General features: G+C 35.0%; 7 protein-coding genes and 1 long non-coding RNA gene across 9 annotated transcripts; 5 read left to right on the top strand and 3 right to left on the bottom strand.

The window, feature by feature from the left end:
- Positions 1 to 9,639: 9,639 nt before the first annotated feature.
- Positions 9,640 to 13,713, top strand: LOC140872514 (uncharacterized). The gene is made up of 4 exons (XM_073275362.1): positions 9,640 to 9,719; positions 9,828 to 9,877; positions 10,595 to 12,291; positions 12,380 to 13,713. The coding sequence occupies exons 3-4, from the start codon at positions 11,247 to 11,249 to the stop codon at positions 13,711 to 13,713; spliced, it is 2,379 nt and encodes a 792-aa protein (XP_073131463.1). The 5' UTR covers positions 9,640 to 9,719; positions 9,828 to 9,877; positions 10,595 to 11,246.
- Positions 13,714 to 15,210: 1,497 nt separating this feature from the next.
- On the top strand, positions 15,211 to 15,732 carry LOC140872513 (uncharacterized). Its single transcript, XM_073275361.1, has one exon. The coding sequence runs from the start codon at positions 15,211 to 15,213 to the stop codon at positions 15,730 to 15,732; it is 522 nt and encodes a 173-aa protein (XP_073131462.1).
- A 359-nt stretch (positions 15,733 to 16,091) lies between these two features.
- LOC140872664 (uncharacterized) lies at positions 16,092 to 17,829 on the top strand. 2 transcript variants are annotated; one of them, XR_012147878.1, is made up of 5 exons: positions 16,092 to 16,170; positions 16,290 to 16,350; positions 16,452 to 16,577; positions 16,686 to 16,735; positions 17,453 to 17,829. It is a non-coding gene; the product is annotated as an uncharacterized lncRNA (long non-coding RNA). The 2 variants fall into 2 exon arrangements; XR_012147877.1 differs by having other exon boundaries at positions 16,110 to 16,350.
- A 12,480-nt stretch (positions 17,830 to 30,309) lies between these two features.
- LOC140872676 (uncharacterized) lies at positions 30,310 to 31,855 on the top strand. The gene is made up of 2 exons (XM_073275560.1): positions 30,310 to 30,995; positions 31,324 to 31,855. Exons 1-2 carry the CDS (start codon positions 30,425 to 30,427, stop codon positions 31,365 to 31,367), a joined length of 615 nt encoding a protein of 204 aa, XP_073131661.1. The 5' UTR covers positions 30,310 to 30,424; the 3' UTR covers positions 31,368 to 31,855.
- Positions 31,856 to 41,758: 9,903 nt separating this feature from the next.
- Positions 41,759 to 51,335, bottom strand: LOC140872449 (protein PHYLLO, chloroplastic). Its single transcript, XM_073275288.1, has 28 exons — positions 51,104 to 51,335; positions 50,615 to 50,824; positions 50,219 to 50,436; positions 50,020 to 50,137; positions 49,796 to 49,912; positions 49,223 to 49,306; positions 48,966 to 49,019; positions 48,794 to 48,865; positions 48,539 to 48,643; positions 48,273 to 48,467; positions 48,058 to 48,156; positions 47,351 to 47,914; positions 46,989 to 47,213; positions 46,606 to 46,905; positions 46,398 to 46,465; positions 45,798 to 45,956; positions 45,538 to 45,663; positions 45,322 to 45,453; positions 45,112 to 45,229; positions 44,689 to 44,844; positions 44,326 to 44,559; positions 44,053 to 44,220; positions 43,775 to 43,918; positions 43,185 to 43,646; positions 42,771 to 43,073; positions 42,523 to 42,680; positions 42,311 to 42,418; positions 41,759 to 42,219 (listed from the first exon to the last, which is right to left on the bottom strand). The coding sequence occupies exons 1-28, from the start codon at positions 51,272 to 51,274 to the stop codon at positions 41,985 to 41,987; spliced, it is 5,103 nt and encodes a 1,700-aa protein (XP_073131389.1). The 5' UTR covers positions 51,275 to 51,335; the 3' UTR covers positions 41,759 to 41,984.
- A 16,278-nt stretch (positions 51,336 to 67,613) lies between these two features.
- LOC140872512 (uncharacterized) lies at positions 67,614 to 68,090 on the bottom strand. Its single transcript, XM_073275360.1, has one exon. It carries the CDS (start codon positions 68,088 to 68,090, stop codon positions 67,614 to 67,616), a length of 477 nt encoding a protein of 158 aa, XP_073131461.1.
- A 21,606-nt stretch (positions 68,091 to 89,696) lies between these two features.
- Positions 89,697 to 91,818, bottom strand: LOC140872510 (uncharacterized). Its single transcript, XM_073275355.1, has 3 exons — positions 91,310 to 91,818; positions 90,610 to 90,769; positions 89,697 to 90,317 (listed from the first exon to the last, which is right to left on the bottom strand). The coding sequence occupies exons 1-3, from the start codon at positions 91,816 to 91,818 to the stop codon at positions 89,697 to 89,699; spliced, it is 1,290 nt and encodes a 429-aa protein (XP_073131456.1).
- Positions 91,819 to 95,642: 3,824 nt separating this feature from the next.
- LOC140872509 (uncharacterized) lies at positions 95,643 to 98,277 on the top strand. The gene is made up of 5 exons (XM_073275354.1): positions 95,643 to 96,825; positions 96,885 to 96,949; positions 97,029 to 97,259; positions 97,402 to 98,046; positions 98,185 to 98,277. The coding sequence occupies exons 1-5, from the start codon at positions 95,643 to 95,645 to the stop codon at positions 98,275 to 98,277; spliced, it is 2,217 nt and encodes a 738-aa protein (XP_073131455.1).
- Positions 98,278 to 144,179: the final 45,902 nt, after the last annotated feature.

Genomic DNA, 144,179 nt, shown 5'->3' with positions numbered 1-144,179 from the left:
CTCCATCGCTCCAGTAGAGCCTGGCAATGCCATCGATGTAGAGAATTTACCAGATATGAGCGTGCTGAATAAGGTGTTTCCCACGAAACCCTTAACTCGTCGTTCCAAGAGACAAGCTGGATATAACCCAGATTACACCGCCTTCAAGCGATTCCGTGGGAAGGGTCAACCATCCAGACCTTCACTTGTTGACACCGAATTCTCTTCTGGTGATGCACGTTCTGATGAGGATTTCAAGCTGGTGCATCAAAAGAGGGGAAAAGCAAGCGCCATGGAACCATTTGTTCCAACTATCCCTGTGCCATTTGAGTCGTCAAAGAAAGATTCGTCTTTTGAGGATGAATCTACAGAGTCAGAAACTCAATCTGTTGCTGCTGAAAAGAAAGATGCATCTGCATCAATTCCTACTGTTGAGGGACCATCATCTACTGCTCCTCCTGTTCTATCTGATGATGAGGAGATTTCAATAGCCCAATTCATGGCTAAGATGAAGAAATCAAAACCCAAGAAGACTGCTGAGGAAGTCCCTGTTCCAGAAGCTGAAGATGAACCAGACGAGGAGATGCTCGCTGAATTTGCTGACAACCGTCCCAAACCTTCTGATAGCTCCAGCTCTGATTCGAGTGAAGATTCAGATGATGAAAAGAGTTGGAAGAAGATTCAAATTCTGATGACTCTGAAGAAGAAGTGGAAGGTGCTGAGGAAGGTGTTGCCGACACCCTGGACAACACCTTGGTTGAAGAATATCGGGTAAACTCGTCCTACTCATCTACTTTTTATTCCAAGGAAATTGCTGACTGCTGGGATAATTATTCTGATCGTGAGTTCCTTGAGGAACATAACATTGATGTTGAGAGCTATGGAGCTCAGAACATGGTGAGATTTTTCTAGGTAAGGAACATACTGTTTACTGTTACTACTGCTGGTCCTTATTGCAGAGAACTGGTGTGTGAGTTCTACTGCAATCTCACTGAAGCTGTGAAGGATCCTAGATACATGAAGTATGGGAAAGTCTATGTGCGCGGGCAGATCTTCGCCTTCAGCCCTGCCATTATAAATGGATTTCTTCAAACTCCTGCCTCTGATGATGCTGCTCTGCCTACCACTGATAAGATGACATCTGTCATCACTGGAGGACATGTCACTGTTTACCCAGCTCATCCTAAGAAATTGTCAGCAGCCAAGCCCACTTCTTTTTACTCTGTCCCCCATAAAACTGCTGTGAAGACGTGGACTCCATCCGGAAATTCCAGTGTGGTTACCAAGCATCAAGCCTCTGTCTTATATGCTATTGGCACTGGAATTGCATTCAACTACAGCCGACTCGTGTTTGACACAGTCATGGCTTTTGCAGATGGTGCACAACCAATATTGAAGCTGCCGTTTCCATCACTCATCTATTATATGCTGTTGTCTCAAGAGATTGAGAAGGATGATGATGAAGCAATTATTGCTCCGGGAGAGTTACTGAAGATCGCACCTGCATTGCTCAAGGGAAATAGGAAGATAGATCTTCCTTGGTCTGAGTCTGCTGATTACGCAGGTGTTGTGGCAGGTGCTGCCAACACCTCCTCTGCCACTGCTGTTTTTGTACCTCCCTCTACTGCTCATGATATTGATCCTGCATTCATACAAGCTCAATTGGTACATGCTGAGCAGAAGATCGCACAAGCAAAGGCTGACCTAGCCTATTATGAAGGGTTAAAGGCTCACTATGAATCACTACTAAGCGGAGCTGGCCCTTCTGAACAAAAAGGGGGAGAAAGTGAAGCAGAAGAAGCTGAATCCGAGAGCAATCATTTTTAATTGTTTTGCAAATTTCTTTTTGGTCTTGCTAGTTTTTTTTTCTTTCTTTTTTTAGATTTTGTTTTTGCTCTGATCCTAATCCTAATCAAAACTGCTTTGTGTGTTAACTCTGATATGTTTTGTTTTTTTTTTCTCCTTGCACTTATGATTTCTGATTTAAGGTGTCATAGCTAGATGTTGCCAACATCTCGAGACAACACCTCTGCATATACTTAGGGGAGAATCTATTCAGGGGGAGTTTTGATTAAGGGGGAGCTTAGTTGATCTGTTAGTGTATTAAATGTGTTTTGTCCAGAAAGACAAAAAGGGGGAGATTAAAAGGAATATTTTATTTCTTAAAAACACCCTAATATAAAAAATTTTTATTTAATATCTTTTGTCTTTCTTGGACATGAAGTAATCTTTATTTAAGTGTTTTATTTCATATTGATAAGCTGATTAGAATATTTATCATATCATATCTAATACTTATCTTTCCTTATTTTATGTAGATTTGATATGATCAAATAAAAGGAATCCTACGCCTACAAGAAAACATATTGAAGAAGGATTCTTTGCATATATATGAGATTAGAGATCGACGAAAAGAGATTGAATAGAGAGCTTCACATACGTACGTGAGAACTGAAGAACTTATGAAGCTTGTCACGATCGTGGTTGCTTGAAGCCGTGAAGAACACTTGAAGATTGTTGATTGAAGAGTGTTTACATCTCACGTGTTTTGGCTTCAAGTTTTTCTCCTTACTAGGTTTTCTTTATTCTATTCCATATAGAATTTTTAGGAGAACTTTTATTCTTTATTTCTCACTTGTATTGAGAAATTGATTTTTATAATAATCACTAGTTTTAGGGTTTGTAAAACTTTTTGAAAGTTTTTCTAGTGAAGTTTTGCCCTGAGGTGATGCAAGAGTATTTTATACTCTTGCTTAAATCATTTGAGTCTATTAAATTGGTTGCTTGTTTATTTTATTTACGCTTTAATTATATTCTGCTGCAAATTAATCAAGGTGTTATAGTAGGTGTTGTCAACACCTTGTGACAACACCTCAAACTCTTTATGTGCAACCCCCATTCCCTTACAGGGAGAAAAGAACGTTCGTTTGGGAGACATGTGAGAGAGACGTGTGATGAAATTAGAATTATGAAAGTTGTCAAAATATTATTTTGCCCTTTGCCTTAAGGAAAAAAAAAAAGGAAGCTCTGCAGAGAACTCTCAATGAACATGGGTAAAATGAAGAAGAAAATTGGTGTCATCTTGACACACCAAAAGTAGTTAATAAAGGGTGCCCAAATTTTATATAATAGTATAGATATAAGAGATTAACCAAAGAATGATGGTAAGTAGTTTTAGGTATTGCTTTCAAAAGTTGGTTTTGAGTTTTTCCTTCATAAAATTTTAAAAATTTTGTGAAAGAAAAACTGAAAAACACTTTTAAGATTATCTTCTATAATTGGATTGGATCATCTATATATAATTGGTTCGAGGAATCTATCGGTTCATACTGTTAAAAAATTAACGTGTACATAACTCACCTCAAAAGCTAGCTCAATGAAGAAGGATTGTCTTTGTCAATATATTAAGCTAATAAACTCTCAGGCAATATATGTTATTGAATGATATCAACTCTTGTTGGATGTTAAATATATAGATAGAAGAAAACAGGGTCGTAACTTCTATGAGGACAATGAGGCCTCTACCTCAGGGCCCAGCCCTGGAAGGAGCCCAAAATAAATATTTTTTTTTAAAAAAATTTTCTATACATATGTTGATTTAGTGGTCCATTGAATAAAAAAATTTAGTCCAATATTAATATTAAATAAAAAATCTAGACCATTAGAGTAACAACTTTTGGTGTCTTGGTGTAACATTATCCACTTTTAAAAAAAATTAAATTATTTAAGTATTTTTGAAATCCATATCTATAATTCTAAATTTTTAAATAGTTATATCACTCTTAAAAAAAATATTTTTAAAATTTATTAATTTGAAAATAACGAAAAATTATCATATTTAAAATAATTATTCTAACGGTACAATCACGCAACGCGTGCAGAGTGACACTAGTAATTGATTAAGTCTTATCTTCTTTTCAAGTTCGGTTTGAACAATTTAAATAATTTCAAAAGACTTTTGGATTTATGTTAAATTTGAAGAAGTTAAATAATGTGTTTTTAACTAGCTTTGATGAAGTTTTGTATGGAGCTTTAACATTTAACGTTAAGACATTAATTGTGATGATTTGTGTTCGGAGTTGATGGTCATGAGATGAGATTTAACAAATGTAAAAACAACAATTGATTTGCTACAATGTTTGACAAAACTGAATGGTTTATTCTCAAATACTTATATTGCCTATAAAGTTTTGTTAAACATATCAGTAACAGTTGATAAGCAGAAAATTTTTTCTCAAAGTTGAAGTTAATCAAGAATTATCTTCGATCAACAATGACATATGATATATTAAATGAGCTAGTTATGTTGTATATTTACAAAGAAATTATTCGACAAATGGATTACACAGATTTGAAAATATTATTACCTCTAAAACATCTATACAGATAATATATAGTTATGTAATTATTTCAAATATTTGTTGACTTTTTATTGATGTTATATATTGTTTCTGGTGTATTAATTTATTTTTTATTGTATTTGTTATTTTCAAACTAAACTTTACAATTATTTACCTAAACAATAGGGCTTACTTTGTTACTTTCATCTCAGGCCCCATCGGGCACAAGTACGGCTCTAGAAGAAAACAATACGGACTGTCGAGGCAAGAGTATAACTCTATTTTTGCAAGACAAAATTTCCCCGTATTCAAGTGCTTAAAACGCTGTTGGCAATCGTCTCTAAAATACAACGACTTGTATCAAGTAATAGCAGGACAACAAATTACTTGATTTCTGTGAACTCTTATATGCAGAACTTCCAAGTGAAGATAAGAGAAAGTATGTTTAGGCAACAAATTACTTGATTTCTGTGAACTCTTATATGCAGAACTTCCAAGTGAAGATAAGAGAAAGTATGTAGGAATATATGTATGCTCTTGTTTTTTGTATATATATGCAGTCAAGAGATTGTGTATATATAGATATATGGTCACAAGTTTGTGTTCAAGAAACACGACCTTTCGTCGAAGGACGCAACCTTAATGCATGAATGCAAAATGCCTAAAGATCCTAAAAATGTATATGCATGTTTAGGTGTTGTCTTAGGTGTTGGCAACACTCAAGACAACATCTATGCTCTGTTTATAATGCACACTTGTTGAGAGATTTCCTTAGACTGGAGAATCTCTCAAAATTCGAAGCTTTTGTGAATATATATATCAGCTAACTGGTTATTAGTTCCAACAAATTCAATATAGATCATGTCTTTCTCGACCAAATCTCGAATGAAGTGATGTCTAATGTCAATGTATTTGGTTCGAGAGTGTTGTACTGGATTTTTGGATATATCAATGACAATAGAATTATCACAGTACACTATGGGAGTATCACTTTTAATTCCATAATCACTCAACATTTGATTCATCCATTGAAGTTGAGAGAAACAACTCCCAACAACTACATATTCAGATTCGACTGTTGAAAGAGAAATATAGTTTTGTTTCTTACTATACCATGACACTAAATTATTTCCCAAGTAGAAACACAGTGGTCTCATCTAGATCCCCAGCCCAGTCAGCATCATTAAACCCAACCAAATTTCAATTAGTTTCTTTAGTATACCATAAACCCAAATTCAAGTTACCTACCACATATTTCAGTATACGTTTCACGGCTTTAAGATGTGTAACTTTTGGATTAGACTGGTATCTAGCACACAAACAGATGCTAAACATGATATCAGGCCTAGTAGCAATAAAATAGAGAAGACTTCCAATCATGATTCTATAGAGTGTGTTGTGTTGTCAACACCTTAGACAACATCGTCTTTCGACAGTTTTTCACTAGACCCCATAGGTGTACGCATGTGTTTAGAGTGGTCATTCAAGAACATTTTCACCAAATTTTTAGCATACTTACTCTGACACAAAAATATACCATCATGCATTTGTTTCACTTGCAATTCCAAGAAATCATTCAACTCACCAACCATACTCATCTCGAATATAGAAGACATGAACTTCACAAATTCATCAACAAGTTTATCACACGAAGCACAAAAGATTATATAATCTACATAAACTTGGCAAATAAGAATATTACCTTTAGACTTTTGCACAAATAAAGTCTTATCAACTTTACCTCTTTTGAATCCAAGATTGATCAAGTATTCAGTTAATCTTCTATATCATGCACGTGGTGCTTACTTCAATCCATATAATGCCTTTTTCAACTTATAGACATGATAATCAAGATGATTTGGATCCTCAAAACCTTTAGGTTGTTTTACATATACCTCTTCATTCAATGTTCCATAAAAAAGGGAACTTTTTACGTCCATTTGAAAAAGTTTCATACTCATATAACATGAAATAGCAAGAAAAAGTCGGACAGACTCAATGCGGGCTACAGGAGCAAAGGTTTCATCAAAATTCACCCCCTCAACCTGTGTATACCTTTGAGCTACCAACATTTGTGAGAACTCAGCCTTCAAGCAACCTTCAAGCAAGCAATGAAGCCATAACCGAAGGAATTAAGGCAGCCATAACCGAAGAAATAAAGGCAAACTTTTCAAAATTTGAAACTGATATGAGTCCAAGAGTTGTAACATCAAAAATCAATGGGAATAATTGTTGTTTATTCAAATTATTGGGTGGTGTTTCAGCTCCCATTTCGTATCCTATAAATAGTGAAGCAAGCTGATGGAAAAGAACACACAAATTTGAGTAGCACACCTCCAAATTCTTGAGCACCAAACTGTTGTATTTCGGTTTATTTTCTTGAGCTCCATTGTTGCTACCCTGTGTGCGGCCATTTGTGGTTGTTAGAGGCTGCCGAATTCTGTTCATATATCAGAATTCTTACATAGCTTGAGTCCCTCTTAAATTCGAAGCACAACAGCAACCGTTCGAAGCTCAAAAATCTGCTCATTGTCGAGCACAAGTGATAACCAGAAATCTCGGAACTCGGCATCGCTTCGAGCATACATTCTGGTCATTGTCGAGAGTTTGAACAACATTTTTGAGAGCAAGAATTGGTCCATTCTCGAAGCCTCTGAGTCTCTTGAATTCGAAGCTCAACAACGACCATTCAAAGCTCAGAAAATCTGCTCATTATCAATCTTCAAAGCTGTCCAAAAAACTCGAAGAACTTGACATCATTTTGAAAGGAGCTTCTGACCATTTTCGGAATCAGTGCGCAACATTTTGAGATCACTTTTTTGTCCAGTTTTGAAGCAGTTGAATCTGTCTAAGCTTTGAATCCAACACCTGCAGCAACCATCGATGAGTTAGCAACGATCAAATTCCAGAAATCTGTCCGAAGTTGCGCCGAAACGTGATCGAGGAGCTGCATTTTTTCTGTACAAAACCGAGCAGATTATCTACCTTAAAACCGAGCAGATTTTTGTCTTGAACCTAGTTTGAGATTTGCTCCAGTTCGAGGCTCTTCAACAACGTCTACTCCTACACGATTTTTTTTTTAGAAATCGAATATGGTAAGTTGGCTTCTACCTTTCTTTTGTGTGATATAAGTTTTACACTTATATTTATTTTTGCGTGTGAGTTTTATAACATAAATACTTATACTTTTGAAAATTCGATTGACATGATAATATTCGTTTCACTTTGATATATAATATTTGTTGGCTATTGGTGATATTATTTAAAGAATGTTAGAGTTATTTGAACATATTTGAGATGCACTGTTAAGAGTCGATTTAGAAATGGTTAAGAAATTTCAGATTATTTGATTTGATATGGCCCTGATGCGGTGGGTTATAATAACCGTTCCTTTGGCCTCGCCCCTTAGAGGAGTAACATATAGGGGACTGATCAGTAAAACCACGGAAAATGAGATAATTAACAGTGTAATATTTGCTTCGTATTTGTTCGGATTCAGCATGCTTATTTTCATTTCGGGATTATGAAATATACATGTGTACATGTAAATAAATTTTTGGTGTTTATCGTGCTCGATCGGCCCCACTTGCTGAGTGTTTTTGAAAACACTCACCCCTTTACTCTCTCCCCCCAGATAAGAATGAAGATGAGTTAGATGACGAAAAACACAATATGTTCTGGGATTTGTGAGGACGGATCAGTTCAAATTGAAGAAATATTTTTTTACTTTAAATTTCAGTTTCTCTTCCGCATTGTCGCACTTGTGTTTTCTCTGTAAAAACAGTTATGATTTATAAAATATACTGGCTTTTGGCAAGATTTGTATTACGAGACTTGTTGTTTCAATGTTAAATTGTTAAACAACGCCGATGTCAACTAGGCCCAATTTCGGGGCGTGACAATATTGCTTTGTTTCTTATGATTTTTCCTGATTCATCAGTCTTATTTTTGAAAATCCATTTTGTTCCTATAACATTACCATGATCAGGACACGGAACCAGATTCCAAACATCATTTCTAACAAACTGTTCTAACTCTTCATGCATAGCATTGACCCAAAATTCATCTTTCAAAGCCTTTTCATTTATTTTGGGTTCAATGTTTGACACAAAGAACGAGAATCTTACCTGAGAATACGTAGAGCTCATGCAAATCAATCCGGCCATTTTTCTGTTGTCCACCTTCTCTTTCCTTTGGGTTTGTAAGTCTCCATGTATATCTCCAATGACATGTGAAGTTGGATGATTCTTCTGAATTTTATTATGTACATTTTTACCAACTTCATTTACTTCACTGTCCTCAACCTTATTCTCATCAGTGAGCTGTTCAACTTTTGTCTCTAGAGATTTTGCAGAAGGTGTTGTCACAGGTTTTATGACACCTTGGACAACATCAGAATTTTCAGAATTTTCAAGCAAGCCATCAACCTCATGCTCATCAGTTTTCTTCTTTAAATCTGCAAAATCATCAAACACAACGTTAATAGACTCAAAAATAGTCCTTGTTCTCAAATTAAACATCCTATAGGCTCGGTTATTTGATGAATATCATAAGAAAACAAATTTATCACTTTTTGCATCAAACTTAGCAAGAAGATCTCTATCATTCAAAATGTAACACACACATCCAAACACATGAAAATTGTAAGACCCAGAAGTTAATTATCTGGTAATTTGGCATAATTAGAATAATTATTGAGATGTTAAGTAAAAATAATTATTTATGCCAAATAAATTAGAAAGTGTATTAAAAAAATATGTATTTTTGAATATCGAGATTTAAACGATATAAAATACATATTAGAGCTAAAATAATACACGAGCGTTAAAATATCTGGACTGTGTCAAGTTGCCCAAATAATAATTAAATAGAGGCAAACACACACCCTTACATATATACATCACACGCATAAAGAAAAGAAAGAGAAAAGAAAAGAAAAGTTCTTCCCTAATTCCAAATCCCGTCACTCCCGTCAACCCTCTGCGCAGCTCCGGTAAATTTCCCATAACTTCTTCGTTCGGAGTCCAAAATTCGATTCGTTTGTTGGGTTTTTTTCCTTACATCCGTGGCTTCGATTGAAGCTAATATTCGCTGATTTTGGTCCACGTTTAGGCATGAATCGACCCACTTTCAGAAGCTGGTCGTGCTGCTATTTCTGCTGTGTTTCTTCAAGGTAACTAACTTCGATCTTGGAGTATTTTAGACAATATTTATGCTGTATTTCGAAGCTTAAGGATAGCTGAACCTTCCCCTGTTCGTTTGCCCCTTTTCCAGCCATTTTCCGGCGAGCTTTTCGGCGAGTTCGATGGTTGCTACGGTCCAGCTAGTTTAGCTTCAAGTTGTGATGTTTTAATCCCTTCTTCCAGCCTTAAGCGTGAGTTTCCAACTGGTTTAGTTGAGGTATAGTGGGCTTCTTGATATTGGGATTTTACCCGCTTGGATTTAATTTGATTTCGTTGGTTATATCGCATCGTTTTGATATATATTGGAATATTAATTGTGTTGTAGGCCGAAACTTTGGGAATTAGAGTTGAGGACCTTTGTTTGAATTGGTATAGGTATGTTACGGTTGGTAACATACAATGATAAAAATATAAATATTGTTTTGCCGATATTATGTTGATTACGTGAACTATATGGATTATGTGAATTTAAATGCCTCGTTGTTTATATGTTAAATTATTTGATATACTTTGTGGCATTTAGAATAGGGCATGATATTCACTACATCACACGTTGAGCCCTATCATTCTTGTTACCCGTTATCATGTTGTATTGTACTCTGGGCACACGTATTGTTATTTCGGGAATCAGCTGGTGGCTTTTTATGTCTAGTATCCCTGAGACCGAAATTATGATTGTCTATTCCTTGATGCATTTTCTGTGTGATATGCACTTGGAATCTTGACATCGTATGTTGTTCGTTATTGTGCCTATCTGTTGTATCGTTATCAGCTGTATGGAGGCCGAGTCGTGGGTGTTTAATTTCACCCAGCACGACATACCTCGCATACTTGGCAGGGCGGTTTAGTTACATGACGATGTAGCTCCCCTGTGTTTTAGCTTGAGCATTGTTCCAGTTGTTATCGTATCGTTTGTTGGCTCCTGTTATCCCGTTTACTTTGAGCCTAGTTCATGCATTGCATACTACATTTTATAATGTGTTTATGCATAGTTTATATGTTTTGTTGTTGTTGCCTAACTGTTTCATACCAGAATCCTAACCTCAGTTAATTCTGGGGGGCTACTGTGGCTGCTGTTTGGCACCATGGTAGGCTACCCAAGTGACTTTTCAGCACCAGGCGGAGGGTCCGCTGGCGGAGCTCGTTGAGGAGGTTGGATCATGTCTTGTCTCCCAGTTATATTATGTATTATCGGAGTTATATTATGTATTATGTTAGAGTCATTTTTATATTCTCCGGAGATGCCCCGATGTATTTGTGTTGTATTTGAGAGTTCCTGCTATGTTTTAAATTATTATCAAGCCTTGTCGGCTCAGGTATGTGTTAACTGTTTTAATTTGTTTTCGTGCCTGGCCGGCACATGGTTGTGTGATGTTTAAGTTTGTTGAGGTCCTAGTTTTAGTTATTTTAAATAAACTGTTGTCTGTGTATTTTGGGATGTCCTACTTACGGGGAGGTCATGCCGAAATTTTTATAGGCCCAAAATTTATTTTAAATCGTTTTTCCGCTGCTTTGACTTCTAATTATTTGTTTGTATGATAATTAAATGTAATTAGAGTAACCGGGCCTCACATCATGATATCAGAGCATAAACTGGGATATGCTCAAACTAGAGTCTAGGACACTCGAGTCTAGACACTAAAGTTGATTTTTGCGCTTGTTGTTGCTACTTTTCAGCATGTTTATGTGCATATGTGATATGTTTATTTTCATTCTAATTCTTATTATGATTTATATTTATTGAATGACTGAAAGTGGTAATAATGGTGAACGTGGGCGTGGTCGTGGGAGACCTCGCATTGATGTTAATATCGAGGTTAATCAAGCTACTGGACGATTGGAACAACTTAGGATGGATGAGTTAGTTGCCCGTTTCCTTACCATGTGTCCACCTCGTTATTTTGGTAATGAGGGACCTGAAAAAGCTGAAATCTGGATTACCGAGATTGAAGATCTCTTTGATTTGATTGAATATCCGTCGGCGCAACGTTTGAAGCTAGCACTCCATCAGTTGAAGGATCGTGCTAAGATGTGGTGGGCTACTACCTTGATGACTTTGGAATCTCATAAAGTAACGCCATCTTGGGATGTATTCAAGCTCAAGTTCAGGGAAAGTTATTGTCCTCCATCATTCTATAGTGCCAAATCAACTGAATTCCATAACTTGAAACAAGGAAATATGTCGGTTCAAGACTATGCTGATACTTTTTACGAACTGTTGAAGTATGCTCCTCATGTTGCTGCTAGTCAGGGAGCTATTGTTGAAAGCTTCACTGAAGGATTAGATGATCGCTTGCATCCATTTGTCTCGACTGGAAAGCCAATGAATTATCCCGAAGCAGTGGAATTGGCAAAAAGGGCTGAGGCAAGTTTTCGAAGGAGAAGTGGAAACAAGACTCCTATCCAGCACCAATCTGTCAAGCAATCTTCAAGTCATTTTAGTACTTTATCTTTACGTCCAAAAGGGAAACAGTTCAAGAAATCTGGCTCTAGTTCTACTAGTTCTGAAGGATCTAGAAAGCAGAGTGGACAACGCTACACTGGTCCTTATTGTGATAACTGCGTTGGGAAACATTTCAGCAATCAATGTGTGGGAGTTCAAAGACTTTGCAATGTTTGTGGCAGACCAGGACACTTTCCTCGAGTTTGCCCCAGTCAGACAGGAAAATCAGTGCAGGCAGGTGGTGGAACACCTAGTGGCAAATTTTCTGCACCATCCCACTCTTCTCAGCTCGAGCAGGCCACATCAGCAATCAAGAGGTTCAGGTGGTCAGCAAAATCAGCCACCAGTTCGTGTATTTGCCTTGACAGAGGACGAGGCACAGGCAGCTCCAGGTACTGTAATTACTGGTAACTGCACTCTATGTGGTTTTACAGCACGAGTACTCTTTGATACTGGAGCATCGCATTCGTTTATATCTCGTGCATTTGTCGCTTCCCATGATCTTTGCACCACTAGTATGAATGGTAATTTATCAGTTGCTACTCCAATGGGAAAAATGATCATAACTGATGATGTTGTTTTTAATGTGGTGTTGCTCTGTGCTGATAATGTGTTGTACCTGAATCTTATAGTCCTACCTATGCATGATTTCGATTGTATTGTGGGTATGGATGTTCTGACTTCTAATAAAGCCACTGTTGATTGTTATAGAGGCGTAGTTCGATTTAGACCTAGTTTTGCTCCTAAATGGAATTTCTATGGTCGAGGTTCACAAGCTAAGATTCCCTTAGTCTCTTCTATTGAAATGACTCGTCTGTTAGACTCGGGAAATGAAGGTTTTCTTGTTTATGTTGTCGATCTGTCTCAACGTGAGCGGTCAATATCTGACATTCCTGTTGTTTGCGAATTTCCTGATGTATTTCCTGAGGAAATTCCTGGATTTCCACCAGAACGAGAAGTTGAGTTCAGTATAGAACTGATGCCAAGAACTGAACCTATATCTCGAGCACCATATCGATTAGCTCCTGTTGAGTTAAAAGAATTGAAAGAACAGTTACAGGAATTGTTGAGTAAAGGTTACATTCACCCAAGTTCTTTACCTTGGGGTGCTCCTGTTCTTTTTGTTAAAAAGAAAGATGGCACGATGAGAATGTGCATTGATTACAGACAATTGAATAAGTCAACCATCAAGAACAAATATCCGCTTCCAAGAATTGATGACTTGTTTGATCAGTTGCAAGGTACGGCGGTGTATTCCAAAATTGATCTTCGCTCTGGATATCACCAAGTACGAGTTAGACAACAAGATGTTACAAAAACAGCATTTCGCACTAGATATGGACACTTTGAATTTTTAGTTATGCCTTTTGGTTTGACTAATGCTCCTGCTATTTTCATGGACTTGATGAATCGTGTATTCAGAAAATATCTCGATAAGTTTGTCATTGTTTTCATCGATGATATTCTTATTTATTCCAAGTCTGAAGAAGAACACGCTAAGCACTTGAGGTTAATTCTTCGAATTCTTCAAAAGAAACAATTTTATGCAAAGTTGTCCAAGTGTGAGTTTTGGCTAGACAGAGTTGTCTTTCTAGGCCATGTTATCTCTGAACATGGTATTTCTGTTGATCCAAGTAAAGTAGAAGCAGTGTTGAATTGGCCAAGACCCTCAAATGTGCCAGAGATTTGGAGTTTTATGGGTTTAGCTGGTTATTATCGTAGATTCATTGAGGATTCTGAAAGATTGCTAAACCTATCACTTTGTTGACTCAGAAAAATCAGAAATTCATTTGGTCTGATGAATGTGAGTCAAGTTTTGTTGAGTTGAAGAAGAGATTGACTTCTGCACCAGTACTTACAATTCCAAGTGGTTCTGGAGGATTTGTTGTTTGCACCGATGCTTCGTCTCGAGGATTAGGTTGTGTCTTGATGCAACATGGCCGAGTAGTGGCTTATGGTTCTCGTCAGTTGAAGACACACGAATCTAGGTATCCTGTCCATGATTTGGAATTGGCTGCTATTGTCTTCGCTCTAAAAATCTGGAGACATTATCTATTTGGAGAACAATTTGTAATTTATTCAGATCATAAAAGTCTCAAATATTTATTTTCTCAATCTGATTTGAATATGAGACAAAGACGTTGGATGGATCTTTTGAAAGATTATGATTGTGAGATCCAATATCAGTCGAGAAAAGTGAATGTCATTGCTGATGCTTTGAGTCGTAAAGTCGATAATGATGCTCAACTCTCCTCAATCTATATTTCTAAGTTGCACGAGGATATCTGCACTTCTGGTTTGAATTTTCAGATTCAAGGGAATGCTATCTGTGTTTCTCAGATTTCTGTTGAACCTGAGTTGATTCAGATTATTAAAGGTGCCCAGAAGTCGGATGATCAGATCCAGAATTCTTATGATTTAGTTACTCAAGGACATCAATCTGGATTTTCAATTTATTTAGATGACTCTCTTCGATTGAATGGAAGATTAGTTGTCCCAGATATTCCTGACTTGCGCACAGCCATCCTTAATGAAGCTCATTGCACTCGTTATAACATTCACCCAGGAGGCAAGAAAATGTATCATATTCTCAGACCTCAATTTTGGTGGAAGAACATGAAGAAGGATGTAGCTGAGTTTGTATCTCGTTGTATGGTCTGTCAGCAAGTCAAGGCAGAACGTATGAGACCAGGAGGATTACTGCACAGTCTTGAAGTTCCTCAGTGGAACTGGGAACATGTGGCTATGGATTTTTTCACTCATTTGCCACGTACTTCTCGTCACTTCGATGCCATTTGGGTAGTGGTTGATAGATTGTCCAAGTCAGCTCACTTTATTCCGTATGAAGACTTACTCGTATAAGAAAATGGCTCGTTTGTTTATTGAGAATATTGTGAGACTGCATGGAGTTCCAGTTGCAATAGTCTCTGATCGTGACCCTAGATTTACTTCAAAGTTTTGGACTAGCTTTCAAAAAGAAATGGGTACACGACTTGCGATGAGTACTGCATACCATCCTCAGACCGATGGTCAAACTGAGCGTACAATCCAAACTCTTGAGGATTTGCTTAGAGCTGTAATTATGGATTTTAAAGACAGTTGGCAAGAAGCTTTACCATTAGTGGAATTTTCTTACAATAACAGTTTTCAAGTGACTATAGGTATGGCTCCTTTTGAAGCTTTGTATGGTCGTAGATGTAGATCACCTCTCTGTTGGGATGAGTTCGGTGAAAAGCAATTGACTGGACCCGAGATTGTTCAGGAAATGCATGACAAAGTTCAATTGATCCGTCAAAGAATGAAAGCTGCCCAAGATCGACAAGCAAGCTATGCAAATAAACGTCGTCAACCTTTGGAATTTCAAGTTGGAGATTTTGTATTTCTGAAAATCTCACCGTTTAGAGGTGTTGTTCGCTTCGGTATGAGAGGTAAGTTGTCACCTCGATACATTGGTACCTATAGAATTGTTGAACGTATTGGGTCTTGTGCTTATCGATTGGAGTTGCCACAATCTTTGGATGGCATCCACGATGTGTTTCATGTATCTATGTTGCGTAAGTATGAGCCCGATCCGTCTCATGTCATTCAGCCTGATGAGGTTGAACTGGATCCAGCATTGTCTTATACTGAGTATCCTATGTGTATCCTGGATCGCAAGGAGAAAGTTCTTCGCAACAAAGTTGTACCACTAGTTCGAGTTCAGTGGTCGAGGCATGGGGTAGAGGAATCTACTTGGGAGACAGAGGAGAAGATAAGAACTTCTTATCCATATTTGTTTGATTCCTAGCATAGAATTGTGGTGTATTGCGTTTCAGATGTATGTGTGTAAACTGAAATTTCGAGGACGAAATTTGTTTTTTAGTGGTGGAGAAATGTAAGACCCAGAAGTTAATTATCTGGTAATTTGGCATAATTAGAATAATTATTGAGATGTTAAGTAAAAATAATTATTTATGCCAAATAAATTAGAAAGTGTATTAAAAAAAATATGTATTTTTGAATATCGAGATTTAAACGATATAAAATATATATTAGAGCTAAAATAATACACGAGCGTTAAAATATCTGGACTGTGTCAAGTTGCCCAAATAATAATTAAATAGAGGCAAACACACACCCTTACATATATACATCACACGCATAAAGAAAAGAAAGAGAAAAGAAAAGAAAAGTTCTTCCCTAATTCCAAATCCCGTCACTCCCGTCACCCCTCTGCGCAGCTCCGGTAAATTGCCCATAACTTCTTCGTTCGGAGTCCAAAATTCGATTCGTTTGTTGGGTTTTCTTCCTTACATCCGTGGCTTCGATTGAAGCTAATAATCGCTCATTTTGGTCCACGTTTAGGCACGAATCGACCCACTTTCAGAAGCTGGTCGTGCTGCTATTTCTGCTGTGTTTCTTCAAGGTAACTAACTTCGATCTTGGAGTATTTTAGACAATATTTATGCTGTATTTCGAAGCTTAAGGATAGCTGAACCTTCCCCTGTTCGTTTGCCCCTTTTCCAGCCATTTTCCGGCGAGCTTTTCGGCGAGTTCGAAGGTTGCTACGGTCCAGCTAGTTTAGCTTCGAGTTGTGATGTTTTAATCCCTTCTTCCAGCCTTGAGCGTGAGTTTCCAACTGGTTTAGTTGAGGTATAGTGGGCTGCTCGATATTGGGATTTTACCCGCTTGGATTTAATTTGATTTCGTTGGTTATATCGCATCGTTTTGATATATATTGGAATATTAATTGTGTTGTAGGCCGAAACTTTGGGAATTAGAGTTGAGGACCTTCGTTTGAATTGGTATAGGTATGTTACGGTTGGTAACATACAACGATAAAAATATAAATATTGTTTTGCCGATATTATGTTGATTACGTGAACTATATGGATTATGTGAATTTAAATGCCTCATTGTTTATATGTTAAATTATTTGATATATTTTGTGGCATTTAGAATAGGGCATGATATTCACTACATCACACGTTGAGCCCTATCATTCTTGTTACCCGTTATCATGTTGTATTGTACTCTGGGCACACGTATTGTTATTTCGGGAATCAGCTGGTGGCTTTTTATGCCTAGTATCCCTGAGACCGAAATTATGATTGTCTATTCCTTGATGCGTTTTCTGTGTGATATGCACTTGGAATCTTGACATCGTATGTTGTTCGTTATTGTGCCTATCTGTTGTATTGTTATCAGCTGTCTGGAGGCCGAGTCGTGGGTGTTTAATTTCACCCAGCACGACATACCTCGCATACTTGGTAGGGCGGTTTAGTTACATGACGATGTAGCTCCCCTGTGTTCTAGCTCGAGCATTGTTCCAGTTGTTATCGTACCGTTTGTTGGCTCCTGTTATCCCGTTTACTTTGAGCCCAGTTCATGCATTGCATACTACATTTTATAATGTGTTTATGCATAGTTTATATGTTTTGTTGTTGTTGCCTAACTGTTTCATACCAGAATCCTAACCTCAGTTAATTCTGGGGGGCTACTGTGGCTGCTGTTTGGCACCATGGTAGGCTACCCAAGTGACTTTTCAGCACCAGGCGGAGGGTCCGCTGGCGGAGCTCGTTGAGGAGGTTGGATCATGTCTTGTCTCCCAGTTATATTATGTATTATCGGAGTTATATTATGTATTATGTTAGAGTCAATTTTATATTCTTCGGGGAGATGCCCCGATGTATTTGTGTTGTATTTGAGAGTTCCTGCTATGTTTTAAATTATTATCAAGCCTTGTCGGCTCAGGTATGTGTTAACTGTTTTAATTTGTTTTCGTGCCTGGCCGGCACATGGTTGTGTGATGTTTAAGTTTGTTGAGGTCCTAGTTTTAGTTATTTTAAATAAACTGTTGTCTGTGTATTTTGGGTGTCCTACTTACGGGGAGGTCATGTCGAAATTTTTATAGGCCCAAAATTTATTTTAAATCGTTTTTCCGCTGCTTTGACTTCTAATTATTTGTTTGTATGATAATTAAATGTAATTAGAGTAACCGGGCCTCACAAAAATACTTAAGGTTTGACCTATTTCCCATGAGAATTTCATAGGATGTCATAGTAGAATCATTCCTCAAATATACCCTATTCGAAATATGACATGCATTGTTTAAGGTTTCTGCCCAAAAATGTTTTAAAATATTCTTTGAACTTAACATCACTTTTTCCATCTCTAGCAAAGTTCTATTCTTTCTTTCAGCGATTCCATTTTGCCGTGGAGTTTTAGGAGCAGAAAATTAATCAGAAATACCTTTCTTATAACACAAACTTGCAAAAAAAAAAGAGTTTTTGAACTCCTTACCATGATCAGTGCAAATTCTGTTACCTTTAGGTTGTACATATTCACAATCCTAGTGAGCAGTTTCTTGAAGGTATCAAATGTGTCTGATTTTTCTCTCAAAAAATTCACCCAGGTATATCTTGAAAAATCATCAACACAGACAAAAGAATATTTCTTACCTCTGAAGCTTTCAACATCCATTGGACCCATTATGTCCATATGTATAAGCTCAAGACAACGTGTTGTCTCAGACGTTGGCAACATCTGGTGTGACACCCTTGGTTTGATTTCCTTTTTGACATTCTTCACACACAAATGGAATTCCAGATTTCAAATTAGGCATACCTCTAACAGCATCAAGATTACTTAAGTTCTTCAAAGTCTTGAAATTTGCATGACCCAATTTTTGATGTCGTAGGTCAAATTCTGTCAATTTTGTGTGTATACAAGCCATCTCTTCTCCAAGTTGATAACAGTTATTAGATGACCTTGTACCTGTCATTACACACAAGTTAGAGCTGTCAAATACTTTGCATAATTTCTTATCAAATTTAACATGCAATTTATCATCACAAAGATGGCTAATGCTTATTAGATTTGCTGTAAGCCCTTCAACATGAAGTACGTTGTGAAGCTTTGGCAAACCAACAATATTCAATGTGCCTTTTTCAACAATATTTCCCTTCGAACCTCCTCCATAGGTTATTTTTCCACTCTTCTGTTCGACGTAATCAGTGACAAATTTCTTGGAACCTGTCATATGACGTGAGCTACCGCTATCAAAGTACCATGCACCTGAAACATTAGTTTTCAAAGTAGTATAGATCATATAACAGTGAATATCAACTTTTGGTACCCAAACCTTTTTTACAGTAGATCTGTTCTCAGAGATGTTGTGTGAGGTGTTGTGCAACACCTTAGGCAACACTTTAGATGGAGATCTTTGTCTGTAATCTTCTTGCAACTTAAAGCATTATGATTTGATATGACCAAGTCTATGACAGTAGTGACATATAAACTTACGTTTTCTTCCATACTTTTTCGGAGCAGTAGGCTGTAAATTCCCTTTTGGTGGTTCGGTTGGTGTGATATTTTTGGGTGAGCTTCCTGCACAGCAGCTTTCTTTAACAAACACAAGACCTTTTGAGGATTCACCAACCTCAAATTTTTTGTTTTTAAATCCTAATCCAGCCTTACCATATCTTCCCATCATGAGCAAAGAATCAAGCTTGTTTGTACTTGAATTAAACTTGGCTAGTGTCCTTTACCTGACACAATTTCAGGTCCTTATTACTCAGCACAACTTCAAGTTTTGACACAGCAGTCTTCAAATCAGAATTTTTTTTTTGAAAGAATATTATTTGACTTATTCCTTTTAATCCAGTCAGAATATAACTCTTCATACATCAAACGAACATCTTCTATAGACATTATTTCATCACCTGCATCAGAATTGCACTTATCATTAGCAGTAGAAGAAGTTAAACATACTGACCTTTGGGAGATGTTGCGGCCAGGTGTGGAAACACCTGCGGCAACACCTAATGGACTGACTTGAAAAAACTTCTTGCTTTCCAGTAAAGCTGATAGACCTATATGACTTAATTTCTTCATCTTCCTGTTCTTCATCTTCTTCAGACTCTTCATCACTCAAGGATGTGTTCATTCCCTTCCGAAGAGTATTCACACACTCATTTGCATAATGTCCAAAGTCTTGACATGCATGACACTGTACAATGTCTATCTTCTTTAAAGCATGCTTCTTCTTCCCTTCCAACATTAATCAAGGCTTGTGAGGATCAAGAAACTTCCTGGGTGATTGATCTGGCCCAGCAATTCTCAAAGGCTTGTTAGAAAACATTGTTGCCTTAAGTTTCTGATCAGATTTATTGATCTCCTTCATATTTTTTAGATATTCATTGAAATTTTTGGTGATGAGTGAGATCGTATCATTCTTTAGGTCAGATTGAAGAACTTCTTATCGAAATTGAACATAATCCTCATATGAGTCATTTGATGCCTGAAATACTATTGATTTTCATTTGTCCTTCTTCTGTGTTGTAATATTCATCTCAAACACTTGAAGAATTATAATCAATTCTGTCAACTTCATCTTCGAAGTATCTTTTACTTCCTCAAGAGCCCAAGCTTTTCCATTTAATCTCTCCGACAGTGATCGAAGAACTTTGTTCACCACCATTTCATTAGCAATTTGTTCTCCAAGAGTGAATGCCTCAGTGGTCATCTCTCAAATACGCTGATCATATTCAGAAATCGTTTCATTGTCATTCATTTTGAGATTTTCAAATTTCGAGGATAGTAGCCTCATCCTTGTTCTCTTGACACTTGCAGACCCTTCACAATGCTCAAGAAGAGTATCTCATTTGTCCTTGGCAGTAACACAATCAGCAATAAGTCCGAAAATTCTCATGTCCACACTTGGGAATATAGCGTTGATAGCTTTAGCATTAAAGCTTGAGATTTGTGCCTCCTCAGTTGTCCATGTAGTTTCTGGATTTATGATATATTCACCCTCTTTGTCCATGACCTTAGGTGCAGTCCAACCGGTAAGAATACTCTGCCAAGCACGTTCATCCATAGCTTTGATCGTAAAGCGCATCCTTGTCTTTCACAAAGCATAATTTGTGCCATCAAGAACCGGAGGTTTCAAAAACGAGTTTGCAGTAGTAGATGAGTCCATATTATTCCCTGTAAAAAAAAAAATAAACAAACCAGGATCAATTCTTAGTGTATCAAGAATATGTCTCTGATGCCACTTGTAAGGAATAAATGGTTGCACATAAACAAAGATTTAGATGTTGTCACAGGATGTTGACAACACCTCCAATAACATGCAGCGGAAAATTGTAAAAGCGTGACTCAGATATTTAAGAAAGAGTATAAAATACTCTTGCAATGACTCATGAAAAAACTTTGACTAGAAAATAGATAAAAGAGTTTACAAACCCTAAAACTAGTGAATTATTGTAAAAATCAATTATCTCTAAAGTAAGCGAGAAAATAAATAACAAATCATCTCCTAAACATTCTATACAAAAAAAGAATAAAGAAATCAAAAAAACAAGGAGACGAATCCTTGATGCCAAAACTCGATGAGAACAACACACTCTTCAATATTTGATCTTCAAGTGTTCTCCAATGCTTCAAGTCAATCAAGGCAATCAAATAATGTTGATCAACACAAGCTTCAGAATCTCTCCAGAATTCTCTTAAGTCGTATGTTTTAAGCTCTAAGAAAAACTCAGTTGCTTGATCTCTTTTTCTCTTGTACACGCCTCTTCAATATATAGAGAAGAATTATTCTTTATTCTAGTTTCCATGTAGGCGTGAAATTTCTTCCATAAACCTGATCTTATTCCTTTTGATCAAATTAAATCTACAAAGATAAGGAAATGAAATATTAAGATATGAGATAAAAAAATATTATGATAAATACAATAATATCTCAAATCATACTAAGGAAATAAATTAATTGAGTTAAAGATAATTTTCAATTTAAAAGAATCTCAATCAATTTAAAACTATAAGTCCAAGAAAGACAAAATATTTGAGTTATTTGCACCAAACACCCCTGTGAAATATTGAAAATGCACAGTTTTCCCCTGTGAAATTTTAATAGGAATATTCAACCCTGACCTTTTAAAAAATTAGCACACTCGCCCCTTCAGGTGAGTGATTGTTGCGCACGCGCTCCTCATGCGACTGGGCAAAGATTTTGATATTTTTTTGCACCAAATACTCCTGTGAAATATTAAAAATACATATTTGACCCCTGTGAAAATAATTTTTAAATCTATTCAACCCATAATACACAATTTTTATTAAAATATAATTATAAAATATTTAGCAAACACTTTTCGTTTTATTAATTTTATTTTTAATTTTAAATTTATTATGATTATATAATTATTTTCTAAAAAATATTATTATTTTATTTTGTTATCATTATTTTAATAAACTTTCTTCTTTGTTTCCAACTTTTTCATTAAACATGCATTCATAAACAAATATTTAAATAATTTCAAGTACCAAAATATTGAACTAAACCGATAAGTTCAAACATATTGTTTTTTTTATTTATGACTATATATTATTGAACCAAAATTTAATTTTTTCGAGAATATGCATTGCACAATTTGTAATAAATAATAAAAAATAACATGCTTATATAATTCTAAATCGAAAAAGTAACATTCACGAACTTATCATTTGGTTCAATATTTTGGTATTTTTAGATATTTAAATCCTTATTTATGAATCATGTTTAATGGAGTAGTTGAAAACACAAAGTGATTTGATAAAATAATGATAACGAGTTAAAGTATTAATTTTTTTAGAAATAAATTAATTATAAATTATAAATTTAAAATAAAAAATAAAAATAAATAAATTTAAAAATTTTTGAAAAATATTTTATAATTAGATCTTAATAAGTATTGTGTATTATTATTTAATGGAAATTCTGCAATGCAGTTTAAAAAATTTAGATTTTGGTTCAAAAATCTATAATCTTAAATTGAAAATTAATATGAATGAAATTATCATTTTGATTTAATATTTTGGTACTTTTAGGTATCTAAATCTCGTTTATGAATGCATTTTTAATTGAAAAGTTGGAAACAAGAAGAAAATTTAATAAAATAATGATAACAAGATAAAATAATAATTTTTTTAGAAAACAATTATATAACCATAATAAATTTAAAATTTAAAATAAAAAAAATTAATAAAAGAAAAAGTGTTTGCTAAATATTTTATAATTAGATTTTTAATAAAAATTGTGTATTATAGGTTGAATAGATTTAAAAATTATTTTTACTGGGGTCAAATATGCATTTTTAATATTTCACAGGGGTATTTGGTGAAAAAAAATATCAAAATCTTTGCCCAGTCGCATGAGGGGCGCGTGCGCAACAATCACTCATCTGAAGGGGCGAGTGTGCTAATTTTTTAAAAGATCAAGGTTGAATATGCCTATTAAAATTTCACAGAGAAAAAATTTGCAGTTTTAATATTTCACAAAAGTGTTTAGTGCAAATAACTCTATAATTATGATGCTACTTGTCTCACTAATTAGTTAGTGTCCGTACATATCTGGCGTGCGCGCGGACAAATAGATAATATAATATAAAGCATTGTATAGTTCCTTTTGGTGGGACCTGGTCGTCCATAAAGAAGATTATGATTTTGCTTTTTTCCGTTTTTAATCTTTTTTTTTTAATTCTCGTTTTTAATATTTTATTATTAAATCGTCAAATAAAGTTATCCATCATCCTCGGGTTGGTCTTGAAAACGATTAAAATTGATGAAAAGAACCGATTTTTTGGATTAAAATCGGGCATTGAAAGCTTACAGGACTATTTTTTTTTTCAGGGGTAAAATAAAGAACCAATGTTATAATTTTTCCAAGCTAATAAGTAAAAATTTATTTGATCATGCATCCAATGAGGTATCCGAGTTGGTGGAGTAGGTGAACATATGACCAATGTTTAGGAATTTTATTTTTTCTTTTAATACTTTTTCGAACGAGCCTGTCATACAAAACTTGATCAATGTGGTTTCGATGACTCATTTGATTTGCAAATTTTGATGTCATAATACCAATAATTTACTAAATATGCACCGAATGATTTCAATGGTCGAGCTAAATTTGATATATCCACGACGCGTAATTGTCATATAAAAAAAATCAATACTTTCAATTCCAGAGTCAAGACGGTGGTCTTCGTGTAAAACTTTTTTCTTAATAAAAAAATCAATAATTTCCATTTCAATTTCAATATTACACGAAGACCACCGTCTGGACTCTGAATGGGCACTCACAACTAGACTCAACTCATTTTGTCTTTATATGTGTTGGGCTTTGGCCCATATTATGTTATTTCCCTGCTCATATCTTAAGCCCTTATATTTATTCCCTCTTGCCCTTGTCTGATGTGTGTGAGCCGCCAGAGCGTTCCCTTTTCTTCTGCTCCCGAGAGATTTTGAGAGCGAGAGATTGAGAGAGAGCTTGTGAGCGTGAGGGTGAGGGCGTAGGTTGAGTGTCTACTCTTCTCCTAGCTTTGTGCTATTCTTTGGGTTGCTTCTCTTTTCTCTTCTTTCTCGTTGGGCAGGGATTTCTCTACTGTGTGTAGAGACTTGGGCAGTGGTAACAAGTGAGAGCGTGGGAATCTTTTCTGGTCTTCGTCGTGGATTGCTGGTGATATTGGAGAGATCGTAGCGTCTGAGCCCCGGTAATATCCATCTCGTTATTGTTCTTGTTCTTTGGTTTTTCTGTTTCTTTGCCTTTGGTTGTGCAGGTTCAGATTATATCCAAGAAAGATTGAAGAATGTTGGATCGTGGTTGGACGGCGGATTCCTAACAGTGATATGAAAGCCATGGGTTGGTTGCCGCCGGTCCGCTCCACCTCCATCTGTCAGCCGCTGCCCACTGGTCCGTCGCCACCGCCTGGACATCCCGCCGTCCGCCGTCGCCGCTGATTCATGGGATCAAAACTCTAAGTAAGGGAGTTTCGCGCTGGTATATTGGCTTGACCTTGAACAATTTTTATTGTTTTAGTAGTAGCCGCTGGCCGCGGATTTAGGTGCTGGGATTATGTGCTGGTAGAAACCTAGGACTTACGTGCTTGCTTGTTGCTTCCGCTGTGTTTGCTGAAATTTGTGTGCTTGCTGCCTGCTGGTCTTGATTTATAAGATTTCTGTGTGAAAATCTTTTCTATGTTTTACTGTTTTTCTGTGTGAAAAATTTGTTGGTTTTGCCCTTTGTTATTTTTATGGGTGAAAAGATATCTTTGACTGGATATAATCTCGTACCTTTTAATGGTAAAACAGATTTTTCAATATGGCAACTAAAAATGAAAGGAATTTTGATTCAACAAAAAAATTTCAAAGAAATAAATCTTTCATATTCTGCCACTGAAAATGATGAGAAAAAAACTGAAACAGATGAATTTGCTTATTCTTCGATAATCTTGAATTTATCTGACTCTGTGTTAAGGAAAGTTGGTAAACTAAAATCGGCTAAAGAGCTTTGGGAAAAGTTGGAAGAACTTTATACTGAGACCTCGTTGCCTAGTAAATTATTTTTGCTTGAAAAATTTTTCTGGTTCAAACTTGATTTGATTAAAGATATAGATGAAAATTTGGATGTGTTTACCAAACTTGTTCAAGATATTAAGCAAACTAGATATGAGCATATTGATGATTACACCGTTATTGTGCTTTTAAATGCTATTCCTGATTCTTACAGTGATGTGAAATATGCCATTAAGAATGGAAGAGATAAGATTTCTTTAGAAACTGTTGTGAATGGTTTAAAAAGTAAAGAGATAGATTTAAAAACTAATAAGGGTGATAATAATTCGGGTGAGGTTATGCATGTGAGAGGAATGTTCACAAATCATTTTCAAAGATCTTCAGACAATCATAACCAATTTTCTCTTGAAAATCGAGGTAAGAGTAAGTCAAGATGCCAGTCGAGGTCTAATAATAGAAAATGTTATAATTGTGGTGAAATTGGTCATTTCATTAGAGATTGTTCTAGGCCTATGCAAAACCAAAAACAAGATTTGAAAAAATCAGCATGACGATATTGCTAACATGGCTTCTTGTAGTGAAAATTTGGGTGATGTTTTTACGGTGATTGAGATATGTGATGTGCCTAATGTGAACTTTGTGCATTCTATTTCTTTGAGTGAAAATGAATGGGTTGTCGATTCTGCATGCACGTTCCATATATCTCTTTTTAAAAACATATTTTCTAATTATCAAGAAGTGAACCATGGGTCAGTTTGTATGACGAATGATAAATCATGTCAAGTTGTTGGTCTTGGTGACGTCTCTTTGAAATTTGATTCTGGTTATGTGTTAACCTTGAAAAATGTGAGACATGTGCCTGATTTATGCCATAATCTGATTTTTGTGCTGCATTAGAAGAAGATGGTTTGCATGGTAAATGGGGTAGTGGAGTGATAAAAATTTTGAAAGGATGTTTAATAATTTTCAAAGTCTCCAAAAGGAGAAAATTATATGTTTTCCATGCTAAATTTGATTCTTGTATTCTTGGTAGACAATCTAGAGTTAAGTTTCTCAATTCCCCCATTCTCGTACCCGTCGCTGCTCCAAGCAAGGTAGAGCACTTGTATGGTTTATGTTTTAATTCTGAAAATGTTCAGAATGTGCCTAGTGTAGATGAAGTGCCTGAAAATCTGTGTGAAAATGCTATTGATAATTTTGATGTACATGAGGACATTGTTGAAAATGTGCGAAAAAATGATCTTTGTGATCTAAATGATTGTCAAATAGCTAGGGAGAGAGATAGACAAAATGTTAGGCAACCACAACTGGTTGAAATATTTTCTCCTATCATAATGTTTACTATTATGAGTATTATGCATGCGTTTATGCTTCAGTTTGATTGGGAGATGAAATATTTTGATGTTAGATTGTAGTACCTTCTTGACGTGGTTGAAAAAGGTATGGTTTATATTGAAAAATTATTTTCTTATATGAGAACTGTGTGCTCTTATCATAAGTTGAGATTCTGTTGGGAAATTTGTGAACTTTGTGTTGTAGCTTGTAGCTTACTTTGTGTTTGCTACATGTCTTGATGCATACTAACTTTGTGTTATGTTGTGGGGCGATGATGATGCTTTAGGTGGTTCTCCAAAACCCACTGAACCGATGTTGGACCAAAAGGTGGAGATTTGTTGGGCTTTGGCCCAACTTATTTTATTTCCCAGCCCATATCATAAGCCCTTATATTTATTCCCTCTTGCCCTTGTCTGATGTGTGTGAGCCGCCAGAGCGTTCCCTTTTATTCTGCTGCCGAGAGATCGTGAGAGTGAGAGATTGAGAGAGAACTTGTGAGCGTGAGGGTGAGGGCGTAGGCTGAGTGTCTACTCTTCTCCTAGCTTTGTGCTATTCTTTGGGTTGCTTCTCTTTTCTCTTCTTTCTCGTTGGGCAGAGATTTCTCTACTGTGTGTAGAGACTTGGGCAATGGTAATGAGTGAGAGCGTGGGAATCTTTTCTGGTCTTCGTCGTGGATTGCTGGAGATATTGCAGAGATCGTAGCGTCTGAGCCCCGGTAATATCCATCTCGTTATTGTTCTTGTTCTTTGGTTTCTCCATTTCTTTGCCTTTGGTTGTGCAGGTTCAGATTAGATCCAAGAAATATTGAAGAATGTCGGATCGTGGTTGGACGGCAAATTCCTAACAATATGTTTATTATTTGGAATAAAAAAAATTCATACACCAAAGTCTCTTCTCTTTTTAAAATGTAAAAAAGTGTCAAACGGTCAATAAGGTATAAAAGAAAATCTTCTCACATATATGATATATAGGGGTGGGAAAAAATACCAAATTTTTGGTATACTAAAGTTACTGTACCGAAAAATTATCGAATTTTTGATATATCAAAGATTTCGGTACGGTACGGTAACGATACCGAATTTTTCATTATGTTAACGGTATGAAATTTGAAAATTTCGGTAATATAACGGTATACCGAAATAATATAAAAAATTTAAATATATAATATTTATAAAAAATAATTTTTTAAATTTTTAAAAATATAAAGTTTTTTTGGGTATAAAACGTCATATACCTATACCGTACCGAAATTTCGGCTTACCGTAAAATTTTGGTATGATCGGTATACTATTTATATGTACTGAAAATTTTTGTATATCGATTTTCGGTAAACAGAGAGTTTCGGTCGGTATCGATATAATATTTTCTTATATCGTAATTTTCGATACGACATACGATATATGATATACAATTTTTTGATACGATATGGTACGATATACGTACCCACCTCTGGAGATAAATGACATTTCTTCATTATAATGATTCTTAACCATCTCATCAATTAATTTATATATATATATATATATATATATATATATATATAAAGTTTTGCTATGCTGCCCACCTCCCGTGCCCACCTCTATGCCCACCTATGAGGTGGCAATCATCCCATGGATGAGATGAATCATATACAAATGGTTCATCCAATGGATGAGTGCCACCTCATAGGTGGGCATGAAGGTGGACACAGGAGGTGGGCAGCATAGCAAAACTCTATATATATATATATATATATATATATATATATATATAGAGTTTCTTTCAGGTGCCCACCACCATGCCCAACAATGATGTGGCACTATTCTATTGGATGTGATAAAGATGTGATAAATTGTAGGTCCAATAGAATAGTGTCACATCATTGGTGGGCATGGTAGTGGGCATTTTAGGTGGGCACCTGAAAGAAACTATATATATATATATATATATATATATATATATATATATATATATATATATATATATATATATAATTCTTTTATGGTGCCCAACACTATATGCCCACTTCATGCCCATCATGTAGAATAAATGAGTTGATCGGTACAATAGATGAGTTGACTTGTACATAGTGGACATGAAGTGGGCATATAGTGTTGGGGACCATAAAAGAACTCTAAACGAGTTCTTTTATGGTGTCCAACACTATATGCCCACTTCATGCTCACCATGTAGAATAAATGAGTTGACCGGTACTTTTTAATTTTCACAAGTGGAATTTGGTTTGGTATGAAAATTTATGTAATTTTTTTTAAAACTTTTAGACATAATTTTAATTATATCAAATCATGCCAATAGATTAAATTAAGAACACACTAAAAAATACAAAATTTAACAATAAATGTAAAAATTTTAGAAAATTTTTTATTATCAAGATCAAACCATTAAAAACATTAGATGCATTATTATTTTTTTAAAAAAAATATTATTGTAAAATATTTAGCATCTTAAATTTAGAAATTAAAAGGTAAAAAATATTTTGTTTAAAAAAAAGAAAAATATTTTTTAAAAAAAATGAATTTAAAATAAAATCTTATTTAACAAGATGTCATTTTTTTCATGCTTAATATGTCCAACTATAAGTTAATCGCTATTACCCGAATTAAAACTTTTTTCATGCTTCGCACTTAATTATGATTTTTGGCGCTTTTTAGAATAATGTGTTTGTTCAGTACTGTATTAATAAAAACTAAAGTAGTACATCATGAAAAAAATGTGTTATCATTCATAATTTATTCAAGTGTTTATCGTTTTATCAACAATTATATATTTTGGTGATAACGATATTATAACTTCAATATTTTAAACTCTATAACATCCCAAACTCCAAACTTCAGGTGCCACTCTCATTGTAAGGACAATTATTGCACCGTATGAGTCATCATCTGTCATATACCCTAATTATGAAATATAATTAATTTAACAATACGTGGAAATATTCAGATTAACAACAACTAAACATACACAAATATTTACTAGCTAATACTTACAATTATATACATGGAAAGATTTATTTGGGGTAATATATATTCATATGATCAGTGAAAGAAAAGATAAAAATAGAATGTGACTAACATTTATTATATTACAATTAAATTACACTCGATCGATATAAGCATAGATCTTGATTGTTAAAATATGTCAAGTATCAATCTGCACAAATATTGATTCTCCAAATCTTCACCGTAATTATTCTTGATTTGATTAGCATGTAATTAGGCCAACCTTTCCTTTCTTTGTCTACTGTAACGTTAGAGCTAGTTCTTTATATATATGTAAGAGGTCCTGTTCGAAACAATTAATGAGAAAACATTATTTTCATCATTATTTGGCCTCTTTATTTTTACATGGTATCAGAGCTTCACGTTTCTGGGAATATTAGCTGTCTATATTTCAGAATAATATGACAGAAGAAACTCCTAAAAAAAGGCTCGGAGGAAGTGATGCCGACACTTCCGACCCTCTTCTTCTCCCCCACTCGGATCATTCTGGAATTATTTTGGTCAATAAACCTTTGAATGGGGATAACTACGGCACTTGGAGTCATTCGATGAGCATAGCTCTCAGTGCCAAAAACAAAACAGGTTTCATTGATGGAACCCTCGAGAAACCAACGTCAACTGCTGAAACTTTCCTCTCATGGAAAAGATGCAACGACATGGTCTTATCTTGGATCCTTAACTCTATTGAGCCTGATCTCGCAAATAGCGTAATTTATGCCGAATCTGCCGCTGAAGTTTGGGCTGATTTAAAAAGAAAGGTTTTCTCGAAACAATGCTCCTAGAACCTTTCAAATCGAAAGAGATATCGCTTCACTGCAACAAGGTCACATGTCTGTTGCCGTTTACTTCACAAAACTGAAGGGGTTGTGGGATGAACTTTCTTCATATAATGATCTTCCAATATGTACTTGTGGTGCTATGAAGAAAGTGGAGGAGCGAGAACAAAGAGGAAGGGTGATGCAATTTCTTATGGGCTTAAATGAATCATATTCCGCAGTTCGGGGTCAAATTATCCTTATGCAACCTCTTTCTTCTGTTGGGAAAGTCTATTCCATGGTTTTAAATGAAGAAAAACAGAGAGACTTGATTGTCTCTAAAGAGGCCATGTTGGTAGATACCCGAAAGAATCATTACGGGAGCAATCCATCACACAAGGCCAAAATGAAGTTGCACTGTGGTAATTGCAATGGGAACAATCATACCATTGATAGATGTTATTACTTGCATGGCTTCCCTACTGGACACAAAAACCACAAAAACAATGACAGACATAAAGGAAAGAACGAATCCTTTGCCAACAACTCCAAGGTAGAGACTCCAAATTTCACACATGAACAGTATGCACAACTCTGGGCTCTTTTGAACAATGGAGACACTCAAGGAAAGGCTAACGTTACAGGTCTGAATACTCCTTTTTGTTCCTCATGTCATATTAACTCTGAAATTCCTACAGGATGGATCATTGATAGTGGTGCCACTGACCATATGGCATCAACATCTAAATTATTACATGACACAAAAAATTCCTTGCATTCTTCTGTTGGACTACCAAATGGAAACAAAGCACACGTTACTTTAATTGGATCTGCAAAACTCAGTGCAAATCTTACGGTTCAAGATGTCCTTTGTGTGCCATCCTTTTGTGTCAATTTATTATCTGTTAGTAAAATAACCAAATCCTTAAATTGTTCTGTCACTTTTTTTTTTCTGAATTTTGTCTTTTACAGGACTTGTCAACGAAGAAGATGATTGGATTGGGGAAGCAACATAATGGACTCTACTATATCACTTCAGCTCCACCAAATCAACCAATTCCTAAAGCAAATAATGAATCTTCAAGATATGATCTTTGGCATAAACGACTAGGTCACCCATCCATACAACCTATGAAGCATCTCACCCAATCGATCGGTGAACATTCTATTCATTCAAATAAAGTTTGTGACATCTGTCTTTAGCTAAACAAACTAGACTACCCTTTGGCATAAGTTCTATTTCTACAAATGAAACTTTTGAATTAATACACTGTGACACTTGGGGACCCTTTCGTGTTAAATCTCTTTCAGGTGCTTATTATTTTTTAACTATTGATGATGATTTTTCTATATACACTTGGATATTTCTTATGCGATATAAATCTGAGACACAACCTCTGCTAAAATCCTTTTTTGCCTTTGTTCAAACTCAATTTAACAGAAAAGTTAAAAGATTTCGAGTAGACAGGGGCACCGAGTTTTACTCCATGCGAAATGTTTTTGATAATCACGGAACAATTTATGAAACTAGAGTTAGTTACACACCTCAACAAAATGGTGTTGTTGAACGAAAACATCGTCATATCCTAGCCGTAGCTAGAGCCTTAAGATTCCAATCTCATCTACCTTTAAATTTTTGGGGGGAAAGTGTGCTCGCATGCCTACACCTTTTCTTTTGAAAAGAACACCATTTGAAATTCTCTACAACAAGCCACCAACTTATCACCATTTACGTGTGTTTGGGTTTTTGTGTTTTGCTACCAATGTCAAACCAAATCATAAATTTGAACAACGAGCTAAAAAATGTATCTTTGTTGGATATCCTATTGGTCAAAAGGCTTATAAAGTTTATGACATAGAGACAAAAACAATTTTTTTGAGCCGAGATGTTATTTTTCATGAACATGTATTCCCTTTTAGTTCTATGGAGGAAAACAGTGAAAAAAACACTTTGGTGCTGCCTTTAGCTATACATGAACATGTCACTCCTTCCAAAACACAAAATAATCATGAAAATTTAGAAAATACAAACAGTGACCTCATCATTCATGAAAATCCAACATACAACATGACACCTCCAATCGCTCAACCAAATGAAAGTATATTACGCAAATCGGAGCGTATCCGACGTCCATCAACTTGGCTGCAAGATTTTCATTGCTCTCAAACCAAGTTTCTTTCCCCAAGATCATCATCATCTTCAACGGCAGCCACATGTAAGGGCACTCGTTATCCTTTAGAAAATTTTATAAGTTACACAAACTTATCTTTTTCTCATCGTTCCTTTATTGCCAATATCTCTAGTCTTGTTGAACCTAACACATTTGCCCAGGCTAAGAAGGATCCTAAGTGGCAAGAAGCCATGAGTTTGGAAATTCAAGCATTAGAAGAAAATGGGACATGGATCCTTACTCCTTTGCCTAAAGGAAAAAAACCAATTGGTTGCAAGTGGGTGTATAAAATTAAGTACAAATCGGATGGATCCATCGAGCGTTACAAGGCGAGACTCGTTGCTAAAGGATATAATCAAGTTGAAGGGTTAGATTACAATGAGACATTTGCGCCGGTTGCCAAGCTAGTTACAGTCCGTTGCCTACTTGCTATAGCAGCTGCCCGTGATTGGTCTCTTCATCAACTTGATGTTCAAAATTCCTTTCTTCATGGTGACCTAAATGAAGAAGTATACATGCTTCCACCACCTGGACATATCCAACAGGGGGAGAATTTTGTTTGCAAGCTGAAAAAGTCGCTCTATGGATTAAAGCAAGCTTCTCGAAATTGGTACTCTAAATTTTCTACGGCTATTCAAAAACTGGATATAAGCAATCTATGGCAGATTATTCACTTTTCACAAGATCATGTGGGGATTCATTCACAGCCGTATTAATATACGTTGATGACATGATCATCACGGGAAATGATCCTACTGCCATAAAGACCCTCAAAAGCTTTCTCAATGAGCAATTTCGGATAAAAGATTTAGGAAAATTAAAGTATTTTTTGGGAATAGAAGTGGCTAGATCGAAATTAGGAATTTCTATCTCCCAACGAAAATACACGTTAGATCTGCTCGATGAGAATGGTCTTCTTGGAGCTGCACCAATGACTTTTCCCATGGAACAAAACATAAAACTTACCCAAACAGATGGTGAAATACTTAATAATCCTTCCCTGTATAGAAGAATCGTTGGAAAACTTATTTACCTTACAATCACTTGTCCCGATATCACTTATTCAGTGCAGCTTCTTAGTCAATTCATGCACCAACCTCGCAATCCACATCTTGATGCAGCTCTTCGAGTTTTACGATATTTAAAAGGATCACCTGGACAAGGTATTTTTCTTTCAAGAAAAAATAATTTAAATTTGATTGGTTACTGTGATGTAGATTGGGGAGGTTGTTCCACGACAAGAAGATCGGTCTCTGGATATTGTGTCTTTCTTGACTCATCTCTTATTTCTTGGAAAACAAAGAAACAAGCAACTGTTTCTCGTTCTTCGGTGGAGGCATAGTATCGAGCAATGGCAGCAGTTACATGCGAACTAACTTGGTTGCGATATCTTTTACAAGATTTACAAATCACTAATCTAGGTCCTGCCATATTGCACTGTGATAATAAAGCGGCACTACATATTGCGGCGAACCCTGTCTTTCACGAACGAACAAAACATATTGAAATGGATTGTCACGTGTTCAGGGAAAGAATTCGGTCCGGACTTATTTCTACTACCTTTACGCTGTCACGTGATCAGATTGCCGACATGTTTACTAAATCACTTGGAAAATCGCTCTTTCACTCTCATTTGAGCAAGTTGGGCATCTCCAACATCCATGCTCCAACTTGAGGGGGAGTGTTAAAATATGTCAAGTATCAATCTGGACAAATATTGATTCTCCAAATCTTCACCGTAATTATTCTTGATTTGATTAGCATGTAATTAGGCCAATCTTTCCTTTCTTTGTCTACTGTAATGTTAGAGCTAGTTCTTTATATATATGTAAGAGGTCCTGTTCGAAACAATTAATGAGAAAACATTATTTTTATCATTCTTTGGCCTCTTTATTTTTACATTGATCCTCAGCGATCAGATAGATAGTTGTAAAGCATGTGCAAATAGTTGTTAAATATTTTTATGATATTTTTTTAGAAAAAATTTCAATTTCTTGAAAAAAAATCTTAGTGTGAAAGATTTCGTAAATGAGAGAGGAAGTATCTAATAATGCCAATTTTGATCTTTTTATATACGTTTCTTTCAATTTTAATATTTATTTGAACGACACCTAACTTGTAATATTGGATAGCTGAAAACTGTGTAGGTAGATATCAATGTCACGTGTCCTTGTTTTCTTTCGAAAAACAGTATGAGAGAATAAATATAGGGTTAATTGTCAATCACTCCCTAAAACACTTTATAACTTATTTATAAATCCCTACATAAATAAAACTTACTTTCAACTCCTGGAGAGAGAAACTTTTGTTTCTAAATACCAATTTTACCCTTATCTCTTAAAAATAAAAAAATAAAAAAATAAAAAAATGAGAGAATGGATAATAAAAACAAAACTAATCCAAATAGTATATATATATATAAAAATTCAAATTAAAATCAAAGAACATAAACCATATCATATACATGCTTATGTTGATACAGGAGCAAGTATGTGTTTAGGAAGCAAGCATATACTTCCAAATCATTATTGGAAGAAATATGATAAAGGATTAAAAGTTCGAATAGGAGATGGATCAATAATCATGCTTAATACAGTAGCAGAAAAATTAAAAATAGAAATAGAAGAAACAAAATTTGTAATAACCATTATATATCAAATAGAATCAGGAATTGACATTATAATAGGAAATAACTTTTTAAGAGAATATCTTCCCTTTACACAATTTGAAGATCACATAACTTTAAACAAAGGATCATCAATGATTTATATTCCCAAAATACGAACAGCATTTCGCGTAGGAAATGAAGGATTTACAAAGAATTTTCATAAACGAAATACAAATCCAATAGAACTAAAAATAAAAAATATTTTAACGATTAATCCTGAAAAAAAAATCATGAGGAAATTTTATGATATATGTTCTGAAAATCCTCAGGACAAAATTAAGAAAAAAAAACAATCATTGCTTCAATAAAACTCAAAGACCTTAATATCACAATCCGTGAAGCACCAAGAAGATGTAACATGGATGATGCAAAAATATTTGAAAAAGAAGTTCAAGAATTATTAAAACTTAAGATAATCATCCCTAGTAAAAGTCCACACTCTTCACCAGCCTTTTATGTCAGTAAGAAAGATACTGATAAGAAAAGAATGGTAATTGATTATCGAAAGATGAATAAAGCAACAATTATGGATGAATATTATATACCAAATAAGAATGATTTACTATCTTATATAGGAGAAATGAAATATTTTTCCAGTTTAGATTGTAAATCAGGATTCTGGCAAATTCAACTAGAACCACAAACACAATTACTTACAGCATTCAGTTGTCCAAAAGGACAGTATCAATGGACTGTATTACCTTTCGGACTTAAACAAGCACCAGATATCTTTCAAAGATATATGGATGAATCTTTTAAATCATATATAGATTTTTGTTGCGTTTATATAGATGACATATTAATTTATTCAAAAACACTAGATCAACATTATAAAGATCTCATGACAGTTTTAGATATTTGTCATAAAGATGGAATTATACTTTTTGAAAAGAAAGCACAATTATTCAAAATAAAAATAAATTATTTAGGATTACAAATAGAAGATGGAAAACATTGTTTACAACCGCATATACTTAAGAAAATTCATGATTTTCCTAGTGAAATCAAGGATAAAGATCAATTAAGAAGATTTTTAGGATTATTAACTTATTCTGGAAATTACATTAAGAAACTTGCAGAAATCAAAAAACCTCTTCAGGTAAAACTTAAACATGACTATAAGTGGAAATGGTCGAAAGAAGATACTAATTACATAGACACTATTAAAAAAAAATAATTAGTAATCTTCCTGAATTATATTTTCCTTCAAATAAAGATATAATAATAATTGAAACAGACGCTTCAGATGAATACTGAGGAGCATGTTTAAAAGCTTATACTGGAGAAAGAAATTTAGAAGAACTTACTAAAACAGCTACTAGAAATAATGAAGAATTATGCAACTATACATCAGGAACTTTTCAAGGTGCACAATTAAATTATCATTCGAATGAAAAAGAATTATTAGCTTTAATATTCACAATTAGAACTTATGAAATTTATCTTATTTCTAAACCGTTTTTAGTAAGAACAGATAATATGAATTTAACATATTTCAAAACAAGGAAAATATCAAGAAATGCAGGGAGAAATGCGGCAAAGCTAATTAGATGGCAATTGAAATTGAACCATTATCAGTTCGAGATCCAACATGTCAAAGGAACGGATAATTCATTACCCGACGCATTAACCAGAGAACTTCATCCAAACTATACTATCCGTAGTAACGGAATAATAAAGGAGATCCTAAGTGATCCAGAAAATGACTGTGAGTCATCCGAACATACCTCAGAAAGCATGGGGAATATAAATTGATGAAATGAGATTTATATTCAGAAACATGAATTATTTTATGACTTTTAGTCATCCGAACATGCCTCATAAAGCATGGGGAATATAAATTGATGAAATGAGATTTATATTCAGAAACATAAATTACTCTTTGAGTAAAATAATCAATTTAAGATTGATTCAATTCTTGCAAAATAATTTATAAATGAAATGATACGCATAATAAAACTATCCGAATTACTCACGAAAAGAGTTATTTTACTAACCATTATATATATAAATATGTTTTCTTGTGCAGAGTATAATCAAGATGGAGCAACTAAGTCAATTAAAAGAACAATTGATTGAATTGCAGGAAGAAATTCAAATTCTTCAACTAAAAGAAAGGAATTTGAGTAGAAAAATTCAAAGGACAAAAGAAAAGATGATAACTTCATCATCATCATCCTCACCAAGAACACCAATCAAAATGTCAACTCCATTTGACAAAATAATGGAGATAAAAGAGAAACAGTCAGTGGTCACAGCCAACACTGACAAAGAAAAAGAAAAGAAAAAAGAACCGATGGACACAGCCAGCACCGAGAAAAATAAAAAAGAATAAAGGACGTTTAAAAGTGCCCTTGAAAAGAAAGAAAGAAAGATGGTCAATCTGCGACCACAAAAACCAATTTTTGAGAAAACAAATTTTTCAGAAAAACTCAAGACCGAATTCTTTGAAACACTAAACTATTTGAGAATAGCCAAACCATCTGCAGAATCTTGGCTACAAACTTGTGACACACAGAGCATATCAAGAGCAAGAACACTGCAAGGTGCTCCAGCGCATGAAGTCGCAAGATTCTTTTCAAATGGATTATTAAGTAGATTGGAAGTCAGTCCCAACAATTAAGAAATAGAACTATTTTCATATCAGTTGAGAAATAGTATCATCCAGTTCAAGAAAGCAGTCTTTAAGGACGATCCAGTATTAACATTGAGTATTCACTCAACCCTTCCAGATTGGGATGATAACAAATTCTATCAACCAATGGTATATATTCAATGTCGAAAACAAAAAGACAAGTTCTTATTCGAAGGATCAAATGAAGAGAAACCAGTAATGGATATCTCAACACTTCCTGAGATAAGAATAAAGACATTGATTGATATGATCTCAAAGACAGGAAAGATTGATGGAAACTCAAAGGTTAAAATAAATTTTTCAACCAGTAAAATTTTATTAACCACTGGACACAAGGAGACAATCCAAAAGAAAGAACAAGCCATGTTAGCTCAATTCGAAGCTCCAATCTATGAAGCAAGAGTTGACATGACCCGAGAAACCCAACAAATGTTATGTCAAAAACTAAGAACAATGATATCCACTCACAAATGTGGACATTGTCAACCCATTCAGACAGAAGAAGCAGATGTCAAAGAGGACAAACCAGCTGCCAAAGAAGACAAACCAATAAAGAAATGGTCCGAATGCACAAGTGATTCAGAGAGTGACACAATGTAAAAACAAATGAAATCGTGGACCACACCACATGTTAAAGGCATCCACTCAGATGTAAAATGAGCTGTTCCATTATGTAGTGTCGGGTGTTCCCCCTCTTTTCTTTTATTTTTAATTATGTATGCGTTTCTCCACGCCTATAAAAGGAGATGTTTTGTGCTGTAAAATGGTAAGTGAAGTTTGAGTATCTCTCTCTTTTTAAAGTTTCTTACAATCTGGTTCATACAAGACGTATAAAAACTATCAGAAACTAAGAAACATAAAATCAGAAACAAAATAAGCCTTATGGCTAATAACTAAACAAGCAGGGCGTAAGGAGGATAAGGTTGGAAACCAATCATTGAATATTCATGGTTAAGAGTAAACCTGGAGATCCATAGAGCAAGTACCAGTTGATCAAGTGATCGTTAAGGGAAAGCAAGGATTTGGCCTCTGCTCAAAACCAAGATTCATTCAAACAAGGTAACCTTCCTAAACCTCCTGCAGCCCTTAATTCAAAGAAATAGTCAAAATACATTAATCATGTCATCATCCTTTATAAGAAATGGAAGATTAATAATAAAAAACTGGTTCGAAATAGAAGATGATCATGAATATGATACATTTCGTGAATATCGTTTAAATACTTCTGATTTAACCATATTTGAATCAATTTATCAACTAAAATTTGTATTAATAATCCATGAATGAAACCAAACTAATAGGAAAACATTTATCTGTTATAAATGAATCAGATCTGAAAATCCATGAATCAGATCTGTAAATCCATGAATAAGAAAATTCATAAGAATTTGAAGAATTCCGCAACCTGGTATCAGAGCTTAAAATAAAGCAAATTATTAATACCTGGATTAACTTTAGATATTGAGATTAAAAATTTATTAGATAAAATAATCTTACTAAAATATTTACGTCAAATAGATTAATTATGGAATAAAATAAAAGATCTCCAAACCTTTTATTTCAAAAATCATAAAAAAGAACATTTTTCAAGCAACTGGAAAATGATAATTCAAATTTCTGAAAATGATGAAATTGAAGACATAACAATATGTTATGAATAAGAACAAACTTTGTTATCAAAATCCGATCAACAAAAACAAAATAATAAAAGTAACAATTTTTACTAAATGAAAAATGTATGAAAATACAAAAATGAATATCTTTAATTTATATTCTCAAAATATAAATTTTGATATAGAAAATTGTGAAAACAATTTGAAACATCTTAAAAATTGTCAATCTTCAATTGATAGTTTCGAAGATTTTTAGAATTTATTAGAACAGATAGATTCGACAAAAAGACTTTTAATAGTCTTAAGAAAATTAAGAAGTTCTATCATCTGTTAAAATGACAGAAGTAACAATTCCAAATCAAAACAATCTGGTCGATGAATCTGAAGAATCTGAAGAAAACCAAGAGTATAATTTGAATATTATATTCAATCAAAGCAAGTTTGCTGAAATACAAAAAACAGGGTTTTCTAATTCAAAAACAAATCTAATAGACCAACCAGGAATACTAAGTAAGATTTCAAATTTTATTAATCCCAGGAAAAATTTAATTTATTATTCGATTCGTACAAAAGAACGATCTTGTAAAATAAATAACGAATCAAGGTCTAATACTCTGAAGTTATTAATAACTCAAGATATTAATACCATCATGGCAAAATCCAGTGAAAAAGAACGATCTGAACTGAAATATGTTCATATCGGAGGAATTGAAATAATAATATCAGCTCACTATCCAGAAGGAATAGATACACCAATTGAAATAACAGTTCGTGACAAAAGAATACGTAATTTCGAGGATTCTATCCTTGGAAAAATTGAAGGAAATTTATGTTACAAAAAGATGAAATTTTGTATTTATCCACAATACAATATATCTCTTTTTGATAAAAACATAAATGACGTTTTAACATTAGATTATTACTTTTATAAAAATAATCTTATGTTAACAGGAAACCATCCGATCAATATAAACTATATTTTCGGTTTAGCAATAAGTAATAATTCTCAAACAAGAATAATTTCAACAAAACCAATTATTTCTGTTGAAAGAATGTTTGAAAATATTACAAGAATTGAACACCCTCGAAAAGCATTTATTGAAGAAATAAATCCCTATAAAAGATGGAGTTCAAATGACCTCCAAATCACAAAACAGTCTGTACCAAGAAGATCATTATCATTTGCTAGAAATGATGAAGATATTCTTGATAAGATTGGAACCATGAATCAAAATATTCTTAAAATTAAACAAGCTATTGTTAATGAGTCAACCTCATCGCAATGACGTCCTTAATAAAATTAAAAAAAGATCTAGGAGATTTAAAAAATAATATTAATAAGATCAATCTATCAATACAAGAATTAGAGAAGAATTTCAAAGAATATATTGATTTAGCAACGACTAGATTAATAATTGAACAAGAAAGACATAGTAATGAAATATTAAACTATCTTAAGGAAGTTCTTCCAATAGATAAAGGAAAAAGAAAAATGGAAGAAGAACCACCATTCAAAATTGAATTATGGTATAGAAATCCCCTTAGTTATGGCAAACATAAATATGAAGATGTTTAGTGAAACCGACTCATCTGATTTTGAACAAATAGGAGTAAATACAGAAGAATTATATCATTCAGAATTATATCATTCACATCAGGACTCAGAACAATACAAAGATATGGATATTTCAGAATCAGAATCTGAAGATGATTCTAGACCACGATTAAATCTACGAACGAATGTAGAAGGTAGTGGTAGAAGAGATGATGAAGAATTTAAATATAACAGAGACCAATACTCTGGATCTTATAAAGATGTTAGAGATATTCTTAGAGAATCAAAAACATCAGGATTTGTGAAACAAAATATCTTAGATTTAGGATGTTCAACAGCCAAAGAAAGAAAATCAAAGATAGATCATTGGGCAAATGAACTATCAGTACAAATTCAATTAACACCATTATTAGACAAAAGTGAGAATATTCAAGTTTTAACTCATGGGATGATAAAAATGACACTGGTAGGAGCAGTAAGAACTTGGGCTGACCCAAACCCAACCCAAACTCGATTAAATTTTTCGGGTTAGTTCGAGTCAACAAGATTCGACCCGAACTCAAAAACCTCCAACTTTAACCCGATATTTTTCGGATCGATTCGTGTTGAGTTGACTTATTTTTTTCACCCCGACAGATCGGGGATTATTTAGGTTAACTTCGTATACCAAAAACTTTGATATTTTTCCCCTCACTCATCATAACAACAAAAAGAAATTAAAAAAAAAGAACAAAATGAACCCAAAATAAAAGGTGAAAGAACAAATAAATAAATTTCATCTTTATTTTTTAGCAAAAAATTCTGCCTTTACAAATACAATTGGATCTTATTCAATTTTAACCGTAGCCTATACCAAGAGGGAATGAACCCGTTACTTATTCGTAAAAGGGGACTTCTTCCCTTCTCTTTAATTACCTCTATCAGTGTTATTATATTACCACCTAAAGTGAATGAAACAATGCATAATTTACCTTATAACCAAAGTTTTATTCTAATCTTTCCTTGTTATGAACTGCCTGATAGCACTGATAACAGCAAGGGGATTCTCAATATGCACGGCATGTCCTGCATTTGGGATTTCAATAATCTGTGCTGGCTCTACGACCTCGTGCGCACTGTAGAGTCTCGACACCATCTCGTTAGCGATTTTCTTGAACTTGGCATCATTTCCACCTACTATGATCTGAAGAGGCACTTTGTTTTGCTTCAAATCTTCCCACAATGATCTGTTATGACGGAAAGCGCGTTTGATCACTCGAAATACACATTTATGAATAGTTTTGAACTTTCAAGAAACAGTAAAGATTCCAAACTTACGGTTGCCTTCCGATGCTCATATCAGACAGGACTTTCCCAAGATTGTGTAAGTCGTTGTGCTGCAATCGATTCTTGACCATCTGGTTGAAATGTGGATGAATTTTTAAGCTGCATCATGAAAAAAACGACAGCAAAATGTCAAGTTTTTAGGAGCCAAATTTCACTTTTTGTTAGAAAAAAAAAAAAAAGATGTAATGGTAGCTATAAAGTACCTCGTCCACAGTTCTTCCGCGTACCAAGTATCTAAAAATCGTTTCAATCCATTCGAGACAAGTGTGCTTGCTCTGAAGTCATCTTTGGCCTTACGGGTTGTTCTCGCATTTGTGTCGATCAAACCGGGGCTTCCAGAAATAATGACAGCTCTTTCCACCTTTGGAAGCACAATCATAGAGGTTTAATATAAGTAATCCAAAAATTTGATTTCAGAAAGTAGTGTTAATGTTTGTATCTGTGATTGTACCTTATTGCTACATTTTAGGGCAGTGTATAAAGCAATACGTGCCCCCATTGAATATCCCACGAGTGCGACTTTTTTAAGAGCAAGGTTGTCCAACACCTTGCATAATATGTCAACCATAACCTCGATGGATAAGTTTGGGCGGTCCAAACGTCCATTGCCACTACCATGATATTGCAGTGTTGATTCGCCATGACCAGGAAGGTCGATGGCAATGCATCGAGTCGAGCCTGAAACAGATTTCATGATCGGGATCCAATCTTCACCTGTTCCGAGAAACCCGTGAAGAAACACAACTGCAGTACCCTGCTTTGATAAAGAACATGAAGAAAAAGAAGAAGAAGAAAGTTGAGAACTTGCTACAGCTTTCAATTAATCCTCAAGTTTTCAAGCAAAAACTTGTTATTTGCTACTTACATCACTGCTTTCCCCTGTCTCATGAACTTTGAGAGAAACCGATATGCCTTGTACATCAACTGGCAACTGGTAATCCTTCACTTGTTCTTGAATAGAGCTCCTAACAATCACATCAGAGTTTAATCGACCTTGCTGCAGGAGTCGTCCAGCATCAACAACAGATGCCACAACCGAGCCATGGTCAGGACTGTGATGGAAATTCAGAGGCTCAGCTGTCACATGTTCTTTAAACCACTTGTAAGTTCCAAAACCGTGTGCTATGGATATTTCAGATTCCTTTTTCATCAATTTTCGCATTTCTGCGCTTTCTAGGTCCAGATGCTGTGCGAATTGAACAAAAGCAGACAAACCAAGCGAACTTTCAAATGCAGCACTAATGACAGTCATCTTGCCATGCTGCTGAGCCCATCGGGCAATCAGTGCTGCATTTTCAAAACCTCCGATTACACTCGGCTTTATGACCTGAAAATTATATTTTGTGAAATTAATTAGCACATGACACAAAGGAAACCTCCAAGAACATTAGATAATTGAAATCAGTGTATATTGTATCATCTAACAATGTGAATTAGTTCAATATATATACTTACAACGGCAGCTACCCCAGGGTGGATATACTTTTGAAGGAAATTCAATGGGTTTTCCCTAATATAGTTGATGGATTCGTCTAATGCCACTGGCATGCCAGTTTCGTCACAGAATTTGATTATATCTTCTTCATTATTAACCGGCTCCTGAAAGTTGTGAAAAGAAAAGTGTTACATAATATAATGAAGACGGGCAAATCTGATAGTATCATTGTGTTTATGCGCTCTGTATGAAATCCCGAAAAAACACAATCTAGGCCAATATAAAATGCGAATCACACCTCAATATACTGTAGGCCACAATCTTTGACAGCACTGGCAAACTTGATGGCTTCATCATAAGTCCATTTCCTATTTGCATCAGCACGAAGCACAATGTCCTGTCCCACTATCTTTCTCACCTCTTGTATCACAGCAATATCTTCATCAGGATCACCCCGGCGTGCCACCTATTGAAAGTTCCAATAAATGTGCCAACACGGAAGAATTATATGAATAAAGCATCTTTTTATGGTCTAAAGTAATATAGTGATATAGGGATATGAAGTGTTTACCTTTATCTTTATGGCATTGAATCCCTCTTCGATGAGTTTGGAGGCAACGATAGCTGTTTCCGTAGGGGTTCCATAAGAATCAATTAGAGCACAGGTTTCAACTGAAGATGACCCACTGGATGACTCTCTCCCTGGATGGAGAATATCCAATAAAGTGCAGCCTTGTCTACTTGAAATTGCACTGAGAAGAGCCATCTCTAAGCCACATCTCACACTAGGGTAGATTGAACTTGGCTGTAGTAAATCAGGATAACAGAATCAAGAAACTGTAACAAGAATCTAATTGTGTGGCTAAACAAGAAGAGTATCTGAGTTTTATAATTAACGAGTTAAAAATATGAATGGAGGTTGGCAAATACTTACTGGAATTCCTAAATTGTTCCATATCCAAGAAGAAAAGGAATACTTCAACAAAGGTAATACATTATCGATTGTTTTCCCTTCTATGACGTGAGTAAGAAATCGAAGTTGCTCCTCCACATCCTGCAAGTTTTCCTGGTGGATTTCAAGAGGCGCGACCTGTGCAAGCAGCAAAATTTTAGGATCTTGAAACAAAATTTCGAAGATCATGTAAAATGCGCCGAAAGTAGGAAAAACATTAAATGTTGAACAAACAAGAATTTAGCAAGCAAAAGTGGGAGGTTATGGTAATAGAACGATAAAAAGAGGGAGAATACATAAACACAAACAAGAACTAGACCCCAAGCTACTATTTTGTACCGTATAGTTTCGAACAACAATGGTTAAAAGAGTAAATAAACACATTGAATGGTTGTATAAACGAACCTCTCCATATCCAGTACTTCCATCTTCAAGTGTCAAACTAATCACAAAACCATCTCTATAGGATGTGGCGGTGTCAGAACCCCTAGAAGCAGAAGTGGGTGGGGCATTTAGCTGAACCCTGCCATAGATAAACAGGAAAAGCACAATATATCAATTTAACAATTTTTTGTATTGGATATGATCATTAATTTTATATGACATAAAACTCACCTATACTGAGAGTAGGCCAGTTTATCGATTTTATAAAACTTGTCACCCTCTGAGGTGGAATCAGACACTGACAGGTTTGAAAGGACACTTAAAGCATGATCAGATGCCTGGCGAGTAAAATTCCTCAAATTGCTGAGAAGTGGCAAAGAAGTTATCAGCAAAGGAATAACATATCGAACAGTTAATTTGGAAGGGGAATCGCAGAAACTATGCTACCTATGGAATTCGACATTAGTATCAATTGAGCTCTCAACTTCCACAACGCAATCAAAATCCTCTCGCTGAGATGTAAACAATGCATCATCCAACTCCCCTTTTGTCTTCACATGGATATGCTTCACCCTGTAAATAAAAATGTGCAAATCGAGAGATTAAAATCCATCTCAGACCACCCAAAAACTCACATTCAAGCAAATATCAAGATTTTAAATGTATGAAGTTTGCATGGGGTGGAAAGGAAAATCTAAGATTCTTACCCATGTGCCGTGCATAGATCACGAAGTGAAACATTGTGAGTTGTGTAGAAAAACTGGTCCATGATTCTTCTGTCCATCGTACTAGCAACTGGAAGTTGGCTAAAGATTGCACCACCATGATTGTTAACCACGAGTATGACCATCGGTTTACGGCATGCCCTGCACACAAAAGGTCAACAAAAATGTGAATTCATAGGGAACTAGCTACACAATGTTTACATCAATGGTAAAAAGAAACATCATCAAATCCTTCCATATTTTCCATAAAGAGTATAGACTACCCAAGTGTTTTTTACATTCTTGGATTTTTCAAAAGTGGAAAAATAAAACATATTTTCCATAAATACCATATACTATCTATCTGTTTTTGTATTTTTTTTTTAAATCTCAAAAACTTATGACTACATGATCACAAGAAGATGGTTATTTTTCTGCTAGTATGTGTTTGTTCACTGAAATTTACACACTATAGATGTTGCTCGATTTGTCGTTCGTTTCACGTTTGTAAGCATGCAACAACTTGATAAAACACGTGAACAATGTTTATTAAAATGGAAAAGAACAAAAATGAGAAAAACAAACACAGAGAGAACTCTATACCGTTCTCTAAGTAGTGACAGTCCATTGGTATCATGCAGGAATGAAACATCTCCTATCACAAAAAGCACCTGAATATTACAGAGTTAACATCAGTTTTCAGCGCACGCTACAATAATAACTTAACCAAAAAGACAAATAGCATGAAATTGATCGATTAAAAATTATTCACGGCCAAAAGAAGTTCCAGGAGAATAGTCTTGTTACTTACTCGTTTGTTGGTGCCTATTGCGAATCCAACAGCAGTGCTAATCAAACCATCAATGCCACTAGCACCTCGATTGCTGTTAACCTGCACATAGTGGCATGGTAATCCAGAGCTGCTCATCAGTGAACCATCGTGCGTGCATTGCACCCAGCTACTCCCATACATGTCTGTATCACGTACTGGCATGCTGTTTCCGATAAACAAAGCAGATCCACAGCGAATGGTTTCAAATATTTTACGTGCGACATAAGGTTCAGTCAGTGAATGTTCCGAATTAATAAAAGATGATGTCTCCCAGCCCACCTGTTGAGAAACACAATAAATTCATTAAAACGATATATGAATAGAAGGAAAAAGAGAGCAAATGTAAAACTAAAGTTGCATACCGCCATGTCCAATCCTCGTAGAATTTCTGTCCATTTCTGGTTTTCTTGTGGCGTGCAGCGTTTGATGACGCAATCACTGAATTGAGTAATGGTACTTTCGATCCTATGTGTCATTATATTTGAAGGATCATGACGACCTGAATGCTCGTCAACCATGATAAACGAGCATGGAAAGCAATTTTCTATCATCTGAGCAATCCGCCTCCCTGTTATCCGGCTTCCAATCTATATTTGAAAACAAGGACAAGAATCAAGCACTTCACCATACAAAAACAAATGCTCACTCACAATTTTGTTAGACCTTAATACATGACCTGCATGCTTAAACACTTACAATTATTTAAGCGAGACACTAATCGTACCTGGACTATAACATCAGCCTGCAACCAAGATCTGATAGAATCTGAGAGTAGCAACTGATCAAGTTGATCAACAAATAAAATGTTCTTTTTGTCAAGAAAAGACGTCACATATTTCCTCAAACGTAAGCCAGATTGGACATCCACTGCAACTGGCCACGATAAGTGTTTAGCCAGTAGAAGTGCTGCCCACATGTCATCTTCTTTGTAAATCGAACCAAGCACTAAAATTCCATGCTTTGCTCCTTGAATCAGTTTCAGAACTTCAGTCATAGGGCCATTCAATTGATTGCTTGTCAAGGTATGTTGAAATGGGATATAGCTGGTAAATGGTTCGTTAGTCGACATCCAAGGATCTAATCCTTTTAGACAGTTGTGATTCCAAGTCTTTTGACTGGTTGCTAGTGGATCTCGGAAAGGACAGTTGATATGTACGGGACCGCATGGTGTCGAGGTTGCCTTGTATACTGCAGAGTCCACGGTAGTAAGAACCATTCTCGCAGAAACCTCATCAGTAGCAGTCTGAAGACTGAAAAATTGTCTTGCAAATACACCAAAATGATTCACCTGCATACAAATTTTAATGATTCATCAAGAGAAAATGCTCTGACAACACATAATATTTGCATAAATCGTGTTGAATAATTAGATGTGAAAAAGCAGAATGGAAAAAAGGCATTTTGTCAAACATGAAATAAACCATGGCATACCTGATTGATTGCTTGGTTTGCCCCAACATCTACCAGCTCCGGAGGACGATCAGCTGATAGAACAAGAAGTGGTACAAAATTTTGGCTAGCTTCCACAACCTATAAATCAGGATAACAAAATCCTATTACAAAAATGGAGGAGGCGAGAATATGAAACAAAAAACCCAAAAAGGAAATTAAAATTTTACTAATTACAATAGTATCATACAACTTACAGCTGGAAAAAGATTTGAGACGGCTGTGCCTGACGATGTTATGATCACTGCCGGTTTGTTGGAACCTTTGGCATAACCAAGGGCATGGAATGCAAGGGATCGTTCGTCAATGCATACAGTACAAGTTGTGAGGGGATGATTAGATGCAGCAATTGTCAGGGGAGAAGACCTTGATCCAGGTGCTACACAAAAATACTAGATAAAGAAATAAATTAGATGAGTGTAAAACAAACAAACTCAATAATAGATTGAGATATTTTTCTTACAGTCAAACCAAGTCGAGTGCATTCTTCAACTACAAGGTTCGCCCATACGGAATTGATATTGGGACAATCGTTGATGAAGGAGTTAACTTGATTCGACTTATCTACCTGATATGGAAATAAGACAACAATTTTATATAAATAAAGTTTACAGTATAAATCATTTTACATCAACAGACAATGGCAAAAATATGAAGAACAACCATTTTTCATAGATATGAAAGCATTAATCCTCGGGTAACTAATATGGTTGCATACCATGTTATTCGTAATAGCTAAAGTCGGTGAAAGCCTGGCAGAGAACTGATGGAATCCAGTTGAAGAATCTCTCTGCAAGAAATTTGGTCTACGTAAACACACTGGTTGAATGTAAAGAAAGAAAATATTACAGTAAAAGCTTATTTTATAATAGAAAGGATGTGAGAGATACCATTGTGTTGGCTTCAAGATTCTTTCCATCTAACAAAAGAGCATTTACGCGTACCTACAAAAATATTGTTGCATCATTTAACTTGCATATTGGGGGAAATTTAAATCCTCTTTCGTATTAATTTGGTGAGTTAGCATTCATGAAGAAGAACCAAAAACTCATGTTTATGTTGACAGTGGGAATGAACACGAGGAAAAGGAAATAAACTACAAAACTAGACCCAAATGCTAAAAGAATTCACAGGGTAGATTGTTTACCATTTGTTCATGTTCCTCTGCATTGTTGAACTTTAAAAGGGAAGAACGAGTCCATCCGATCCCATCTATGCAGTAATGTCTAGCCTGAAGCAATAAAATTGGATGAGATTAACGCAAAAAATTAAGCTCCGAAAAGACTAAACTCTAAAGGTGTGGAGTTTCACAAATCTTGAGACTGGACAAAGTTTATTCGTATGCAGAAACAAAACAATTGACATATAATGCATCCAACATCACAAGGGACATTACACTATTTGGTCCTGTTAAAATGGTCATAGAACAAGAAATGGCAATAATAATTTTTGTAGTTTCGTGAGCAATTAGATAACTTAAATTCTATAAATGATTACGATTTATAGTTATGTACTAAATGAAGCACTAACTCTTCGCTCAGCAAATTATGAACCTAAATACTGAGTAGGCAATTTGGCACTAACAATAAACTATGGTGGCTCATATTTGACATAATACATAGCAATTAGATAATACAAAGCTCATATAGTCTCCACTTCTTCATCAGAGAAGAAACGACAAGTAATAAACACGGACACAGAAAGCAAGAAACTTGTCTACCTGGTCGAAAGCGAGCTCAAATTTTTTAACAGCTTCAGTAAAGGTACATATCGAAGAGTCATCCCATGCTAGTGTAGCACTTAGAAAGGAAATATCCTCAAATTCATCCAACTCAAGCTGTTAAAAAAATCATCTATCAGAAAGTGCAGAAGCTGAATATGTATAGTGAAACATATTACTATAATACTATGGAACTTGGAACATGAAAAGGAGTGATTTCATGCCTGGGGAATGAAAAGATCAAATGAACCAGTCTCATTCTTTACGGTAGACATCTTTGAATTGAACTCCATATCCAAGAAACCATAAGCCTTTGAAGATGTTGTTTCAGCTGGGAGAGATCTGTGTAAACATCACATTTCCTTTTAGGCAAATCGGAATAACTTATAACAGGCAGGCAAACCAAAAGGCAACAAAATTTACCTCTGAATTGCAGTGTTCTCTCCTGAAGCATCAGGGGAAGTCTCCTTGAAGTTGACAGCTGAACCAATGCCAAAAACTCCCCTGGTTCTTCCCAGAGAAAGCGATTTATACGTTGGATTCTCCTTCTCATTTGAGAGAAAAAATAAAGGATACACCTTTGATGCATCAGGCTGGCAACTAAACCATTTCAATGCTTTTGCACTTGGAGGCACAGCAAGCTATACACAAAAACCAAAAAAGAGTACATTTAGCTAGAGATTATGTTTCTCTAAATAGAATCACACTTCAAAGTCGCATAAATTCGGATCGTATTGCAAAATAAATCAAGGGTGATAAATCAACATATACAAATCAATCCACAGCAACTAAAGAATAAAAGCAACAACTTTTTTGTACCTGAAATCTATACATGCCGCTTGAACATGATGGAGGATTGGCCACCAATTCCTCCACGGCCTCCTTAATACAATCCAATCCTTGCTCTAAAGTCAAAGCCGCCGGTAAATTACGTGTAATGCAAGTGGAAACCAATATCGCCGCTTCTTTAGCATCCAATGCTGTATCTTTTTCCAATACAACATCTTGTGACATCGAGCAACTCACAGCCTATTAAACCAAATACACATTAACAGACAAAAATCGTAACAACAAAAGAAAAGAACCCACAAAGCCGAAGTCCAAGAAAGATCAAATCTTCGATCATTAACGCTCCATTTAACTCCTTTTTTGTACCATTATGAACCATCACATTAATTAAATTTTAAACATCTCAAGAACTGAAGCTAATTCATTAAAAAAAAAACGAAATTCTCATCACTTCCAATCAACTTATCCCCTTATTCTCTATTTTCCCGCGAACTCAGAGATCAAGAAAAGCATAATAACCTTAGAAATGGGATTTTTCCTTCGACTGAAGTTGGTGAAACATGGAGAAGCTGCAGGTCTGAGCAAAATCCCACGCTTGGTGATTGTAATTACGGTTTTCTGGTGGGTTTCTTGGTGCTGCGATGGCGAGAAAGGAAGGGAAACCTGTGATTGCAAGGCAAAGGGATTCATTGTCTATGGATTTGAAGTGAAACCGAACACTCAGAGAATCAAGAATGGAGTTGGAAATGGAGGGAGACATTATATATAGTTCGCTATTTCGGTCTAAATGGAAACTTTCTTGCCTCTTTCCTTCATTGTTTCAAACAGTATTCTTATATTCACTCGCTAATAATAAATAATAGATATTTCCTCAAAAAAAAAAATAGATATTATATTAATTTTTTTAAAATAATTATTTTCTCTAAAAAAATTATATATTTTATATAATCTAGTGGATAATCTTTAAATAGGGGTTAGTTCCATGCCATGCGAAAGAATATAGTATTATTTTAATAATAGAGTTTTTATATTCTTTTTTTTGTCCATATGAAATGATAATTTTCTCTCAATAAATATATATATACAAATACTTAAATAACATAATATTTTGTCTGACATGTGTTTTTTACTTACTAAGCAATAGTAAAAACCACTTGAATTGGTCCATCACCCGGCTTTACATTAAAATAGTAAGTCAAAATTTCAACACGTACAGTTTAATAATAAAAATTAAATTTCTTGAAGAATTGGGCACTTATGTTTTACCCAAAATTATAGTTAAAGTAACAATATATTTCAAAAATTTTAAAATTTACAACAATTTAACATCACGGTTCGATATGATCTTATCAACAGAGATAATTATTGGACCCAAACAATATCTCTCCAGTAATGGCACACCTTATGATACCTGAGATTGGAACATGTGACATCGAAACTAATAAAAATTGTAGGAACAAACATTACAGTTTAATCGCTCTTCCAACAAAAAACAATTGTAGCACCTCAACATTTCTAGTGTTTTTTCAAATTATCTTTATTGAACATGGGTTTTGAAAAAAACTATTATTAAACATTAATCATAAAGTTTTTTTTTCAAGTATAAATACAATCTTGATATAAATTACAAAGATATTATGTAACTATTCCCACTACTGACAGGATATAAACATACACTCGAAAGTTGTTTATCTCGAGTAGAAAAATTACAAAGAAACTTCTAATTCTACCTAAATAAATGAGAAAAAATACCCGCAGTTAATGAGAATCGAACCTGAGAACAGTTGAACTTGAGTATGGACTCATAAAGTTAAAATCGTTGAAAGTGTATTTTAATTAATTGTATATATAACTTTGTCTATGTCAACTTTAAATTTATTAAGATCAATAATTGAATTGAATTCATGTTACATAAGGATATTACTCGAATGTGAAATCAATTGCTCAAAATTGATTTCTGCGTCTATAAAAATATATAAACCACACATAGCTAAATTAAATTAAATCTTCTTATATTAGTATCTCATCAATGAATTTAATAGTCTCTACTCCAAGTGTCATCGAGACTTTGCATTTGGGGAATGTTGTTTTTCTTTTCAAAAAAATATTTTAGTCATATGGTTGTATGTAATTATAAGTTTCGGTATGATGACAAGTTTGATTCACAAAAAATTTATATTTTATATGATTCAAATTTTTTTGACAAAACATATCAGGTGGTCCATTGTCGATATTTGAGGGAAAGTATATAATTCCAACAAAATAATATTTCTAAATTGAGCTAGCAAGTCTCTTGACGTAATTTATAATTTCATATTGGCCCGAAAAATATTTGACTTCATTGGTAGGCGGCTGAATTCATGCATGTAATCAAAATAACAATATATTTTTTAATCAAACATATTTATATTATATAGTTTACTTTATTTGACCACCGATGAGTAACCGAACCTTTTAAAATTAAAATACATTATAATTTTAAATTTTATATCATATATATAAATGTGATAGTTTCTTCGGTCCAAGAATGGCCATTCTTTAGTCAAACATGGACAACGCCTGTTTTTTAATATTTATATTTGATTCACCTCGTACATCACAGATACACAAGTACACAACCCAACGAGTTGTTTTTCTTCTCCTTTTTTTCCTTTTTTTTTTAATATTTTTTGAAAAGATTATTTTTATTTTTTGGAAAAACACATTCTATTATTTTTCGTAAATAAATATTCAATGTGTGTGTGTGCTTTTTTTAAAAAATCCAATATGTCAAAAAAAAATTATATTTTCTCCCGACATAACCCTTAACTAGCTAGTTTTTAACAATCATGACAATATTCCACTAAAAATGTCTAATATAGAAAGTCTATGCTACCTCAAGGACAGTCTGTCTAATATGGAAAGTCTATGCTACCCCAAGGGTACTTGGGGTGGCGTGGCAATACGTGATTGGTTATAATTTGTGGGCCCCACGTGAGGTCTACTGATTTTAATTTTTAACCAATCATACTCTGTCATGTCATCCCAAGGACAGTGCCCTTGAGGTAGCATAGACTTTCTCCAAATATGGTTGGAGAGGATATTTTAATTAAAGTTGCTAAAAAAATTTATTATTGAATATTTTGTTTATTTAATATGTTTATGAAGTACTAAATTTTATTCCACCATTTATTAGATTGATTGATTCACTGAAATTAAATTAATTTCTCTAAAGATAATTTATTTTCTCGATATTTTTATAATTATTTTTTATTTCAAAATATTAAATTTAATTATAAGTGTGGACCGGTTGACATATTTTATATAGATTTAACGTTAGTGAATGAAAACGATGCATATAGGCATTTAAAATATATGTATTCATTGAGCATGAAATAAAGTCAGATCAAATATATCAACACTTAATCGAACGTTTCGGTAATATTTTCTATATTGAACAAGTTTAGGAAATTTTGATGAAATGAGAATGAAAGCTAATAAAATGGTTTGAAAGGAAAATTTGTAGAGGATGGTTGTGTTCAATATTTCTATTCCCCCCCGTGTACTTATTATTATTAGAGAGTTGATATTTACTGTGAGAACCCGAAATTTCAGTAGACTGAAAATTGATAAACTGAAATCTGTAAACTGAGAGGAAGTCAACTGAAATTTCATTAGACTGAACATGAGGTAAACTACTTGAAGGAAGACTGAAATTTGGCAAACTGAACTTGGCAAACTGAAATCAAAGAAACTGAACCGAGGTAAACTGAGTTGACCAATTGACCAAGATCAGTCCAGTAGCTAGACTGAAATCTATCTGCTCCAAAAATCGTAATTGATGTATTAACTTGGAATTATGACAAATAATAACAATTAAGAGGAGTCTAAGAGTTATAACTTTCTCTATAAATAGCACTCAGATTTCTGAGGTTTGCTACACGAAATTCTGAGCAAAACATCTATAGAGTGAGTGAGAAAATTTAATTGAGCAGAAGTAGTCAGTTGTGCAGACCAATTGAGCAAGACAACCGAAATTTTTTTAAAGTGGGCGTTTTGCTTTTAAGCAATAAAAACTCTGTTTTGTTTTGATTTCAGCATGTAAATTTACGATTTGATTCATGAATATGCAATCTGTGATTTTTTTGTGTACCAAAACTTGTGAACTAGTGGTATGAATATATATTTTGTCATTTTGAATCTCTAGCCTCACCTTTTAGAGGAATACCATGTAAGAGATTGATATTAGTTAGCCACAAAATTTGCAAGTAACTTAATACATTCTTTGAAGTTTATGTTTTCTGAATTTCTGGAAAAATAAGTCTTTGTCTCCGTACTCTGTTATATTCTGTATATGTATGTGTAAGAAATTCTGTTAAAATGATTTTAAACAAATGCTGGGAATATCCCTCATTTACTGAGTGACACCCATATCACTCACCCACCCGAATCACCCATCTCAGATAAGAACGAGGAAGAAATTGAAGAAGATGAGCAGATCCAGTTTTGGGGCTGGTGAAAACTGATCAAGATTATGATGTTTAGTTATGTTTAAAAATAAGCCACTGCATTAGACTTTGATGTTTCAGTTTAGTTTATTATTTGATCAGGCAATGTAAAAGACGATGTATATTCAGTTTATGAATAAAAGAGCTGATTATTCTTGAAATATGTATTCCGATGCTTGTTGTTTAATGTGAAAATATTAAATAACGTCGATTTCAACTAGGTCTGGTTTCGGGGCGTGACATTGAAGTGGTATTAGAGCGAGCCAGGTTTCATAAACTGAGGAAAACTGAATTTAAGAACAGTAGAAAATCTGAATGGGAAAAAACAAAAAATTTTGGAGGTAAACGATTGCACAGTATCAGTTTGGTACCAATTAAATTGATGGAATTAAACTGATGGTACAATATCATTTTGGTACCAAGTAAACTGATGGGGGTACACTGATGTTACAAGATCAGTTTGGCATCAGGTAAAATGATAGTATAGGATCAGTGTGGTACTAGGTAAACTGATGGTACGGAACCAGTTTGATAGACCAGCTTTGGTAGACCAATTTGGTGAGCAGTTTAGTAGACCAATTTGAGTACTGACCAGTTTGTTAATATCAGCTGAGGATAGTATCAATCAAGTGAAATCTAGACCTGTTGAGTAAATCAGTCGAGTAAATCAGTTGGGAACCAGCGTGGATCAGTTTAGGGGTTCAGTTTACCTAGTAAACTGGAAGTTTGAAGAGTTTTGTCGCGCAAACTTCAAACGACCATAACTTTTGATCTAGGAGGAATTTTTCCTATTGTAATATATCAACAGAAATGTCTTTTCGATATGCATCAACTACCGCAATTCTATCATAGTAGCGGCAAAAACAGACCCGAAATTCCATCTTTACATAGAGATATCATCGATTTCATGAAATTTTCTCATTTTTCTTAAACTTTGAGGATTTTTCATTTCCACACCTCTTGGTATTTTTGCACCACATTTGGTACGCTCCATATTCATATGTTCAAGAATTTTTAGAAAATTTTCAAGTCCTTCTGATGTGTAAATCATATAGCTGATTTTTGCTTGTTTGGTACTGTAAGTTTACTACTTAGTTCAGTTGACTTCTATCACTTGTTCTATGCTACTCTCGTTCAATTTGCCTTTTAATCTATTGGAGTAGTTTTTTGATTCATTTCATTTGAGTTTGCATATGCAAACTGAACTAATTTCCTTCTGCCTTTCATTCTTAAGGATATGGAAATGGCATGCAAAGCTGCCTAAATCAGAGAGTTAGAGCGCATAGTTAAGCAACTTACGGGTTTCAATGTCAATTTGCAACTCAGCAACCAGATACTGTATGAGCAAGATGAACACTTGAAAATGGATGTTGAACAATTGGCTTACTACCCATATGAGGAAGAGAAGAAACACCAAGAAACCAAAACCAACCTGGAAGTCTTAAAGACAGAGAAGGAGCAATTAGATGAGCAAGTTCTCGACCTTCATCTCACAGTTGGGGTGTTGAATGAATAAAATAAAAAACTTGAAGGCCACTCTAAACATTTACAAGCAATGGTTGATCACTTGCAACCATTGGTTCCAAGAATGGAAGAAGAGGATCCTGAGGAAGATCCTGAGGAAGTAGAGCTTGAGAAAGATCCTATGGACTTAGGATTAGGCGAATTCATGGACTAGACTAGACTAGTAGTGATCTTGTAATAAGGATTACTCCATTTTACTTTCACATTTTGAAATTCAGTTTCACTTGCACTTTTGTTTGAAATAAATAAAAAGTTTGTGTTTATCAATTGGTTTCATATTTGAATTATGAACAATTACTTGATCTTTTGTTTCCAAATCTTCTGTATCAAATCATACCTTAGCAAACTTGTCCTTTTGTAGGAAATGACAGACTTACCACCGAGAAATAACTGTAACATACGCTACAACCGCAACCGCAACAATAACAACGGAAATGATCCACCACCACCACCACCACCTGGTAGACTTAGCAATGAGGAAATCATGGTCATTGCAATTTTCGTGGCTACAACACTGCAGGGATTAATAAAACCCAATACCAACCAGCCGCCGCCACCTTTACCTCTGGCACAACACAATGGGACTAAACAACATTATGAGTCCCTCCATAGAGCAAGATTCCAAATTTCAATGGGAGTTATGATCCTGAAGTTTGACAGAATTGGATGAAGGAGATAGAGAATCATCTCTGACTGCTTGAGGTTTCACAAGAGTTCAAGGTGTAGGTTATTAAACCTTTCTTGGTGGATAAAGCAGCCAAATGGTGGGAAGGAGTCTCATCAGCCATGTTAAGAATGGGACCAATCACTTGGAAAAGGTTCCGTGAAGAGTTTTTGAAACAGTTTTTTCCAACAGCCGTTCGAGTACAGAAGTTGTCTGAGTTTGAAATTTTAGTGCAAACACCAGACATGTCAGTGGTCGAGTATTCGTCCAAGTTCCATGCCTTGGGAACTTACTCTCCAACGATCATGGAAAATGAAGCTTTGAAGATGCATCGCTTCAAGAAGGGATTGAATAGCAGGATACAATTTGCCCTTGATCTTATCGAACCCAATAGCTATGATGAACTGCTATCAAGGCATAAAATGATATCAAGAGGCGTGAGGGTGAAAACAAACTGAAGTGTCCCATGCCTAGCAGCACACAACCACCACAAGGGAAACAGATAAAAAAGCCCAAGTATACAAGCTACCATACATCCAACGGCCAAAACAAGGGTGCCCAGTCCACACCGCCAAGTAAGGATAGACCAAAATTTCCAACTTGTGGATTCAGTCACTCGGGTGAATGCCGCAAAGGCAGTGGAACCTGCTTCCGTTGTGGAAAACTAGATCACCGCATTGCTCAGTACCCTCTTCCTAATCCAAGGAATTCTTCAACACTGAGCACACCTCCAAATAAGCCCAAGGAGAGTAAACCAAACACAATAGTCAATGCTTTGACTCAAGAGGAGGCTGAAAACTTTAACGATGTGGTAGCAGGTACCATTATAATCAATAATATGCCTGCTTATGCTCTATTTTATTATGGTGCCACACATTCGCTTACGACTAAAATATATGCTAAGAAGTTAGGAGTTAAACCTGATAACTTAGAAGAGACATATAGAGTAGCAACTCCTGCCAACCGAACACTAGAAACTCACATTCTAATCGAGATGTCAGCATTCGAATAGAAACGCAAGAATTCAAGGAAGATCTGATCCAACTGAACATTAAGGAATTCGATGTGATTCTTTGGAATGGATTTGTTAGCCAAGAATCATACCGTGGTTGACTGTCATGGAAAGATAGTAGTTCTCAAAACTCCAAGCCAATATGAAACCATATTTCATGTCAAGGTAAATAAAAGAAAGGCACTCCTTTCTGCTTCTCAAACGTGGAAGGATATGAAGGGAGGAGAAGAAGTATATCTTGCTATGATAAGAGAGGTCAAGACGGGGGCTGGGTTGAATATAGAAGACATCCTAGTGGTTTGAGAATTCTTAGATGTCTTTCTTGAAGAACTGCCTGGTGAAACCCGAGAATGAGAGATTGAATTCAAGATTAACTTGACGCCCGAAACAACACCCATTTCGAAGGCACCTTATCGGATGGCACCAACAAAACTCAAGGAACTCAAGGACCAAGTCCAAGAGTTATTGGATAAGAAACAAATATGACCAAGTGTGTCACCATGGAGAGCACCTATCTTATTTTTTTTAAAAAAAGATGGAAGCATGAGCTTTTGTATCGATTACCGAAAACTGAATAAGATCATAATCAAGAAAAAGTATCCGCTTCCAAGGATCGGTGACCTTTTTGATCAGTTTAAAGGAGCTAGGTTGTTTTCAAAGCTCGATTTGAGGTTTGGTTACCACCAACTCAAGATTAAGGCTGAAGATATTCCAAATACATCCTTCAAAACAAGATATGGGCCTTATGAGTTCACTGTGATGTCTTTTGGTTTAACGAATGCATCAGTAGTATTCATGAACTTGATGAACATAATATTCAAGCCATTTCTTGAAAAATTCATGGTAGTATTCATTGAAGACATCCTTGTATACTCTTCAAGAAAGGAAGATCACGAAAACCACTTGCGAATGACTCTACAAACTCTGAGGGAGAAAGATCTTTTTTCCAAATTCAAGATATGTGAATTTTGACTAAAAAATGTGACGTTTTTGGGTCATATTATATCTGCTGAAGGAGTATCAGTAGACCCTGTGAAGGTTAAAGCTATCATGGAATGGTCAAGGCCAAAGACAGTGTCAAAATTCCGGAGTTTTCTAGGATTAGCTGGATTCTATCGGAATTTTGTCGAAGGATTTTCATCGATAGCAATACCACTCACCAAGCTCACCCAAAAGAATGTTAATTTCACATGGAGTGAAGAATGTGAGAAATTTTTTGAGACACTGAAAAGGAAATTGTCTACTACTCCGATTTTGGCACAACCTAATGAGGCAAAAGACTTCATCATTTACAGTGATGCATTGAAACAAGGACTCGGTTGCGTTCTTATGCAAGAAGGGAGGGTTATTGCCTATGCATCAAGGCAACTGAAGCCATATGAACATAACTACCCCACAAATGACCTGGAATTAACTGCAGTCCTGTTTGCTTTGAAGATTTAGAGGCACTACCTCTATGGGACCAAGTGTGAAGTTTTCACAGATCACCAAAGCCTTAAGTATCTATTTACACAAAAAGAGTTAAACATGAGACAAAGAAGGCGGATAGAACTCTTGAAGGATTGTGATTAGGGATGTTCACGGTTTGGATAACCGCCTGAACCAAACCAAAACCGAAAATTCGGTTTGAATCAAAAACCGAACCGTTAATCGGTTCAGTTTTCGGATTTTTGGTTTTTTGGTTCGGTTTTTCCCCGCGGTTAACTGAAACAAAACAAAAAATCATTTTTTTGTATTTCAATTTATTTATTAATCAAATAATGTTTGGAATGGATCACTGTTGCATTATACACGTATTTGCATTATATATTATATTATTTTTTATAAATTCATAAATTATTATTATTGAAATTTAAAATGTTAGTAGTTTCTTTGTTCTCAGTGCAGTTATTTTCAAATAAATTTTTCGAAGCAGTAAATCTCAAATATTTGATTGAATCAATTGTTAATTTTTCCAAAAAAATACTCATTACCATAATAACTAAAAACATTTCAAAAAAAAAATTTTGAAAAAAAAAACGGTTAACCGAAAAACCAAAATAATTTCGGTTAAAAACTCAACTAAACCACTCAATTCGGTTCGGAGTTTTGGAGAAACAAAATTTCGGTTCGGTTCGAGCGGTTCGGACCAAATGAACACCCATAATTGTGATATAACTGTAGTAGCCCGGTTCCATTTTACAAAATTAAGTGACTTTAAACATGTTAGAAAATGACATATAATTTTAGAAGTGTCAAAACATGTTTAAGGAGTCCTTATTTGGTGAAAATAAGTGGAAAATCAGATTCGGAACGTCCAAAAATGGTGAGGTAGGTCCCGGGGGTCCAAAAATGACTTCAGAAGGACCCAAACAGTTCGGAGCACACGGACCAGTTCGGGCCCTCCGAACCCGAGTTCGGATCATCCGAACTCAGCAGAGCCAGGTGTCTTAAAGGATCGGACAAGTGGCAGTTCGAACCGTCCGAACTTTGCCTATAAATAGGCCATCCGAGGGCCTCATTTTTCACACCAAATCATCTTTCCTCTCTCAGTTCTTAGGATTTTCTAGGGGTTTTGGGGTGTTTCCAGCCTTCCTAGGCTTGGTCCGGATGTTGGCCAGGTGCTCCGGGGTTACGGCGGAGCGGTGCCCAAGTTTTGGGGCAGTCGTCATCAACGGGCTGACGACGGACACAGGTATAGCTCTGACTCCTTATAGTAAATAGGGAGTATGCTATAGCGTAGTTAAGAATTTTAGAATAAGATTATAATGAATGGGTACTTTGCATTGTAGTGCGGATTATAGGCTTGGACATAGCGCTGGTCTAGCTTGCCTAGGTTATGAGGTACGGAAGTATTATTCGAGATATCCAGATTGATTATGTATGTATTATGTGTTTGCATGGATTATGTGATTGCATGTTTTATAAGTCTTTATATACAGCATGTCATGACTGTATGATGCATACATGAGCATATTGAGCTTTTACCTTAGAGGTATCCTGTAGTAGGGCGCTCACCCTACGAGTTTGTGGATGTTTGGATACGTAAGTCTTGTGTCAGGTCGCCGTGATTGAAACGACTCAATCTAATAAAATGCTAGAATATTTTATTTTTTTTACATTTAAAAATACTTAAAAATAAATAATACTAAGAATACATATATGCCCATACATATATGTATTAATACTTAAAATAAAATTTAATTAAAAACTTGATAATTTTTATAACTGAGTATCGAATAAAATAAAAATCTTGTAACATACAATACTCCAAATAAAATCTTAAACCATCAATCAACACGCCAAGCATACATAATAAAAATAATATTTTGAAACCACCATAATAAGTAAATGCGGAAGACTTGATTAAAAGAGCTGATAAAATCTCATGACATAAAAACAATGATAGCATCGGTCACGTGTGTCGCCTGCGTGTGAACTCATAGGCCCTCACCGCCGGTCGGAGCTATCGTGTCATCAACATACTCACCTGCACCATATAAGCGTAGTGATCCTAGAGGCCCAACATGTTTTATCTCATAATAACAAGGATTAAAATCATGCAAACACATAATCATACTAATACATATACGTACATGAACATGCATGCATGATAAAAATATCATGGTTATCTGACTGAACATAATCATAACTGAACATATCGAACTTACTGAACATAGTTGAGCATATTATTTTCTAAACAGTCTATGGTTATATCCGTGAGTGTGACTAAATCTGTGCCGACTGATCAGTCTCTTGAACCAACGTACGTGACGGTGAAAAATCATCTCTATGCCGGCAGTAAACTAACTCCTGAACTGTGCTGGTGGTAAACCACCTCTGAACTGTGCTGTCACACCACTTCAACTTTCATCATAAAAATATTTTATTGCTCAACTCTTAATCATGATCATAATATAACTGAATATTTCATGTATGCATGCACTGAAAAGATATCCGTAATATATATTTAATTAATTTTCATAATAAAATATTTACACTTAAAAATAACTTTCATGCATAAAATAAATTAAATATATATTTCGGACTTGGTAAATTTTCATGGGTTGGTCCAGACTGCTGATCGCTCATTCTAAGCTCATAAAATCTTAATGTTGCCCATTACTTAAATAAAAGCCCATAATATAATTTAATACTTAACTAAAAGCCCTTAATCACAATTGGACCTAAATAAAAAAAAAACATTTAAGCCCATCAACTTAAACTAAGCCTAAAAATTATATTTTAGCCCAAATAAATTACTTAAACTTAACTGGGCCTAAATAAAATATTTAAGCTCATTAACTTAATTAAGCCCAATAAATTTCTAGACTGGCCCAAAAATTCACGGATTGCCCAAAAATTTCCATGGACTCCCAAGCCCGTGAAAATCATTGGGCTAACTTAAATAAATTATTTAAGACCCAAATAAAATTATTTGGAGGCCCAAATAATTTTCTAAACATTAAATTGGCCCAAAAACCACTTAAACTCTTAATTACTTAAAAATTAAAATACCCGAGTCCGGCTAGGGGTGCAAACGAACCTAATCGAGTCGAATAATGGTAAAATTTTAAGGTTCGAATTCGGCTCGATAAGAGTATATTCGAGTTCGAGCTCGATTCGAAGTTCGATAATTTCAAATATTTTGGCTCGAGTTCGGCTCGAAATGAAGTTCGAGTTCGAGTTCGAGTTCGGTTCGAAATATTCGAACCTATTCGTGAACTATTCGGATATTATGGTTCGAAAGCTTGAAATGTATATATATTATTATATAATTATATTATATTAATTAAATATTAAAGCTCGCAAACTATTTGCGAACTATAGAACAGAGTAATTTAGGCTCGAGCTCGGCTCGAAAAAAATTTCGAACATGTTCGAATTCGGCTCGAGTTTGATAAGCTCGAATACGAATAAAATATTTATCGAGCGGGCTCGTAAAGCTCACGAACACGTTCGGTTCGTTTGCACCCCTAAGCCCGGCCCACCTAACCCGGACTCGGACCTTACTGACCCAACCCAATACACCCCAAACCCGACCCGGGCCACCCAGACCCGACCCAAACCCCACCCACTGCTCAAACCCGTAGCCCCCCCTTCCCAGTTCTCCTCGGCCATGAGCAGCAGTTACTTCCGGCGATCGGCCGGCCAACTCCGGCCACCACTGTCCGGAGTATCACCACACACATCTAACCTACTCCTAGGCGGTTCTAACAATACAAGAATCAGCCTAAACGGTGGTCCGAGAAAGGAGAATGAAGCCTTGCAACAGGCTGTTCCCCCAGCTCGTACCAAGCCCTGAGCGGCTGCCGTAAATCCAATTGTTCTCCCTACTCCGACCATATTGTTTTGTGAAACCACTTCTCAATCCTAGCCAACATCTAGGGGATTCTAACCCTTTAAACCTCACTCCAAACCATGGCCTGAGGAGGGAGAACGAACCCTTCTTCCTCAGAACCACAAATCTGCGCACCATGAACATCAGAAGATGACAGCTTCATTTCTAGCCTATATCAGCCTCAAACCCCGACCTAGCTTGACCCTAGGGACCCTGATACACTCCTTTAACATTGAGCCAGCAGCCTAGGTCCTCACCATGTCAGAAAACGTGAGATTCATGCAAAGAAACATGAAAACCGTGAGCATCGTAGGCATATATGCAAGAACTTCATAAAACTTTGTGATGTAACATGCTAGATCAAAAGTTTCTGATGCGTAAAAATTTATGTAGCTTATATGGTGTTAGATAAGAGAATTCGACATGCCTTGATAATAATTCTTGAAGATGTATGCGTAAACGGCCTCGGGACGACGAACTCTCAAAGAAAAACTTGGAGATCGACTAAGGGCTGAGTTTTCTGCTGCTAACCGATGAAGAAGATGAAAAATGAGGTGGGGGAGATGGAGTGTCTGTTAATAGATGGTAGTGGGGTGTGGGATTGGGTAGGTTTATGAATAATAAATAAGGTACCACCTCACTAATTATGCTAACTAACTAATTAAATATAATCTAACTTTAAAAATCAAATTAAAAAATTAAAATCTGATAAAATTCCTTAATTCCGAAATTATGATTTAAGGGATTTTATAAAAAATTAATAAAAGTCATTAAAATGACTTATTTTGGCTAAAAATGGACTTTCTAAAATACGTAAATAAAATATCATAAATTTTGGGGAATTAAAATCTTGAAATAATATTTTATGGCTACTAAAATCCCTTAAAATAATTTGGATGAAAAACCAATAGCTCGTCCGTCCATGGTCCCGTCTACGCGATCACATAAATTATTTACTCAAAAATCTACAAATTCTATAATTGCGGGTTAAATGCTAAAATAAACTTTAAATCATGCACATAATTCACATAAAATCACATAAATAATATTTAATCCACATTTCTCAATTTTAAATAATTAAATTCTTCTAATTATGCATGCGATTTTACGTATTAAAAATTTTAGGTGTTACAATTCTCACTCCCTTAAAATAAATTTCGTCCTCGAAATTAAAGTACTTATCCGAACAACTCCAGGTAGCGAGTCCTCATATTAGCCTCGGTCTCCCAAGTAGCTTCCTCCTCATAGTGATTCAACCACTGGACTTCAACCATCGGTATGACCCGCGTCCTCAATCTCCGCTCCTCCCTAGCCAATATCCGAACTGGCCTCTCCTCAAATGCTAACTCCGGTGTCAACTGTAGAGGCTCATAATCCAGAACATGCGATGGATTCGAGATATACTTACATAGTATGAATACGTGGAATACTTTGTGCGCTGCTTCGAGACTAAGTGGTAGTGCTAAACGGTAGACCAACATATCAATTTTCTAAAAATCTCGAAGGCTCAATATACCCCGTATTGATCCTTCCCTTCATACAAAATACATCTTGTCTTTCATAGGCAAAACCTTTAAAACACACGGTCACGAACTAACTTTTCCATATTTGCACCCTACAAGAATTGACGCTCATAGGCTTTCGTTGCAAATTATAATCCTTATCCGCATCTTTGTTACCTGGAGTCTAACTAGCTCTTACTCATACCAACAATCAAATTTTTATTTTTTTTATTTTTTTGACCTTAGATTTATCAAAGACAGTAGCTTAAATACCCAATACAACAACTTATAATTTAAAGAGGATTCACGTCAATCGTACAACGCTTAACAACTATAAATCTTATATCTTACCAATTTCTCAAATCTGTCTACAAAACATATGTAAACTCAAATAATAAGTCATTCTCACATATAAATCAATATTCATCCGACGTTCCTTAAATCAAATTATTGAATCATTATACATAAACATATAATTGAGATGGGTTATCTCTGTCTCAACTAATTAACTAAGTCAATTGATTCAAAAAATCTCATAGGTCCTCAACACTCCTCTGATTCTATTATCGAACTTAAATCTGATCAAAACATATCTTTCTAAGTCGGCTGCCAATCCGCTTTAAGATCTATTCGGATCAGCAAAATCCTCAATACCTTTAAACACGTTTTTCAAACTCCAAAAGTCAAAGAAGACGGTAACCAAACGGCTGGTTGTTTTCTCATTTCGCCATATAAATATGACCACTCAACTTATTCTTCGTATCATCAGTTATTTTCTCAAGATCTCAAAGAAGAAGATGACATTTTCAATGTTATTCATTATAACCATCTTGATTATACTTCTCATGTACCTTGTATTTACCGGTGAATATCCACCCCAACTATTTTCTCTATTCTTGGATTTGCTTGTACTTATTATTCTTCCCTTATACTGTGTTGCCATAATGATAGAACTTTACTAAGTTCAGTCAAATTCTCAGTTCTTGTCATGTAGTATGTTATAGATCATGGTATGAATTCAGTGTTTTCGATAGTTTACTCTGATTCTACCCATGACATCCTCATGTTTTTTGATTTGATGTTCGAGTATTCTAATAATACCAGCTAAGTTATGTTTATAATGTGTTCAAAATGCAAGCTTAAAACCGTCTTTCTTCGTGACTTGCAACATATGACATTCCAATAACAAATCGATCTTGTCAATCCTTGGAACTCCTACAAATAATCAAATAAACCATCAATTTTCTAGTCACTTAATACTTGTTATTTACTACGACTGGATTCTTCATATGGCATTAAAATTCGTACTTGACTCTGCCACTTCATAAAAATTATAGTCCTCATATGATAAATAATCAAAATCCTAACTCCGACAGTACAACTAGATCAACTCTCATCGTCTGCTCTTGTATCTCTAACTACATTCCACTGCGCACACAGGTGGTAGAAAGAACCTCTCCAGAAGGCACGGTAACATTATAACATGTATTAGAATCCTCAGGTATAATGCATACTCACATAATAAACATATGTGATATGAAAGAATGCTTATCTCCAGATCATGCGTCGGATAATTCTGCTCATGAATCTTCAGCTGTCTCGACGCATAAGCAATTACTCTGTCACACTGTATAAGTACGGCGCCAAAGCCCTCCTTAGACGCATCTGTGTACACCACTAACTCCTCGTGTGCTACTGGCATTGTCAACACTAGCGCAGAAGTGAGTGCCTCCTTAAGCTGATCAAAACTCCTCTGGCAATCAGAGCTCTACACAAACTTCGCATTCTTCTTGGTCAAGGATATCAAGGGCACTGCAATAGATGAAAAGTACTTAATGAACTTCCTGTAGTATCCTGCTAGACCCAAGAAACTGCGAATCTCTGACAGTTTTCTCAACTTAGACGGATCCACTGCTATTCCGTCCCTAAAATAATATGGCCAAGAAATGCCACCTGCTCGGGCCAAAATTTACACTTGCTGAACTTTGCATACAGTGGATGCTCCATCAGGACGTGCAAAGCTGCCTGCAAGTGTTGTCTAAGCTCCTCCGCGCTCCTAGAGTAGATCAAGATTTCATCAATAAACACAATGATGAACTTGTCTAGATATGGCTGGAATACACGGTTCATGAGATCCATGAAGACCGTTGGAGCATTAGTCAGTCCAAATGACATTACTAAGAACTCATAATGCCCATATCGTGTCCTAAAAATAGTCTTGGACACATCAGCATCTCTGATTCGCAACTGATGATATCCAAATCGCAGATCGATCTTGGAGAATACCGAAGCTCCCTGCAACTAATCAAATAAGTCCTCTATCCTCGGTAATGGATACTCATTCTTCACTGTAATCCTGTTGAACACTCGGTAGTTGATACACAATCTCATGCTTCCATCATTCTTCTTCACAAATAATACTGGCGCTCCCCAAGGAGAAAAACTAGGGTGAATGAAGCTCTTCTCCAATAGCTTCTGAATCTGCTCCCTCGGCTCTTTCATCTCAGTAGGAGCAAGTCTCTACGGTGCCTTAGGGATAGGAACACAATCTGGCATCAGCTCGATACTAAACTCCACCTCGCTACCTGGTGGAATTCTTGCAACATCATCCGAAAAGACATCCGGGAAGTCACAAACAACCTCTATTTCTGCCATAGATCTGGTAGGTGGTTCTGACACTGCAACTACACTCGCAAGAAACCCCTGGCACCTTCGTCGCAATAATTTCCTCGCACGTACAAAAGAGATGACATGCGAAGTACTGCAGCTCTGGGATGCAAAGAAGATAAATGGGTCATCCTCAGAAGGTTTCACTGATACTTTCCTCTGACGGAAATCAATTGAAGCTCCAATGACTGTCATCCAGTCTATGCTCAAAATTAAATCAAACTCGGTCATCGGCAAAACCACTAGATCAGCCCTGATTGAGTGTTCCTGCAGCTCTAACTCCAAACCTCTTATGATACTAGTCCTAGTAAGAATCTGCCCAGACGGCATGATGACATCCTACCCTATGATACCAACCTCAGGTGTGATGCCTACCCAACTGATAAACTCTTGTGAGATAAACGAATGCGTAGCTCCAGAATCTAGCAACGCAAACGTAGAGTTACGTCTAACCATAATCCTCCCTGCACGCAAAAGGTTTTCCAAGCCGATGCACACAAATCTAAAATTACCAGATTTCACACCTATGGACTACTCATCTCCGAGGCATTTCATCACCACACATTCCTCACGTAAATCGCAATGCATAACTAAGTATTTAAAAACTTTCTTAACATAAAACCTTAAACCATAAACACATGCTCCTAATAAAACATATTAAAATATTTAAAACTTACAGACCGATAGTGTGGCTTCCGAGCTCCACGTAGCAGACTAGTCACCCTCCAAGGACCGTGCTCTGATACCAAATGAAACGACTCAATCTAAAAAAATGCTAGAATATTTTATTTTTTTTACATTTAAAAATACTTAAAAATAAATAATACTAAGAATACATATATGCCCATACATATATGTATTAATACTTAAAATAACATTTAATTAAAAACTTGATAATTTTTATAACTGAGTATCGAATAAAATAAAAATCTTGTAACATACAATATTCCAAATAAAATTATTTAGAGGCCCAAATAATTTTGTAAACATTAAATTGGCCCAAACACCACTTAAACTCTTAATTACTTAAAATTTAAATACCCGAGCCTGGCCAACCTAACCCGGACCCGGACCCGGACCCTACTGACCCGACCCACTACACCCCAAACCCGACCCGGGCCACCCAGACCCGACCCAAACCCCACCCACAGCTCAAACCCGTAGCCCCCCCTTCCCAGTTCTCCTTGGCCGTGAGCAGCAGTTACTTCCGACGATCGGCCGGCCAACTCCGGCCACCACTGCCCGGAGTATCACCACACACATCTAACCTACGCCTAGGCGGTTCTAACAAGATAAGAATCAGCCCAAACGGTGGTCCGAGGAAGGAGAACGAAGCCTTGCAACAGGCTGTTCCCCCAGCTCGCGCCCAGCCCTGAGCGGCTGCCGTAAATCCGATCGTTCTCCCTACTCCGACCATATTGTTTTGTGAAACCACTTCTCAATCCTAGCCAACATCTAGGAGATTCTAACCCTTTAAACCTCACTCCAAACCATGGCCTGAGAAGGGAGAACAAACCCTTCTTCCTCAGAACCACAAATCTGCGCGCCATGAACATCAGAAGATGACAGCTTCATTTCCAGCCTATATCAGCCTCAAACCCCGACCTAGCTTGACCCTAGGGACCCTGATACACTCCTTTAACATTGATCCAGCAGCCTAGGTCCTCACCATGTCAGAAAATGTGAGATTCATGCAAAGAAACATGCAAACCGTGAGCATCGTAGGCATATATGCAAGAACTTCATAAAACTTTGTGATGTAACATGCTAGATCAAAAGTTTCTGATGCGTAAAAATTTATGTAGCTTATATGGTGTTAGAGAAGAGAATTCGACATGCCTTGATAATAATTCTTGAAGATGTATGCGTAAACGGCCCCGGGACGACGAACTCTCAAAGAAAAACTTGGAGATCGGCTAAGGGTTGAGTTTTCTGCTGCTAACCGATGAAGAAGATGAAGAATGAGGTGGGGGAGATGGAGTGTCGGTTAATAGATGGTAGTGGGGTGTGGGGTTGGGTAGGTTTATGAATAATAAATAAGGTACCACCTCACTAATTATGCTAACTAACTAATTAAATATAATCTAACTTTAAAAATCAAATTAAAAAATTAAAATCTGATAAAATTCCTTAATCCCGAAATTATGATTTAAGGAATTTTTTTAAAAATCAATAAATATCATTAAAATGACTTATTTTGGCTAAAAATGGACTTCTAAAATACGTAAATAAAATATCATAAATTTTGGGGAATTAAAATCTTGAAATAATATTTTATGGCTACTAAAATCCCTTAAAATAATTTGGATGAAAAACCAATAGCTCGTCCGTCCATGGTCCCGTCTACGCGATCACATAAATTATTTACTCAAAAATCTACAAATTCTATAATTGCGGGTTAAATGCTAAAATAAACTTTAAATCATGCACATAATTCACATAAAATCACATAAATAATATTTAATCCACATTTCTCAATTTTAAATAATTAAATTCTCCTAATTATGCATGCGAATTTACGTATTAAAAATTTCGGGTGTTACAGTGATGGTTGGACACATGTACTAGTACGAGGTCACCATTATCCACTGGGTATATGATCCACCTTCTGATGCAAAGGCGCAGCGTGCTATATACTCTGGGCCCAGTCTACGAGCTTGTTTCTTGACCTGAGAGTCTTAGTACCCAGTTCACTTGCGTACATGCACACATAACACCGTATACTCATACTCTCGTACTGAGCTTATCATGCTCATGTCCCGTACTTTGTTGTATCTGAACACCCTATTCCATGGGGCAGGTCTACGGTTGGACGATGCGGGTGGTTCTAGGAGAGCTTAGGCAATGAAGGACCAGCAGGGTTATTGTCTAGGCTTTTGTTTTTTGATGTATTTGGGTTAATACACTGGGTTATTTCGATATGGTTGTAAACAATATTTTATTGTTGTTTAAGTTTTCCGCTGTTTAAATTCTGATTTATTTAATTAAGTTAAATGCATGCTTAAGCTTTTGATTAGTAGGTGATCACGGTGCGGGACACTACAATAACAATCAGTTATCATCCGGGAAAAGCCAACAAAGTGGCTGATTCTTTGAATCGCGAGAACATGGGGAAATTATTCCTTGCAGCCGTGAATGTTGAACCCTGTTTGCGGGAAAGAACAAAACTAAGTGAAGATAAAGATCCTAACTTGGCAAAGATCAAAGCTCAAGTCAAGGAAGGAAAGAGTCATGAACACCGAATGGACAACAACAATGTCCTTTGGATTCAAGATTGACTGTGTGTGCTAGATATTGAAAATTTATACCAAGAGGTCATGACAGAGGCACACAAATCAAAGTTCTTCATTCATCCGGGAACCACCAAAATATACAAATACTTGAAGACAGGATTTTGGTATAATGAAATGAAGAGATACACCGCAAAATTCGTCTCCAAGTGTTTGGTGTGTCAACAAGTAAAATCTTAACACCAAAGAACCGGGGGAATGATACAAACATTGGAAATCCCTGAATGGAAATGAGAGCATATTTCTATGAACTTCGTAGTCGGATTATTGAAATCGCGACAAGGTCACAATGCTTTATGGTTAATTGTGGATAGACTCACTAATTCCACTCATTTCATACCCATAAGTATGAACTACAACTTGGATAAGTTGGAGACACTCTACATGGATCATGTAGTGAGATTACATGGAATCCAAATCAGCATTGTGTCGGATCGAGACCCAAGATTTGCTTCAAGATTTTGGAAAAGCTTTCAAGAGGAAATGGGTACCAAAGTGACAATGAGCACAACATATCATCCACAGACCGATGGGAAAACTGAGAGGATTATTAAGACCCTTGAAGACATGTTACGGGCATGTGCGTTGGACTTTATCTCACACTGAAGTGATCTGGAATTTGCCTATCACAGCAGTCTAGGAATGGCACCGTACGAAGCCTTGTATGGACGAAAGTGTCGAACTCAATTGTGTTGGGATGAGGTGGGAGAGAAAACCATCACTGGACCCGAATCAATTCAAGCCATAGTAGACAAGTTGAAAATTATTCGGGAACGACTAAAGATAGCCCAAGACCTTCAAAAGAGTTGGGAAGATTTGAAGAGGAGACTTCTATCATTCGAAATTGGAGAAAAGTGTATGTGAAAACCTCTCCAATGAAAGGGGTAATCAGGTTCGACAAAGCTGGAAACTTGAATCCAAAATATGTAGGACAATTTGAGATTCTAAAGAAAATAGGGACACTGTCTTATCAATTAGCCTTACCCCCTAACTTGTACCGAATTCACCCACTATTTCACATATCTCAGTTAAGGAGATACATACATGATCCAAGTCATGTACTAGAAATGGGACCCCTGATAGTTCAAGAAAATTTGAAGGAAGACTTGCAATATGAGAAAGTTCCCATACGCATGGTGAATACCATGGATCGAGTATTGAGGCAAAGATCCATCTTATATGTAAAGGTTCAGTGGTCTAATCACACCCAACGATAAGCTACATGGGAATTTAAGGAAGATATACAGAAGCGATAACCTTACCTATTCGAATCATTGGAGGAGCCAAGTTTCGAGGACGAAACTTCTTACAAGAAGGGAGGGATGTGAGAACCCGAAATTTCAGTAGACTAAAAATTGGTAAATTGAAATCAGTAAATTGAGCGGAGGTAAACTGAAATTTCAGTAAACTGAACTTTAGGTAAACTGCTTGATGGAAGATTGAAATTTGGAAAACTAAACTTGGAAACTCGAGGTAAACTGAACCAAGGTGAATTGAGTTGAACAATTGACCAAGATCAGTCCAATATCTAGACTGAAATCCATCTGCTTCAATAATCGTAACTAATTCATTAACTCAAAATTATGAAAAATAATGGCAATTAAGGAGGAGCCTGACAGTCATAATCTTCTCTATAAATAGCACTCAGATTTTTTAAGTTTTCTACACGAAATTCTAAGCAAATTTTTTTTTGGGGGGGTGGGGGAGAATATAGTAACCCGTATACCATTTTACAAGCTTAAAAGGTTAAATTTTATTAAGGGATTTTAATATGACTAATAAGACCAAAAAATCGACTCCAGATGTCAGAAAATGGCCCAAGATTCAAATTTGACTCGGGTAGTTCAGAAGGTCTGAACATGAACCTTGAGAGATCGGAAGATCCGAAGTAATCGGACCAAGCGAAGGAGTTCGGAAGCAAGAGCGGAACTTCCGAACTAGAGAACAGAGCTTCCGAAGAGTTAGGTCATGCTCACTAGTGACGTGTCACCAGCGTTTTGACATGCAGACACATGCATGAGATCCGAACGTCCAAAGGGTGAGATCGAAACTTCCAAACAGAGCAGTTCTGCACGTGGAAGACATGCGAGTTCGCATCTTCCGAACCTTTTCCTATAAATAGAGATTGAGTTTCTTACTTTTGGTGTGTATTTGGAGGTGTTTCAGTACATTTCAGTGTATGTTATTAGGGTTTTATCCATATACTCGAGGGTCAGGCATTATCAAGGTGCTACGGGATTTGTAGCAGAGTTGTGCCCACGAGTTATTCAGTATTCTTTATTAATGGACTCCTGCTCTCTTCTGTTTTTGACTCCTCATCTCTTAGCTTGATCAATTGCTGCCACAAATTTTTGGGTGTAGAACATTTTTTCGCAGTTTTGGCAGTGCAGTTTTCAACAATTGTGAATCAGAATCTTTTGGCGATCTCTCTGAATTTGTTCATAATAATAAGTTCAGAAATGAAAAAGAACCTGTCTCTGATACCACTTGGTAGGATTGGTTTGTGCGGTGAACTAAACTGCTTGATGAACTGATGTCTCGAACTACAGTAGCAGTTGATCTCCAAAATACTTAGTTTTGGTTCAGTTGAGGTTGGTCAACTGAATTCTTTCCTCCTCGCGTGTCAATGTTAATTTGCAAACAAGTTTGTTGTGCGGAATAATGCAAACCAAAATATTGAACTTCTGGAATGATGAACTGGAAAATGTAGTGAGTTCATGAGAGTGATAAACTGAAATTAAGAACACAGATGTTTGTTTATGGATGTTCAGAGATTTCAAAGACTGCTACGTCACCCCTTCTTCCACGTCGGAAGGATTCACTTTAAAAAACTTTGACTATTACAATTGACTTGTAACAGCCCACTCCAAGACTAGGATTTACATTATCGCCTATCCCAAAACTCCTAGAAACACTCAATAATACAGTTCATGACTACTTCTTGTTACAAGGAGGTTTGCAGCACCTCAACTGATATATCACTAATACAACACTTAGCACTATTTGATCCTCATTGATCTGCTATGCTTGAAAGTTCTTGCTAGTGTTCTTCGACTCTTTGATGATAAGCTTCAAGATGCTTTCTTCTGATTTTCTCGATTGAGTTTGTAAACTAAAGGAGTTCAGTTTACCTTTGATAACTTGAATATGTATGTGAGATTTCTTATTTCTGATTCCCTTAGATGTCTATTTATACTAAGCAGATAACGTCTCTTATTTGAATTCAAATCAATACCGTTAGCTTGTCTTTTCTGCAGACAATTTCTGTCATCCATAATACACTGGCATACTCTGATTATTTGGAGTTTTGTCTTGTACGGAGAAGTCTATCCATAAGAGTTTGTGTAAATCAGTCTTGCTTGCTTAGTCTCTTTGGATTATTGAGTTTCCCTTTTGTTGAATCAGTTTAGCTCTTGAGGAACTCATTCAGTTTAGCTAGGTAAACTGAGTGCTGTTTTTCTTTAATTTTTGATTGAGCTCTGGTCAATAGTCAACTTAATTTATGTTTCCCAGTTTAACTACGCAGTATCTGTCGAGTTCGGAAACTATATCAGTTTAAGTTCCTTGTTTGCGATGCTTGTAACAATCAGTTGACCTATGAGGTAGACTAAATTTTGTCAATATCAAAACTCTATGAGTTCAAACAATTTTTCCTTTTTTTATATTGGCAGAATCTTTCAACAATTTTCCCATTTTTGATGTTGACATAACTAAATCAATTTATCTTCAACAATTTTGTCCTTCTTCTTTCCTTTTGATATTATCGAAGCTCTTCAATAATTTCCTTTGAAATAGTAAATTTGACTTAATCTTCTATCGATCTATGATTTATGTCTTTGGATCATCTCATCTGCTTAGTGGTTTGGCTGAGTTATTCCCCCTCAATTAATGATCTTTTGAGTCTGCTAGGTTTGATGAGATCAGTTGATCTCATCAACTGAAGTTGCTTTTTGGGGTTTGCTCTGCTTTGATTACATGATCAGTTGATTACTGCAGCACGTTTTCAATCTTTTTCATCAATGGAATGGCTGCAAAATAAGCATTGGGAATCGAGTTGTCTCTTTGTATTCTCATCATTACCTGAAACATTTATAGAGAATCGTGAGCGCGTGAGTGACTCTTTGAATTCTTAATATCGTCTATAAAAGAACGACTCATATTCTTCAGTTTAACTATGATATCATCATGGAGGCTCAAATGAAGATATATGAAGAAGGAGTTGCAGTTAAGATAAAGACTTTGAAAACTAAATTCAAGACTTTGCAGAAGATTCCATTTCCTCTTCCTCAGCATGAGAATAAGAGATTGGAAAAATACAAGAAACGACTTGGTGTTACCAAGTCTGAGGATGTCTTCTGCGATGAAGGAATCACTATACTGATTCTCTTGAAAGAGATTCAGATTCTGAAGAGGATCACAACCTCACCATACTATCAGGAGATTGCAACTGATGAGTTGTTCTCCTCGATGGGTGATAAGTGCATTTTGTGTGCATTATTTCATGTTATTTTTATGTATATTTTGTTTGCATTCATATTGTTTTATGTGTGTGTTTATGTATTTTAGTTTATGTGTGTGTATTTCACTCCTCGGATTAATTTTGTAGGAAAATGAATTGTTGAAAAGTGAATTACGGAGCAGCTTTGGTCGAAAAATCAAATTTAATTTTACAAAAATTCAAATCCTATCTCCACCATTCAGACTAAATCTCAAGATGTTTTAAAGCTTCTGTCCAAATTGCAGGTCGATCCGACGGCTAGAACTCAAGATATGAATTTTTCAAATTTGTCGCTCGGAGCAGGTTGAAAGTTGCGTTGTTGGTGAGTGTTGTAGCGCAATTGCACTTGAGTTTGGCGCTAGGAAGAGTGCTAACGTGCTTAGAAGAAGGTGAAGGGCGCATGAGAAGGCGCTAATGCGCTTAAGAAGGGCGCAAGGGCTGTGTGTGAGTTGTTTTTCGGGCAGAAACATATAGTGCTAACGCGCTTAGAAGAAGGTGAAGGGTGCATGAGAAGGCGCTAACGCGCTTAAGAAGGGCGCAAGGGCTGTGTGTGAGTTGTTTTTCGGGCAGAAACATGCTCGCTCGAGCGAGAGCTTGTACTCGCTCGAGCAAGAGGTTGTGCTTGCTCGAGCGCGACGTCCGGAATCAGAAAAAATCAGAATTTTGGAAATTAAAAAGTCTTATTTTACGGGCTATTTTTCATGGGCTTTTGAAACTCATATTTAAAGGACTTGTTCAGACGTGAGAAAGGGTTTCGAACACAGACAACACAATGGAGGCGGCTTCAAAGCTTGGGAGAAGATTTCTACACTTTTTCTTCTTCTGTTCTTCTTTATTTTTATTTATTGAATTATAATTTCAATTATTGAGTAGTTTGTTTTCAACCAAGACGGCATGATTGGGCCGAACAAATTCATGTAGAAAACTTGGATGTTTGTTTGGGATTTTTTAGAGATGATTTTATTTTATTGATTGTCAGATTTATATTTGTCTTGTGAATAGTCTGATCAACTGTTTGTTTGCATGTTAATCGATTCCAAGTCGACAGAGGAGGTATTGATTTCGATCACTCTGATAATTATCATATTGTAAAACCGACTAGAAATAGAATTTGGTTTCATTGTGCGGTTTGGGTGTAAACTGAATTTTCGTAAATATTTAATGCATTCAAATTTGATTAGAATTACGAAAGATTAGTTCATCAATATTTGAATAGGTTTGATTGTTCTAGAAATAGTCCTTTGAACAAATTAGAAAAATTCCCATGAATTAAGATTAAATTTGAGTCCTGAATCGACTACATGTTACATGATTTGTTCGGTACCTACATGTGTCTTGGTTGTTTTTGTTTTAATTATTTTTATCTTTTAGTTATTTTTATTCTTATTTCTTAAGCAGTTTTTATTTTATTTTCTTATTTTATTTAAATCAAATTGCTTTTTATTATTTTGTCTAGATTAAGTAAAATAATTAATTCTTGAGAATTGACAACACTCCCTGTGAGATCGATACTTGGACTCTCAGTCCACTTTACTATTACTTGACCTTGTACGCTTGCTAGTAGATTTATATCACACCGATTTAGCCGGTCAAGTTTTTGGCGCCGTTGCCGGGGGCTGTTCAGTTAATATTAGGATAGATTATTTGCTTGAGACTAGACATTTTTTTCTTGCATTAAATTTTTATTTTTAATTTTTAATTATTATTTTTCTTACTTGTGAGGTACTTGGAGATGGATCATCGACAGCTGTTCACAAGGTTTGGCCAACAATATTCGGAGCCCTTCTATGCTGCTTGGGGGAGATTCAATGATTTGGCTAACAGGTTTAGATGTCATGATTTTTCGAGCTACACTCTAGTTCAAATTTTTTATGGTGGTTTGGATGAGCTAACAAGACATTGGGTAGATTATGGAGCTTTGGCCACTGACAGTCACTTGTTCAGAAGAGATGAAAACAGTGCGATGCACTTGTTAAATGATATGGCAGATTTCGACTACCTTTGGCATTGTGATCCTTCACTGCAGGGTTGGAGTCGCCAATATCCTCCAGTTATCGACTTTAAAAATTTTTCGAACCAACCACCGGAGCGTCAAGAAGAGTGTGTAGGGTATTTTAAGGATCATGTGGCGCAGTTGGAGAATCTTTTGCGACAACAGACAGAGACAAATCAATTCTTAGAAAGCCGTATCAAGTCTTTGAGTCTTTTGGATGAACATATTGCGCTTCTTAGAGAACCAAATTTGGAGATCTGCCAAGAGAGAGAAGTAACTGAGCCAGCGCATGAAGAAATAATTTTTGAGGAATTTTCTTGTGAAAAAAAGCCAATAGTGGACTTGGAGGAGGAAGAAACATACAAGGCTACATATTTTACCTCGTCAATGGTCGTTCCATGTACACCGTTAGAAGATTCTCTTGCCATTGACGTCACCTCTAGCATATTTCATCCTATATGAGCTTCAGCCTAGATTCGAAGTCTCCTTCCAAAAGAAAAAATTCATACCGAGTATTGCTGGACCGACGATTTTTCCATGTAAATATCACGCCAAGCTTTAGGGCGTAAAAAATCAAGACCCATGCGTAGAGTCGTATGATTCTTACTATGGGCGGCAGCCGCTCTTTGATGGTTGCTTCTGCATAGTCGGGCTGTAAACTATAAACTTAGCGCTAATTGGGAGGCAACCCAGTGTTATTTCTTTTTGCTTTTTATTTTATTTTATTTTTGGTTTTTTGTTTTTGTTTTTGTTTTTATTTGATTTTTGTTTCTTTCCCATGCCATTTTGTCATGCCTGCCGATATATCGAGACTACTACTGCTGTCCCAGCTGATACTGTCAAGAAGGAAGAAGACGAATACGCAACCAGGGGAGTGTTATTTTTGTTTTCATTGTGTGTTTGTTTTGCATTTTGTTCATTTTTTTAGAGCATTAGGGGCAATGCTTTGGATAATTATGGGGGGGGGGGGGTGTAATTTAGTTTTGTTTCATTCATCATTGTCTTTTGCATTTATTTGGTTTCGTTTATTGCATATAGTTCGTATTCATGCATATCATTATGTTTTGTGTTTGTGTTGTGTGAATAAGTAGAATGATGAATGTTGGCCGATGATGATAGAGTTGTAAAAAAAAAATTTGTTTTTGGAAAATGTTGCTTTTGATTGAACATGAGAAACTGTTGGTTGAATCGTGAATCATCTTAAGCACGCATGTTAGACTGGTGTAATGTAGCGATATAATTGATGAAATTCGTGTTTTCTTGACCATTGCCCGACAATATACATACACGTTCAGAAACATATCAGAATTATAGATTTTGAATTTTTCTTCTAAATTCATATAAAATCTGAACAACGATCTTTTTTCGAACCGTCTGCGAATACGTAACCGGTACTATCTCAATCACATATAAAATCAAAAATAAGAACAACCCATCTTCAACATAAAAATAAAATCTGAGAAAAGTAAATGAAACTTGTACCAAAACGTAGCTCTCGAAGCGGTGATCGCAGATATATATTTATCTTGAATTTCTGATGGCCGGATCACAAGATATCGAAGCTTTTGTGAACAAAAATGGCGTCTTGAAAAGGTTTCAGCCGTGTCCTGCCTTTATTCTCTTTATTTCTGATGATTTCCACGTGCTTATGATATAAATCAAGTAGAGAATTAGATATATATTGCATATTTGCACTTTAGTCCCTGAACTTTTGATTAATTGCAATTCAGTTCCCGAAAAAGCGATTTAATTCAATTTCAATCCTTATTCATTTAAGAATATTAGAATTTAATTCTAAACTCTAAATATTTCCAAATTAAATATTCTCAAATTAAAATTAAATAATCCCAGACCTTACAGATACCACTTGATAGGATTGGTTTGGGGGGTGACTAAACTTCTTGATGAACTGATGTCTCGAACTACTGTAGCAGTTGATCTCCAAAATACTTAGTTTTGGTTCAGTTGATGTTGGTTGATAGCGCTAAGTCGTGTCACGCCCAAATTACCCAACTCAAATTAGATAAACAAAATATGCAGTAGTGTGAGTAGGGATCGTTCCCACGAAAAAAGTGAAATCTAGTGTGTTCTAAAATAAAATAAAGGGGGTTTTGAGGTTGAAATTAACTACTAAAAATTTAAAAGCAATATTTAATGAAATTCTATTAACTACCATGCAAGATTAAATTATAACGAAGAAATCAATGAGAAACAAGTCTTGGTATCGGTCGACTACACCCTTGAAATTATTTATTCGATCATCGATCACCTAAAAATAATTAATTCTATCAAATATTCATCATTGAAAATTAAATTCATGTTTCACCTTAATCTTAGTTAACTAGACACAAGCGTTCTAAGTTAACCATTACCAATGAATTAACCCAATACAAGCGATTAGATTTAAATCCACGAAAGCATTCAAACTAGTGAAACTGACGAATCTAAATAACACATACAAAAGTGGATGTATTTAATCTAGTCAATTGTTGTCCCTACAATTTAATAAATTCACAAGCGGAAAATATTAATCGTAGTTGCTTCGCAAATTAGTTGATTAAAAATTACGGATTTGAATTCTAATTTAGCAGTAGATTGTATAGCGAAATCCTAGGGTGATCAATCCAAACATCTCACATACAAGCATGAAATAAATCAGAACAACTTTTGATACTCAATAATAATTAAACACTGAAAATTCGAATCTCACAAATAAACAAAATCAAGGGCTTGTCTTTCTCAACCAAGTATTAAATTTTAGCCAACAATATCATGAAAAAAAAAAATCAAAAGAAGAGAATAAATCTTAAGAAGAGATGAATAAAAACCTAGCCGCCAAGGAATACTTGGTCTCTAAGCTTCAAAGTCTGATAATAATTACCAAAAAATGGAATAAAAACTTAATAAAGGTTAGAGTAAAAAATAAAAGAGTTTTCAAAAATAAAAATTCATTCCCGAACAACCCGTCTCGCTCGATCGGTAAAGATTGACCGATCGAGCAAGATAATCTCTTTCTCCAAATTCCTGCTTTTCTTCATACGGCCGCTCGATCGGTAGAACTTTGCGGATCGAGCGGCCAAAGTTATGTCTCGAATCTTCTTTTGCTTCATATCCCTCGCTCGATCCGTAAAGTTTGACGGATCGAGCAGCCAGAATTCTGTCCAAAAAGTTCTCCAAAATTCCACATCCTACCAAATAAATCGGGGAACAAGTAATGAAGACACGATAGATGAAATAAAAATGAAATACATAATTAAAACACATAATGAATGCAAAACAACGACATAATGATGTTAAAATATGCAACACAAACACAACTATCATTGGTCAACTGAATCTTTCCCTCCTCGCGTGTCGATTTTAATTTGCAAACAAAATTGTTGTGCGAAATTATGAAAACCAACAGATTGAACTTTTGGATTGATGGACTGACAGATGTAGTGAGTGTGTGAGAGTGATAAACTGAAATTAAGAACATAGATGTTTGTTTATGGATGTTCAGAGATTTCGAAGTCTCCTATGTCATCCTTTCTTCCATCTTGGAAGGATTTACTCTAGAATACTTTGACTATTACAATAGACTTGTAACAGCGGCCACTTCAAGACTAGGACTTACACTATCGTTTATCCCAGAACTCCTAGAAACACTCAATAATACAGTTCACGACAGCTTCTTGTTACAACAAGGTTTGCAACACCTCAACTGATATATCACTAATATAACACTTGTTGTTACAACACTTAGCACTATTTGATCCTCACTGATCTGCTATTCTTGAAAGTTCTTGCTAGTGTTCTTCGACTCTTTGATGATAAGCTTCAAGATGCTTTGATCTGCTGATTTTCTCGATTGAGTTTGTAAACTGAAGGAGTTCAGTTTACCTCTGATAACTTGAATATGTATGCTAGATTTCTTAGTGAGTCGGATATATTTCTGATGCCCTTATATTTCTATTTATACTCGACGGGCAACGACTGTTATTTGAATTCAAATCAATACCGTTAGCTTGTTTTTTTCACAAACATTCTCTGCCATCCATAGTACACTGGCATACTCTGATTATTCGGCATTTTGTCTTGTACGGAGAAGTCTATCTATAAGAGTTTGTGTAAATCAGTCTTGCTTGCTTAGTCTTTGGATGATTGAGTTTCCCTCTTGTTGAATCAATTTATCTCTTGAGGAACTCATTCAGTTTAGCTAGGTAAACTGAGTGTTGTTTGTCTTTAATCTTCGATTGAGCTCTGATCAATAGTCAACTCAGTTTATATTTCCTAGTTTAACTATGTAGTATCAGTCAAGTTCAGAAAATAGATCAGTTTAAGTTCCTTGTTCGTGATGCTTGTAACAATCAGTTGACCTATGAGGTAGACTGAATTTTATCAATATCAAATCTCTGTGAGTTCCAACAAAAACAAATTTGGCACCAGCTGAGCATGTAAGCATGCACGTTAGTACGTACGTAGGTAACAAAACCGTATACAATTAAAACTTAAAAATATTAAAATTTTGTTAACAAAATTTTAATTCAATACATCTAGTTTTTGTAAAAAAAATAATTAAAACTTAATTTTCACTAGTTTTAGATTTAGTCTGAAGACCGTGCTAGCTAGATAAATTATATTAAGCAAGCTAATGCACCAAGTTCGCCGAAAAATGTTGGAATGAAAATCAAACTCATTATCATTGATCAAATACATACTTACTTTGCCAACTCGAATGCCTCGTAGTGAAACCTATTATAATTATTTACATATGTAAGGAAAACATTCAATATTAAGTACGCATGTGATAACATATATTCGACTCTTATATGGATTAATATGGCCTCAGGAATTTTTCTTTAACGTACTCCGATTGGACTTTAATATGTCGATTTTCTTTTTTTTTTTTTTAAAGAAAACAATAATTGAAAATAAAAATTGAGTATAGTATATCATGTACAAATCATAAGAATACAAACAACCGGATAACAATATTTCAATTAATTGATCTACTATAAGAGTAGTACTCAAATCATGCATCCAATGATTCATATTTTTACAAATGAGCGTAATTAATGATATATTATTGACGTGAAAAATCATGAGACATTAGATCAATGATTAGGATAATATCCATAAGGTAGATTGAACTCAACCATATTTATATCACATTCCAAAAGTAACAAAGAAATAATAAATCCTAGATATTTAATGTCGGATTCTTGAATTTTTTAATTAAAAAAATTGGAAGGTGTATTAATTTATAAATAGTTGATAATTTTATTATGACTACATTCCAAATCAGGGATTACAAATAAGAGTAATAGGTATAAATCCAATCCGAACATCTCAAAACACACAACATAATATATGTTGTTGCTTTTGGACAATTTAACTCGGAAGAAGAGGCCATGTTGACATTAAAACCCATCAAGTTGATGTAGGAAGAAATTGATATTGCCTGATTAACGAAGATCCAAGTACTTCACAGAAATATATGAGTGTTCGGATTATACATGATATATAGTTTTTTTAAAAAAAGAATTTCGTAGATTGCTACATGTATCATAGAACAAAGTGAATGGTGTTGGGGTTGTTCGACAATGACATTCTGACATTTAAGTCAGTATTTGTACAATAAAATTCTAAAGAACAAGATCATTTGATTAGAGATAGCATACCTTAATAATGAGGTGAGTTGAAGTACTATTTTTAAATTTTCTTATAATTTTATGTGATTGGACCAGATCATTTAGGTTTGTGTCCAGAGATAGTCAAATTGAGTCATAATCCATCCGAAGATCATTTAGGTTTGTGTCCAGAGATAGTCAAATTGAGTCATAATCCATCCAAAGCAATATTTGTCGCCATGCATTGTTCTTGTTGAGAGATCGAGTTATTGTTCTATATAAAAAATTGAAGCTACACATTACCATCAATTGTAGCATTTAGTTAAATGAAAAGTGTTTGGTCCCATGGGTTGAAATTGATTTTTTTTATACGAAAATTGCAAATTAAATTTAATAGATAAATTAGGAATATTCGATATAATATAGAACAATTTCAACTAAATAAAGAATTGATCGATAACTAAAATATTCAGTCTCACCTTTAAATATATATTAAAAATAAAAACTAAATAAAAAAGAACGAGGAAGGTTTAGTTTGAGATTTTGAGTGGTGATTGTTGGAATAAGCAGCATGGTAAAATTTGGTGTAGTGTTGATTACGGCCCACTTGACTCTTTTGGTTACGCTGGCCAACTTTGTTTGACTACATTACATCTTCTTGCTTTAATAATTGGCCTAAAAATAATTATTTAATTAGGTTGTGATATTTAGAGATTTATATATCATGTCATTTTATAACTTTCATCTCACACACATGCATATATATATATATATATATATGCATGTGTGTGAGATGAAAGTTATAAAATGATATATATATATATATATGTATATATATATATATTGTTCATATGTTTAATTAGTGAAAACCTTTTGCGAAAAAGACAAATAATAATAATATATAATTATATAAAACATAAGAAAATTTTTAATTTTGGTCCGATAATTTCTCTTTGTATATATACTTCTGACCAATTTACATGTATGTCTTTTTCCCCTCAACTTTTTACTGTTATCTTAATCAAACAAAATAATTATGTACTTTTTCTATCCAAGGGTATTTAATGCATTTCATTCACATTAGACATTATAGTCAAACTTTTCATTACCAAAACAAACACGTTATTATTTATCATCTGTACTTTTGTTATACTTTGAATCTCATTAACTTTTTTTTCATTTATCATTAATTATTCTGATGATGTCGATTTTTTACCTCGGGTTCGATTTGGTAGAATGGATCCTCCAACTTCTTTATAAAACAGGTCGGGTCGGGCACCACTGAAATCTGCACAAGCAACAGCTAGGTCAGGGGGCGCCGAAAGTTTTTTCGGCATGACCCCTCCGATGCCTAAGTTAGTGTCTTGAAGGCAGAAGGTATGATTAATGCGAAAACTGAGAGATATGGGTGCGTGAATATAAGAGTAAGAGAGAATGATGATGAATAGTGAGTAATGAATAATGAATAATGAATAATCACAACCATAACAGTACCTGTATTTATAGGGCAAAAATAGTAAGTTACCTAGTCGAATTATAAAATGTCATGGACTAGGACTCTTCATTCATTGGTCCCTTTGTAAGCTTATCTCTATCTCGTGAATATTTGAAAAGATCCAGGCTTATCTCATATATATCAGAGTCCTACTTGAACTCGAAAAAAATACTTGCGACCCATTAAAAACAGCCTAGATCAACCCATAATGACCAGCCCTGGTCAAAGTCCAACATAGCCCAAACTGGGCTGGACCTTGACATGTTGGGTCATATCGGGTAAACCCATTATAAACGGGCTCGGGTTGAAATATTTTCTCGGGGTAACAATAGTACCTCCCGAACTGGTCTAAAAGAAGAATAAGTTTAGACCAAGAATGTAGACCGGACCCGAACTACATGTGCCTCCTTGGACAGCCCAGATTTGAATTCGCGTGATGTGTTTTCAACGAACGGTTTAGATGAAAGTCTGATTAGAACATAGCTCAAATAAAGAGCAAGAGATGACAACCTGATGAAACTGAGCTCAAATAAAGAGCTGTAGATAACAATTGATGTTGCCGAGCGGATCGGGCTTTTAAGATAACCACGAGTTGCGTGGGATTACATGATGCCGAGCTTGGTCGGGCTTTGGAGAATACCACTTACGTGGATTTATGACGCCACTGATGTGGATTTTTTGATGCCACTAATGTGGGCTTTTGATGCCGGACCTGCCCGGGCTTTGTATTCCACTGATGTGGGCCACTGATGTGGACTTTGAATGCCGGACCTGCCCGGGCTTTTAGTTCCACTGATGTGGTCCTTGAGTGCCAGACCTGCCTGGGCTTTTTAGTTCCACTGATGTGGTCCTTGAATGCCAGACCTGCCTGGGCTTTTAAAATTTTGAACCATAGATTGGGCCTTACAACGAGATTGCATGCCCAATGTGATATAATTGGGCCTTATAGCAAGATAGCACGCCCGATATGATATAATTGGGCCTTACTGCGAGATTGAATGCCCGATATGATATAATTGGGCCTTACTGCGAGATTGCACGCCCGATATGATATAATTGGGTCTTATAGCGAGATGACATGCCCGATGTGATATAATTGGGCCTTACAGTGAGATTGCAAGCCCGATATGATATAATTGGGCCTTACTGCGAGATTGCACGCCCGATATGATATAATTGGGCCTTATAGCGAGATGACATGCCCGATGTGATATAATTGGACCTTACAGCGAGATTGCATGCCCGATATGATATAATTGGGCCTTACTGTGAGATTGCATGCCCGATAAATAAATCCTGGAGGGGCTTACTGCTAGATTGCATGCCCAAGATTGATATATGTATGACTTGGAGATTCATATCCCATGATCTGCAATCCTCTATGAATTAGGTCAAAATCTCATCATTATTAAACATTGTAAAATAAACACTTATCTGTTGTAGGGATGCGTGTAGGGATGAGTTGCTGCAAACAAATATTATGAGATGGGATTGAAATATTATCAAGAAATTAATATTATATCACCATATTTATCAAGATGATGACACGCACAGATTCGATGTATGTGAATATGGCAGCTTATATTTGGCCGTATATGCCATGATAAGAACCTTTTCATCTGTGGAGCTATTATGAATAGAAGACAAGCAACACAGATCGAATAAATCCATAGCAAGCAATATGAACATGTAGTATGCTCAAATAAAAGTGTGTTGGCCAAAAGAAAGAGACTGAATGAGTCCGGTCAACTTCACAGAACAATTTAAAATACGCAGATAAACCATCACTAAATTCCATAAATATGCAAATCCTTGAAATAGCTCCAATCAACTGATAAAATATAGATATAATTGATCAATCCGTCAAAGGGACATTGGCCTCGGCAAATACATTCTTGAAGATATTAAATTCTAATTTCCAATGAGATCAATTACCGATTGCCCATATTAAATTCTAATTCCCAATGAGATCGGTGATCCAAAGTCGTGAAGTAAAAGTCCAAAAATCATTATTGCACAATCACAATTCCTTGGCCGTTTGAATTTTTTTTTTCTTTTTCCACCTTTTTTCAACGGTAGAGATCATATAATCATGGGAATAAATGTCGTTCCCACAGACGGCGCCAATTGATGATGTCGATTTTTTACCTCGGGTTCGATTTGGTAGAATGGATCCTCCAACTTCTTTATAAAACAGGTCGGGTCGGGCACCACTGAAATCTGCACAAGCAACAGCTAGGTCAGGGGGCGCCGAAAGTGTTTTCGGCATGACCCCTCCGATGCCTAAGTTAGTGTCTTGAAGGCAGAGGGTATGATTAATGCGAAAACTGAGAGATATGGGTGCGTGAATATAAGAGTAAGAGAGAATGATGATGAATAGTGAGTAATGAATAATGAATAATGAATAATGAATAATCACAACCATAACAGTACCTGTATTTATAGGGCAAAAATAGTAAGTTACCTAGTCGAATTATAAAATGTCATGGACTAGGACTCTTCATTCATTGGTCCTTTGTAAGCTTATCTCTATCTCGTGAATATTTGAAAAGATCCAGGCTTATCTCATATATATCAGAGTCCTACTTGAACTCGAAAAGAATACTTGCGACCCATTAAAAATAGCCTAGATCAACCCATAATGACCAGCCCTGGTCAAAGTCCAACATAGCCCAAACTGGGCTGGACCTTGACATGTTGGGTCATCTTGGGTAGACCCATTATAAACGGGCTCGGGTTGAAATATTTTCTCGGGGTAACATATTCTTTCATTCACTTCAAACGATATCTGAATATATAATCTACATTTATTAATATGGAACAAATTATATGACTACATATAAATATATATGTAGTACAAAAACTATTACGTGAACTTTCCTTCAAATCAAGAATAACATAACCGAGTCCTGTAAAATTACAGTTTTCTTAAAACAGATTCGTCCCCTCCCGGATGTGCTCGGAGGATCACAACGGACGTCTGTTACCATGATACAACGAAAAAACCTTGTAGTCACCTAGCACGGAGGTACTACACCGGCGAACTGATGATGTATCGCAACAATATCACGTAGAAGCTCAAAACTGAGAACAAGTAAGAAACTCAGTAGTTGAGAAAAGCAGAGCAAAAGCATTCACGAGCTGAAGCAAGAGGCAAGGTTCACGAGCTGAAAATATAAAAGCTTACGCAGCTGCTCTGAACAAAGAAGAAAACAAAAGGCAAGTGAACAAAAGTATTTCATGCAAAGAGAATTGTTATGCTTCTGAAGAATGAATACTTCCACTTAATATAGGCATTAAGGCTACTACCAAAATTTGCTGGCAGATGGAATTTTACATTAATTATGGCCAATCAGAGCACTAGCAGCCGGACAAAGGAGCTATCAATTAGCTGGGCATTTATTGAGGGATGGCCGAGCACCTTTAATTCCATTCACATTTCCATTCACATTAATGAATGGGCCAACAATCCCCCGCATGAATGGAAATTTAAAGATAAACGAAGAAATACGTAATAAAGTTCAACAGTTGAATCCTGCATAGGATAGGTAGGTGTTACCCTTTGAACCTTCCCTTGTGAAAGCATAAAAATTCACTGGTTGACAGTAGACGCGATATCTTTGAATTGTACATCCGTTCATGTAAATTAAGATATACTTCACACAGGAATCTTCTTGATACAATTCAGTTCTCATGATCGTGTTTGTTTTGGCCATGAACACTTGCCTGGTTCTGTGAGAGGGTCTAGAATTGTGTCTTGCAATTCCTTCAAAGCAGCCCCACTTCTCTCTCACATAGGTGATTCTATGTTTAATTCCATTAGAATCATTAAAAGTCATATGTTTATCCTCAATACTCATTGTTTTATAATAGGAATAGACTAGGGATTACCCCCACAGTGATCTATCAAACCAGTGCGATTAGGTTTTACCATTGAACCTAGTTCTTGGGATCTCCAGTAAGCTTAGGTTGGGTTTTCCTTCGCACCAATTTATTCTTTAGGCTTCAGTCTCATTCCTTTTGACGATTTTGCAACTAACTCTCTGTTTAACCCTTTGGTTAATGGATCCGCTATATTATCCTTTGATTTTACATAATCAATAGAGATAACTCCAGTTGAGAGTAGTTGTCTAATGTTATTGTGTCTACGACGTATATGTCTAGACTTACCATTATACCTATTGCTCTGTGCTCTTCCGATTGCAGATTGGTTATCACAATGAATACAAATAGCCGGTACAAGTTTTACCCATCCTGGAACATCTTCTAAGAATAGACGCAACCATTCAGCCTCTACAGCACACTTATCAAGTGCTATAAGCTCAGATTCCATCTTGGATCTGGCTATTACAGTTTGTTTAGAAGATTTTCATGCAATTGCTGCACCTCCTAAAGTGAATATAAATCCACTTGTAGATTTTGAATCTTTCATATCAGATATCCAGTTTGCATCACTGTATCCTTCAATAACAGCGGGATATCTAGTATAGTGCAGCCCATGGTCACGAGTGTATCTTAAATACCTTAGCAATCTGAAATTTCTTTCCAGTCGTCAGCTCCTGGATTACACGTGAATCTGCTCAATTTGCTTACAGCATAGGCTATGTCTGGTCGTGTACAACTCATTAAGTACATCAGACTTCCAATGACTCGAGAGTATTTTAATTGGGAGATACTCTCACCCCGATTCTTCAATAGATGTTGACTTGTATCTATTGGGGTTCTAGCCAATGCAGAATCATCCTTATTAAATTTCTCAAGAATTTTATCCACATAACGTGATTGACTTAGAACCACCCTTCGGATGTTCTATGAATTTTACTTCCAAGGATGATTTCGGCTAATCCCAAATCTTTCATGTTGAATTTTGAGTTCAACAATTTCTTAGTGGATGGAATCATCTTATCATTACTCCCGATGATAAGCATGTCATCTACGTAAAGACATAAAATGACATATTCATTTTCATTGTCTTTAACGTATACACATTTATCACATTCATTGATTTTAAATTCACTTTCTAGCATGACTTTATCAAATTTTTCATGTCATTGTTTTGGTGCTTGCTTTAAGTCATACAAAAACTTCACCAATTTACAAACCTTATTTTCTTGCCCACGTGCAGAAAATCCCTCAGGTTGTTTCATGTAAATTTTTTCTTCTAAATCTCCATTTAGAAAAGCAGTATTTACATCCATTTGGTGTACTTCAAGATTCCACAAAGCGGCAATTGCAAGTATCACCCGGATTGAAGTTATTCTTGTTACTGGAGAATAAGTGTCAAAGTAATCAAGCCCTTCACATTGACGGTAACCCTTGATTACCAATCTGACTTTATACTTATCTATTGTTCCATCTGATTTCATCTTCCTTTTGAAAATCCATTTAGAACCTAGAGGTTTACTTCCTGGAGGAAGGTCCACTAGTTCCCATGTATGATTTTGCAAAATAGATTCTATTTCAGAATTTATAGCCTCTTTCCATTGAGGTCCTTCAGATGAATTCACAGCTTCATTGAAGCTTTGAGGTTCACTTTCCATCATGAAAGTGATGAAATCCGGACCAAAGGATTTCTCAATTCTAGCTCTTTCGTTACGTCTAGGTTCAACCTCATGGTCAACCTCTTGTTTCATTGTCTCGTGAGGTCTTTTAGATGAACCTGGTTCTTCCTTAGATTTGCAAGGGAACACATTTTCAAAAAAATGAAGCATTTCTTGATTCCATTATTGTATTCTTATGAATGTCAGGTATTTGAGATTCATATACAATAAATCAATAAGCGCTACTGTTGTGTGCATATCCAATGAAAATGCAATCAACAGTTTTAGGTCCAATCTTGACCTTTTTCGGAGTAGGTACAACTACTTTAGGAATACACCCCCACACTCGCAAATATTGATATGATGGTGTTCTTTCTTTCCATAACTCATATGTACTTTTATCTTGATTCTTTCGGGATACCTTATTTAAAAGATAATTAGCTGTTAGAACAGCTTCTCCCCATATGTTATGTGATAAACCAGAACTCAATAACAGTTCATTCATCATTTCTTTCAAAGTGCGATTTTTCCCCTCTGCAACACCATTTTGCTGAGGCGAATAAGGTGCAGTTCTTTCGTGTCTAATACCATGTTGAGAACAAAACTCAGCAAAAGGTGATTCATGCTCACCTCCACGATCACTTCTTAGCACCTTAATTTTCTTGTCAAGTTGGTTTTCAACTTCACTTTTATAGTGGACAAATTTTCCTTCATCTTTACTTTTAAGAAGATACACATAGCAATATTTTGTGTTATCATCAGCAAAAGTAATGAAGTATTTATTTTCACCACGCGTTTACCCTTTTTTTAAATCACATATATCAATGTGAATTAAATCAAGGGGTCCATTATTTTTTTCAATGGATTTGAAAAATGATCTTGTTAGTTTTTCCTCAACACAAATTTCACATTTGTGGTTTTTATCAATATGAAATGTGGGTATGTTTTTCAAGTTAATTAATCTATGAATTGTATCATAATTAACATGTTCTAGTCTACCATGCCACAAATTGAAAGACTCGAGCAAATAAATAGAAGCATTCACTTTATTTATTTTTGGCTTAATAGTCATTACATTGAGTTTAAACAAGCCATTACAAACATAACCCTTTCCAACAAACATTCCATATTTGGACAAAACAAACTTATCTGACTCAAAAACAATACGAAAACCATGCTTATTCAAAAGCGAACCAGACACCAAATTCTTTCGAATTTCTGGCACATATAATACATTGTTAAGAGTCAGCTCTTTCCTGGATGTCATTTTCAAGATCACTTTCCCTTGTCCTTTGATATCAGAGGTAGCAGAATTGCCCATAAACAATTTTTCACCATTCTTTGATTCATCAAGAGTAGCAAATATGTCCTTGTCATAACAAATATGATGGGTGGCACCAGTGTCGATCCACCATTCCCTTGGATTTGATCCAACCATATTTACTTCAGAAATGACATCACACAGGTCCATGTTTGAAACCTCTTTAGATATGTCCTCCAAGAGATTTTTCTCACGGTTTCTTGCAGTCAGCAGAGTTGTAGCCAGGAGCGCCACAATTATAGCACTTACCAAGAAACTTTTTTTTAAACATATCTTTCTTTGGACCCAACTTGGAGCCTCCAGCAGCATATTTCTTTGTCTTTGAATTTTTCTTCTGCTCAACAATATTAGCTTTAGCAGCACTTGGAGAATACAATCGTTTTTCAGAACTCTTGTTGTAACGCCCCGAAAAATACCCAATTAAATAATTTATGAGAATTGGAATTAAATTTCTAAGTTTCATAAATTAAAGGACTGAAATTGAAGTTTGGAGATAATCATGGACTAGATTGCAATTTTGGGAAAGATCAGGGACTAAACTGTAAATATGGGTTGACCTAAATTTCTAAGTTTCATAAATTAAAGGACTGAAATTGAGTATTTTTTGGGGCGTTACACTTGTTGTCTTCCTCGATACGAATTCGAACAATGAGCTCTTCAACATTCATCTCCTTTCATTTGTGCTTCAGATAATTCTTGAAATCATTCCAAGCCGGAGGCAACTTCTCAATAATAGCTGCCACTTGGAAAGTTTCACTAAGCATCATGCCCTCCGTGTGTATCTCATGCAAGAGCACTTGTAGTTCTTGAACTTGACTGATCACTGATTTAGAGTTAATCATCTTGTAGTCCAAGAATTTACCAACAATAAACTTTTTATCCCCGGCATCTTCGGTTTTATATTTCCGATCCAAAGACTCCCATAACTCTCGGTCCGTCTTTTTCTCACTATACACGTTGTAGAGCGAATCAGTCAAACCATTCATTATATAATTTCTACACAAAAAATCTGAATGGTGTCATGCATCAACTGCACTGAAGCTGCACATCTCCCTCAACAGATTTGGGAGCATCCTCAGAGAGGAACTTTGCTAGATTCAAAGTCGTTAGGTAAAACAACATTTTTTGTTGCCACCTTTTGAAATTCAAGCCTTCGAATTACTCCGGCCTATCAGCATGGCTTAGAGGCACCGTAGCAGCAGCAGGAAGAGTCATCTTTGTAGAATTTGAGTGAGTAGAATAAGCTTCCATAACTAAAGTTGATTCACGTAACGAAACGTCAAAAAATCTGTTTTAAGTTTGTAGTACAAAAACTATTACGTGAACTTTTGTTCAAATCAAGAATAACATAACCGAGGCCTGTAAAATTACAGTTTCCTTCAAATAGATTCGTCCCCTCCCGGATGTGCTCGTGAGGATCACGACAGACGTCTGTTTCCCAGTATACAACGGAAAAACCTTGTAGTCACCTAGCACGGAGGTACTACACCGGCGAACTGATGATGTATCGCAACAATATCACATAGAAGCTCAAAACTGAGAACAAGTAAGAAACTAAGTAGTTGAGAAAAGCAGAGCAAAAGCATTCACGAGCTGAAGCAAGAGGCAAGGTTCACGAGCTGAAAATATAAAAGCTTACGCAGCTGCTTTGAACAAAGAAGAAAACAAAAGGCAAGCGAACAGAAGTATTTCATGCAAAGAGAATTATTATGCTTAAGAAGAATACTTCCACCTAATATAGGCATTAAGGCTACTACCGAAAGTTGCTGGCAGATGGAATTTTACATCAATTATGGCCAATCAGAGCACTAGCAGCCGGAAAAAGGAGCTATCAATTAGCTGGGCATTTATTGAGGGATGGCCGAGCACCTTTAATTCCATTCACATTTCCATTCACATTAATGAATGGGCCAACAATATATATATATATATATATATATATATATATATATATGTATATATGTTATTGCACATATAACACGATGTTTGTATATTTATCATAATTTTTGTTGGGTTCTTATTACTCGAGTGCATTACCCTTGATGCAATCCACATGAAAAGTTAGTCGATAGTGACGACGATTAATTCGTTTTCCTCGAATGAGCCAGTGCTGCACATGTAGATGTCATGTGAGTGCGTTGATTGCATTGGGTTATTTGCTCTGCACTGCATCAACTGAACATTCGGAATATATTAAATTTTAATTTTTAATAAATTTATTCGTTAGATATAAATTAAAAGCCAAAGCAAGGAGAACCAATGAACTATCTCAAAATAACAAACTTATGCTTTATAATATTTTAAATTTTCTAAGTATTTGATGTTTTAAGTTGAGTATTAACTGTTAGCATATATTCTTGAAGATTTGTCTACGGATTTTATACCTTGTATCATCCGTACATATTAGGATAATATTATACATATCTTTATGTTATGATAGACAGTTAGCACTTGTATCTTGTATATATTAGTGCACAAAATAATCAATAACATTAAAGCATTTATTTCTCAACATTATATGGTATCAGCAGACCAATAGGCATATGTCATCCCCTCTCTCACGTCAATGGAATCCATCAACTCCACCGTTGCACCACCAGCCATCACCCCTCCACCTGCCACCACCTTAATTATCTATTTCAACATTGATGTCTGATAGTTGTGTTTGTGTTGCATATTTTAATATCATTTTATTGTTGTTTTTCATACATTTATGTGTTTTAATTACGTGTTTTGTTCATATTTCATGCATCGTGTCTTCATAACATGCTCCCGGTTTTATTGTGTAGGATGTAACAATTTGGTTGGAAAATGAAGACAGAGGTTTGGCCGCTCGATCTGCTGAACTCAACCGATCGAGCGGGTGTCATGGAACAACGAAGAATTGAAAATAGAAGTTTTTCGGATCGATCTGCTGAACTCAGCAGATCGAGCAGCCCGAAGAGAAAATTCGAAAAAGTTAAACAGAGAAATTCTGGCTCGATCTGCTGAACTCAGCAGATCAAGCGAGCTACGCAGTTCGGGAAAAATCCTTAAATTAGAAAATTTTATTTTTAAGGACTCTAGCCTTATTTAAGATTATTATTCCGATTATCACACTTGGAGGCTTAGAACGTGGAGAACATCTTTGAGCGGCTAGGTTTTTTCTCAGTTTTTTTAATTTTTCTTAGATTTACTTTTTCTTTCATGAAATCTTCTAGAGAATTCATGAATATTTTTGGCTAGGATTTAGAACTTGGTTGAGGAAGACAAGCCCTTGATTTATTTATTTGTGAGATTCGGTTTTTCATTGTTTGATTCCAATTGAGTATCAAGAGTTGTTTGGAATTGATTGTCATGATTGTGTATTTGATTATTGGATTGATCACCTTATATTTTTTCATACAAACTATATCTAAATTAGAATTTGAATCCGTATTTGTTTGAATCATCTGATTTGTGAAGCAACTACAATTAATAATCATCCGTTTGTGAGTTTATTAAATTGTAGGAACAACAATTGACTAGATTAAATACATCCTCTTGTGTATGTGTTGTCTAGATTCGTTAGTTTTAATAGTTTGCATGATGCCTTGGATTTAAATCTAATCGCTTGTATTGGGTTGATTCATTGGTAAGGGTTAATTTAGAACGCTTGTGTCTAGTTAATTAAGATTAAGGTGAAACATGAATTAAATTTTTTATGATGAATATTCAAATGTTAATTAATTATTTTTAGATAATCGAAGATCGAATGAATGATTTCAAGGGTGTAGTCGACCAATACCAAGGCTTGTTTCTAATTTATTTCTTCGTTATAATTTAATCTTTCTTGATAGTTGATAGAATTTCACTTTAAATTGCTTTTAAATTTTCAGTAGTTAATTTCAAATCTCAAACCCCTTTTTATTTTATTTTAGAAATTTTTAGAACACGATAAATTTTACTTTTCTCGTGGAAACGATCTCTACTCTCACTACTGCATATTTTACTTATCTGAGTTGAGTCGGGTAATTTGGACGCGACACGACTAAGCGCTACCAAATTTTGGCGCCGTTGCCGGGGAAGGCGTTTAATTTGATTGTGTTATTTTATTTATTTTCTTTTCATTATTTTGTTTATTTTCTTTCCCCGAGTGCTTCTCGGGTTTGTTAATGCTTTCAGGTGACTCTTCTGAAGAAGAATTTTCATACGACCCGAAGATTGAAATAACTTTGCATAGGCGAAGGAGAGAAGCTCGTAGGAAAAAAGAAGAGGACGAAATTCAGACTGAAATTCCTGAGGAAGAGATGGCTGCCAACGCAAATTTGAGCCTGAGACAACTGGGCACTTCTGATTTAAATCAGCAATCTTTATGCATTACTTTTCATACTCTAGAAAATTATGCTACATTTGAGTTGAAATCCGGATTAATTCACTTACTGCCTTCTTTTCATGGTCTCACAAGTGAGGATCCCCACAAATACTTGATGGAATTCCATATGGTATGCACGAGTATGAAACCTCATGGAGTAACAGAGGAGAAAATCCAACTGAGAGCCTTTCCTTTCTCTTTTAAGAGTGCAGCAAAGGATTGGCTGTACTATTTACCCTCTGGATCCATCACGACCTGGACTGAAATGAAGAGGATTTTTTTGGAGAAATATTTCCCAGCTTCTAGAGCAGCGAATATCAGGAAGGAAATATATGGGATCAAGCAATTTATGGGGGAATCACTTCACGAATACTGGGAGCGGTTCAAAAAGTCGTGTGCTAGCTTTTCGCAACATCAGATAAGTGAAAACCTTTTAATTCAATATTTCCATGAATGTTTGCTACCCCATGACAGGAATATGTTAGATGCGGCCAGTGGAGAAGTGTTTGTTGATAAGACACCACAAGCTGCAATGAACCTAATAGAGAATATGGCTGCCAATTCCCAAAAATTTGGCACCAACAAAAGTTACCATACGCCACGACAGAATAACGAGGTAAATGTCTCTTCTCTTGAGCAACAATTAATTGAACTGACGTTTCTTGTGCGTCAAATGGCTGTAGGGAATGGACAGACTGCGAAGGCATATGGAATTTGCACTGCTATGGAACATGCAACTGACATGTTTCCCACGCTTCAAGAGGGATCTATTGAACAAGTCAATGCAGCAGGAGGATTTCCAGGGCCACCACAGCAGAAGTATGATCCTTACTCCAACACATACAATCCAGGTTGGAAGGATCATCACAATCTTAGATACGGAAACCCTCCGGTGAATCAGCCTGCACCTCACGTGCAACCAAATAATCAAGCATATAGGCCACCCTATCCTCCACAGCAGCGTCCTCACATTCCAGCGCCTGGTGAGTTTCTAGAAAATATTGTTAAGGATCTTGTAACTAATACTTTAAATTTTCAACAGGAAACGAGAGCAAGTATCCAACACTTGAAAACTCAGGGGGGACAGTTGGCAACAACAATAAACAGGTTGGAGGCACAAGATTCTAGCAGTTTGCCATCACAATTGGTGAATCCGAAAGATAATGTGAGTGCAATAACTATAAAGAGTGGAAGGGAGTTGAAGGTTCATGAAGAAGTGGTACAAGCACCAGTACAAAACGAAGATGAGAGGAAATCTAAGGTAGTGGAGAGTGAACCTATTCAAAAGGAAGCACCAAGAGGTAAGTTTCCTCCTCTTTCTGAGTATAAACCTGTAGCTCATTTTCCCCTTGCATTGAAAGAGTCTAGGAAAGATGAAGGTATTAAGGGGTTGTATGAAAATTTTCGTAGATGTGAGGTAAATATTTCATTGTTAGATGTTATTAAGCAAGTACCTCGCTATGCTAAATTTTTGAAAGAATTATGTACTGCGAAAAGAAAAAAAACTAAAGGGATGTCAAAAAGTTGAATTAGGAGAAAATGTTTCTGCTGTGATTCAGAGAAAGATACCTACAAAATGCAAGGAGTCAGGTATGTTTTCGATTCCTAGTAAAATAGAAGATGTTCAGCTTGATACATCCATGTTAGATTTAGGAGCATCGATTAATGTCCTGCAATATTCTGTTTATCCTTCCTTAAAACTAAGGCCTTTGAATGAAACTGCAACTGTTATCCAGATGACTGATAGATCTACTATTTATCCTAGGGGTGTGATAGAGGATGTTCTTGGGCAAGTTGGTAATTTGGTTTTTCCTGTTGATTTTTATGTTCTTGACATGAAAAACAATGATTTGAAGAGCCCAATTTTGCTAGGAAGACCATTTCTTAAAACTTCAAAGTCTGTTATAGATGTTAATAATGGTACTCTCACTATGAAATTCGATGGGGAGATTGTCAAGTTTAATATTTTTGATAACCTGAATTTTTCTAGTTGTGAAAGTGCTGTTAATAATCTTGATATCAATGATTACTTGTCACAAGAGCACAAGAAAGTTGTGAATGAGTGTAAGTTGAAGGAAGTAGTAGCAAGACCTGTTAAAATTTCTCTTTTTGATCTGCAGGAACCCGAAGCTGAAGAACCTAAGAATTCTAGGAATTCAAAGAAGAGACCAAAATTAACTGTGAAAGTGCTCAAGTGGGTGAAGGTGGACAAGGGAATTAGATATGAACCACCATAAGCATCAGAAGCATGCAGTCGGGCCAAAGACTGTAAACAGAGGCGCTGGCTGGGAGGCAACCCAGTGTTCTTTCCTTTCATTTTAGTTTTTTTTCGTTGTTTTCAGAACCGAGTGTCGCCACCTCCGCAGTCCGAGTTTCAATATGATACTTCCATTATTCCATTAGATATGGAAGAGGACGACACCACCAACACTTGAACCAGGGGAGTTTTGTTTTACATTTGCATCGCATTGTCATTTTGTTCTTTGTGTTGCTGTGTTTTTGTGTTTCGAAGCATTGAGGGCAATGCTTTAGCTAAGTGTGTGTGTGTGTGTGGGGGGGGGGGGGGGTGTATGCATTGCTTGCATTTTGTTTTGCATTTGTTTTGCATTTGTTTTGTTGCATATTTGCATATAGTTCGTGATTTGTGTTGTCGTTGTTTCATGTGTTTAGTATGCATAAGTAGAAGATGATTTTTAGCCTATGATGATGAAGTTGAAAAAAAAATTAAAACTTTTGAAATTTTTTTTACTCTTGATTGGACATGTTTAACCAGTGAATTGTAGCGATATATTAGATGTTGTTGATGTCTGTTGGACCATTGCATGAAAATAGGTGTTTGTGGAACTTGATAGTTTTTTGAATCTCGATGATCTTGTTGATATGACATATACGATCTTGGGCGTAACCTGTTAAAAAAATTTTGTATTGCAAATTTTGTGAAAATAAAATTAACTCATCCGGGTTATGAGCAAGAAGATTGAAATCCTAATCATCTTGTTTTTTACTAAGTATGTGGATTAAATGGGTTTAAAAATTTGAAAATTTTTAAAATAATAATTTCATCTGGGCTTGGAATGTGATTGAAATTATATTCACTATTCCATAGCTAAGTTTGCGGATCTAATGGGATTGTAGTTTCATCCGGGCTATAGACAAGGGGATTGAAATTCAAATCATATCTAGTTATAGCTAAGTATGCGGGTAATTATTGGAACTTTAAAAATGTCGGGTGCAAAATCCGATGGTGCGTAATCATATCTCAAGAGAGTTGTGTTGTGTTGAAGGATTGTTGAAATGGGGGTTCTTGATATTGAAACTTACACTGAATTGTTATAGGTCGGCGAACAGTCTTGAAACTATATCTTTTGAAGTTGCATGTAGCTGGGATAACATGATACACACACACACTTTTACATTCTACTGTAGGTGTATTATGGAAAATCAAGAATATTCGTAAGCTTTTTTGTGTGAGAAACTTTGTTGAGGCTATGTTATGCATGATTCTTCCTTACTTATGTTTTTGTTATGTTTTCATTTTGTTTTTGCATGACTTGCTCGAGGGCGAGCAAGGATTAAGTGTGGGGGTATTTGATAGTTGTGTTTGTGTTACATATTTTAATATCATTTTGTTGTTGTTTTGCATACATTTATGTGTTTTAATTACGTTTTTTGTTCATATTTCATGCATCGTGTTTTCATAACATGCTCCCGGTTTTATTGTGTAGGATGTAACAATTTGGTTGGAAAATGAAGATAGAGGTTTGGCCGCTCAATCTGCTGAACTCAACCGATCGAGCGAGCGTCATGGAACAACGAAGAATTGAAAACAGAAGTTTTTCGGCTCGATCTGCTGAACTCGGCAGATTGAGCGGCCCGAAGAGAAATCTTGAAAAGTTAAACAGAGAAATTCTAGCTCGATCTGCTGAACTCAGCAGATCGAGCGAGCTGCGCAGTTCGGGAAAAAAATCCTTAAATTAGGAAATTTTATTTTTAAGGACTCTAGCCTTATTTAAGATTATTATTCCGATTATCAGACTTGGAGGCTTAGAACGTGGAGAACATATTTGGGAGGCTAGGTTTCTTCTCAGTTTTCTTAATTTTTCTTAGATTTACTTTTACTTTCATGAAATCTTCTGGAGAATTCATGAATATTGTTGGCTAGGCTTTTGAACTTGGTTGAGGAAGACAAGACCTTGATTTATTTATTTGTGAGATTCAATTTTTCATTGTTTGATTTCAATTGAGTATCAAGAGTTGTTTGGAATTGATTGTCATGCTTGTGTGTTTGATTATTGGATTGATCACCTGATGATTTTTTCATACAAACTATAGCTAAATTAGAATTTGAATCCGTAATTGTTTGAATCATCTGATTTGTGAAGCAACTACAATTAATAATCGTCCGCTTGTGAGTTTATTAAATTGTAGAAACAAAAATTGACTAGATTAAATACATTCGTTTGTGTATGTGTTATCTAGATTCGTCAGTTTTACTAGTTTGCATGATGCCTTGGATTTAAATCTAATCTCTTGTATTGGGTTGATTCATTGGTAAGGGTTAATTTAGAACGTTTGTGTCTAGTTAACTAAGATTAAGGTGAAACAAGAATTAAATCTCCAATGATGAATATTCAAATGTTAATTAATTATTTTTAGATAATCGATGATCGAATGAATGATTTCAAGGGTGTAGTCGACCGATACCAAGGCTTGTTTCAAATTGATTTCTTCGTTATAATTTAATCTTGCATGATAGTCGATAGAATTTCACTTTAAATTGCTTTTAATTTTCAGTAGTTAATTTCAAATCTCAAAACCCATTTTATTTTATTTTAGTAATTTTTAGAACACGATAAATTTCACTTTTCTCATGGGAACGATCCCTTCTCTCACTACTGCATGTTTTATTTATCTGAGTTGAGTCGGGTAATTTGGACGCGACACGACTAAGCGCTGCCAATGCCCAAGCCCCTCTCAAACTTACCTCCACAAACTATTCCGCCTAGCACCTCCAGTTTCGATTTCTTCTTATTGGATACGACCTCCTTGGCTTCGTTGATGGCTCCAACACATGTCCTCCCTGACCCCCTACACTCACCACCAACAACATACAAATACTGAACCCAGTCTACTCCCTTTGGATCCGTCAAGACCAACTCTTGCTAAACTCTATCATCAACGCTCTATCGCCCACTCCTCGTTTATAGCCTCGTCCCGCATGTCTCTTGAAGCGTGGTCAACGCTTGCAAAAACCTATGTCGCTCCAAGTCGGGGCTGCTTCATGCAACTCAAGGCTCAACTCTCTCATCCAGTCAAGGGTATGAAGTCCATCACCGAGCTCCTTCACGACATCATGAAACTCAAGGCATCAACACGTACAAACGTTTGTTTCTTAGGATACAACGGTTGAACCAGAATCAAAATAAACAAAAATTTGCTACTCCGGCGAGCTCGAATCGTACCTTCAATTTATCATCAAAAATGGATTCTAAATAAGAATCTAGCAATATGAAATGCAAGAGAATACTTGAGTGAGATCTTGAATATCTTTTTGTGTCTATGGATTGAGGAAATGGACACACTATTTACAAGCTTCAAAATTCACACCAAGAGTCATACAAAATTAATTAACTCAAGAATGTGAAGAGCCAAAAGACTCAAATTAACTCAAGAATGTGAAGAGTCAAAGGACGCTCTCACATTCATGAACCATAATTTTCATTCAAAAATTAATTTTAAACAAATTTCCAGCAATCTTCCACATGAATGAAAATTTATAGGAACCTTGATGATAAAGCTCTACAGTTGAATCTTGCTTAGGTTAGGTAGGTGTTACCCTTTGAACCTTATCGTATGAAATATATTTTCTTTACTAGACAACCAGTAGACATGATATCCTTGAATTGTTCTGGTGTTTGTGTAAATTAAGATATACTTCACACAAGACACTCTCTGATGCTATTCAGTTATAATAATTATGTTCGTTTTGGCCATGAACACACGTCTGGTTAGGCAAGAGGATCTAGAATTGATTCTTGCAATTTTTTTGAAGCGGCCCCACTTTTCTCTCACATGTGATTCTATGTTGCTTTCCATTAGAATCATTAAAAGTCATAGGTTTATCCTCAACATTCTCTGTTTCTAATAGGAATAGACTGGGGATAACCCCCAACAGTGATCTACCAAATTAATGTGATTAGGTTGTCCCATTGAACCTAGTCCTCGGGATCTCCAATCAGCGTAGGTTGGGTTTTTCTTCGCGCTAATTTATTCTATAGGCTTCAATCTCATTTATTTTGATGATTTCGCAACTAACTCTCTGTTTAACCCTTGGGTTAATGGATCCGTTATATTGTCTATAGTGACCTACTTCGAAATCACCTACTAAACAAAAGCTTAAGCATGCAATTAAATTTAAGATAAAAATAATCAAAATAAATGCAAAAACTTAAATCATAAACTAACTCGGCAGAATAAAACAGGTAAATAACTAGAAACCCAAGACAAATAATATACAACCCAATCGCATTAACTAAATATCGAATAGAATCTTAAACTAAATGCCACCGGTGACCCTTGCAACCAAGCTCTGGTCATCGAACAACCACTGAACTCTCTCTTGGTCCACCTGTAAACATGTATCATTGAATGGAGTGTCCAAGATAAAAGTAGGAATGTGAGCGCTAATGTCCAGTACAAAAGTATGAGTTTACATGTCTAAATGATGCATGCAACATGGAATATGAATGCTCTGGTACACTGGGATCAAGATGTGGAATAACATGCTCAGAACATAGGTGCCTCTAGTATGTGCACGCTGCTCCGAACATCCAGTGGGTCTAACACATACGGGACCCGATCTTGGACTCTCACTGTCCTGGGTAAACTGCACACGCTGTCCCATCGGTCCAGTGAGTGTCACACGGTGCCCAATCATGCGAGAAAACACAAGGGTTGAGAAACCCTAGAGACAACTGGCTATCTTGAATGGATACAAAGGATCAACATGTATACCAATGCCGCATACAAATCAAGAATAATATAATCATGCATCACATTCCAGATAATAATGCAACACATAAACATGCATACTCAGCTGGAAATCTTAGTCTGTACTTAAATACCTCAACTACTAGTCTAGCTGTACAACTATCTACAGTCCAAGCCTACAAGTCAAGACAAATCCAAATCACTACAAATTATCTAAAATTCATAACTAGACTAATTTCTACTCCCAAAATCTATTAAGAGTCTAGACTTATACATGCGTCCGTCGTCAGCCTGCTGATGTCGAAGAGCCAGACCCAAGCACAGCTTCGCTACAAGTCCCGTGGCACCTCGCTATCGTCCGAACCTCGAAAAGACAACTAAAACACTAAGAATTATTCACTGGCTCAAAACCCATATATAAAACATGGACCAACTATGAGAAATCTCACCCCTATTTATAGACCACGATCGGACCTTCCGATCGCAAGTTTGGACATTCTGTTCTCCCTTCGGAGCATTCAATCATCCAATCGGAGCTTCCGATCCCTGTCCACCGAACACATGTCCTGCGATTGGACAACTCAAGCTACTGACAAAGTTCAGACATTCCGATATGAGGGTTCGGAGCTTCCGATCTCTCACCCATCAAATCACCAATAAAAACTCATACTTTTTCTAACTGAGGGAGTTCGGAGCTTCTGAACTCACCATCTGCATCCGAGCTGCAACGCCCCCTTCCGATCCTGCCTTGGTTCAAGTTTGGATCTTCCGAACTACTCAAATTCTTGGAACCCTCCGAGCCATTTTCGAATGTCCTAAATTCGATTTTCTACTTATTTTTCCAAATAAGGACTCCTTAATAATGTCTTACCACTTTAAACATACTTAGCTATTTTAATTGCTTAAAATGGAATCGGGTCCTTTGATTTACATAGTCAATAGAGATAACTCCAGTTGAGAGCATTTGTCTAATGGTATTGTATCTACGATGTATGTGTCTAGATTTACCATTATACATATTGTTTTTTGTCATTCTGATCGCAGATTGGTTATCACAGTGTATGCATATAGCCGACACAGGTTTCATCCATCCTGGAACATCTTCTAAGAAAAGAAGCAGTCGTTCAGCCTCTTCAGCACACTTGCCTAGGGCTTTGAACTTAGATTCCATCGTGGATCTGACTATTACAGTTTGTTTAGAATATTTCCACGCAATTGCTACACCTCCAAAAGTGAATACAAATTCACTTGTATATTTTGAGTCTTTCTTATCAGATATCCAGTTTGCATCACTGTATTCTTCAATAAAAGCGGGATATCTGGTATAGCGCAGCCCATGGTCATGAATGTACTTTACATACTTATCAATCTGAGAATTGCTTTCCAGTGTTCAGCTCCTGGATTACTCGTAAATCTACTCAATTTGCTTATTGTATAGGCCATGTTTGGTCGTGTATAACTTTAAGTACATCAGACTTCCAATGACTCGAGAGTATTCTAATTGGGAGATACTCTCACCTCGATTCTTAGATAGATGTAAACTTGTATCTATCGGGGTTTCTAGTCAATCTAGAGTCATCCTTATTGAATTTCTCAAATATTTTGTTCATATAATGTGACTGACTTAGAACAAGTCCTTCTGATGTTCTATGGATTTTAATTCCAAGGATAACATCAGCTAAGCCCAAATCTTTCATGTCGAACTTTGAGTTCAACAATTTCTTCGTGGATTTAATCATCTTATCATTGCTCCCAATGACAAGTATATCATCTATGTAAAGATATAAAATGACATAGTCCTTTTCAATGTTCTTAACGTATATACATTTGCCATACTCATTGATTTAAATCCACTTTCTAACATGGTTTTATCGAATTTTTTGTGTCATTATTTTGGTGTTTGCTTTAAGTCATACAAATACTTCATCAATTTACAAACCTTGTTTTCTTTCATTTTGAAGCTTTGTGACCCGAAATCCCACAGTTGTAGCATTTTTCAGAGTGAAAATATCTTTATTGGATCCCAACTTGGCACCTCTTCGAAATGACCCGACATTTTTCTTGGCCTTCAAGCTCTAACTATGCTAACGCTAACGCATGTTTGCTTTAGCCACATCAAGATTGAACAATCACTTTTAAGAGACTTTTTTGTCTTCTTCAATGAGAAGCCCAGACATTTATTTCCTTTTTTTTTTCTTCAGATAATTTTGAAATCATTCCAAGCAGGAAGTAGCTTTTCAATGATAGCCACCACTTGGTCAGCACCATGCCCTCCGCGTGAATATCATGCATGATTACCTAACTGATAACTATTTTGGAGTAGACCATCTTGTAATCCATGAATCATCCAACGATGAAATTCTTGGCTCCAGCATTCTCAAACTTATATTTCCGATCCAAAAACTTTCATAACTCCTTGCCTATTATTTTGTCAATATAGACATTATACAGCAAGCCGAATCAACCATTTATTATATAATATCTACACAAGAAATAAAAATGTGTCATGCATCAATAACACTAGCAGATTGAACATCTCCCTAGACCTCGATGAGTTTACCAGCATCCTCAGTCAGAAACCTTGTCAGATTCAACGGAGTCATGAGGTAAAAAAACATCTTTTGTTACCATCTCTTAAAAATCGAGATATCAAGTTTCTCCGGTGAGCATGGTTAACCAGAATAGCAAAAAAGATCAATGACCTTGATAACAGGGGGACTAAACTTTGGCACATTTGAGTCATTCGAATCAGTATCCATATCAAAACAAATCACGTAATCAGTATACTAAATCTATTTTCAGATTGTTTGCCAAATTGCATAAATTCGTGATATGGCCATAGTAAAAAATGATCTCATAGGCAAAATACAAAACGATGATTGAAAACAGTAAAACAATATTGTGAACAAAAAATAGTAAGAAAACTGTAAAGCAATTGTAAATCAAACTGATTCCTGTAGCAAATATAGTCTCCTTAAAATAGATTTGTCATCTCTATAAGGTGCTCGAGGATCAATACGTACGGATGCATGTTTCTCAAGATACAACTGTTGAACTAGCAAACTAAGCACAAATTCACTACTTCCACGAACTCGAATCGTACATTCACTTTATCACCAAAACTTAATGGAGGTCAAATGAGAAGCTAGAAATATGAAATACAAGAGAATGCTTGAGTGAGATCTTGAATATCTTTTTGTGTGTATGAATTGAGAAAATAGAAACACTATTTATAAGTTCCAAAATGCACACCAAAAGTCATACAAAATTAATTAACTCAAGACTGTGAAGAGTTAAAACTCTCAAATTAACTCAAGAATGTAGAGAAGCCAAAGGACACTCACATTCATGAACCATAATTTCCATTCAAAAATTAATTTTAAACAAATTTACAACAATAACTTTCTATTGAAGTCTTGGAGTAATAGTTTACTTTTTTATTTTCTATAGTCAGCATAGTTCTACTGAAATATATTTTCTACTGATTTTTTAATAAGCAAGAGTCTACTGGGTTTTTTAAAAAAGCATCTATTCACCAAAACTTGACTTGTCTAGCAAAAGTTTATTTGAATGTTTATATTTAAAATATTGACAGCAGGAAGAATATATACCATGAAATTTTGTTGATATTTATTGATTAATTAAGTTAGTTTATTTTGATAATTATTTAAATTAATTATTCCAGGGCTTATTTAATAAGAAATAAATTGTTATGCTACAGAAGATAGACTAACATAAATAAATAAAAACTACTAAGGTGGCATGATTCACCGCATTGAGAGTAGGGTGAAATTGAGCCAAGTACTGAGCTCAAGTCCACACCACTTGAGCTCGATTCGATTTTATTTTCTCTGCTCTAACTCGTAGTCAATCGGGGTAATCAAATTCAAGTTCGAGCTCGAATTATATATGTACATATCGAGTTATTCAAGCTTGAACTTGAAATTTTAGAAAAATAAGATTGAGTTATTTTATTATTTATATTACATAATTATAAAAACATTAAAAATTATGTGTGTATACAAACTCAATAGCTCGCGAGCTATTCAAGTAAAAAAAAGTTAATACTCGAGATCGACTCGAGTAAAATCTAGAGCTACTCGAACTCAAGTCGAGTTCAATTAAATCAAGCTCAAGTTTATTTTCGACCGAGTTATGTACTCATAACTATCTTGATTCACTTCACTTGCACCCTTAAGAAGTATTGGAGGTGGATTTGATTGTTTATTCATATTCATTTATGAAACTTATTGGGCTTTTACTTCAAATTAAATATTACATGGAATATCTAAATATGACAAGGGTAATGTATTATCTTAATAATAAAAAAAAGATAATTTATGATTGACCGTTTGATTTGAGTGATGTAATAAATAATAAGTAATATAATGTAATAAAAAATAAATAAGAAATGATAGTTAATATAGTATTTGATTTGATTGATATATTATAATTTATTTGATTTAATTTATTAAATTTTATATAAAAATGATAAAACATTAAACAATAGTGAAACAAAATTTGAATGTAAGTAGATGTTCAGAACAAAGAGAAATGGAAAAAAAATATTTTTGGTGCATGCACACATGACTTTGTATGATATTTGTAATAAATATTTTAATTCAAAATTTTTATGACCAGTCTATCGCACAGGGCTTGTTCAGTGCGTTTTAGCTGAATAGCGTGGCTTGCAGGCTATTGTATTAGTTCGGGAGTTTATCTAGTGCGCACTAAATGATAGCGACTACGGGTTTCCACTTCTTAAAAAAAACAAAATAAATGAAATGATTATTTCACTATCAAAGTAAACTGATAATAATCAAATTTCAATCCAGATTTATGCTAGCTTTAGCAAATATGTGTTTTAAATGATATACATACATAAAAAAATTTAAAATGATATTGATATTAATTTTCTCAACTTATATACTTCTTCAGTCTTATTGACATAGACAAATGTATGTTTTCACACAGATTTAGAAAGTGTTCGAGAATAAAATTTTAGAAAGCAATTTCTCATTTTATCTTTATTTAATGAAGATTTTAATAGAATAAAATAATTATACAAGTAGTTAATGATATTAATTTAATAGGGGTAAATTGATAAAAAAAAAAGAAAAGAAAAAAAAGAGAGATAACATTAAATATGAAAATTAGACTATATATTTGAGACGGATGAAAAAAATGTAGGTTAAATGAGTAGGACAGAGGGAGTAATAATAATAGTTATTTATGTGCGAAGCACGTACTTTTTCATTAGTAAGATCGAAAAAGAAAGATATTAGATGTTGAACCTAATTTAAATCCCAAAATACACAATATAATAATTATTATTTTTTAAATAAAAAAAAATCAACCTAGTAATACCAAAGAATACTTTTTTTTTTTTTTTTTTTTACGTGAGAACCCGTATACGCTATCTTTCGATACGCATTTTATAAACCTTCCAGCTAACACAAAAGCCTGTAAATCACGTTAACCACGTAAACTGCACTGGACAAGCTCTATGCGACATACTCACCCGAGAAGGTGTTAGTGAGAATCAAATTATTTTTGACCATTTACCAAGGTTCACCTACTCCATTGGATCCGTCAATTTGGGTTTAACCCCTCAAGCCAACCCTCTCCGTCATCGATTAAAAAATAACAGTTTGGATTGTACTAGTGCATGAAGGCCCACGGGCTGACCCGTTTGGACCGCGAGCCAAGTCGGGGAGGGACCCCAATTGACAGATCTATACTCCAACAACTCTGAACAACCCTTTGGACAGAATACTTTATTCTTTAATGCTCACATAAATCAACTTTTATTTATTTTTTTCCTGGAGATACTAACTACATAAAAAAAAAAAAAAAGAACGTCACGTTAATTTGCTTGGTGTCTTGACAACAAATCTTCTTTGTCACGCAATTTCCAAGGTAGTTTTTCCTTGTGTTTCGGGTGAAATTAACTCTCATCCAATTTCCAAGGAAATTACTCCCGACGTTTTAGTTTCTAATTGTAAACATCTGAAATTTCAATTATTCCAATTACAAATTCCAAAAACTCACTCCAGAACAGGAATAATCAAAGCCGACGGGGTCACTTCAATTCATCCAAAATTGTTGTGTTAACTTCGAGTATAGAAACATCCATCCTTACCCTGGATCCGCCGTAACCCGACTTTTCGCGGTCGAGTTTCGTCTACATTCGATGTGTTCATCATGCTCGCGTTTTCGTGCTCGCTCTTTCAACTCAAGTGTTGAGACTCTGTGCAATCTTTTGTTTGTTATCTGCTCTATCCTTGTTGCTTTTTGCTACTCTTTCAGCTATAGGTTATAATTCGGGTATAAATGAATCGAATCGAGCCGTAAATAAAGAAAAATCTTATAGTTGAATTCTTCAAGGACTTGAGCTCGAGTCAAAGCTCGAATATTGGTTAAATATTTTTCATCGTATCAGTGGTGGACTTCGAATATTATACCATGTATTATTGCTTCAAAAAAAATAATAAAGATACAATAAGAGGAAATATATTTATTTAATGTATGATAGTGGCATTTTCCAAAAAAAAATGTATGATTGTGGCGGATAATGAATTTTAAGCTTAGAAGACCTTATACTACATAACGACGGAGCCATATTTTTCGGTTGGAGTCGCCAAATTCGCTCTTCAAACATGTGGTATATGTGTCAGTTTACTATATTTGGGTGTTCTAAATATAAAAATATAAATAGGAAAGAAAAAAAAAATTGAGAACCATATGTTACCAACGTCGTGCAAGTGTGAAAAAAAATAAGGATATACCAACAATAAAGATATATTAATTGATTGTCAATAAATAATATATATAGATAAATGTTCTTTTTTTATATAAAGCAATAAGATTTAAAAATTTTCAAAGCCACGTGGATCCACTATCAAAATTTAACTTAAAAAAAAACCTTTAAAATTTTCTGGTGTCATTGTACACTTTATTATTAAAAATTAATTTACAGTCCAAAAATAATATATATTTTGAGATTTCCAAAAATTATATATATATTAATTAATTTTGTAGATCTTTTTTCAATACGAAAAATATAATGAAAACAATATTTTAAAAAGTTAGATTTCGATTTATAAGAGATGTCCATATTTAGCATCAATACATAAAAGATAAAATTCCTCTCCCCTCAATTACCTCAGGATCTACCAATTAAGCTAACAAAAAATTTTAAAAAATGAGAAGGGCAGAGGCACATAATAAAAAACTTTAAAAATGAAAAGGAGGAGAGTGAAAATCGAACCATGTTCCTCTTTATAAGGCTGAGCGTTTGCCGTTTTACCAAAAACTATAGTTGATGATAATAATGCAAATCAAATATTTTAAATCATGGTTTGATCACTCTACCAAGTACAGACAATTAATGCACATCAACAGTCTCCCTCTCAATAATTACACTCCTTGCCAATCAACAGAAATCAACACATGACCTTGGCTTGAATCTGCTACTAATTGTGAGACCGGGCGTTTGCTGGTTTACCAAAAGTCATAGCTATTGGTAACAATACAATTCAAATCGTTAAACCGTACAATATTTCAAGTGTCATTTAATTTTTTTTTTTTTCATTTTTTCCGTTAAGTGTCATATAGTTTGATCGCTCTACCAAACACAAAAAATGATTGCATCCTAATAATTTCTCTCCCAATAATTTCACTATGATACCAATTTGTAAGACCGAGTGCTTGTCACTTTACCAAAAGCTATAGTTGGTGATAACGATACGATTCAAAAATTTTAAAACGTACAGCAACAGCAGCCCAAGTATCATGATTCGATCGCTCTCTCCAGTAGAGACAATTATTGGACTCAAACAAAATTCATATATAATAGTAAGATTTCTAGAAATTTGGGGGGAGGGCGTGTTCCTCTATATGATCATGTTTTTTTTTTTTTTTTGAAGCCGTATATGATCATGTTATGTTAACGTGAGAATAATATAGCTGGTAAATTGTCAAATTTGAAATAATTTGGAATTAAATTTGATTGGAAAAAACTCAACAGTTTGACTCAAATTCAATAATTTTAAATATATACAAATCAAATATTTTTCATTCAACTTCATAGTGGAGAAAGATTGGTATTGTGTGATTGACATATGGAGTTACGCATTTTGAATTTAAGGTATATTAATCCTTTTATCATCTAGATTCAACATTTTAATTAGCTCATTAATCGCCTTCTTATTTCGTTTGTATTTACAGCATGCATACAAATACTAGGATAAAGATATATATGGGATCGAAAATAATGAAAGACTAAAGAAATACAATAGAGAAAATATGAGTGAAATCAATTAGTTCTCATTTCAAATATATATCTCTATTTATAGCGTTGAGGGAATATTACACAAAAGGAATATTACTGAAACGACTCTAACTCGTAAAATTTTTTTTCTATTTTTTTTATTACATATATGCCCATACATATATGCATCCATACTTAAAATAGATTTTCATAAAATTTAATGCATAATAAAAATCGATTGCATCTTAAAAGTTTAAAAACTCGAACATGTTAAAATTCATGCAAATATATAATATACTAAATCAACTGAAACGTGAGCTAGCGAAGGTCACGGGTGTGTTAACTCGCCACAGATGCACAGAGGTCTTTACCACCAGTCGGAACCACATCCTCCTGAATAACATAAAACTCACGTACACACGATTTAGATCTAGTGAGCCTAAAGGCCCAGCATGCTCTACCTTTAATAACGAGTACTACCAAATAAAATCAAATGCAATCACATAACGTATATAAAAATAACCTGAGGATTCTAATGCATGCATGTTCGTAAAATCGTATGCATAAACTGTGTCTTAATCTAAATCATAACATAATACGTAACATAAGCATTGGCATGTCATAAACATAAAAATCATTTTCTGTGGGTCATATCAGTGAAGTGTAACCTAATTCGATTGATCAATATAAATCCATCGTACGTGGTGGCGGCCTGTGGGGTGTACCCCTAACGCCCTATGCCACTTCACCCAACCTTTGGAGATCCATAGGCTCATAATCGTAAGTGAAAAGGTCATCGGGCCCAGTATCCCGACCTCCAGTCCCGTGTTTGTCACAAATCACTTCAACTTTCCAAAAATATTTTCTTTACATGCCCGTTATCTCATCATGAAATACATGCATGAATCATGAACTTAAAAATATCATTTTTTTAAAATTTTGCTCGTAAATATATATTTAATTTATTTTTCATAATAAAAATCATACTTATATGAAAATATACATATAAATCAATTAAATATATATTTACGGACTATTTTGTTTGTCACTGGCTAGTTCGAGTTGCTGCCCCTTAACTAAAGCTCATAAACTTAAACTGGCTCATTAACATTTATACTGGCCCAAAAATACTTAGACTAGCTTAATCACACTTAAAATGACTCAATCAGACTTAGATTTGCACAATAGTACTTAGTATAACCAAATAATTAAACAACTTAGGCTCATTAACAAATTTATCTCAATTATTAAATTAAACCTCCAATAAATATCTTAAGCCCAATAAGCTTGGCTCAATAACTAAATCAATTCATTCAAGTCCAAATAACACTTATCACAAATAAACAACTAAGCCCAATAAATAAATTAAACCCCATATGCTTAGAAAATGTTCTATACATCATCTACTAACATCTAGCAATTCAAAAAACAACAAAAAAGAGCTCGAATCGCGAAATTTCAAACGAATAAGACGATGAATAGTACCTTCGCGAATTCCGACTGTTCTTCGTCAATTTCCTGGGGATCCATCCATCGGATCTTTGATTTCTTGGTACCAATAGACTCGTCTCGGTCTTGGCTACAAAGTGACTGGTCGGTTTTTTTATCGGAGCTCTGAAGAACGGCCGGCGATGGAAAACGTGAGATGTTCTACAGTGCCGATCGGGAATTCGAAAATTGGGAAATAATTCTTTACTCTGTATTTTATTTTCTGATGCTTTTGTGCGTGTTTTTCTATTTATAGTAATCTGATATTTTCGGGTCTCAGACTAATTATTTGATACCCAATTGGTAAAATTAGTCTCCAATCTGATATTTTTCTGATACACACACCCAACATCGATTAATATCATTTCTGAAATTATTGACTTTGACTAGTCAATTGGACTCATAATTTTTCAAATTAAATACTAAATCCAATTTAGACTTTGACCAGTCCACTCGGTCAAATATTCTTCCAAATTAATTTATCTGACATAAATAATTATTTTTATTTCAATATCTCTATAATTATTTCAAAATGCCAAAAATACAAGATATCCAGAAATAGTCAAATTCATTGATTAATTGACACATATATTTTGAAAATACACTCTATAATCTCATTAGAAATAATTATTATTTAATCAACTTCATAATTATTTTAATTGCTAATTAATTCGATAATAAATTTTTGGGGTGTTACAATTAAAATTAAATCAATCACCTAAATATCATTTATATATAAAACTCCCCCTTAGATGATTGGTGGAGAGTCCAATGTTGTCTCGTTAAAACCTTATCAGTAAAACTCTGTGGAAAAAGCCTGAACGAAGGAAAAAAGTACAACAATTGATACTCCCCCTGATTTCAATCACCGAAGGTCCTTCAATTGATGCTTCTCTATCTTGTGCACCAATTTCTTGAATGTTGCTGTAAATAATGCTTTTTTGAATAAATCAGCTATATTGTCACTTGAGCGAATTTGTTGAACATCAATATCACATTTCTTCTGAAGTTCGTGCGTGTAGAAGAACTTTGGCAAAATATGTTTTGTAGTGACCCTTACCCGGATCACCTACTAACAGAACTTAGGCATGCAATTAACTTACTTAAACAGATATCAGAATAAAACTGCGGAAATCATAAACATTATACAATCCCAAGTAAAGGAATCTGTAATTTATCCAAATAATATACAACCAAATAGAATAGCTGTATCAACCTCAAAACAACAGAAATAAAACCTAGACGAAGCTCCCGCTGGTCAACCACTGACTAGCCCCTCTTGGATCCACCCGCCTCGTCCAATCGCAAACCTGCCCCATGGAATAGGGTGTCCAGAAACACAGAGTACGAGACGTGAGCATAAAACGCTAAGTACGAGAGTATGAGTATACATGCATGCAAAGTGAACTCCCTATAAACTCGAGGTCAAGGATCAGATAACAGAGACAGACCGGGCCCTGGTATGTAGCACGTTGTGCCGTCGCTTCAGGAGGTGGCTCCCATATCATAATACCAGTGGATTTACCAAACCCAAAGCCATGGAAGTCCATCCACTAACAGGATAGGGTACAACCCTACTAACAGACATCTCAAAGGAGATAACTCAGTATGCAAATGAATGCAGCATAAATCAATGACATATAAATCATGAAGTCACATAATACATGCATACTCAGTCAGGATATCTCGAACAGTACTTCCGTATCAAATCTAGGCAAGTGCTATCAGCCCTAGGTCCACGCCTATAATCTGCTATACACTGCCAAATGATACTACTATCATTATAGCGCTCTAAAAGCCTTAACTAAGCTATTGCATACTCCTAAATATTTATAAGAAGCAAAAGCTATACCTTCGTCCGTCGTTAGCCCTTTGATGTCGATGCCTCCAGAACTTGGGCACAACTCTGCTACGACTATTGAATGCCTCGCCGACCGCCGGGTCAAGCCTAGGAAGGCTAGAACAACTCGAATAGACTAGAAAGGAGAGGGAAATACTCGGAATTGGCAATTGGGAATGAAGCCTCGGCCCTCTATTTATAGACAACGATCGGAACTTCCGATCCTTGATCGGAACGTCCGAACCTCGATCGGAACGTCCGATCCTGCCATCGGAGCTTCCGAAGATCCTGATCTACCACGTGTCAAAATATCACTTGTTGACTCCGGATAGGGGTGATCGGAGCTTCCGATCCTGATCGAAGATTCCGATCCAACCAAACGTCATGCCTGACGTAATATTATCGGTGCCTCCGATCGCTCATCGGAGCTTCAGATCCTGTTCGGAGCTTCCGATCGTGCCTTCGAAGCTTCCGATCCGTCCGATACCCAATTTATTTAATTAGTATTAATCTTTTAATTACTCAATTAGGGTAAGGGCTACTACATTCTCCCCCACTTAAGATATTTCGTCCTCGAAATCAGATCTTAAGTACCGAATGCAATACAGAAATTAGAAACATTCTTTATTCAAATCAAACGTTTACAGAGTTTGCAACTGAATACAACTTAAGAATGAAATCAAAACAACTCAGGATGGTCTTCACGCATCCTGTCCTCAAGCTCCCAAGTAGCTTCCTCAGTGCCTCGGCGCTGCCACTGAACTAAAACCAAAGGAATGACTTTGTTCCGTAAAACCTTATCCTTATAATCCAGGATACAAATATGTTTCTCAACATAGGTCAAATCCTTATTCACCTGAACTTCAGACCGCTGCAGAATATGAGATTCATCTGCCACATACCGTCGCAACAGAGATACGTGGAACACGTCGTGAATACTGGATAGATGCGGTGGTAAAGCTAGTCGATAAGCCAAATCGCCAATGCTCTCCAAGATCTCAAACGGACCAATAAACCTGGGAGATAACTTGCCCTTAAGGCCAAATCTGAGAATCTTGCGGAAAGGTGACACTCTCAGAAACACTTTCTCCCCGACATCGAACTGCAAAGGCCTACGCTTGATATTAGCATAGCTGGCCTGATGATCCTGTGCAGTCTTAATCCGTTTCTTGATCTGATCAACAATGTCTATCGCCTGCTGGATAAACTCCGGTCCCTCAGCCTGTCTCTCCCCCACTTCTTCCCAGAAGAGTGGAGTACGACAACGTCGCCCGTACAATGCCTCAAAAGGTGCCATCCCAATGCTAGTATGATAGCTGTTGTTGTACGCGAACTCGATCAATGGCAAATGATCCTGCCAGGCTGAACCAAAATCCATGACGCATGCTCTAAGCATATCCTCCAAAGTACGGATAGTGCACTCTGACTGACCATCAGTCTCCGGATGATAGGCAGTACTCAAACTGAGAGTAGTACCCATCGCACGCTGAACACTCCCCCAGAATCTAGAAGTGAACCTGGGGTCCCGATCGCTGACAATGCTCACAGGCACTCCATGAAGTCGAACGATCTCCTGAATGTACAACCGTGCCATATGATCCACATTGTACTCCCGGCTATAGGCAATGAAATGCGCTGACTTGGTGAGCCGATCCACCACAACCCAGATAGCATCACAGTTCCTCGGGGATACCGGCAAATGGGTCACAAAGTCCATTGTGATAAACTCTCATTTCCATTCAGAAATAGGCAGACTGTGAAGCAATCCTCCAGGTCGTCGGTGCTCTGCCTTGACCTGTTGACACACCAAACATCTCGAAACAAACTGATAAACACTGCGTTTCATTCCTTTCCACCAGAAACGAGTACGTAGATCCTTGTACATCTTGTTGCTCCCAGGATGAATACTCAACTTAGTGCGATGCGCCTGAGACAAAATCTCCTCTCCCAACTCTTCATCCTGCGGAATCACAAGTCTACCAGACAAACACAGAAAGTCATCTGACTAATAATGAAATCCATACGAGCTACCCTCGTTAGCTAGACGAGCTAAATGCTGGGTCTTCGAATCAGACATCTGAGCATCTCGAATCCGCGAATACAAAGCTGGCTCAGATAATATTGCAAACATCTGGATACTCTGCATACCTTTCTTATGCTTGAAGGTATAACCTGAAGTACAACAGTCACTGATCGCACTAGACATCGAACAAGTCTGGAGTGCGGATAGTCGCACCTTGCAACTCAAGGCATCAGCGGTGAGATTAGCAGCTCCCGGATGGTACTTTATCTCGCAATCATAGTCCTTAAGCAAGTCCATCCAATGTCTCTGCCTCATGTTCAACTCCGCCTGAGTGAACAAATACTTGAGACTCTTATGGTCAGTGAAGATCTCAAATTTCTCTCCATACAGATAATGACGTCAGATCTTCAAAGCGAACACAATGGCTGCTAACTCCAAATCATGGACTGGATAGTTGTCCTCATGAAGCTTCAGCTGTCTAGAAGCGTATGCGATCACATGCCCATTCTGAGTCAGGACACAACCTAACCCCTGAAGAGAAGCATCCGTGTATACCACATATCCTCCAGATCCTGACGGTAATGCCAACACCGGCGTAGAAGTCAACCTCCGTCAAAGCTCACAGAAGTTCTCCTCACACTCGGAGGACCACTCGAAATCCACACCCTTGCGGGTGAGCTGCGTCAAAGGTCGAGCTAGTTGAGAGAAGTTCAGAATGAAGCGACGATAATACCCTGCTAGACCCAGAAAACTACGGATCTCAGCAACTGTCGTCGGACGCGACCAATTAAGTACCGCTTCAATCTTGCTTGGATCAACAGAAATCCCCTCCCTGGATATGATATGGCCAAGAAAGACCACTCTATCCATTCAGAACTCACACTTGCTCAGCTTGGCGTACAACTGTTCATCTCAAAGAGTCTGCAGTACCAACCGCAAGTGAGAAACATTCTCTTCCGTATTACGCGAATACACCAAGATGTCGTCAATGAAGACCACGACAAACTTGTCCAAATACTCCCTGAAAACACGGTTCATCAAATCCATGAATATAGCCGGCGCATTAGTCAAACCAAATGGCATCACTAGGAACTCGTAATGCCCATAGCGAGCACGGAATGCAGTCTTGGCTACGTCCTGATCATGGACTCTCAATTGATGATACCCAGATCTCAAGTCAATCTTGGAGTAAACTGACGTGCCCTGCAGCTGATCAAACAAGTCATCAATACGAGACAAAGGATACTTGTTCTTCACAGTGACTCGATTCAGCTGTCGATAGTCAATGCACAGCCGCATCGACCCATCCTTCTTCTTCACGAAGAGAACAGGAGCTCCCCAAGGAGATACACTAGGACGAATTTACCCCTTGTCCAAAAGATCCTGTAGCTGATTCTTCAACTCACGCATCTCTGACGGAGCCAGACGATACGGTGCTCGAGAAATAGGCGAAGTATCCGGCATCAACTCTATGCCAAACTCGACTTCCCTAGCAGGAGGAAAACCCGGAATCTCATCAGGAAATACATCTGGAAATTCATCCACAACAGGAATGCTCTCTATCCCAACGCTCTCAATGGACAAATCAACTGCATAGATAAGGTAGCCTTCCCCGCCAGACTCTAGAGCTCGACAGGCTCTCAAAGCTGATACCAAGGGCATCGGGGGTCGCGCTCCCTCACCATAGAAAAACCAGCTCTCACTCCCCTCTGGATGAAAGCGTACTAATCTCTGATAGCAGTCCACTGAAACTCGATAGATAGTCAACATATCTATTCCCAGAATGCAATCAAAGTCATCCATCGCCAGGACCATGAGATTCGCAATCAAAATGTTACCCTCGAACTCTAAAGGGCAACTCATCACTAGACGCTTAGCCAAAGCAGATTGGCCCGTCGGAGTAGAAACAGACATCACTACGTCTAGTGCAATGCATGGTAACTTATGCCTCTTAACAAAACGTGCAGAAATGAAGGAATGAGATGCACCAGTATCAATAAGTACAAGAGCAGGTATACCATAAAGCAGAAATGTACCTGCGATGACTTTCTCATTCTCCTCCACTGCCTGATCATGCCTCAAGGCAAACACCTGGCCAGAAGCTCGTGGCCTCAAATGAGAACTCCCAGCAGGCTGTCCCTGCGACCTCTGCTGAACGGTGGCCTGAGAACCCGATCCTGAACCTGAACCAGAACCGCCTCCCCCAGAAAGTGGACAATCCCTCCGGATATGACCAGTCTCTCCACAACGGAAACAAGCTCCAGAAGCTCTACGGCACTTGTCGGATGGATGGTTCTTCCCACAGTGATCAAACTTGTCCTTCTTACCAATACGGACAATACCTCCAGAACCAGAGGAAGAAGTAGATCCAGACTTTTTGAAAGTTTGGGCACGGAGACCCAAAGAACTAGCAGGCCTCGACTGAGGGAAAGACCTGTTCCGCCGAATGCTGTCCTCCGCCTGGTGACAACGGCTCACCAAACCCTCGTAGGACATGTCGTCGCCAACCGCCACACGGTCATGGATCTCAGGGTTAAGGCCCTGAAGGAACATATTATACTTCATCTCTGAGCTATCAGCAATCTCGGGGCAATAGGATAGCAGATCAAAGAACCTCTGCTGATACTCATCGATAGACATGGCTCCCTGTCGCAGACTCAGTAGCTCGCCTGCCTTCGACTGACGGAGTGCAGGAGGAAAATACTGCTTTTGGAAAGTTGTGCGGAACTCGGCCAAGGTGGCCACTCCTCTCGCCGCAATAAAGGGTGCAGAAGTAAACCTCCACCACCTACGGGCTCGCCCATCCAGAAGATAGCCAAGGGTCTCCATCTTCTGCTCCTCGGTGCATTGGAAAGTCTGAAAGGTCGTCTCCATGCAGTCTAACCAGTTCTCCGCATCCTCCGGAGACTCACCTCCAACTAAGGGTTTAGGACCCATAGCTAAGAATCGACGCACAGTAAAATGCTCGTCGTCATGATGACGATGACGCCGTTCTCGACGATGCTCTCGGTCGGCATCACCCCAACGCCCACCAATACTGCCATGAGAACTCTGGTCATCACGATTTGCCATCTACAAAAATAGCTCATGATGAGACTAAATCCCAAGAATACTTTTGCATGCTCTGATACCATAAATGTAGTGACCCTTACCCGGATCACCTAATAACAGAACTTAGGCATGCAATTAACTTACTTAAACAGATATCAGAATAAAACTGCGGAAACCATAAACATTATACAATCCCAAGTAAAAGAATCTGTAATTTATTCAAATAATATACAACCAAATCGAATAGCTGTATCAACCTCAAAACAACAGAAATAAAACCTAGACGAAGCTCCCGTTGGTCAACCACTGACTAGCCCCTCTTGGATCCACCCGCCTCGTCCAATCGCAAACCTGCCCCATGGAATAGGGTGTCCAGAAACACAGAGTACGAGACGTGAGCATAAAACGCTCAGTACGAGAGTATGAGTATACATGCATGCAAAGTGAACTCCCTATAAACTCGAGGTCAAGGATCAGATAACAGAGACAGACCGGGCCCTGGTATGTAGCACGATGTGTCGTCGCTTCAAGAGGTGGCTCCCATACCATAATACCAGTGGATTTATCGGACCCAAAGCCATGGAAGTCCATCCACTAACATGATAGGGTACAACCCTACTAACAGACATCTCAAAGGAGATAGCTCAGTATGCAAATGAATGCAGCATAAATCAATGATATATAAATCATGCAGTCACATAATACATGCATACTCAGTCAGGATATCTCGAACAGTACTTCCGTACCTCAAATCTAGGCAAGTGCTATCAGCCCTAGGTCCACGCCTATAATCTTCTATACACTGCCAAATGATACTACTATCATTATAGCGCTTTAAAAGCCTTAACTAAGCTATTGCATACTCCTAAATATTTATTGGAAGCAAAAGCTATACCTTCGTCCGTCGTTAGCTCTTTGATGTCAATGCCTCCAGAACTTGGGCACAACTCTGCTACGACTATCGAACGCCTTGCCGACCGCCGGGTCAAGCCTAGGAAGGCTAGAACAACTCGAATAGACTAGAAAGGAGAGGGAAATACTCGGAATTGGAAATTGGGAATGAAGCCTCGGCCCTCTATTTATAGACAACGATCGGAACTTCCGATCCTTGATCGGAACGTCCGAACCTCGATCGGAACGTCTGATCCTGCCATCGGAGCTTCCGAAGATCCTGATCTACCACGTGTCAAAATATCACTTGTTGACTCCGGATAGGGGTGATCGGAGCTTCCGATCCAACCACACGTCATGCCTGACGTAATATTATCGGTGCCTCCAATCGCTCATCGGAGCTTCCGATCCTGTTCGGAGCTTCCGATCGTGTCTTCGAAGCTTTCGATCCGTCCGATACCCAATTTATTTAATTGGCATTAATCCTTTAATTACTCAATTAGGGTACGGGCTACTACATGTTTCGTTCGATCGCCTTTAATGTATCCTTCCTTTAATTGTGCAATGCAAGCAGCATTATCTTTCAATATAATCGTCGGACTATCTTTTGTTGTTGGTAGTCCGAATGATTCTTGAATATGTTGTGTTACTGACCTCAACCATATACATTCTCGGCTTGCTTCATGCATTGCAATGATCTTTGAGTGATTTGATGATGTAGCTGTTAAATTTTTCTTTGTCGACTTCCATGATATAACAGTGCCCCCTCGTGTAAACACATAACCTGTTTGGGATTTTTCTTTATGTGGATCTGAAAGATAGCCTGCATCTGCATATCCTAATAAAGAGAAATTTGAATTTTTCGAATAAAACAAACTCATGTCAGTTGTACCACGAAAGTAACGAAATATGTGTTTTACACCATTCCAATGTCTTCGGGTTGGAGAAGAGCTATATCTCGCTAGAAGGATAACAAAAAATGCTATATCTGGTCGAATACAATTTGCAAGATATGATAATGCACCAATTGCACTCAGATATGGTACTTACAGACCAATGATATTCTCTTCATCTTCAAGTGGACGAAAATTATCTTTCTTAGTGTCAAGTGATCTAACGACCATTGGTAATGCTAATGGATGTGCTTTATCCATGTAAATCGTTTTAATATTTTTCTGCGTATGAAGATAAATGAATAAATATTACTTCTTGTAAATGTTCAATTTGCAATCCAAGACAAAATTTTGTCTTTCCCAAATCTTTCATCTCAAATTCACTTTTTAAATAATTGGCAGTTTTGGTGTTCGGGAGTTCCTATGAGATTTAGATCATCCAGATATACTGCCAAGATTTCAAAACCTTTATCTGTCATTTTTGTAAAAACGCATGAACAAATAGCATCATATGTGTAACCTTCTTGTAACAAATACTCACTAAGGCGATTATAACACATTCGCCTGGATTGTTTTAATCCGTATAATGACTTTTGTAGTTTTATTGAGAACATGGTCTTAGGGATTGTATCTGTGAGGCCTCGGGTTGCTAATCTCATTCTTAGGGCAATTAGTCATTACAAATCATTAATGAACAAAGGAAGGAAGAAGATCAAATAAAAAAAAAATTTCAAACAGGGGTGCGCGAGGTCCGCTAAAGACAGCGGACCGAGAACCCCCCCCCCCCCCCCATACCCAACTCTCGGGTTGGGGCAAAATGGGCTGCGCTCAGTCTGCTAAAAAGAGCAAACCGAGCACAAATCTGGGCAGCCTTTTGCTCTGGTTTTTTATAGCAATAAGTGATCCTTCCATTCCTCCAAATCATGGATTATCAAGTTTAAAACATGAATTGAGGAACAAAACAAGTTCTAAACATAATCTCATGCATATTTAGACATCACAATAATCATATACAAGTTTCTAAAAGTATAATACAACACTTATACATCTAGTTCAAATCTCAAACTATACCAACAACCTTCTAACATGCATCAGTTGTAACATCAACTTCTTAACCCAAGTCTCCACTCTAAATCTCTCAACCTCGAGCCATCCAAATCTCGTTCTACTCGCTCCAGTCCTTCCTATTGTCATGCACACATACAAACAAGACAATAGCCGGAAACCTCCGGTGAGAATATAATTCTCAGTATAAGAAACATATATATATCTCAATTCAATAGCATATCCATTCAAGATATAAAATCAAAATCTCTCAATTCTATCCTTCAAATTTCTATAGCGCGCTATCACAAGAATTGATTCTTATCACTTCGTTGCCATCAAGATTCGTATTCGATCTTAACATGGATATCCATATATCGTCGTCTCATCAGACTAGAAAATAAGGTCTATCTGACCTTGGCATTAGAATCAATTCAATATTACATCATATCATATCATAAGCAATAAAGATCCACTACCTATGATGGATCAACAACATCAATCAAATAGAAACAACAATAACAAGTATGTGATTTGTTCGGAACAACTCAAGAAGTATCATCCTTGAGTAACAAGTTCCTGACTCTCGATGTTGTCTTATACTTTCGTATTTCTTCGGTTTTGAATACTTCAAATCTGAGATATATAACCAAGAATATATTTTAAACTTCATTCGATCTCATCATATCAAAATTTGCTCACAATCATCATTAGAACTTCAACCAAAAATGGTTTCAAACCTTGATAACTTCCTCTTCGTTTCGACGCTACTTCTCGAGCTCGTAAACTTCAAAATAATCTGGAATGAAGTGTTTAGATCAAGATATATCAATAATCAACTCAATTCTATTTCAGTTCAATCAATGATATAGCAGAACGGCTTCAAAACATTAATCGACGACATAACGGTTGAAAATCGGTAACCAACAAAATTTCGAATTCATTTCCGACGTCGAATACAATTCATATGCAAATCAACCAGCAAAACATCATCATAATTAGTATACCAGCAGCTAAAATCCTCGAATACCAGCTGAAAACCATAACAAGTTCATTCAAGCATCAATCTTTGATTCGGTTTCGCATATATAGGCGATAGAAGTTCAAGAACATGATCGAAACATAAAATTATGATCTCTGCCCACATACTTACATCAAATTGAAGTCTTTGTCGCAAGGATTCCAGAACACTTTTCGGAATTGAAATCGGACGATCGGATCAAAAGTTACGGCGATTTGAAAATCGGAAAGCAAAAGAAATTGAAGAACTCGACTTCCTCTGTTCCAACTTTCTGAATACAAATTGACATAACACGTATCATGCTGATAATACATATAAGAATCAGATATGTATTATCATATTTTCAATTTAGTCCCTGGAACTTCGTAAATTGCAATTCAGTCCCCGGCCTTCTTTTTAATTCAATTTCAATCCTAAATAATTTAAGAATATTAGAATTTAAATCAAAACTCTAAATATTCCCAAATTAAATATACTCGGATTAAAATTAAATAAGTTCAGATTAACTTACATAATCCCGGCTGTTTGCACTTTAGTCCTCGAAACTTCGATATTCTCAAATCAGCCCCTGATCGGGTTTCATCTTCAAATTAAATCATATTCATTCTCGAAACTTGTAATTTAATCTTAAATTCCATAAATATTCAAATCGAATATTTCATCTTTTAATTTAAGAATTTTCGGAATTTAATTCACAAAATCCGTAAATTCTCAAATTAATTATTTTCGGCTCGGAAATTAAATTTCTAATTTCCATCAATTCTCAACTCAATATTTGCCCAAAATATGGAATTTAATTCTTAAATTCCATAATTAATAGCTTAATATTTTCGGGCCTTACATTTCCTCCCCTCTAAGGAATGATTTCGTCCTCGAAATCGTAGTCAATTCGAAATAGCAATTCTGATAGACTGAATGATTATCTGAAGTAATTCTCACTTCAATCATCCAACTCTGATCTTCGTATCTCATCTCTTTATCTCTTATCAGACTATGTCTTCGAATCTGTTTCTATTTTCTTTTACTTGAATGAACTGAAAAGAATTCTTTCTAAGTTGTTTCTTTCCTCAATCAAGGATCTGTCGAATATTCAACTTAACTCAGAATCTCCTTGATATCTATTAATCAGAATTCAGCTTCAGTGACGACTTGTTTCTTTCTCTATATCATTCTATGCTCGGCATAGAACATATATCAAGTCTACACTATCATTCTCTTCATCGCTTCAAGATCTGTATCTAACATTCATATTCTGAATCTGTATATCACACACTGCTCTTTCTCTATTCTGAATCAAATGATATTTCAAGAATAACTTTTTCGCTTAACTAATCAGTTTCAGTTGTTAAAATTTATATCTATCATTCAATTGCTAACTCTGTTTCTTCTTCTCTGTTCTCATTTCGTACAGATTCATATTCGCATTCTCTGTGTATCTCAAATCATATCTGATCTGATATCGGATACTTCTGTAATATCATTCCAACACAAAGAAATCTGATTTCCTTCTCATCGTATCATCAATGAATTATCTCAATATCAACTCGATAGTTTTTACAGGACTCATCATAATCAAGTGGCAATACATCAAATCAATTAATACCAAATCAGGTATTAAAGTTCTGAGAATTTCTCAAAATCTGGAAAATCAACTCAGATAATACATCGATCAGAGAATGGTATAATGTAATCACATATAACCAATCACTCAGAACATCGATCACTCAATGCCACAATGCGATCAAATAAATCTAAAGTCTCTATCATGATAATAGATTTCAATCATTCCTGCAATTTCATTATATCATTACTTCTTAACAGATCTGAATAGATAGCTGTTATTCACATCTCATACAGCGTATTCTACACATCCGATTCGTCTGTTCGGACTATTCATTAATCAGAGAATAAATGTTGTATTCACAGATTCCAAAGTACTCAGAGCTTTTAATATTCTATATCATGTCCGATATAGTTTCTTCTTGAAATTCGATTCATCTGCCCTGACTATTTTTCGATTCAATGATAATATGTTGTACTTTCATATCAACGAGTACTCAGAGTTTTAGATACTCTGAATCATAATTTAATAGTAGACCTACTGTCTCAATATGAAACAATAATCCTTGGCTTACTATGTAATCTCACAACAATTCTGGTCACAAATCAGTGATCTGATCATAAGTCATATCATATTCTTCAGGAATTCAAATCAATTCAATCATCACTACCACAGTTTACATCATACATACTGCTTCATCTTTGGTAGTTTAGTAAAGAAATCTATCAAATCATGATCTTATTTCAATTCTGGAGTTCCTAAACTGTCATTGAACCCATCTGGTCCAAGCTTTTCAACTTCAATTGAAACTCTCTTTATACGTTTAACTTCTAAAACGTACAAATTCTGTTATATCTGTTTGCTTTATCCGAGGATAAAACAATTATTGGATGAATATTGAATTCATGGTTGTGCATTTCTTTCAGAATCTGATATCTCTTTTCGGAAATATTAAGCACAATCATACAATCAATCACAATATAATTCATCCATTCAAATCTGCAATATCTCAATCTGACATTCTTTACGGAATTCTAATCCATTTGGTTTATTTTCTGTGTTTCTTTCATCTTCTGAACAAATCTGGTTAATTTCTAATCGAAAAGCATTCTAATTGGTTATATATTCATCTGAATATATTCAAACCAGAAGACACAGAAATCTGAATTCAATCGATCGAATGTCTATTTCATTTTTCACTTTTATTTCCAAAGTACTAACAAATCATACAATCTATCCAAAATCTGGATAATAATCTACTGTTTCTATCAGTTACAAGCCAAAAATCTTAAAATACGCTGAAATATCCATCAAAGGATTAATAATTCTCAAAATCAAAAGAATAAATCAAGATTGAGAAAATCTCTCAATCAAGGTCATCCAAAATCAAATCTTTTGGATAACAAACGCTGCTAAATGAAAACAACTCACTTGCATTTCACAACACAGAATGAGTAAATCAACTCAGGCTCTATGAACAAAACAAAGAGAGCCACTCAATATTAAACATTTCAAGAATCATATCTCCAATTGATGTAATCGATTCAGCATAACAAAGAAAAGACTCTACTGTAACTGATTTTCATATCGTCATTTATCTCATAGACCTCAAAAGCAGTATTCAATGCATAAACTCAACAATTCGCTATTGAATTCCAGTTCATAACTTAAACTAAAGTTGAAATCTTACTGGACCATATTTGTAATCTCTACTCATTGGTATATCTACCAATGCTGGTTTAGATCTTGAACATATCTAGTGCATAAATTATACTTATTTCGGAATATATTTGTAATCAACACAATATGCACTGATCCGAAATCAAAGAATCTTAATTCTAGATTCCATACTATATCATCATATTCATATGCACATTATGTTCTTGTTGATCTAATTCAACCGTTTCTTATCATCAATCTTCTTCTATTCATCAATTCTATTTCAGTCCTCCTTTGATCAGACTATGCATACATTCTCAATAACTCGTGTTCTGATCAAGAACTAGTTCTACTTTAGTGTCACGTAATACATGCTTCCACTCAACTCAAATATTCAGGTAAACATGTACTTGGTAAAGCATAAAGCATGCTGATTATTTAAATCACAGAATCAAGTGATTCAGTAATCTGAAAACATCACTAATCAGCACTTGGTTATAGCATCATCATCTATCATGCAACGTAACCAAATATCTCAAATACGAACAAAATCATGTTCAGTTTCATTTCATCGAAGCAGTAATTCACTTCTTCAGTTCAATTCCCAAATTCTCTTTTCTGATACAGAGGTGAAAATATAACAAGCTTTCAGCTATCATATATCTCTTGCACCAGTAACATAAACAGGTTAAGACAAAATAAATCTGTTACTTGTAATCTCATGTCCAGTTGCATTTTCATTCTGATCCTCTGTATATTTTTGGAACTGTTCTTTATTCAATGTTCTCAGAATCTAATTTGCTTCGAGCATATTCGAGCATAACCGCTTGAAATATCTTTGTACTGATTGCTAGGATTTCTCCCTCCACAATAAGTGCAATAATCTCTAACATACTCTGTATTCAGACCCAAAACAATCTGTCTCGGTTCATTAGAGTTAAAGAACTACTTTCATATCATTGCCTTCATATTTGCTTTGTAATAGAAATTGTAGCTACAGTTGTGTTAATCTCACACACTATAGTATATCTATAATTTCATTATGTATGCCTCCTCATTCAGCTTCAGTTTTCTTAGCCCTGTCTATGTTTTTCATAAAATGTTTCAGTCGTCAACATTTACTTAGACATAATCTTCGAATTCAAGTCATGAATAAACAATTCAATATTGAGCTTCGTCATCATCTACAATTCAAAGAATCGTAGTAGGCTTGAAAATCTAATAGGGTATTCTTTAGTATTCAAAGTATTCAATTTCTAGTTGGTATATTTTCTATCTGCTGTGGCAAAGAACCGTTAATAAATCTCTGTTCTAAGCACTTACCAACAAATCAATGTACCTCTGCTCTTTCAGAATTTCTTCATCACAATCTACCAGCTGGTTGCTAGGTCTCGAAGTTGGATACAATCAATATGATACAACATTCATCTGTATCTGTCAAGTATGTGGACAACTGATCAAGTTATTCAAGCCAACTTCTACCTGCAATATCATTTATTCATTCGTTGATATACTGTTCTGTTCAATCGGAAATACTTCTTTCAGTTGAGCCATACAGGTCTGTTCAGTCTGCTGTTCAGTCTAGATGCTTATGTCACCCAAAGAATACTGTTCTCTTCACTTCTGGGTGCTTACATCACCCGAGGAATCTTATAATAAAATCAATAAGAAATTCAAAAATTTATAACTCAGTAAATCAGATAGTTGAATTTCAAAAGTAGATCATGCTCACATGCAATTCATCAAATCATCAAATCAAGTAATGCATAATCATGAAATACTATACATGCATGCGACTCAATCTACCCCGATCAACTTCTGTCTCAGTCCAAAAAACTTATGTTCTGATACCACCTGTTGTGAGGCCTCGGGTTGCTAATCTCATTCTTAGGGCAATTAGTCATTACACATCATTAATGAACAAAGGAAGGAAGAAGATCAAACAAATTTTTATTTTTTTTTCAAACAGGGGTGCGCGAGGTCCGCTAAAAACAGCGGACCGAGCGCGGGGCCCCCCCCCCCCCCCTACCCAACTCTCGGGTTAGGGCAAAAATGGGCTGCGCTCGGTCTGCTAAAAAGAGCAGACCGAGCCCAACTCTGGGCAGGCTTTTGCTCTGGTTTTTGACAGCAAAAAGTGATCCTTCCATTCCTTCAAATCATGTATTATCAAGTCTAAAACATGCATTGAGGAACAAGACAAGTTCTAAACATAATCTCATGCATATTTAGACATCACAATAATCATATACAAGTTTCTAAAAGTATAATACAACACTTATACATCTAGTTCAAATCTCAAACTAGACCAACAACCTTCTAACATGCATCAGCTGTAACATCAACTTCTTAACCCAAGTCTCCACTCTAAATCTCTCAATCTCGAGCCATCCAAATCTCGTTCGACTCGCTCCAGTCCTTCCTATTGTCATGCACACATACAAACAAGACAATATCTGGAAACCTTCGGTGAGAATATAATTCCCAGTATAAGAAACATATATATATCTCAATTCAATAACATATCCATTCAAGATATAAAATCAAAATCTCTCAATTCTATCCTTCAAATTTCTATAGCGCGCTATCACAAGAATTGATTCTTATCACTTCGTTGCCATCAAGATTCGTATCCGATCTTGACATGGATATCCATCTATCGTCGACTCATCAGACTAGAAAATAAGGTCCATCTGACCTTGGCATTAGAATCAATTCAATATCACATCATATCATATCATAAGCAATAAAGATCCACTACCTGTGATGTATCAACAACATCAATCAAATAGAAACAACAATAACAAGTATGTGATTTTTTCGAAACAACTCAAGAAGTATCATCCTTGAGTAACAAATTCCTGACTCTCGATGTTGTCTTATACCTTCGTATTTCTTCGGTTTTGAATACTTTAAATCTGAGATATATAACCAAGAATATATTTTAAACTTCATTCGATCTCATCATATCAAAATCTGCTCACAATCATCGTTAGAACTTCAACCAAAAATGGTTTCAAACCTTGATCACTTCCTCTTCGTTTTGACGTTACTTATCGAGCTCGTCAACTTCAAAATAATCTGGAATGAAGTGTTTAGATCAAGATATATCAGTAATCAACTCAATTCTAATTCAGTTCAATCAATGAGATAGCAGAACGGCTTCAAAACATTAATCGACGGCATAACGGTTGAAAATTGGTAACCAACAAAATATTGAATTCATTTTCGACTTCGAATACAATTCATATGCATATCAACCAGCAAAACATCATCATAATTAGCATACCAGCAGCTAAAATCCTCAAATATTAGCTGAAAACCATAACAAGTTCATTCAAGTATCAATCTTTGATTCGGTTTCGCATATATAGGCGATAGAAGTTCAAGAACATGATCGAAACATAAAATTCTGATCTCTGCCCACATACTTACAACAAATCAAAGTCTTCGTCGCAAGGATTCCAGAACATTTTTTGTAATTGAAATCGGACGATCGGATCAAAAGTTACGGCGATTTGAAAATCGGAAAGCAAAAGAAATTGAAGAACTCGACTTCCTCTGTTCCAACTTTCTGAATACAAATTGACATAACACGTATCATGCTGATAATACATATAAGAATCAGATATGTATTATCATATTTTCAATTTAGTCCCTGGAACTTCGTAAATTGCAATTCAGTCCTCGGCCTTCTTTTTAATTAAATTTCAATCCTAAATAATTTAAGAATATTAGAATTTAAATCAAAACTCTAAATATTTCCAAATTAAATATACTCGGATTAAAATTAAATAAGTTTGGATTAACTTACATAATCCCGGCTGTTTGCACTTTAGTCCTCGAAACTTCGATATTCTCAAATCAGTCCCTGATCGGGTTTCATCTTCAAATTAAATCATATTCATTCTCGAAACTTGGTATTTAATCTTAAATTACATAAATATTCAAATCTAATATTTCATCTTTTAATTTAAGAATTCCCGGAATTTAGTTCACAAAATCCGTAAATTCTCAAATTAATTATTTTCGGCTCGGAAATTAAATCTCTAATTTCCATCACTTCTCAACTCAATATTTGCCCAAAATATGGAATTTAATTCTTAAATTCCACAATTAATAACTTAATATTTTCGGGCCTTACAGTATCACTTGCTTCTGATGGATTAAATCATTTATGGATTTTCATGTATATGTCGCTATCAAGTGAACCATATAAATATGCAGTAACCACATCCATGAGTCGCATGTCTAACTTTTCTGATACAGCCAAGCTAATCAAGAATTAGAAAGTGGTGGCATCCATTACAGGTGAGTACGTTTCCTCATAGTCGACTCCAGGTCTCTAAGAGAAACCTTGGGATACAAGTCTGGCTTTATATCTTACAATTTCGCCATTTTCATTTTTTTTCGTACGAACACCCATTTTTATCGTACGGGGATTATGTTTTTAGGTGTTTGAACTATGGGCCCAAACACTTTACGTTTCTCTAAAGAATCTAATTTGGTTTATATAGTCGCCTTCCATTTTGGTCAATCATTTCTTTGTTGGCAATCTTTAACAGATTGTGGTTCAGGATCATCATTGTCTTTCATAATATCAAGGACTACGTTTTGAGTGAAAACATCATCGATGTTTGTATTACTCCGATCCCATATTTTACGAGATATCAAATAATTTTTCGAAATCTCGATATTTTCATGTGATTGTGATTCTTCATGAATCATGTTTTCCATTCCACATATGTTTCATTTATTTATCTTGTTGTATCATGTAAAGTTGCTTCTTCTAAAGGTGTAACTGCTTCTTTATCTTATACTTTTCTTTTTCTAGGTACCGTATCCTTCGAACCAATTGGTCGACCATGCTTTTAGCGTATTTTATATTCGTTTGCGGGTAAAGTATTACATGGTTCTACAGGGACATCAATATTCAGCGGAGTATTCTATACTTGTGTGTATGATTTTGTCACATTTTTTGTATTAACAAAAGCATCGGGCAATTGATTTGCAATTATTTGCAAATGAATAATTCTTTCAACTCCTTGCTCACATTGATTGTTTCGGAGATCATAATGAGATAATGTTTTCTCATTCCAACAAATTTTTTCGTTGTTCTTCAGGATACAACTTTTCTTCCCTTAGTGTTGGAAAATCAGTTTCATCAAAGTGGCAGTCTGCAAATCTTGCAGTAAATAAATCACCTGTTAAAGGCTCAAAATATCTAATGATAGATGGTGAATTATATCTCACATAAATTCCAAGTCTACATTGTGAACCCATTTTGGTCTGTTGTGTAGGTGGGATAGGGACTTGTACCGCACAACCAAATACTCGAAAGTGAGAAACTTCAGGTTCTTGACCATATGCAAGTTGCAAAGGTGAGTATTGGTGGTAATTAATTGGTCTCACACGAATCAGTGATGCAGCGTGTATTATATCATGACCCCAAGCTGCAGATGGTAGTTTTGTTTTCATGAGTAGCAGTCTAGCAATCAATTGCAATCATTTAATAAATGATTCTGCAAGACCATTATGTGTATGAACATGGGCAACATAATGCTTAACTGAAATCCCGATCGACATACAAAAGTCATCAAATGCTTGTGATTTGAATTCAGCAGCATTATTAAGACGAATTGCCTTGATTGAGGGATCAGAGAAGTGAGATCGTAATTTAATTATTTGCCCAAGTAATCTACCAAAAGCTATATTTCGAGATGCTAATAAACTAACATGTGACCACCTAGTTGAGACATCAATCAATACCATGAAGTATCGAAATGGTCCACATGGTGGGTGTATAGGCCCACAAATATCCCCATGAATTCTTTCCAAGAAAGTTGAAATTTCAATATCAACCTTTGTTGGGGAAGGTCTTATAATTAATTTTCCTTGTGAACAAGTCACACATGAAAAATCATTATGTAAGAGAATCTTTTGGTTCTTTAAGGGATGTCCACGAGAACTATTTATTATTTTTCGCATCATTGAACTCCCAGGGTGACCAAGTCGGTCGTGCCATAATTCAAAACCTTTTTTTGTCAACAAACTTCTTGTTTGTGACTGTATTTTCTTCAATTGATTTTATTATTGTGTAATACAGGGAAGTGCACGTAATCTTTCTTTTATCTGCTTTTGATCAGATATAATAAATGTAATACAAAGGTATTCAATATTGTTTGCATTTAATGTTTCAATATGATATCCATTTCGGCGGATATCTTTGAAGCTAAGAAAATTTTTACTGGATTTTCTTGCGTAGAGTGCATTTTCAATATACAGGCTTGTCTCATTTGGTAAAATGACTTTTTTCTTCCCATGACCTTCAATAATTTTTGATGCACCCGAGATTGTTATAACATTATTTTCATCTAATGTTAATTCCAAAAAATACCTTTTGTTTTAAAGGATGGTGTGTGTTGTACCACTATCAGCTAGACATTCATTGTTATATTCTTTCATTAATCTAAAAATAATTGCATAATTTAGATAAGTTATAGCTCAAAGATAATTACATCCAAGGTATATATAATTTACGCAACAAAATAATACAACTTATATCATTATTTTCATTAAGGATGTGAACATCTAAAAGATTAAATAATGAGTTACCAATAAAAATAAATAAGTTAAATTTATCTAAGGTATAGATCACGATTTGTGCAAAAAAAAATATAAATAAACATGGTATCATGTAGACTATGAAAATTTGTATAAACTTGTCATGTTGCCATAGGCCCATAGTTATTAATCACTTAAAAATTTTTGTTATCTAAATAAGATATTAGCAACTTGTTAAATCAACAAAATTAAGAATGCAAATAATAAACAAACATGTCAAAATTCTGCATGAATATTGATATATATATATTATATCTCGAATCAATATTCTTTGTTAATATTGATGTATATTAGATCTTATATCGTTATCATTGACAAATATAATATCAAAATTCTTCTAAAATTTTGGCAAATCTCGGAAGATTTGATTCTTCATAAATGTTGACAGACTTTATATCTTGGATCAATATTCCATCAAGAAGTATTGATAAATCTACAAAAATATGGATAGATCTTAAATCTTGAATCAATATTCTTCAAGAATATAAAAAATGTTTGATTTAAATATTAAATTATAAGTTTGGCTAGTTTGTTAGCATAAAATCAATATTCTTCTGGAATATTGGTGAATATTAATATATCATGACATCAAGTCAATATTCTTCAGGAATATTTTCAGATCTTAAATCATCTATTAATATTAACATTTTTTTATATCTCGTATCAATATTCTTCGAGAATATTGATAAATTAAATGATGATATTGTATACGTAGATCTATAAAAAAAAATATGTTGTGTTATATCAAGAACATTAGCATAAAATTAAATGTTGTGCTTCTTCAGGAGCATCAATGATTAATTAGAAATATAGACATAAAAATAAAATCTATGGGATTTCGAGAAGATCAATATGAAATCGAAATATTGTGCTTCTTCGAGAGCATTCATACAAAGATAATAATAATTTTTTTTCCATCTATCTTGAAGAGCACTTGTGCTGATAACGTGTTATAAATTTAGTGGAGAAAAGGGAGGAAGAAAATGAAAGACTAGATAAATACAATAGAGAAAAGATGAGTAAAATCAATTAGTTTTCATTTCAATTATACATCTCTATTTATAGAATTGATGAAATATTACACAAAAGGAATATTATAATTAAATCAATTACTATATATCATCTATATATAACATATTCTGAATTATATAAATTGGATGTGGCCCATTAATAATTTTTTACCGAGTTTATGCGACTTGATTGGTTTACTTAATTATTCTGAGTTGTGACCCATAAATAAAGAGAATTTATATGACGCGTTGGGCTTTTTGACTGGATCGGTGATCAGCTATGTATTGGCCTTCTAATTAAATTTTCAATTCATTTTCTGAATTAGGATTTATTTGCATTAATTTAGTTGTCGTGTTGGCAATAATTTTCCATGCGAGATAAAGCGATCGAATCATAACTCTTAAACTACTGTGCGATTTAAAATTTTGAGATACATTATTACCACTAACTATAGCTTTTGATAAAGTGGCAAGCGTCTGGTCCTACATTATGTTTCAATAAGTATTTTAAAAATATTTTAGTGTTTTATAAGTGAAACTTTAAAATGTGTTTGGAAATTTTTTTTGTAAAACATTGTTTTAAAAATAATTTTATAAAAGTGTTCTCCAAGTATAGTTTTTAAATAATAATTGAGATTTATTTTTTTTTGATATTTTGAGAATTGAATGTGCAGTTATCTAGCTAATTCAAAACCTATTGTTTTTTAACTCTAAAATTTTTATAGGATAATTGTCCAAACACAAATTTATTTTTAAAATAACTTTTAAAATATTTTATAAAAATTTTTAAAATATATTTTTATGAAATCGTTTTATAAGTAATTGTTCAAACAGAACCTAAGTTACGATCAAACTTTTGCGAGAATAGTTATTTTAACTTATATGGTTGTTTCTTTAATATAATTTATTTATATCACCTAATACATTAATCGATGAACCGGGTGTGATTAGCAATATTTTATTAAGAAATATTCTTGGCTATTAAGGTTTAAACACGCTTATTAGCTACTTTATTATCCACATTTGTTAGTGGATTAAGACATAAGTGATCATACGTAAGAAAGAATAAATTGGCATGCGCAAATTAATATATATTATTAATTTTCAAGCCCCACCATTCTCTGCTTTGTTATTACGAGATAAAGTACAAATTCTGAACTAAAATTCGACAGCAAGCTCAAGAATTATATATTCACTTTAAAAATAATTCGATACACACAGTTACATAATTAAATAACTAAGCACAAAGTATCATATATATATATATATATATATAATTTCATTTGAGTTGAGTTTATATACCTTATCTTCCTACCCTATTTAAATACGTATACACATGTAATGATTTTATTATAATATAATATAATTATATAAGTTAATTACATTTTTTTTATCACTTTGCATTTTGAGTAGGTATTCTCCTATAAGACGATATCACATATTCATATCAGTGAGATGCAGGGGCGGATCTAGTGTAGGGCGAAAGAGGGCCACGGCCCTCCCGAAAATTTTTGTAAAATTTAGTAGTATATATTAGTATAATTTTTTTGTTTTAGATATATATATATATATATATATATATTATATATATATATATATATATATATATATATTTGGCCATTATAAATCAACAAGGATGTGTTCGGCCTACTGGTTGGTCCCTTACCCATGTCCTACCTAATTCTATCCATAAAAATGGATTCGAGTTTGACACCGCCTGAAGATCTTTTTTTTTTATTATTGTTCGTTTTTACGCATCTGTTTTTTATTATTCGATTTTACTCATTTTATTTAAAATTATTTTATGTTTTTTATTCGTAAAATTAATAATTTATTTAAAACCCTATTATAATTTTTATTTTTTAGTTTTTACTCATTTTATTTAAAATTATTTTATCATTTTTTATTCGTAAAATTAATACTTTATTTAAAACCTATTATAATTTTTATTTTTTCGATTATTTGAAAAATTAAAATATTTTATTTTAAAGAACTCGTGAATTTTTTTAATTTTAGTTCTTATTTTACTTGTCTTCAATGTATATTACTTTGCTCTATTTTTAATATGTTTGAAGTGATTTTAAGATTTGAGATTTTGGAGTTTTTGGTAGTCAATATTTCATTATTTTTTTAAAAAAATCAAGAATAATAAATTTTCGGCTTTTCTTAACATCAAAATTGGCTTAGTGCGTGATTGATAATTTTTTATTTAGTCACGTGACTTCTGTTAATCTTTCGTTCTTTTTGTTTTGTATTATGATTTTTTTTTTTATTGACGTCTTGATTGATGATCGTGTTTTGCGACTTGCACAAAAAATAAATTCATATCAACTTGTGTCTCTAAAATTATATATATATATATATATATATATATATATATTATAAAATTTATGCATTATAATACTTTATGTATGCTTATTTGAATTAATGTTTTAGGATGTTATTTTTAAGATCGAATCATGTTTTAAATATGATATTATTTTGAGACTGTATATTTTATAATTTTGAGTTGCATATAAGAAGAAGTTCAGGCGTTCCTGTATACATTAATATCATTTTGTTTAACGAGATTTTAAACAAGTTTTGAGCATATGATTTTTGACTCGTTGACTGAACCTATTTTTATGTGTGGTATTTTATACCTACAAACACAACGCAGTTTTTAGAAAATCAAAACATTATTCCGCGTTTCATATTTTCATAAGCATCAATCAAATATACAAGACGTCACAATATTTATTTTTTAATTTATTGTATTCTTGTTATTGAAAGTTATATATAAACATATAATAATTATTTTTGTCATTGTGTATACTGACACGACCCCTCCTAATATAACATTCTAGATTCTCTCCTGGTGAGATGAGTTGACTCGATCCATACATAGACTAAAATTAATGTTTTTGGTATAAAAATAATATTTTATATGCGTCCAATTGGATAATAGAATCGTCTCATAAAATTAACTCGTATGACGATTTAATAAAAGTTTATATCGTGTGTTTTTTTAAAAAAATTTGAATTTGTATATGAAAATTTTATATATATGAACATTTGAATATTATTTAGACATTTGGATAATATTTTTCCATGAATATTTGGATAATATTTTTCTATGCGTCCAATTGAATAATAGATTCGTCTCACAAAATTAACACGAAAGACGATCTAATAATAAATTTATGTGTTTTTTTTAAAAAAAATCGTTGCTATGAACATTTTTATATAATATAGCGTGTTATATGTGTGCTTGTGTGTCTTTATATTGATAAATCGAGAATATAATCTTTCGAAATATTTGAATGACATATTATTGAAATTCATATATTTTATTTGTAGAGTAGGTCTTTTGTGCATTAGTTTCACCGATCTATAATTATGAGTCGAGTCGTCTTGGTCCATACTTGGAGTAATTCAGCTTTTATTACACAATATTTTTCCATGACATAACTAACAAAAAATGATAATTTTGTGGTGACAAATAATATTTTGAAAATAAAAAAGAATTTTTTTTCATTGGTCGAATACTCACTCAAATCAATATATATTATTAATAATTTTTATGAAATAACTTAAAAAATATATTAAAATAAAAAATAATATTTTAAATATAAAAATAATATATGTCTCACATAAATGTTTCATGAGACATTCTCATGAAATTTTTTTCTATTATCGGTAAGGCCATATCTTAGTGTTGATGGAGTTATTGATATATGAGATAGTAAGTAATATCCATATATGTATGTGTGTGTATATATATAAAATAGGAGTAAAATTTATTTTGGTACACGAACTATTGGTAAAATGTTAAATTGGTACATGAACTATTGAAAATGATTTAATTGGTACATGATCAAGTTTTAAAAACAATTTTACCCTTTACCTAAATTATTTTATAGTCCAATGTTTTTGTAAAATTAAAATAGATACATGTTTTTTTTAAAAATTATTTTATTACAATTATAAGAATAAATTTATATTTATTTAAATTTTATATTATAAAAAATAAATAGCACTCATTGTACGAAAATATTATAAATATCAATGAATACAAACATACACATACACACATATATAATAATTGATAAATTATATATTCAAAATAATATATTAAAAAATATATAATAAATGAGTTTTTCTTTTTATCTGTTTTATAATATTACTATTTATATTAATAAAATTAAAAAATGATATATATATATATATATGTGTGTATATGTCTCTTTTCATTTATAATATACAAATTTTACGTTGAATATTTTTTCGGATATATGATATATAATTTCATTTTATAGTATAGTAATTAGTAAATATGAATTTATTTTTACATTTGTAATTAATAAAATAATTTAAAATGTAAAATATGTATGTAGTTGAATTTAATAACACTATTGGACTTAAAATTTGTTAGTAAAGGGAAAAATTGACTTTTGAGTTTATCATATATCAATTAAACTATTTTCAATAGTTCATGTACCAATTTGACATTTTATCAATAGTTCATGTACCAAAATAATTTTTACTCTATAAAATAGTACAAACGATCCTCAGATTTATAATAAGATATTTTTTTGGGGATATTTGGAAAAATAGACTGGGTCAAACATTTTTAAAAAAATTAACCTCCTCAAATGTATTTGAAATACATTGCAGGAGGTCATTTTTTAAAAAAATGTTTGACCGATATTAGATAATAAAATACCCCTGTTTTTCATTGTGTAAATAAAATAAGTGAATTGGTAAACGTCATGAGTTTATCCTATTTGAACCAATGAGAATTGTGATTACCTCAACATAAAGCAGAGAGGGGAGGATGGAATAATTGAGTGGGGAAGAAAGTGGAGAAAAAGCACAAAAATGGTACCAATTTGAATTTGCTTCTTCATAATGATATGGCTTTAACCTTGAAATTTTTGCACTAATTGAATGTGTGGTATAAAGTTAATACAATTTTTGTGGCAAATAGATGTAATGTTTTAAAAAGATCTAAAGTTTCGGTGATTCTCGTGTGTGTTTGGTTCAATGAATTTGAGAGGTTTGGTGGGATCTGAAATTATAAATCTCTCGTTTTAAGCATTTGGTAGAATGGTATTTTAAAATGGATTGGCTATTTGTTGGAATTTTAAGAGTACGATTAAATATGTTTTCAAAGAAATACTTGCATTTTTCATAATTACTTCATATTTTTAAATCCAAAATTTCTATGAAATGGTTTCAGGGATCAATTTTGCGAGAAAAATATCTTATTTGATCAGATTATAGAAAAATATTATTTTTTATGTCAAAAATATTATTTCATAGTAAATATAAAATGAATTAATCTATTTTACGGACTTATATCCATGAAACATCCCACAAAAGAAATATTTTTTTGAAAATAGGGTCGGTATTGTGGACGAATGGAGTCATTGGGGTCCATAATTTCTCGAATTGAGGGGTTGTGCAAACAAATGGAAAACTATTATTAATGGTGGTGCAGGCGCATATATATTTTATTGAATGTCACAATTGTGCTTGTCTTTTCTCCATTTTGCTCCATTTCTCTAGAAGCCAACCATATTGGATTAATATTATTAGTGAAAGTGTGTACCTAATTAAGTACCCTCCGTACGCAACATTTTGCGTCGTTTCGTTTTCAATTATTTCCCTAATAATTGAAAGCAGAATTGATAGTGATATCAATAGATAAAATATATTAAATACCGTCAGTTTTTTAATAATCACGCATAGAATGTTATTATTATTATTATTATTATTATTATTATTATTATTATTATTATTATTATTATTATTATTATTATTATTTTGTTAATATTGAATTTGTTTTTTTTTTATGAAACATATCTTAAGTTTGAGATCCGTGTATCGGGAAAGAGTAAAACTTGTATGTACCCTCGCTGTATCGGCCTATCGGGAACTAGTACCGTTTGGTAGGATTATTATTAATCAATGTATAGTTTATCTTATTTAATTCTACGTTCTTCACGTCATATTATTTATTTTTTTATTAATTATTTATTTTACATCAATCAAATCATTAATTATTTATCTTACATCAATCAAATCATCGAATTTAAATTATTATATTACCCCTTTATAAATAATATTATTCATATTTTATTTAATATTAAAAAGATAAAATGGTAATTTTGTATTTTTATATAAAATTCAACCCATCAAATCAAATAAACTATAATCTATCAATCAAATCAATTACTATATTCACTATCATTTTTTATTTATTTTTTATTACATTACATTATTTATCTATATATTATTTATTATATCATTCAAACCAAACTGAGTTTTTCAGTCGATAGGAGTATTTTCATAAAAATTAATCTGTGTCACAAAGTCGGACCACCAAAAACGTTAATCTTTATACATAGTATGTTCCAATAATCACTTTTAAGAAAAGTCCCAAGGTGATGTATAATATATTAATATGAGGTATTTTCCGACTTTTTCGACATCTGCAATTAAAACTGGACGCACCCATACACACGTATTGAGATTGGTGTATACATACATCAGTATAATTATAAAGCGAAGGTTACATGAATTAGCTTCGACTCGTCATTTTCTGTACGTCAGTTTTGTTGTTTTCCGATGATTGTAGGGCATGGAATTATCGATATGTTTTGCTTGTCTTTTTCAATGGGAAAATTTAAAGAGTGGCCATTTAAAGATTTTGGAACAGAATTTGTGGATTTTTTTTAAAAATTTATTTGTTAAATTTTTAAGGAATAATTATATTTTTTTTATTTTATTGGTCCGATTAACGATGAATTTGTATTTTTAGTCCTATAAATTTTTTTGTTTTCAATTTTTGGCTATGTTAAAGGTAAATTACATTTTTACTCTTGTAACTAGCAAGTTTTCCTTCATTTTTTGACCTCTTTTTATAATTGGAGCCTATTGTGTTGTCGAAAGTTGTTTATGTGAAGGATGTGGATGCTGAAATGGATTTTTAGAAGAAAACTTGCATACGTGTCGTGATATTTTTTACAATATTATGTATAGTGATTCATACTCAAAATAAGGTGATTAAGAGGATTAATCACAATTAATTACATAATAATGTGAATAACAGTTCGGAAGCTGGGATCAGAGGATCAGAAGCTCCGATGGATATCGGACAGTCCGATCGTAGTTCGGAGGCTCCGAACTCTAGCAGCCAGCTGTCCGAAATATTACGTTATTGATGACGTCACTGAGAAGACTTCGGACGCTACGAAGGGGAGATCGGAGGCTCCGAAGGTGTGTCGGCAAGCGTCCTCTAGAAGCTAGACACGTGTATGGCCAGGAGGGATCAGACGCAGGGATCGGACGGTTCGATCCGGATCGAACGCTCCGAACTTGAGATCGGACGCTCCGATCTCCGTCTATATAAGGGGGTGCCGAGCTCATTTTGAGATGCACCGAGTTCCCTTATCCTCTCTTCTTCTTGTAGTCTTTTAGCTTTTTAGGGACTTTTTAGGCGTCCTATTGACAAGCCGATAGTGGCTAGACGCTATGGGGCTAATAACGGAGTTGTGCCTAAGTTTTGGAGACGATCGTCATCAACGGGCTGACGACGGACGCGTGTATAGTTTTGAATTCCTAAAAATATTTAGGAGTATGGAATAGCTTAGTTAAGGCTTTTAGAGTGATGCATGAGTATTTGCATTGTAGACGCAGTAGTGTGGACTTGTAGGCGTGGGATCTAGACCGGTGTGCTAGGATTTGGCATGCAGTATTAGAGGTACGTAAGTACTGACCGAGATAACTGGCATGATATATACGCTTATATGTTGCATTTGTATATTTTATATGTTTACCATGTTTTACAACTTTAGCACATGCATATTTTTATACTAGACTGCATCTCGTGAGAGGTGAGTCATTGACAGTTTCCATAGGGAGCATGTATCTCATTTTGGACTCGAGTCAGGTATTGACAGTTTTCATATGGGACTTGTATCCTGTTTTGGATTCGGGTCAGGTTTTGGGGAGGCTCAGCCCCAGGTTTTTCTATCACTAGGAGCGACCACGATGGTGGAGTAGACGCTATAGTGATAGGGTGAATATACGAGTGCCCTCGCGGAGTCGCTCTTTGGCATGGTGTTGTATATTCGGTGCCACCCTGAGCAGCTGATTTAACCAGGATTTTAAAGTCATCTGTATGCTCATATTTGTTTATATATCATTGTTTTCGTACTGAGCATAGTCGCTCACACCCCTATATTTGGTGTTCTTGGGATACTTTGTGGCGGGGCAGGTTTGAGACTGGACGGTCCAGACGGCTCGCAGCAGGATTGAGGCTGGTGCCTGAGTGGAGGTAGTTGTTAGGGATTTTGATACCCTAAACATTCGATATGGTTGTATAAGAGTAGACATTTTTTACTATCGTCGGTTGTATTTTGCCGATTAGATTTTTTATATTTCAATTATCCGCTTTTTACGTTTTAATTATTTACTGCATGCGCTAATTACTCTGATTAAGTAGGGTATCCGGGTAAGGGTCGCTACATTATGAGGCCTTCCAAAATCTATGTCAGCATCTGCGGTCATCACATAAGTAAATTTCGACATATGGGCTGGACTCCGGAAAAATAATGCCCGAAAATAAGAAAAAAAATGCAAGCTAAGAGAGTAAATATAAAAATTCATTGTTAACAAAAAAAAAATTGAAAAATAGCAAATTTCGATATAAAAAAAATACAAGTTTCCAATTTTTAATTGTGAAATTTGGTAGTACTTTGGAACATAATTAGTTAATAACCCTCAAATTTGGCTTAGTTTCACATTTATTTTATTAGGTACGAGGAATATCGAGCATCAGATGCTCGATCGAAAGTAATAACTTTAGCGATGATATAACTAAAATATTTTAAACTACATTAGAAATATCATATTTTGATTGTTATTTAATTTCAACATGAAAAATTGTTGCTCCAATTATTTCCCCATTGCCAAAAAAAAAAAAAAACTTATAGCTTATCAGAATCAAACACGTGATTTTGACTCAAAATCAATAATAAGTCGAACATGTGCTGTTTTACGGAGTCAAATAGTATAGACTTACAGTAAGTAGTAACCATCATAGTGTTTTTGCTTTGAAATTGTTTTGTTTCACAGCTTTCATTTCAAGTTTTCAACCACCTCTGTCACAAGTTCACTAATGGCTGATATAACCATCTTTTGAGCCAGTTTGATTGGAGAATTCGGGAGATCAAAAGTATTTTTTGTTTTTGTTTTTGTTTTAAAAAAAAACTCTTTCCTCTAAAATTAGAGCGTTGGGTTGCAAAAATGGTTTAAAAAAAGAACTTCAAAAGTAATTTTTTTAGAAAATGGTTTAAAAAAAGAACTTCAAAAGTAATTTATCCAAATATCAAAATCGCTTTTGTTTTTATTTTTAAAAATAAAATAAAATAAAAGGCACTTAAAAATGATCTTGTTTAAACGTTTTGTAAGTTATAATTTATGTATCCAAACTGACTCATTATATATTATAGCCACTCACAGATAATATATCACCATATATTAATATTTTTTTAAAGCTAATATACATACATTAATATTTTGATACATTGACTCCATATAAAATAAATCGAAATAATGATAATAATTGGATCTACATTCAATATTACACTTCGTTGGTATGACCGTATGATCCTATTCCTATCTTTTGGGTAGTACTCAAATCTTTTATCCGAAGATTTACATCTCAATACATATGCATAATTAATATTATATCCTGACATGGTAAATTATAGATTGTTAGATCTTGTATTTAAATAATACCCTTAAGATAGGTTGAACTAAACAACTGTACATATTAAAAAACCTTCCAAATTCTAAGGCCTATTAAGTTGCCAAATACGAAAGGTTGTTTAGTGCTCATATTCTTTAAGAAGTCAACGTATTTTAATCGCTCAATTTCATAAAGGTAAATGCTTCGGATAATATTTTCTAAATAATTCCCGTT

The sequence above is a fragment of the Henckelia pumila genome, unplaced genomic scaffold, assembly GCF_033568475.1.
Source record: "Henckelia pumila isolate YLH828 unplaced genomic scaffold, ASM3356847v2 CTG_466, whole genome shotgun sequence".
Taxonomy (NCBI): Eukaryota; Viridiplantae; Streptophyta; class Magnoliopsida; order Lamiales; family Gesneriaceae; genus Henckelia; species Henckelia pumila.
The sequence above is the reverse complement of the archived record's forward strand: the minus strand, read 5'-3'. Positions and strand labels throughout refer to the sequence as shown.

Excerpts from the sequence above, each read along its gene's own strand:
- LOC140872510 (XM_073275355.1), bottom strand. The coding sequence starts at position 91,818 with ATGCTGCTGGAGGCTCCAAGTTGGGTCCAAAGAAAGATATGTTTAAAA. Across the intron at positions 90,770-91,309 it reads GTTTTGTCCAAATATGGAAT|ACACGAAAGAACTGCACCTT; the intron begins GTTTGTTGGAAA and ends ACATGGTATTAG. Across the intron at positions 90,318-90,609 it reads CTAATTATCTTTTAAATAAG|GAAGAACCAGGTTCATCTAA; the intron begins GTATCCCGAAAG and ends TGCAAATCTAAG.
- LOC140872676 (XM_073275560.1), top strand. The coding sequence starts at position 30,425 with ATGTCTGTTGCCGTTTACTTCACAAAACTGAAGGGGTTGTGGGATGAA. Across the intron at positions 30,996-31,323 it reads AGGAAAGGCTAACGTTACAG|GACTTGTCAACGAAGAAGAT; the intron begins GTCTGAATACTC and ends TGTCTTTTACAG.
- LOC140872512 (XM_073275360.1), bottom strand. The coding sequence starts at position 68,090 with ATGCCGTCTGGGCAGATTCTTACTAGGACTAGTATCATAAGAGGTTTG.
- LOC140872449 (XM_073275288.1), bottom strand. The coding sequence starts at position 51,274 with ATGAATCCCTTTGCCTTGCAATCACAGGTTTCCCTTCCTTTCTCGCCA. Across the intron at positions 48,468-48,538 it reads GCACTCGACTTGGTTTGACT|TATTTTTGTGTAGCACCTGG; the intron begins GTAAGAAAAATA and ends TTCTTTATCTAG. Across the intron at positions 42,419-42,522 it reads GCGGAAGAACTGTGGACGAG|CTTAAAAATTCATCCACATT; the intron begins GTACTTTATAGC and ends TTCATGATGCAG.
- LOC140872509 (XM_073275354.1), top strand. The coding sequence starts at position 95,643 with ATGCTTTCAGGTGACTCTTCTGAAGAAGAATTTTCATACGACCCGAAG. Across the intron at positions 96,950-97,028 it reads TTGGCAACAACAATAAACAG|AGTGGAAGGGAGTTGAAGGT; the intron begins GTTGGAGGCACA and ends ATAACTATAAAG. Across the intron at positions 97,260-97,401 it reads AAAATTTTCGTAGATGTGAG|AGAAAGATACCTACAAAATG; the intron begins GTAAATATTTCA and ends GCTGTGATTCAG.
- LOC140872514 (XM_073275362.1), top strand. The coding sequence starts at position 11,247 with ATGACTGAAAGTGGTAATAATGGTGAACGTGGGCGTGGTCGTGGGAGA. Across the intron at positions 12,292-12,379 it reads GTCAGCAAAATCAGCCACCA|CACGAGTACTCTTTGATACT; the intron begins GTTCGTGTATTT and ends GTGGTTTTACAG.
- LOC140872513 (XM_073275361.1), top strand. The coding sequence starts at position 15,211 with ATGCATGACAAAGTTCAATTGATCCGTCAAAGAATGAAAGCTGCCCAA.